At 42.5% G+C, this 130,097-nt stretch overlaps 5 protein-coding genes across 9 annotated transcripts; 1 reads left to right on the top strand and 4 right to left on the bottom strand.

Annotated features, from left to right (window-relative positions):
* Positions 1–12,251: 12,251 nt before the first annotated feature.
* LOC118386733 (protein sel-1 homolog 1-like) lies at positions 12,252–79,338 on the bottom strand. 2 transcript variants are annotated; one of them, XM_035774499.2, is made up of 21 exons: positions 78,496–79,338; positions 78,230–78,273; positions 73,570–73,774; positions 57,298–57,465; positions 56,689–56,794; positions 49,683–49,845; positions 49,287–49,340; positions 49,086–49,145; positions 48,879–48,960; positions 48,401–48,555; positions 47,851–47,907; positions 47,660–47,728; positions 46,286–46,363; positions 41,047–41,109; positions 40,450–40,537; positions 40,035–40,183; positions 39,150–39,315; positions 17,070–17,141; positions 15,324–15,496; positions 15,118–15,246; positions 12,252–14,852 (listed from the first exon to the last, which is right to left on the bottom strand). In XM_035774499.2, exons 1-21 carry the CDS (start codon positions 78,581–78,583, stop codon positions 14,607–14,609), a joined length of 2,415 nt encoding a protein of 804 aa, XP_035630392.1. In that variant the 5' UTR covers positions 78,584–79,338; the 3' UTR covers positions 12,252–14,606. The 2 variants fall into 2 exon arrangements, with proteins under 2 accessions (XP_035630392.1, XP_035630391.1); XM_035774498.2 differs by having other exon boundaries at positions 17,070–17,144; positions 78,496–79,337.
* Positions 79,339–79,618: 280 nt separating this feature from the next.
* LOC118386735 (activator of 90 kDa heat shock protein ATPase homolog 1-like) lies at positions 79,619–96,593 on the bottom strand. 2 transcript variants are annotated; one of them, XM_035774500.2, is made up of 9 exons: positions 96,184–96,593; positions 87,599–87,789; positions 85,055–85,137; positions 84,404–84,521; positions 84,200–84,291; positions 83,623–83,748; positions 83,141–83,242; positions 82,985–83,036; positions 79,619–80,137 (listed from the first exon to the last, which is right to left on the bottom strand). In XM_035774500.2, exons 1-9 carry the CDS (start codon positions 96,261–96,263, stop codon positions 79,965–79,967), a joined length of 1,017 nt encoding a protein of 338 aa, XP_035630393.1. In that variant the 5' UTR covers positions 96,264–96,593; the 3' UTR covers positions 79,619–79,964. The 2 variants fall into 2 exon arrangements, with proteins under 2 accessions (XP_035630393.1, XP_035630394.1); XM_035774501.2 differs by lacking the exons at positions 85,055–85,137; positions 87,599–87,789; positions 96,184–96,593 and adding an exon at positions 84,810–84,907.
* Positions 96,594–102,782: 6,189 nt separating this feature from the next.
* Positions 102,783–103,799, bottom strand: LOC118387175 (putative nuclease HARBI1). Its single transcript, XM_052524723.1, has 4 exons — positions 103,322–103,799; positions 103,137–103,252; positions 102,930–103,041; positions 102,783–102,835 (listed from the first exon to the last, which is right to left on the bottom strand). The coding sequence occupies exons 1-4, from the start codon at positions 103,791–103,793 to the stop codon at positions 102,783–102,785; spliced, it is 753 nt and encodes a 250-aa protein (XP_052380683.1). The 5' UTR covers positions 103,794–103,799.
* A 1,379-nt stretch (positions 103,800–105,178) lies between these two features.
* Positions 105,179–107,310, top strand: LOC127931586 (uncharacterized). Its single transcript, XM_052524731.1, has 8 exons — positions 105,179–105,282; positions 106,151–106,221; positions 106,309–106,485; positions 106,576–106,637; positions 106,720–106,812; positions 106,900–106,941; positions 107,010–107,183; positions 107,263–107,310. The coding sequence occupies exons 2-8, from the start codon at positions 106,158–106,160 to the stop codon at positions 107,296–107,298; spliced, it is 648 nt and encodes a 215-aa protein (XP_052380691.1). The 5' UTR covers positions 105,179–105,282; positions 106,151–106,157; the 3' UTR covers positions 107,299–107,310.
* Positions 107,311–119,926: 12,616 nt separating this feature from the next.
* Positions 119,927–127,725, bottom strand: LOC118386736 (probable G-protein coupled receptor 132). 3 transcript variants are annotated; one of them, XM_035774502.2, is made up of 2 exons: positions 125,342–125,463; positions 119,927–123,379 (listed from the first exon to the last, which is right to left on the bottom strand). In XM_035774502.2, exons 1-2 carry the CDS (start codon positions 125,424–125,426, stop codon positions 122,301–122,303), a joined length of 1,164 nt encoding a protein of 387 aa, XP_035630395.1. In that variant the 5' UTR covers positions 125,427–125,463; the 3' UTR covers positions 119,927–122,300. The 3 variants fall into 3 exon arrangements, with proteins under 3 accessions (XP_035630395.1, XP_035630396.1, XP_035630397.1); XM_035774503.2 differs by lacking the exon at positions 125,342–125,463 and adding an exon at positions 127,579–127,725 and having other exon boundaries at positions 119,928–123,379; XM_035774504.2 differs by lacking the exon at positions 125,342–125,463 and adding an exon at positions 127,310–127,441 and having other exon boundaries at positions 119,928–123,379.
* Positions 127,726–130,097: the final 2,372 nt, after the last annotated feature.

Below are 130,097 nucleotides of genomic sequence, written 5' to 3' on the forward strand. Positions count from 1 at the left end.
AAAAAATTAACAATGTAATACATTTCAGAATAAAGCTGTAACGTAACAAAATGTGGACCAAGTCAAGGGGTCTGAATATTTTCCGAATGCACTGTATATATTTCCTGAGCTTTCTTATATCTCCTAGATTCAGGACAGATACTTCTTAGGATTAATTTTTTGACTGTTTTTGTTTTTACCATTCATGAATGTTTTATCTATGTGTTTTTCTGGGCTAGAGTAGTACCTAACGGGCTCCTAAAATTCCAAATTAAATAACTAAATGATCCGGTATGACCATCTTAAAACAATTCCATGTCACTTACACTCCCCTCCAACGGCTTAGACTTTTAAGAAATAAAGACATCAATTAAATTGTAGAAATTGACTACCCTTTAATGTGGCACACACAACAAAACATATCTTTTGATTGTCAAATAATCACTTCCAAAAGTAGTGCATGTTCGCCCACTCCAAAATAATTCCAGCATCCAAACTGTACACTCACGCCATTTGATGAATAACATCTGTTACAAAACACAGAGAACTGACATTCAGCGAAGGCTGTTGATTAGGCCAACATTAACTGATGCATCTTGCTGACAAATTGACCTTTTTTGTAGCCTGAAAAGTCGGGAAACCTGAAATGGAACTGACCCGGAAAAAATGGTCAACTTACTAAACTAGGCTTCAACTACCGGTAGACAGTGAAGTGGTGAAAAGGTGTCAAAAAAATATATTGAAAAAGTAACGCTCCCTATACTTTCAGTGCATTTTTCTGAAAAAGGTGGGTAAAAGGCACTTGCTTGCATTTACCCTCCACTAGGCCTACACCACTGCTGGTAGCCTACCCTCACAGCCGAAGCAATTTTACACACAGAACAGGTAAGCCTACATTCAATATAATGCATGAGTTGAATCAAAACAGGTTTTACATGTGTTTGGGGCGGTAGGTAGCCTAGTGGTTAGAGCATTGGGCCAGTAACCAAAAGGTTACTGGATTGAATCCCCAAGCTGACAAGGTAAATCTGTCGTTCTGCCCCTGAACAAGGCAGTTAACCCACTGTTCCCCGGTATAGGCCTTCATTGTAAATAAGAATTTGTTCTTAACTGACTTAAATAAAAATGCATGTAGTCTTCACAGATCATGTGACATAAAACAACCTTTCTTTCCTTACATTAATGACATTTATGAGTGTTATTTGTCATTACTAAGCATTTAACAATTTAATTAGAACATTGAACTTAAACCCTGTACAAATCACAGATCTTGAAGATCTCGAAAAGTGCACTGTAAGTGTAACCACTATATTTGAAACGAATAGGAGAATGGTTAAATTAGCACTTAGAGACCCCCCACCCCAAAGTTGGACTTTTGTTGCATTTAGGCGAGCTAACGTCTCATTCAGCGAGAGGGCAACGCTGAGCAAGGCCATTGAGAACTTTCCCCATTTTTAAGTAGTCAACTGGGTTGAAATTGCTATGGGTTAAGGAAGGACCACAGAATTCCATCCAGGTCAGCAGGAGGGATCACCCAATGAATTATACCCCTGAGCAAACATTCCATAACTGCAGGTGGCAGTAAATCACCAACCATGGCTTTATACCGGTTCAGACTATACACTCTCCACTTTTTTTATGAACTACCAATACATTCATGGAAATAAAAGAATAAGAAATGTACTACTTTAAAATGGAGATGGCATGGACAGCGCCACTGATGGCTGTCATAGAAGACGCGATTGCAAGGATAGGTGGTGTACCATCTTTCCATATCTATGATTGTCACATTCATTAGGTACTGTTCGAAATTTACTGGGCGGAGCTGGTCGAACTCGAGGTGTCATAAAAAATACAAAAATGCATCCCCCTCCCCCAACGTAAAAAATATTTTTAAATGACCCTCCCTTCAAAAAACACCCTCCGCCCTCATAGAATTAACTGAAAAAGAATGTTTGCGACCACAAATAACAACCGTAGTGACCCTGTGTTTATAAAAGTGGATATTGACTTTGCCATTTCAGCATAGTTTTGTGGCACAGTTGATGCCACACAGGGCTACGGGCCAGAAGGTTGTTGAGAGTAGACCCAGTGATCCAAATATAATTAAATATTCAAATCACAGGGGCTTTGAGCCATTATTCAAATGACACTTTCACTCTAAGCCTAGAGTAGAATGTTGTGCTCACGTGAAAAGAGTGATACAATTATTCATTGCAATGTGGTTCGGTAGGATAATTGTGTTGTCCCTAAACAAGATCAATAGGGGAGATTTTTGAGCTGTGTGTCCCATGTTGTAATGCACTGTTCTTTCATGCTCACTTGGCACTTGGCCTCCACTGATATTGACATTTTGTGCAGCTTTGAATGATTTTGAATGTATTTTGAATGTAAATCAATCAGGGTTTAAGCCTGGGCACAGCATTATTACAGCAACCACTTAAGTTATTCATGATCTTGTCAATGCTCTAGACCTGTGTTACTCACTATCTTTTGTAAGGGGGCCACTTTGAGTTGAAATAATCAGAGGGCCGCACAGATCTTTAATTTGTTGTACTTTTTCTTCCAATGTGATCAATTATCAATTGAGAGCAAATTCAGAGAAATAGAGCACATCCAATTGATTTAAAGGAAAGCACATTACAAATATATACATACACACATCAATAGGCTACATCACATGTATAAGACCCATATTAAGGGTTACTTCAGGTGGATGAGTGAAAATGTCCCTTCTACTCCTCGACTGAATTCATTCTAAATGTATTGTCTGTTGTTGCTATCCTTTTGAGGTAATCCAGTGTGCATTGGGTCAGTCTGTTTCTCTTTCACAATGTTAATTGTTGAAAATGTTGCTTCACATGAATAAGTGCTGACAAAAAATGATGTCCACACTGCTTCAGAAGTGGATACTCTTTCTGACACAAGGCTCCAGAAATGGGTAACACCTGATCTTAGTTCACCTTGCAATGTGTCATTTGCCTGCAGCTCCACTATCTCACTCTCTATTCCAGCACGGTCAGGACAGAGGGCTGTGATGACTGGGGGTAGGGGATATCACTGGCACATGAAAGGGGTTCTCAATGAAGTTGAAAATCTCCTTGTACTCCATGATAGCCTTGAATCTTGACTCAAACTCCAACTTTTCCAACACATGCACAAATGCATCATAGCTCAAATGTTGCAGTATGTCTGGGTTGGATGTGGTGACTGCTCTGAGCTCTGGCTCCTCTCTACCCTTGTTTGTGTGACCTTCCTGGTCCCGTCCCTCAAGTCCATGAGTCAACACAGGAAGGAGTAATGGATGGATAGTCATTTTATTTCCAAAGCTGCAATCATGGGGGACACACAGTATGGATTAATGATTAGTTGTAGACGGGATATAAATAGCACTCCCACATCAATTCTCCATAAATCTGCTGTATAAAATACTGACAAAAAACAATTGAAATGCCTTTCAAAGTCATTGTAATCGTATAGTGGATTGAACCATTTCTAAATTGACCTGTGGTATAGTTAGTCTGTTAGAGGGCAGGATAGACAGACTGGTAGACTATATTGACCTGTGGTATAGTTAGTCTGTTAGAGGGCAGGATAGACAGACTGGTAGACTATATTGACCTGTGTTATAGTTAGTCTGTTAGAGGGCAGGATAGACAGACTGGTAGACTATATTGACCTGTGGTATAGTTAGTCTGTTAGAGGGCAGGATAGACAGACTGGTAGACTATATTGACCTGTGTTATAGTTAGTCTGTTAGAGGGCAGGATAGACAGACTGGTAGACTATATTGACCTGTGGTATAGTTAGTCTGTTAGAGGGCAGGATAGACAGACTGGTAGACTATATTGACCTGTGTTATAGTTAGTCTGTTAGAGGGCAGGATAGACAGTTAGACTGGTAGACTATATTGACCCGTGGTATAGTTAATATGATAGCCTCAAACACAATCCACAACATTGTTCCATAAGGTATACTTTTATCGATTTATTTTTTATCTGATTTTACTGCCTGCATGAATTAGGCTATATGATGTGGAGTAGAGTTCCATGTAGTCATGGCTCTATGTAACACTGTGCATTTCCCATAGTTTGTTCTGGACTTTGGGACTGTGAAGAGACCTCTGGTGGCAGTCAATCTCTCCTCTACTTTGAGCCTGGAGAGATTGACATGCATGTTGTTGATGTTAACTCTCCGTGTACATTTAAGGGCCGGTCATGCTACTCTGTTCTGGGCCAACTGTAATTTGCCAATGTCCCTCTTTTGTTTAAGCTTAAAATGACATTGGTAGCCGGTAGGGTAGGAAGGAAAGACGTTTCAACTTATATCTGCCAGGAAATGCTAACTCAGGCAACAATGGGTATGCAAAACAGGTATATAAAAAGTTGTCTGATGTCTTGGTTGAATCTTTGCAATGTGCAATTCAGTTAACATGCGCTGTTTGAATGAACACTTGTAAAGGCTCTGTCCAAAAACAAGGCGATGATTAGCTCCCCCGAATGAGACGTTAGCTCCCCTAAATGCAACAAAAACACTTTGGGGGGGGGGGTCTCACTATATAATGCTAATTTAAGCATTCTCCTATTTGTGTAAAATGTAGTGCTAATTATGTTTTACATTGGTAAATATAAAAATAAAAGCTTTGTTTCCAAATGAAACAAACACCCCCATCTCTTCACAGTTTAAATGTGGCACCGCTGTCCAGTCAGTAGTGCTGAAGTTCCGCCTCAGCTGAGCTTCTTTACCCATAGATTTTTCTTTGTACTTCCTAATTTTAGCTATTTGTTTGCCATGCATCCTTGATTAAAAAAATACCTTTATTCCAATGCTATCAGATAAGACCCAAGTGCAGACTGTGTAGAAGTAACTATGTTTATTGTAACAACAGGGGGCAGGCAAACGACAGGTCAAGGCAGGCAGGGGTCGATAATCCAGAGTAGTGGGGCCAAGGTACAGGACGGCAGGCAGGCCCAGGGTCAGGGGCAGGCAGGCGAGCTCAGAGTCAGGACAGGCAGGGGTCAAAACCAGGAGAGCGAGAAAAAGAGAGACTGGAAACAGCAGGAGCTGAGACACCAAACGCTGGTAGGCTTGAACAAACAAGATGAACTGGCACAGACAGACAGAAACACAGGTATAAATACCCAGGGGATAAGTGGGGAAGATGGGCGACACCTGGAGGGAGGTGGAGACAATCACCAGGACAGGTGAAACAGATCAGGGCGTGACAAATGCATCAGATCTATCCGTTGATTTATCATTGCTTGCATTGTCAGTCTGTTTAAAACGCTCATTGCTTTTTTTTCCAGGTGCGTCTGGGAACGGGTGTTCTCCGTGCCATACCTGGCCAGAAGTGGACCATTTATTTAGCTTTAATATTTTCAATCAATATTTGTTTTCTTTCCTGGATCAGCTGATGATGGTGGCCAATATCACTAGACAACTAGCCTACGGCTAGACACCAATATGCATCCAAACCATCCAACAACTAGGCTATACTTTATTGACAGTAGGCCTATAAAGTGACTCTTTGGTTAGAAGAAGTTTTAATGTTCGGTTAGAAGCCTTTGATTTTGCAATTGGCGTAGGCCTACAGAATTTTGCCGGAGATGCCGGAGATGAGAAGCAGGTACAGGGAGTCAACATTTAATCAGGAACAGACAGGTAACAGAACAGGAACAGCGTCAGCACACGGGTAAACAAAAACAAACGACAAATAATGCTGAAGCAGGGAACAGAACGGAGAACCAGACATAAAGTTGAAGTCGAATGTCAACATACACTTAGGTTGGAGTCATTAAAACTCGTTTTGCAACCGTTCCACAAATTTCTTCTTAACGAACTATAGTTGGCAAGTTGGTTAGGACATCTACTTTGTGCATGACACAAGTATTTTTGCCAATAATTCTTTACAGATTATTTCACTTATAATTCACTATATCACAATTCCAGTGTGTCAGAAGTTTACATACACTAAGTTGACTGTGGCTTTAAACAGCTTCCAGAAAATTATGTCACGGCTTTTTAACCTCTTCGATATATAGAGGGCGCTATTTAAATTTTTGGATGAAAAACGTTCCCGTTTTAAACAAGATATTTTGTCACGAAAAGATGCTCGACTATGCATATAATTGACAGCTTTGGAAAGAAAACACTTTGACGTTTCCAAAACTGCAAAGATATTGTCTGTGAGTGCCACAGAACTGATGTTACAGGCAAAACCCAGATAAAAATCCAATCAGGAAGTGCCGCATTTTTTTAAACCGCCTCATGCCAATGACTCCTTATATGGCTGTGAATGAGCTACGAATGAGCTTACGTTTTCCACGCATTCCCCAAGGTGTCTACAGCATTGTGATGTCTTTTTAGGCATTTCCATTGGAGAATGGCTGTAAGGGACCATATATAGTGAGTGGTCACATGGTGTCTCCCGGAGAAAATCTTGCGTAAAATACTGAGGTAGCCATTTTTCCAATCGTTTCTTATGAGAAACCAACTGCCTCGACAGATATATTATCGAATACATATGTTAAAAACACCTTGAGGATGGATCCTAAACAACGTTTGCCGTGTTTCTGTCGATATTATGGAGCAAATTTTGAAAAAAGTTCGGCGTTATAGTTGAAGTATTTTTTCCGGTCGATTTCTCAGCCAAGCATGGTGAAGAAACGGGAGCTATTTCGCCTACAAAAATAATATTTTTGGAAAAAAGGAACATTTGCTATCGAACTGGGAGTCTCCTGAGTGAAAGCATCCGAAGTTCTTCAAAGGTAAATGATTTAATTTGGTTGCTTTTCTTATTTTCGTGAAAATGCCATGATAAACTTACACATGCTTGTCTAGTGTTGGCTGTAACGCATATTTTGAAAATCTGAGATGACAGTGTTGTTAACAAAAGGCTAAGCTTGTGTTTGAATATATTTATTTCATTTCATTTGAGATTTTCATGAATAGGAAAAGTTGCGTTATGGTAATGCGCTTGAGGCTATGATTACGCTCCCGGATACGGGATTGCTAGTCGCAAGAATTAAGCTTCTGACAGGCTAATTGACATAATTTGAGTCAAATGGAGGTGTACCTGTGGATGTATTTCAAGGCCTACCTTCAAAAAGAGTGCCTCTTTACTTGACATTATGGGAACATCAAAATAAATCATCCAAGACCTCAGAACAAAAATTGTAAAAAATTTGTAAAAAAATTGTAAAAAAAAACAAAAAAACAAAAATGTGTAAAAAAATTGTAAAAAAAAACAAAAATTATTTTTCTTATTTGTATTTTTTTTAAACTTTTGATGCCAGCAAGAATGAGACTAGGAAGTAACCAAGATGGCTAGCTTGATTAAGCCTCCTCCATGCATGTCTCACTAGGTCACGGTTTTTCAGCCTCCATATATCCACTAATTCTAATGCATCCATGATCTTCGTGATCTCCTTAAGTGCTTGAGGGTGATAGTTTGTAGAGTGATTTCCTTTACGATCCATTGAGGTACTTAAAACCGTATTATAATCCCCCACCATAATAATAGATTAATTTGTTGCTTGTGAGCTCAATAGATTATTATATACATTTTCAAAGAGGTGTGGATCATCATTATTTGGCCCATACAGATTAATTAGTCAGATCTGTTTTTGGTCAAATAGAATATTTAAAATAATCCATCTTCCTTGAGGATCTGTTTGCACATTCTGATCAAAATTTGTATTAATCAGTATATTCACCCCTTTTACGTTTCTTTGCCCATTCTTTAATCTTTAAGGTAACCACAATCTCAAAACCTCCCAGCAACCTATAAATGTACGTTCCCAGAACTGGCAACATTTTTACTTCCGTTCTTAGAAAGTAAAAAATGTTTTCCCTATTACCGGTCAGGAAGCTTGTGGCTTCGTTCCCAGAACCAATGGGAAACACACATTTAATTACCAAACGCTTCGACAGCCAAGCTGTCTTCATCAGGGTATAATGTACAACCACACATAACAATGTGTAAGTGATGTACACACAGACCAATGAAGTATCTTCAGGTGCTTCAAGTCATTAACATAGATCAATCTCTAGCATAGATGCCCTTGATGTGAAATGACAAAACACATAAGTACTAAATTACCATTCAATCAAAATGCTATTGTTTAAAGAGCAACAATTTCAACTGTTCTGCCTGCGGCTATGGAACCCTGACCTGTTCACTGGACGTGTTAACTGTCCCAGACCTGCTGTTTTCAACTCTCTGGAGACAGCAGGAGCGGTAGAGATACTCTCAATGATCGGCTATGGAACCCTGACCTGTTTACTGGACGTGCTAACTGTCCCAGACCTGCTGTTTTCAACTGATGATCAACTAATGATCGGCTATGAAAAGCCAACTGACATTTACTCCAGAGGTGCTGAGTTGTTGCACCCTCAACAACTACTGTGATTATTGTTATTTGACCATGCTGGTCATTTATGAACACTTGAACATCTTGGACATGTTGTTATAATCTCCACCCGGCACAGCCAGAAGAGGACTGGCCACCCCTCATAGCCTGGTTCCTCTCTAGGTGTCTCCTAGGTTTTGGCTTTTCTAGGGAGTTTTTCCAAGCCACCTACACCTGCATTGCTTGCTGTTTGGGGTGTTAGGCTGGGTTTCTGTACAGCACTTTGAGATATCAGCTGATGTAAGAAGGGCTATAAAAATACATTTGATTTGAAATTTGATTTGATTTATACCTGTTACATGATTTGATTATGAGGGAGACATAGTATCCACAAAGTATCTTCCCAGCAGGCAAAATTGGTTGGAATGATGTCATTACAACCAGAAACTATCTGAAAAACTATTATGTCATTACAACCAGTTTTGCCTGCTGCTTTTGTCCTGGTTCTTACATAACAAATGACCAGTCAGATCCTGCAGAAAGCACCTTTTTTCTGTTGTGATGACGACTTGACGATGACGACCATCCGCATCAAGCTTTTGCAGCTCGTCATGGCTGCAGGCTGCCAAACTTTTATATGTACCATTTTTTAATCCACAAACCCCTAATATTCCTTTGTGAACAGAAGGTTCTCCGTTATCTAAACTGGCAGCGACCTGACTGAGCCCTTCTTTCAAAGAATACTGCCCATCCAACAATGTGGCCACAGCAACTGACGTGGCGCGTGTGTGAAATGTGTCTCACTAGATAGGGACTCTGTATAGGCCGTTCGCCTGCTGTTTACAGCACTTACCTTTGACAGGGCACGAGGCTAGCGCAAAGGTCGCGGCGGCAATCAAGAGCCACCCCATAGTGGTGTGTGGTGTCGGTGGGGACAGCACAATGTTATGCGCGGACAGAGGGCACAGCCATTATATGAGGGCAACCTCATTATATGAGGGCAAATCTCACCCACCCAAAACAGCTGATTGACAAAGTCCGGGCCCAGTTACAGCAAGCATAAACGATCGGTCATGGAGCTAGTAGCACAAGGGAACGGACCTCTACACACAGCTTTGGTTCAAGCCAATTCTCCATTATTATGTAAGGATATCTGTCTGTCTGTTTTGTTTGAATCATTGTTCAGTCCATATAACGTTTAAGAAGTATGTTAATTCCCTCCCCAGATGTTTAACACCAAACATTAATTTGTACTGAATTCATATGAAAAAGTAAACAACTTTCTCATGCCCAACAACAAACTTTGACATTGTCCTTACTGGGATGGGGGGTCAATTCAGGAAGTGGATTGAAATTCAATTCAGGAATAGAAAAATCCTTGTGAAATGGAATTGACCTCAACCCTGGTCATTACACTTAGGCAGATATTCATTTGTCATCAACTGCCCAGTGTTTAAAACCTGTGGTCATTATTATGAGTGTTATTAAAGCCATGACAGAAAAGTCAAGTTAAGAGTCACTATAACATATACTCAGTGGCCAGTTTATTAGGTACACCCATCTAGTAACCGGTCAGATCCCCCTGTAGCCATGAAGGAATGCACCTGGTCAACAACAATGTTCAGATACACTGTGGCAGTCAAACGTTGCTGAATTGGTATCAAAGGACCCAACGTTCGCCAGGAAAACATTCCCCACGGCATTACACCATCAGCATGTACCGTTGACACCAGGCAGGATGGGGCCATGGTCTCGTGCTGTTAACGCCAAATCCTGACTCTCCCATCAGCATGACGCAACAGGAACCGGAATTCATCAGACCAGGCAATGTTTTTCCGCTCCTCTATTGTCCAGTGTTGTTGATCACGTGCCCACTGGAGCAGCTTCTTCTTTTTAGCTGATAGGAGTGGTACCCGCTGTGGTCTAATCTAATGTTCAATCGAACAGTAACTGAATGCCTCGATTCCTCTTGTGAGAGAAACATTACGTATTCACCTGATTTATTTGATATTAATAGTTAACAATTAATATTTAACTACTGGTGTCTGTGTTTTTATGGTCTCCACTCTAGTTCTCTAGTCACTTAGAAATGCCCTTGTTTTTGAAAGAAAAGCATTTTTTAAAGTAACATCAAATTGATCAGAAATACAGTGTAGCCACTGTTCATGTTGTAAATGACTATTTTAAGTGGAAACAGCTGATTCTTTATGGAATATCTACATAGGCGTACTGAGGCCCATTATCAGCAACCATCAGTCCTGTGTTCCAATGACACGTTGTGTTAGCTAATCCAGACGTATAATTTTAAAAGGTTAATTGATTATTAGAAAACCCTTTTGCAATTATGTTAGCAAAGCTGAAATCTGTGCTGATTAAAGAAGCAATAAAACTGGCCTTCTTAGACCAGTTGAGTATCTGGAGCATCAGCATTTGTGGGTTCAATTACAGGTTCAAAATGTCCAGAAACAAAGAACTTTCTTCTGAAACTCATCAGTCTATGCTTGTTCTGAGAAATGAAGGCTATTTCCATGCGAGAAATTGCCAAGAAACTGAAGATCTCGTATAACGCTGTGAACTACTCCCTTCACATAACAGCGCAAACTGGCTCTAACCAGAATATAAAGAGGAGTGAGAGGCCCCGGTGCACAACTGAGCAAGAGGACAAGTACATTAGTGTACTAGAAAGTAATCAGTAGCATTTGCCCTTACTGAGAAGTAACATTTAGATGTTTTAAAAGTATACGGCCAATGCATTCTTTTTTTAAGATAATGACTCACGTAAATTTACAATGTGCCAGACATTCTAATGTACAGTTTAGAGCTGTGCTAACATAATTGAAAAATGTTTTTCAAATAATCAATTAGCCTTTTAAAATGATAAACTTGGATTAACAAACACAACGTGCCATTGGAACACTGGAGAGATGGTTGATGATAATGGGCCTCTGTACGCCTACAGTTGATGTCAGAAGTTTACATACACTTAGGTTGGAGTCAATTAAACTTGTTTTTCAACCACTCCACAAATTTCTTGTTAACAAACTATAGCTTTGGAGGTGTACCTGTGGATGGACACTGTATATCAAGGTTTACCTTCAAACTCAGTGCCTCTTTGTTTGACATCATGGGAAAATCAAAATAAATCAGCCCAAAAAAATGTGTAGACCTCCACCAGTCTGGTTCATCCTTGGGAGCAATTTCCAAACACCTGAAGGCACCATGTTCATTTGAACAAACAATAGTACGTAAGTATAAACATCATGGGACCAGGCAGGAGTCATACCGCTCAGGATGGAGACGCGTTCTGTCTCCAAGAGATGAACGTACTTCGGTGCAAAAAGTGTGAATCAATCCCAGAACAACAGCAAAGGACCTTGTGAAGATGCTGGAGGAAACAGGTACAGAAGTATCTATATCCACAGCAAAACGAGTCCTATATCCACATAACCTGAAAGGCCGCTCAGCAAGGAAGAAGCCACTGCTCCAAAACTGTCATAAAAAAATCAGATGACAGTTTGCAACTGCACATGGGGACAAAGATCGTACTTTTTGGAGAAATGTCCTCTGGTCTGATGAAACAAAAACAGAACTGTTTGGCCATAATGACCATCGTTATGTTTGGAGGATTTTTTTTTAATGGGATTAAATGTCAGGAATTGTGAAAAGTTTCAATTCAGCCGTTTCCAGCTAGTCATTTACAACTTTAACAATGTCTACACTGTATTTCTGAACAATTTGATGTTATTTTAAATGGACAAAAATTGTGCTTTTCTTTCAAAAACAAGGACATTTCTGAGTGACCCCAAACTTCTGAACGGTAGTGAATCTCTATAGATCATTATTCATAAACTATAAACATTGATGGTAAAATGCACATTTTTCATCGACCTGGACCAGTATTATATTGCAGACAGAGCGAAATAGTATGTAGCCTGTTATTTTATTACTTGTGTTGATATCATATTCAAACCAAAGTGAGTACAGAGGACATCATTGTTGAGTTTTGGTGAGTGATAAGTCTTATTTGAAACTTCTCGTGAAAAATCTGAATCATTCTCTCAACATCCCATTTTGTTCTTAATATACTGGTTCATACATTGAACGTTAGTGTATTGCTATATAAACACGTGTATTCCTCTTTACATTATGCAAAGGGTACATCCTCCGTTGGCAAATTAAATTGGGCACCAAATGGAACAAAACATGCGGACACAGAGAGGGACTGGTCATATTACACATTTTTAGATATTTTAAAAACGTTTTCCAGTGCGTGCTCCAATGAACACAGCCCAGGAAATAGCATATAAAGGGCGTGAATGTTCTCTTTTTACATCAGTGGTATTATACCCCACCCTATCTTGCTTTAAAGTACTGTAATTATGTTTTACCTTGGCACACAGCGTTTCCCATTGCCACCTTACACTCAAATATGAAGATCTGGGGCCAAATGTGTCAAGTGTGTTAGAGTAGGAGAGCAGATCTAGGATTAGGTCCCTCCTGTTCATAATATAGTCTTATTAATTATGATCTAAAACTCAAAACTGATCCTAGATCAGCACTCTTACTCCAAAATAATTATACATACAGGCCATGAGAGTGGATCCATGTATATAACAGTCAAAAGGCAATGCTTTCTCCTATTGAGTCTTCACGTGACACGAAGGGTCCTAAAATGATAACAAAAACATTACACAGTCACCGGAGATTACGAGAGCCTCCATCTCTGTTCCTGTCGCAGTTAAACTTCTGTTTGACTTATCAAACCAAACAGTTTAAACAGGAGAAAATTAAATTAACAATGGTGCCACAAATGTACTACCAATTACTATGTACCTACAATAAGATAATCATGTGTCAATGTAGACCGACTACAAACAAACACAGAGAATAGTCAAATTCTTAAGATATGCTACTCTTTACGGTAATATATTGTGCAGAGAGCAGTGGACAAAAAAATATACATTTCTTCTCTATGTTTGCCGTAAAAATAAATAAAAAAAAGGCACAAAGGGTTAAAGGAACACTCAGAAAGATGACATCATCATACAGGCAGTTAACCCACTGTTTCTAGGCCGTCATTGAAAATAAGAATTTGTTCTTAACTGACTTGCCTGGTTAAATAAAGGTTAAAAAAAATAGAAAATACAAAATGGGGCAACTTCCTACTTACAGACAACAGAGAGAATTACAAATCTGCCAAGACTGACATTATTGGCTATTCCCAATGTGTGTGTACCACAGGAGAGGATGCAAATTGTTACGTTTGTTTAATAATGGTCATCTTGGCGGCAGATTTGAATTCTGCTGTTGCTGTTGTATAATGTCCTTCTGTTAATGATGTAATCTGCTGAGTGTGCCTTTAATTCTTCAGCTGTGTGCACCACTACCAGGCACATACAGTGTAGAGACTGAAGGGTTTCTTCAACCTAGCACTTTTTCAGGATTTGGGCTGTAAGAGAGCATCTATGGTGGGAATCGGCATTCAGCAATATCCATAATATTTCCTTATTATATAGATAAGCGCTCAAGAATCCAACTTTTTGCCCGACCATACCATGGCAGAGCTCAAATGACTGACAAGTGACAACAATAGCGTTCATGACTTGTTCCACTCAAACAAGAAGGCTGCCCAAAGCTCAGCTCTGCTTTGAACCGGATGTCAAATGAATTAGCAAGTTTATGTTTCCTTCATTAATTCAACATAATATGCTAACAAAACAAGTTCCTGTTTGCTCAAAAAATATTTGCACAAAAAAAAGCACGCTGGAACAAAAACTTGCTTGATAAAGAATGTTTGTTTGTAGAACGTGTTCCCTAAGGAGATGCAGCTAACTTAGCGTGTCGAGTTCCAATTGCTGCCAATCTCAAATCTGTTGGTTTTGCAAGGTGTGTGTATTGTTTCTGGTATCGTATTTGCTGATAAGGAAAGTTGTAACCTTTAAACACCTACATAAAATCCGCAAAGAAAAATCTGAAAAAATATCTGGTAACGACTACCAGAGCACACAAAACAAGACTGTTTCATTTACAGATTGGATGATAATTAAAGGGATAGTTCGGGATTTTGGCAATGAAGTCCTTTATCTACTTCCTCAGTCAGATGAACTTGTGGACACCATTTTTATGTCTAACTTCCAGTATGCAGGAAGTTAGAGGTCATTTTGGGAGCCAAGGCTAATTAGCGTTAGCACAATAATTGTAAGTCTACAGGAACAGCTAGCATATTAGCTGTTCCCATAGACATCCAGTCATTGCTCTAATGCTAGTAGCAATTGCTCACTGCTGCTCCTCTTCGGCCTGGGGTGGGACCTCGGGCTGAACCTGGTCCTCAGGTTGGGGCTGCTCCTGGGGGGGCCTGGCTGGGGCCGGGAGAGGAGGGGGCCGCGGGGGCACAGCCTGATGCTGTCTCTGGCGGTATGCGATGACAGTGCCCAGAAGCAGGGCGATGACCGTCATGAGGTAGAGGTCCCACTCGGGGCCCAGGAGCTGGTCAAGGTCCACCTGACTGACCAGCTCAGTCATCTGTTGGAGGGGGGATGGAGCGAGGAGGGAGGGGGAGAAATGAAGAGGGAGGTCAGAGGGAGAGGGGGCAGAAAGAGAGAACATGGATTACATTTAACAAACAGTACAATCCCATGAATCCTGAACAAATGTAGTAAACTACAACTAGCCTAAGTTTGCCTCAAACATTGAGCCTGGCCCCCACGAGTTGAAATAGAAACGACTGAGGAAACTGAATCTCCCAGAGTCACCCGGGTCCAGGAAGCGCTCTGTACTGTACACTCACGTTGAGGTCGTGCATGTACTGCAGGGTGTAGACCAGGCTCAGTTTACACAGAGCCAGGAAGACGGGCACCTGGGCGTCGGGACTGGCCTCGGCAGCCATGTCATAGAAACGCTTGGCCAGGTGGATGTCCTACACCAGGCAGAAAGATAGAGGGTTACATGGTTGTGTGCGTATATTAATGTGTGTGCATGTGTGTGTTTGCCCACCTGTTTAATGCCCAGGCCTTTCTCATGCATGTAGCCCAAGTTGAACATGGCCTGAGCACTGTGCTGCTGCTCCGAGGCCAGCCTATAGTGGATGACAGCAGTCTCGTAGTCCACATCAGTACCATAACCGTAGAAATGGTAGTCCCCAAGCTTTATTCTAGCCACAGTATAACCTGGGTAACACAGTTAGACATATAGTACCCACGTCAGTGCCGTAACCGTACACACATCAACATCATGACCGTAGAAGGGGTAGTCCCCCAGCGTTTATCCTAGCCACTGTATAAACTAGGCCCAGTTTTTCAAACCAAATGTCATGGGATCATATATCAAATCACATTTTATTGGTCACATACACACGGTTAGCAAATGTTATTGTGAGTGTAGTGAAATGCTTGTGCTTCTAGTTCCAACAATGCAGCAATATCTAACAAGTAATCTAACAATTCCACAACAACTACCTAATACACACAAATCTAAGTAAAGGAATGGAATATGAATATATACATATAAATACATATAAATATATATAAATATATAGATGAGCAGTGACAGAGCTCATATGAAATGAGTAACGCAAGATATGTAAACATTATTAAAGTGACTAGTGATCCATTTATTAAAGTGGCCAATGATTTCAAGTCTGAATGTAGGCAGCAGCCTCTCAATGGTAGTGATGGCTGTTTAACAGTCTGATGGCCTTGAGATAGAAGCTGTTTTTCAGTCTCTCGGTCCCAGCTTTGATGCACCTGTACTGACCTCGTCCTCTGGATGATAGAGGTGAACAGGCACTTGGTAGTTGTTGTCCTTGATGATCTTTTTATACAACATGTTCTCTCTGCTACCGCACGGCAAGGAGTACCGGAGCGCCAAGTCTAGGTCCAAGAGGCTTCTAAAGAGCTTCTACCCCCAAGCCATAAGACTCCAGAACATCTAATCAAATGGCTACCCAGACTAATTGCATTATCCCCCCCTCCTCTTTTACACCGCTGCTACTCTCTGTTGTTATCATCTATGCATAGTCACTTTAATAACTCTACCTACAATTGAAGTCGGAAGTTTACATACACCTCAGCCAAATACATTCAAATTCAGCTTTTCACAATTCCTGACATTTAATCCCAGTAAAAATTCCCTGTCTTAGGTCAGTGAAGATCACCCCTTTATTTTAAGAATGTGAAATGTCAGGTTTGTAGGCCTCCTTGCTCACACATGCTTTTTCAGATTCCATCTTCATGATGCCATCTATTTTGTGAAGCTCACCAGTCCCTCCCTGCAGCAAAGCACCCCCCACAACATGAATGTTTAAAACTGCACTGTTGGTTAGGGGATTGAAAGTAAGCATTTCACTGTAAGGTCTACATCTGTTGTATTCGGCACATGTGACTAATACAATTTTATTTTATATTTATTGTAGCATATAATGTGATATGTTGTATATTTTCTTCCATTTTGTCACATGATCATTTTAATGTGGATTCAAATGTTTGTTTTTTAACTGGGCCCCTGGGTAACACAGTACACACGTCAGTCCCGTGACCGTAGAAGTGGTTGTCCCCCAGCTTTATCCTAGTCATTGTTTAACCACACTTGAACACACAGTACACATGTCATTACCATACGTTTTAATACCCCAGCTTTATCTTACCTCTCCTTGCCAACAATAACTTAAAGGTACAAAAACAAGATGGTTGCTCAGCACAGCAATAAGAGGGGAGGGTGATTTATGAAGGAGGCTAGACCAACCCTGTGCTGCTGCTCTGGTCCAATGGAGGAGGGCTCGAGGGTACGTCTCGTTCTCACTGAAGATCCGGGCCTCTGCTTAAAGTGAGAAATACAAACAAACAAACAAACAAACAAACAAACAAACAAACAAAAACACACACACACACACACACACACACACACACACCAAATTATTATCCAATTGTTTCATTCCGAACAGAATCTCAATATATATTTTTTCCAATAGTGCACTTTTCATATACATGGTAAAATAATGGTTAATAAACAACTCCAAGGGGGCCCCTATAAAATCAGTTTTATATTTTACTTTTAAAACTGCAAGAATCGGACCCTTAAAAAAAAAAAAAAGCCTAAAATGACACCCAAATATAACTGCCTGCAGCTCAGGACCTAAAGCAAGGACATGCATATTCTTGATACCATTTGAGAGGAAACACTTTGAAGTTTGTGAACATTTGAAATGAATGTGGTAGAATACAACACATGAGATCTGGTAAAAGATAATACAAAGACATATTTTTTGTTGTGTCCTCATCTTTGAAATGCAAGAGAAGGGCCATTGTATGACTTAAGAATCTAGGCGCAATTTAGGTTTTGGCTACTAGATGGCAGCAGTGTATGTGAAAAGTTTTAGACTTATCCAATGAACCATTGTATTTCTGTTCAAAATGTTGTAATGTTGTATAAAGTCTGCCCAAATGTGCCTAATTAGTCAATATACATAACTGTGCACTCTCCTCAAACAATAGCGTGGTATGTTTTATTATAAAAACTAGCTACTGTAAATTGGACAGTGCAGTTAGATCAAAAATAATGTAAGTTTTCTTCCCATATACGACATGTCTATGTCCTGGGAAATATTTTCTGATAATTACAACCTCATGTTAACCACATTAGAGCAAGTTAGCTCAACCGTCCCGTTGGGGGGGGACCGATCCCAAAGAGGTTTTAATTAATGGCTTTAGAATTGTTTTGTTCATAGAGAAACAACTCAATTCTGAGTCAATGTCAATGCTTAAATCACAGAACACTATTTTCTTTTGGTGTGAAAAACTAACATTTGGGTTTTTAAGTGTAATTCCCCTTTAATTGAGTGTCTGGCCTTTTAATTGTGCTTCTAATAAGTGAGGAATGTGTCGTTTAAGGTGATGGTCTATCAATGTATCTGTACTGCTGTTGTTCATTTCATGACAAAGTTTGCAAATAACAAATAATAGATACAATTCTATAATTTAGGGGTCACGAACCGGTCGATCGCTAAAAGGCAATACTAGTCGATCACCAGACGTTTCTGTAGAAAAGCCATAAAGGATTGTTCTCCTTTTTTATTATTCATGTTGCGGTATGTGCACTTGATTCAGAAGCCCTGCGCACCGGGTAGGCAAAGTGTTCCCATTTTGAACCATTTAAAATGTGCCTAAAAAAAACTAACTCCGCCTGCCCGGTGGACCGGGAGATCTGTGTAGCTCATATCACCATCCACCAGGATGGATATAGGTCTGTAACAGTTTGGGTCCAAGGTGTCTCCCCCTTTGAAGAGGGGGATGACTGCGGCAGCTTTCCAATCCTTGGGGATCTCAGACGATATGAAAGAGAGGTTGAACAAGCTGGTAATAGGGGTTGCGACAATGGCGGCGGATAGTTTCAGAAATAGAGGGTCCAGATTGTCAAGCCCAGCTGATTTGTACGGATCCAGGATTTGCAGCTCTTTCTGAACATCTGCTATCTGGATTTGGGTTAAGGAGAAGCTGGGGAGGCTTGGGCGAGTAGCTGCGCGGGGGGGTCTACAGATTCTCCCTTTAACCTGTTTTAGTTTGGTTGGAAATGTTGATACTGGAGACTTATCAGAAGAAAGTGTGTAACCTAGCATTTATAGCAGCTAAGAAACGCAGTGAGTTTAGCTTAAGGCTCTAGGGTAATGGCCCGTGTGCACCGATCCAGGATCAGCTTCACTTACCCTCCCTCATTACAGACCTTAGATCAGTGTTATGGGGCATCTTCATCCTATTTCTCTGGGGCAGAAGCTGATTTAGGTACTGTTGATGTAGGTAGTAGCCTGCGGCTATGTTTTCAACTCTCTGGTAGAGATACTCTGAATGATCAGCTATGAAAAGCCAACGGACATTTACTCCTGAGGTGCTGACTTGCTGCACACTCGACAACCACTGTGATTAATATTATTTGACCCTGCTGGTCATCTATGAACATTTGAACATTTTGGCCATGTTCTGTTATAATCTCCACCCATCACAACCAGAAGAGGACTGGCCACCCCTCATAGTATGGTTCCTCTCTTGGTTTCTTCCTAGGTTCTGGCCTTTCTAGGGAGTTTTCCTAGCCACCGTGCTTCTACACCTGCATTGCTTGCTGTTTTGGGATTTTAGGCTGGGTTTGTGAAATCAGCTGATGTAAGAATGGTTTTAGAAATACATTTGATTGCAATTCATTGGAAGGTTGGTTATCCTCCCACAATGGATGGAAGAAATGTCAAGTTATGTATAACTAGATTTGATTTATTACAAGATTAAGGGTATACTGTGCAACTTTCATAATGTAACGGTCGTCGGTGGAAGAAGAGGAGGACCAATGCGCAGCGTGGTAAGTGCTCATATTTTTAATAACGTAATGAACACCGATCAAAACTAAATAAAACGACAAACGAACAGTCCTGTATGGTGCTGAAAAAACACTGAACAGAAAATATATCACCCACCCCTCAAGGGTGAAAACAGGCTGCCTAAGTATGGTTCTCAATCAGGGACAACGATTGACAGCTGCCTCTGATTGAGAACCATACCAGGCCAAACACAGAAATACCAAATCATAGAAAAAAGAACATAGACTGCCCACCCAACTCATGCCCTGACGATACTAAAACAAAGACATCACAAAGGAACTAAGGTCAGAACGTGACACATAAGGTCGGGATGCCTTATGGATGCCGTATATGGAATATTGTACAACAAAAGGAGTCTATTGAAAACATGCCCACGTAAGGGTCGATATCCAGACTACATGACCAAAAGTATGTGGCACTTGCTCGTCAAACATCTCATTCCAAAACCATGAGCATTAATATGGAGTTGGTCACCCCTTTGCTGCTATAAGCGCCTCCACTCTTCTGGATGTTGGAACATCGATTACGGGGACTTGCTCAAATTCAGCAACAAGAGCATTAGTGAGGTCGGGCACTGATGTTGGGCTATTACACCTGGCATGCAGTCGGCGTTCCAATTCATCCCAAAGATGCTAGATTGGATTGAGGTCAGGGCTCTGTGGAGGCCAGTCAAGTTCTTCCACACCGATCTTGACAAACCATTTCTGTATGGACCTCACTTTGTGCACAGGGGCATTGTCATGCTGAAACAGGAATGGGCCTTTCCTAAACTGTTGGAAGCACAGAATCGTCTAGAATGTCATTGTATACTGTAGCGTTAAGATTTCCCTTCACTGGAACTAAGGAGCCTAGCCCGAACCATGAAAAACAGCCCCAGACCATTATTCCTCCTCCACCAAACTATAAAGTTAGTACTATGCATTGGGGCAGGTGGCGTTCTCCCGGCATCCGGCAAACCCAGAGTGAGAGTGGTAACAGGAACAATCTAAGGCGAAACAGCTATTACCTATGTCGTTGCACATTGGCCCAGTAACGATACCAGGATAATTTGACATTGTTATGGAAAGGACAGACCAGTCATATAATATACATTTACATTTAAGTCATTTAGCAGACGCTCTTATCCAGAGCGACTTACAAATTGGTGCATTCACCTTATTACATCCAGTGGAACAGCCACTTTACAATAGTGCATCTAAATCTTTTAAGGGGGGATGAGAAGGATTACTTTATCCTATCCTAGGTATTCCTTAAAGAGGTGGGGTTTCAGGTGTCTCCGGAAGGTGGTGATTGACTCCGCTGTCCTGGCGTCGTGAGGGAGTGTGTTCCACCATTGGGGAGCCAGAGCAGCGAACAGTTTTGACTGGGCTGAGCGGGAACTGTACTTCCTCAGTGGTAGGGAGGCGAGCAGGCCAGAGGTGGATGAACGCAGTGCCCTTGTTTGGGTGTAGGGCCTGATCAGAGCCTGGAGGTACTGAGGTGCCGTTCCCCTCACAGCTCCGTAGGCAAGCACCATGGTCTTGTAGCGGATGCGAGCTTCAACTGGAAGCCAGTGGAGAGAGCGGAGGAGCGGGGTGACGTGAGAGAACTTGGGAAGGTTGAACACCAGACGGGCTGCGGCGTTCTGGATGAGTTGTAGGGGTTTAATGGCACAGGCAGGGAGCCCAGCCAACAGCGAGTTGCAGTAATCCAGACGGGAGATGACAAGTGCCTGGATTAGGACCTGCGCCGCTTCCTGTGTGAGGCAGGGTCGTACTCTGCGGATGTTGTAGAGCATGAACCTACAGGAACGGGCCACCGCCTTGATGTTAGTTGAGAACGACAGGGTGTTGTCCAGGATCACGCCAAGGTTCTTAGCGCTCTGGGAGGAGGACACAATGGAGTTGTCAACCGTGATGGCGAGATCATGGAACGGGCAGTCCTTCCCCGGGAGGAAGAGCAGCTCCGTCTTGCCGAGGTTCAGCTTGAGGTGGTGATCCGTCATCCACACTGATATGTCTGCCAGACATGCAGAGATGCGATTCGCCACCTCGTCATCAGAAGGGGGAAAGGAGAAGATTAATTGTGTGTTGTCTGCATAGCAATGATAGGAGAGACCATGTGAGGTTATGACAGAGCCAAGTGACTTGGTGTATAGCGAGAATAGGAGAGGGCCTAGAACAGAGCCCTGGGGGACACCAGTGGCGCGTGGTGAGGAGACAGATTCTCGCCACGCCACCTGGTAGGAGCGACCTGTCAGGTAGGACGCAATCCAAGCGTGGGCCGCGCCGGAGATGCCCAACTCGGAGAGGGTGGAGAGGAGGATCTGATGGTTCACAGTATCGAAGGCAGCCGATAGGTCTAGAAGGATGAGAGCAGAGGAGAGAGAGTTAGCTTTAGCAGTGCGGAGCACCTCCGTGATACAGAGAAGAGCAGTCTCAGTTGAATGACTAGTCTTGAAACCTGACTGATTTGGATCAAGAAGGTCATTCTGAGAGAGATAGCGGGAGAGCTGACCAAGGACGGCACGTTCAAGAGTTTTGGAGAGAAAAGAAAGAAGGGATACTGGTCTGTAGTTGTTGACATCGGAGGGATCGAGTGTAGGTTTTTTCAGAAGGGGTGCAACTCTCGCTCTCTTGAAGACGGAAGGGACGTAGCCAGTGGTCAGGGATGAGTTGATGAGCGAGGTGAGGTAAGGGAGAAGGTCTCCGGAAATGGTCTGGAGAAGAGAGGAGGGGATAGGGTCGAGCGGGCAGGTTGTTAGGCGGCCGGCCGTCACAAGACGCGAGATTTCATCTGGAGAGAGAGGGGAGAAAGAGGTCAGAGCACAGGGTAGGGCAGTGTGAGCAGAACCAGCGGTGTCGTTTGACTTAGCAAACGAGGATCGGATGTCGTCGACCTTCTTTTCAAAATGGTTGACGAAGTCATCTGCAGAGAGGGAGGAGGGGGAGGGGAGGAGGATTCAGGAGGGAGGAGAAGGTGGCAAAGAGCTTCCTAGGGTTAGAGGCAGATGCTTGGAATTTAGAGTGGTAGAAAGTGGCTTTAGCAGCAGAGACAGAGGAGGAAAATGTAGAGAGGAGGGAGTGAAAGGATGCCAGGTCCGCAGGGAGGCGAGTTTTCCTCCATTTCCGCTCGGCTGCCCGGAGCCCTGTTCTGTGAGCTCGCAATGAGTCGTCGAGCCACGGAGCGGGAGGGGAGGACCGAGCCGGCCTGGAAGATAGGGGACATAGAGAGTCAAAGGATGCAGAAAGGGAGGAGAGGAGGGTTGAGGAGGCAGAATCAGGAGATAGGTTGGAGAAGGTTTGAGCAGAGGGAAGAGATGATAGGATGGAAGAGGAGAGAGTAGCGGGGGAGAGAGAGTGAAGGTTGGGACGGCGCGATACCATCCGAGTAGGGGCAGTGTGGGAAGTGTTGGATGAGAGCGAGAGGGAAAAGGATACAAGGTAGTGGTCGGAGACTTGGAGGAGTTGCAATGAGGTTAGTGGAAGAACAGCATCTAGTAAAGATGAGGTCGAGCGTATTGCCTGCCTTGTGAGTAGGGGGAAGGTGAGAGGGTGAGGTCAAAGAGGAGAGGAGTGGAAAGAAGGAGGCAGAGAGGAATGAGTCAAAGGTAGACGTGGGGAGGTTAAAGTCGCCCAGAACTGTGAGAGGTGAGCCGTCCTCAGGAAAGGAGCTTATCAAGACATCAAGCTCATTGATGAACTCTCCGAGGGGACCTGGAGGGCGATAAATGATAAGGATGTTAAGCTTGAAAGGGCTGGTAACTGTGACAGCATGAAATTCAAAGGAGGCGATAGACAGATGGGTAAGGGGAGAAAGAGAGAATGACCACTTGGGAGAGATGAGGATCCCGGTGCCACCACCCCGCTGACCAGAAGCTCTCGGGGTGTGCGAGAACACGTGGGCGGACGAGGAGAGAGCAGTAGGAGTAGCAGTGTTGTCTGTGGTGATCCATGTTTCCGTCAGTGCCAAGAAGTCGAGGGACTGGAGGGAGGCATAGGCTGAGATGAACTCTGCCTTGTTGGCCGCAGATCGGCAGTTCCAGAGGCTACCGGAGACCTGGAACTCCACGTGGGTCGTGCGCGCTGGGACCACCTGATTAGGGTGGCCGCGGCCACGCGGTGTGGAGCGTTTGTATGGTCTGTGCAGAGAGGAGAGAACAGGGATAGACAGACACATAGTTGACAGGCTACAGAAGAGGCTACGCTAATGCAAGGAGATTGGAATGACAAGTGGACTACACGTCTCGAATGTTCAGAAAGTTAATCTTACGTAGCAAGAATCTTATTGACTAAAATGATTAAAAATGATACAGTACTGCTGAAGTAGGCTAGCTGGCAGTGGCTGCGTTGTTGACGCTACACTAATCAAGTCGTTCCGTTGAGTGTAATAGTTTCTACAGTGCTGCTATTCGGGGGCTAGCTGGCTAGCTAGCAGTGTTGATTACGTTACGTTGCGTTAAAAGAACGACAATAGCTGGCTAGCTAACCTAGAAAATCGCTCTAGACTACAATTATCTTTGATACACAGACGGCTATGTAGCTAGCTATGTAGCTAGCTACGATCAAACAAATCAAACCGTTGTGCTGTAATGAAATGAAATGAAAATGTGATACTACCTGTGGAGCGAAGCGGAATGCGACCGGGTTGTTGAGTGCGGAAGTTCTATTCAGTAGACGTTGGCTAGCTGTTGGCTAGCTAGCAGTGTCTCCTACGTTAAGGACGACAAATAGCTGGCTAGCTAACCTCGGTAAATTAAGATAATCACTCTAAGACTACACGCTCTAAACTACACAATTATCTTGGATACGAAGACAGCAAAGACAACTATGTAGCTAGCTAACACTACCCTAATAATATATAATATGGGAGTGAAGTGTTAGACTCCTTGGTGAGATACATCTAAGCCGTGTCTAAGGGTAGTGAATGCTAAAGAAATTGACACTATTTTCCAGGGATGGGGGTAGTCTTTTTCTCTCTCTTTGAAATGTTTCCTGAGGCTATGGTCTTGGGAGAGCAGTGAGTGAAATTCTGCAGTGTTGTTAGTATAAGAGCTCAATGATGTTGTGGCAGGTGGCAGCGTGGTAGGCACAGCTAGTCCCATGAATTAATCACAAAACATGAGGATTAGCTGATAACTACGAAATAATATAGAGCAGGTATTCCCAAACGGGGGTAGGCGCAATTCCCCAGGGGTACGCGCAATGCCGTCGGGGGTACGCCAAATAAAAATGTGATTCACATTTTTAAAAATGGGGCTATACAATTGGGTGAGGGTATTTTCTCGCCTGAGTAGCTTCATTTCACTGCCAAAAATGTAATTAAAACATCTAGTGTTCAGTGAAATAACACCACAATGTCAAATACAGGTAGACAATGCTGGGGAAAAGGCCACAAAAAACTATACAGACAATGCTTTCATCAAACAACACTGTTTCACAACGCATCAGTGACATGGCAGAAGATGTTTTGAAACAATTACTGCTTCGCATACAAGCCAGGGCCTGGCACAGCTCCTGGCATATGTCCGTTACGTTTATGGGGGGAGGGTAAATTAAGGAAGACATCCTCTTCTGCAAACCACTGGAAACATTGACAACATGAGAGGATATTTTTAAAGTACTGGACAGCTTTGTGACATCAAATGGACTTTGGTGGTCAAGATGTGTTGGTATCTGTACTGATGGCGCAAAAGCCCTGACAGGGAGACGTAGTGGAGTGGTAACGCGCGTGCAAGCATTTGCTCCCGACACCACTTGGGTACACTGCAGCATCCACTGAGAGGCTCTTGCTGCCAAGGGAATGCCTGACAACTTGAAAGACGTTTTGTACACTACAGTGAAAATGGTTAACTTTGTTAAAGCAAGGCCCCTGAACTCTCGTGTCTTTTCTGTATTATATGGGCAGCGACTATGTAACGCTTTCACAACATACAGAAGAGCGCTGTTTTTTTTAAATTGGGAGACGAGCTTAAAGTTTTTTTTACTGACCGTAATTTTCACTTGTCTGACCGCTTGCATGATGACGAGTTTCTCACAAGACTGGCCTATCTGGGTGATGTTTTTCCTTGCCTGAATTATCTGAATCTAGGATTACAGGGACTCTCCACAACTATACTCAATGTGTGGGACAAAATTGAGGCTATGATTAAGAAGTTGGAGCTCTTTTCTGTCTGTATTAACAAGGACAACACACAGGTATTTTCCATCATTGTATGATTTCTTTGTGCGCAAATTAACTCAAGCTTGCGGACAATGTCAAATGTGATATAGCAAAGCATCTGAGTGAGCTCGGTGCGCAGTTACGCAGGTACTTTCCCGAAATGGACGACACAAACAACTGGATTCGTTATCCCTTTCATGCCCTGCCTCCAGTCCACTTACCGATATCTGAACAAGCGAGCCTCATCGAAATTGCAACAAGCGGTTTTGTGAAAATTGTATTTAATCAGAAGCCACTGCCAGACTTCTGGATAGGTCTGCGCTCAGAGTTTCTTGCCTTGGCAAATCGCTCTGTTAAGACACTGATGCCCTTTGCAACCACGTACCTATGTGAGAGTGTATTCTTGGCCCTCACTAGCATGAAAACTAAATACAGTCACAGACTGTGTGTGGAAAATTATTTAAGATAGACTCTCTTCAATACAACCCAACATTGCAGAGTTATGTGCATCCTTTCAAGCACACCTTTCTCATTAACCTGTGGTGAGATATTGTGCCATCTTATATGTAAGATTGCTAAAGAAAGAGAATAATGATTGATTATTATTATATTATTATTTGTGCCCTGGTCCTATAAGAGTTCTTTGTCACTTCCCACGAGCCGGGTTCTGACAAAAACTCACGCTCATTCTTATGTTTAATAAATGTATCGTATAGTGTGTGTGTGTGTGTGTGTGTGTGGCAGGCTTACAATGATGTCAAAAAAACAACATTTGAGAGTGCGCTGACCCTGGTGCTAGAGGGGGGAATGCAGCTGGAGGTTGAATGTTTGAAGGCGTACGGGACTATAAAAAGTTTGGGAACCACTGATATAGAGAATCTGGAACTATTTATTCATCAGCATTTTGATATGCTCGAAAAAGAAACGGATACATCGAAGCGAACAAGAGAAGACCTTTCCTCAAGCTCTGCGAGCGAAAGGGAGGGAAGCAGCTGTCTAAAATACCAAATTTAACATTGGAGGGGGATGTTTTTATATCTATGTCTCCAGAGGATAGAGTATTGCTTACAAGCATTAGCGAGCAGTTAAAAAAAAAGATCTATTGCCTGGGCTACTGGGGGAGGTTGAGGACTTAAAAACAGGAATGGATTACAGTAATAAAATGATGGAAGAAATACGAGCGGAAAATAAGATATCGAAAACTAACATGGACTCCCTAAAACTATGGTATGATAAAACAATGAATGCCAAATGACTTGCTCTAAAGTGCAGAAGTATGAAAAATAATATGTTATAATGGGAATACAGAAGGATGAAAACCATCAGTCAACAGAGGAAAAAGTCCAGGTGTTCATGAAATGTAATCTCAAAATGACAGACAAACAGGTAGAAACAATTGATTTTCAAAGAGCTCACCGTTCTGGTGGCAGAGTAGCTATGCTAACCCACAACAATATGACAATTGCCTTGTTACAACAGGGGGGATTTAATAACACCCCATTCTCTATTAATGAACAATTTCCTCATGAAATAGTGGAGAGACAACGTGCCCTGTACCCCACTTTCAAAAGGCTCCGAGCAGAGAAGCAGAATGTTCTTCTCGTGGCCGATAAATTATATGAAAACAACCAAATGTTCAAGGACTGAAAGATTACAATGTGGCTGTGAGTGATAGCTACCTCCTGTTGAAGAAGTCCTCGATACATATTTGCACCGCATTACACAGTACAATTATGGATTCATTTGTTTTTACCCAAACTTTTTTATGCAGTATGGAACAGTGGACGTATCCTTTTTCTATTTATGCAGTATGGTACTTTGGACTACATGGACGTAATATCAGGATTATATTTGGGGGGGAAAGCGAGGGTAAGGGTAAGGCTGACCTTTTTTCTTCATTACTTTTTCTTTATTTCATTTGAAGATTGTACATGAGTTTCTTTGGTTTAATATGATATGGCCTAATTGTAGAGGTTGGGTATATTGTGGCTTAAAAGCTGTTATATAGTGCTGCCGAGGTTCTCTATTGGAATATGCCTATACGATCCTAAAATAATTGGTGTTATTACCCTTTTACATGTAAAAAATAAAACTCAATATAAAAAATGTAAAGGACGATTATTCTTCCGATACACACCGGCAAATGGATGGATTAGGTATTGTCAACAGGGTTGTTGTCTCTAGTGTGTGGTGGGCTGGTTAACACTGGGATAATGTGATTAAACTTAACAGTAGAACTACTACTGCTTTAGAGCAACGAGAGCAATTTTTTACAAAAATGTTCAAACAATTGAATCCAATGAAATGAGCAGGATGGGCTGCTTATAGCCTTGCTAGGACTTTCTAAATATGAGCATGCATTTATAATATTGTGCTGTTATTATTTCTATTAATATGATCTATTATTGATACTTTTAAAAAATCGGACTGTTTTCCATGTTATTTGGGTAGTTTTCTTAAGCATCCTCATAGATATTCATGTTATCATGGGACTGCCCATATTTCCCTCTGGCCATCGCCAATTGTCGGCCAAGGGTTTGCCTTAGGACTTAAAGGTGCGCCATGAGTCAGGAAGATGGTCTGATGACCTTAGTGACAACAGACCTAGATATGGGTGAAGGTTTACAGTGGTTCATCCTTAAAAAGTTGCAGCGAATTCTATGACACGTTATTTAAGTATGAACCACTGGTACCACTGATGCTAGTTAGTGCTAATTTGACAACCAGAAGGCATCTTTGAGAAGCATTTGATAGCCTTCAATAGTGGCTGTACTAGATAATTTAAAACCTTTTTTGTAAGAACATAGTATATGGGACTGATTTTAAGAAATGTTGCTTAATTCATTTTATTAATATTATGGTGTTTCCATTCCATGAAAAACAAAAAACCCTCTGGGTTTCCGTCAGGATGGAATGGAAAATATGGCAATGTACAACGTGACGCTCGGGAGTAGGCTACAGTACTGGGCTATTTAGCTAAAGAATCCCCATGCTGTGCGGAAAGGCGGGAGACCGGGGTTCAGTTCCACGATGAGGAGGAAGGAGTAGGCTGTCCTTGTAAATAAGAATTTGTTCTTAACTGATTCCATGTGTGCTATTTCATAGTTGTAATGTCTTCACTATTATTCTATAATGTGAAAAGGCCTGGATTTAGTAGGTGTGCCCAAACTTTGACTGGTACTTGCTTAATTCATTTGATTATTAGTATGGTGTCTCTATTCCAAGAAAAACTAAAAACCCTCTGGGTTTACGTTTGGATGGAATGGAAAATATTACGCTGTACAACATGACCGTCGGGAGTACTGGTCCATTTAGCTGCAGAATTCCCGTGTCGTGCAGGCACGCAGGAGACAGGGGTTCAACTTGCCGGCGGGGTGGAAGGAGTAGGCTGTCCTTGTAAGTAAGAATTTGTGCCTAGTTTAATAAAGGTTACATTTCTACACCCTAATTTTCTAATTCTAGTCTAACCAATACCCAAACGGAGATTCAGTCAAAGTAAAAATCTCAATGATTTATCAAGACCAGTTCCAATGCTTGTCTCAGAGCAGCGTGAAACGGTGCTAAAATAGTTGTAGGCTATTGCTTCAAATCCTATTGCTTCTAACTTCAATATACTCTTTAAATAAATAAGACATAGACCACTTTTAACAGCACATTACACAACACTAGTGAGACTAATGTTGCCTACAGTAGGCCTAGATCAGACTTCTGTGCACGGCTCTGTGGCCCATCCCATGCCCCCGTATCTTGAACTTCGCACGCGTTCAGTGGATACAGCTGGAGAATTGCAAAGCAATCCCATTGTGCGCCACTCGGGAGCCATGACCAATATGACCAATATACACTGCTCAAAAAAATAAAGGGAACACTAAAATAACACATCCTAGATCTGAATGAATGAAATATTCTTATTAAATACTTTTTTCTTTACATAGTTGAATGTGCTGACAACAAAATCACACAAAAATTATCAATGGAAATCAAATTTATCAACCCATGGAGGTCTGGATTTGGAGTCACACTCAAAATTAAAGTGGAAAACCACACTACAGGCTGAACCAACTTCGATGTAATGTCCTTAAAACAAGTCAAAATGAATTTCAGTAGTGTGTGTGGCCCCACGTGCCTGTATGACCTCTACAACGCCTGGGCATGCTCCTGATGAGGTGGCGGATGGTGTCCTGAGGGATCTCCTCCCAGACCTGGACTAAAGCATCCGCCAACTCCTGGACAGTCTGTGGTGCAACGTGGCGTTGGTGGATGGAGCGAGACATGATGTCCCATATGTGCTCAATTGGATTCAGGTCTGGGGAACAGGCGGGCCAGTCCATAGCATCAATGCCTTCCTCTTGCAGGAACTGCTGACACACTCCAGCCACATGAGGTCTAGCATTGTCTTGTATAGGAGGAACCCAGGGCCAACCGCACCAGTATATGGTCTCACAAGGGGTCTGAGGATCTCATCTCGGTACCTAATGGCAGTCAGGCTACCTCTGGCGAGCACATGGAGGGCTGTGCAGCCCCCCAAAGAAATGCCACCCCACACCATTACTGACCCACTGCCAAACCGGTCATGCTGGAGGATGTTGCAGGCAGCAGAACGTTCTCCACGGTGACTCCAGATTCTGTCACGTCTGTCACATGTGCTGAGTGTGAATCTGCTTTCATCTGTGAAGAGCACAGGGCGCCAGTGGCGAATTTGCCAATCTTGGTGTTCTCTGTTAAATGCTAAACATCCTGCACAGTGTTGGGCTGTAAGCACAACCCCCACCTGTGGATGTCGGGCCCTCATTACCAACCTCATGGAGTCTGTTTCTGACCGTTTGAGCAGACACATGCACATTTGTGGCCTGCTGGAGGCCATTTTGCAGGGCTCTGGCAGTGCTCCTCCTGCTCCCCCTTGCACAAAGGCGGAGGTAGCGGTCCTGCTGCTGGGTTGTTGCCCTCCTACAGCCTCTTCCACGTCTCCTGATGTACCGGCCTGTCTTCTGGTTGCGCCTCCATGCTCTGGACACTACGGTTATCACCTGCAGAACCACTCCTTTATTGGGGGTGTCTTGCTAATTGCCTATAATTTCCACCTGTTGTCTATTCCATTTGCACAACAGCATGTGAAATTTATTGTCAATCAGTGTTGCTTCCTAAGTGGACAGTTTGATTTCACAGAAGTGTGATTGACTTGGAGTTACATTGTGTTGTTTAAGTGTTGAGCAGTGTATATTGTCCTGCCAATAACAGGGTTAATAATATATCTGTGAGAATATCCAACAGGCTTTTATATAATTCTAAATGAATTAATAATAATAATAATTGTTTAAAAAATAACAATATTTTGGTGATGATTTCGTTTTCAAATAACGTAAAATGAGCGAGAAAAAGGAGAGAAAAACATGGGGTGAGACATTGTTACCAATTTGTAAATAAAGCTAGTTTGTTATATAGAATTATTTATCTATGTTTTTAGAGGAAGAGAAACCAAAAACCAAAAAAATCTCATGGGTCTCCCAGTCGAGGCCAGTACAGGTATTGAACTGGCATCTGTAGCAACACAGCTTACACTGCTATACAGTTTCTTACACTGTTGCGCCACTCAGGCGCTGTACAACGTGACCGGTCGGGAGTGGCCTATAGTACTACAGTAAGAGAAAAATAATAATAAAACAACAGTTTTAGTAAGTAATACTGAAGTCGTGCACATTTAGTTTCTATTTAGGTTTATATCGGCCATTCAATGTCAGTTAGAGACACAGTAGGATCCAAAAGAATAATCAGTGCTCTAACTCCCCCTTGCGCTGGTCTGGAGCAATGAAGTGGTGACGCAGGATACTGTACTAAACCACAAATTACCTTAGTCCCGCAGCATAATCTCAAAACCTTAGTGGAGCAACCACTGTAGGTCAAAAGAGATTAGAATAAATAAAGGAAATAGAGGAAGTAACGGTGCAGGTAGATGGAAAACCTTGGACCATTGCTACTAACTTCCGCGACGCATAATCAATCACAGATTACAAAAAGAAAACCAGCCCCGTCACGGACCAGGATGTCTTGCTCCCAGGCAGACTAAATAACTTTTTTGCCCGCTTTGAGGACAATACAGTGCCACGGACACGGCCAGCAACCAAAACATGTGGACTCTCCTTCACTGCAGCCGACATGAGGAAAACATTTAAACGTGTCAACCCTCGCAAGGCTGCAGGCCCAGACGGCATCCCCAGCCGCGCCCTCAGAGCATGCGCAGACCTGCTGGCTGGTGTGTTTACGGACATATTCAATCAATCCCTATCCCAGTCTGTTGTTCCCACATGCTTCACATGTTCCTGTTGCCAAGAAAGCTAAAGTAACTGAGCTAAACGACTACCGCCCCGTAGCACTCACTTCCGTCATCATGAAGTGCTTTGAGAGACTAGTCAAGGACCATATCACCTCCACCCTACCTGACACCCTAGACCCACTCCAATGTGCTTACCGCCCAAATAGGTCCACAGACGATGCAATCTCAACCACACTGCACACTGCCCTAACCCATCTGGACAAGAGGAATACCTATGTGAGAATGCTGTTCATCGACTACAACTCGGCATTCAACACCATAGTGCCCTCCAAGCTCATCATCAAGCTGGGTCTCGACCCCGCCCTGTGCAACTGGGTACTGGACTTCCTGACGGGCCGCCCCCAGGTGGTGAGGGTAGGCAACAACATCTCCACCCCGCTGATCCTCAACACTGGGGCCCCACAAGGGTGCGTTCTGTTCACCCACGACTGCGTGGCCACGCACGCCTCCAGGGCCCTCGGGGTGTGGTGTCAGGAAAATAACCTCACACTCAACGTCAACAAAACTAAGGAGATGATTGTGGACTTCAGGAAACAGCAGAGGGAACACCCCCCTATCCACATCGATGGAACAGTAGTGGAGAGGGTAGTAAGTTTTAAGTTCCTCGGCATACACATCACAGACAAACTGAATTGGTCCACCCACACAGACAGCATCGTGAAGAAGGCGCAGCAGCGCCTCTTCAACTTCAGGAGGCTGAAGAAATTTGGCTTGTCACCAAAAGCACTCACAAACTTCTACAGATGCACAATCGAAGCATCCTGTCGGGCTGTATCACCGCCTGGTACGGCAACTGCTCCGCCCAGAACCGTAAGGCTCTCCAGAGGGTAGTGAGGTCTGCACAACGCATCACCGGGGGCAAACTACCTGCCCTCCAGGACACCTACACCACCCGATGTCACAGGAAGGCCATAAAAATCATCAAGGACAACAACCACTGCCTGTTCACCCCGCTATCATCCTGAACGCGAGGTCAGTACAGGTGCATCAAAGCTGGGACAGAGAGACTCAAAGATCCATTATTAGCATGTTCATTGTTAGCATCCATTATTAGCATGTTCATTGTTAGCATCCATTATTAGCATGTTCATTGTTAGCATCCATTATCAGCATGTTCATTGTTAGCATCCATTATCAGCATGTTCATTGTTAGCATCCATTATCAGCATGTTCATTGTTAGCATCCATTATTAGCATGTTCATTGTTAGCATCCATGATTAGCATGTTCCTTGTTAGCATCCATTATTAGCATGTTCAAAATTGGCCTTTTTACCTTTATATGGTTTACAACTTCTCATTTCCGACTAATTGAAAATGAAATGTTGTTTAAAGTAGCGCCCTTTCTTAAAGAAGCCATACAAAGCTGGTTACAATTTCAGTTTTATCCTCCAGAAAAGATTGAACAAATATTACAAAAAACGTTATGGTTAAACTCAATGAATATAAACGGAGGAGTTATGTCACATATACAGTTATCGAAAATATATGGGAATATCTGCTCAATCCAAATTTACAACCAACTGATTACAGCACTACCACAAAAATGGAGGAGGCAAGTGGAAAGGGGAGAAGGTAGGGAACTTGTTTGCCTGCCATATATTAAAGATACAAACTGGATGAAAGGAACTGGCATAAACAGGAAAATATACCAGTTTTATCGGACAAAAATGACAGCTGCGCCATACAGGTTGCAAAATAAATGGGAGATTTTCGAAGTACCAATTCCACGGCATATGGTTTATGGACTAGCTTGCAATTTGTGGATAATATACGATTAAAAAGGTTTAAACATTTTGTAAAATATCACAGCACAGTTGAAAAGTATATGGCACATAGAAACCGAATGAGGGTGGTCTATGGTGATAGGTGGGATGGGCTGAGAGTGGCTTAGGGTTGGGATTTAAAAGAGCTGAGGTCTATGGTGATAGGTGGGATGGGCTGAGAGTGGCTGAGGGGTGGGATTTAAGAGCTGAGGTCTATGGTGATAGGTGGGATGGGCTGAGAGTGGCTGAGGGTTGGGATTAAAGAGCTGAGGTCTATGGTGATAGGTGGGATGGGCTGAGAGTGGCTGAGGGGTGGGATTTAAGAGCTGAGGTCTATGGTGATAGGTGGGATGGGCTGAGAGTGGCTGAGGGTTGGGATTTAAGAGCTGAGGTATATGGTGATAGGTGGGATGGGCTGAGAGTGGCTGAGGGTTGGGACTTAAGAGCTTATGTTTGGTATTGTATTATTGTTATGTGACTGCTTTATATAAAAGTGCCATGTATGTAAAATGTGTACGTAAAATGTATGTATATGTAGCAAAAAGGCTGGGGGTATAAGGGTCTCCTGGGTGGCGCAGTGGTTAAGGGCGCTGTACTGCAGCACTAGCTGTGCCACCAGAGACTCTGGGTTCGTGCCCAGGCTCTGTCGTAACCGGCTGCGACCGGGAGGTCCGTGGGGCGATGCACAATTGGCCTAGCGTCGCCTGGGTTAGGGAGGGTCTGGCCGGTAGGGAAATCCTTGTCTCATCGCACACCAGCGACTCCTGTGGCGGGCTGGGCGCAGTGCGCGCTAACCAAGGTTGCCAGGTGTTTCCTCCGACACATTGGTGTGGCTGGCTTCCGGGTTGGATGGTGCTGTGTTCAGAAGCAGTGCGGCTTGGTTGGGTTGTGTATCGGAGGACGCATGACTTTCAACCATCGTCTCTCCCGAGCCCGTACTGGAGTTGTAGCGATGAGACAAGATAGTAGCTACTAAACAATTGGATACCGCGAAATTGGGGAGAAAAAGGGGTAATTTGTTTTTTTAAAGAACAAAAAAAAGGAAAGAAAAGTATAAGGGTATCCGGATTAGGCCGTAAAATAAGGCCAGGACATTTTTATTTGTTTTTACCATATGGTTTGCAGCACACTTATTATGAATATTTGTTAGTGATGTTAATACGTGTTTGACTTATTGAGTGGACTATTTCCTTTGGTTGAATGTTTTTTTCATGGCTTCGTGCTGAGGTATCTTAAAGGGGAGAGAGTTTGAGAGAGTTTGAACTTTGAGTGATAGGACCAATGTGAATCACTGAGCAATGTCATTCAACATTTTGGTTGGAAAATTAAATGATTAAAAAAACGTACTACCGGTAATTGATTTGAGTAAGTTTGGTATGTTAAAAACCATATGAGTGGAGCAACTTAATGTTGATCCAGTTGGGCTCCTGAGTGGCGCAGCGGTCTAAGGCACTGCATCTGAGTGCAAGAGGCGTCACTGCAGTCCCTGGTTCGAATCCAGGTTGCATCACATCCGGCCGTGATTGGGAGTCCCATAGGGCCGGGCACAATTGGCCCAGGTTTGGCCGGGGTAGGCCGTCATAGTAAATAAGAAATTGTTCTTAACTGAGTTAAATAAAGGTTCAATTTATTTTTGTAATCTATTTGACTTTTATCCATTACCAAATTACATTTTTGATGATAATATAGAAAGTATAGAAGGTATGGTGCTTATGGCACATATAGACTATAGGAGTTGCCTTATATATAGTGGAATCATGATGCTTGTCTTATGTTCATTAGGCACCAAAGAATACATTTTACTTAAACCAGGATTCACTACCTGGATTTATCCAACATGATATGCTAATTTTAGTTTCTACAGGCGGTGTTATGGGGATGGAAATGGTTATTTCCACCATGCTGACCAATGGGATTATGATCAGTATCACCATGATGATTTTTTTCGAACTTATGGAAAATGTACTTGGATTTAATTTCTTAAGGATATTTTAATGTTTATATTATTCCCAACGATCATTTTATGTTAAGGTTAAAGGTTAAATGAACCTACGGATGGTCATTTACAATAGTGGTATACGAGTGCAAGGAAGTTTTTTTCCTATATGTTTGAGTTAAGTTGTTGATGCCTTATTTGTTTTCTACGTGTGAATTAATGTTTTAAAATCTTGTAATTTTCTTTTAAGTTGAGAGAATTCTTAAAATGGGGGAATGTGAGAGCGAAATTACAAGATTATGTTATAATACTGTTACTGCATCAAATGGTTGTTTAATGGAATGGAATAGGGTTCATAGAACACTCATCTGTGCGGGGTCTTCTGAGTTGGGCCTGTGGGGCTTAATGCTGTCAGTGGATTTACGATGCCTTTGGTGATAAAATCTAAAGAACGCATTCCATAGCATGAGTTGGTGTTTGTATACTGGGAGGGACCAGGGTGGAGATGGCTCGGGTATGGATAATTATGAGAGGAAGCTTGCTTTGGGGGCTAGACCCTAGTTTCCACACATTGAGAACAGTCTTTACAGCAGATACTGTCTGCTGTGAATTCTTAATTTATTTCATACGACTCCTAACCTTGTGACCCATTCCACACATCTGTTGTTTGTCATGTGGACTACGGGGGTGTATCTTTGCTATAAAATATCTTGGTATCCTTTGTGTGGGGGCTCTCAACGAATCATCTAAGGGTGGTTCGTCGACCGGCCATCGTTATTGCAGACCACTCACATCATTCACTTGTGTGTGTGGTGTGACATGCTTTCCTTATTAAAAAGTGAATAAAGATTTAGTTTAAGTATAACTCTGGCTTTGTTTGTCTCCTCATTCGATAATAAAGAAATAACCATGACAATATAAACTCAGCAAAAAAAGAAACAACGCTTCTTCAGGACCCTGTCTTTCAAAGATAATTCATAAAAATCCAAACAACTTCACAGATCTTCATTGTAAAGGGTTTAAACACGGTTTCCCATGCTTGTTCAATGAACCATAAACAATTAATGAACATGCACCTGTGGAACGGTCGTTTTGACCCTAACAGCTTATATATAGACTGTAGGCAATAAAAATCACAGTTATGAAAACTTAGGACACTAAAGAGGCCTTTCTACTGACTAAAAAACACCAAAATAAAAATTCCCAGGGTCCCTGCTCATCTGCGTGAACGTGCCTTAGGCATGTTGCAAGGCGGCATGAGGACTGCAGATGTGGTCAGGGCAAAAAATTACAATGTCCGTACTGTGAGACGCCTAAGACAGCGCTACAGGGAGACAGGACGGACAGCTGATTGTCTTCACAGTGATAGACCACGTGTAATAACACCTGCACAGGATTGGTACATCCGAACAGCACACCTACGGGACAGGTACAGGATGGCAACAACAACTGCCCGAGTTACACGCACAATCCCTCCATCAGTGCTGTTGTAAGGCAGGCAACAACGTTGCCCATGGGCACAAACCCACAGTCGCTGGACCAGACAGGACTGGCAAAAAGTGCTCTTCACTGACAAATCGTGGTTTTGTCTCACCAGGGGTGATGGTCGGATTTGCGTTTATCGTCGTTACACCAAGGCCTGTACTCTGGAGCGGGATCGATTTGGATGTGGAGGGTCCGTCATGGTCTGGGGCGGTGTGTCACAGCATCATCAGACTGAGCTTGTTGTCATTGCAGGCAATGTCAACGCTGTGCGTTACAGGGAAGACATTCTCCTCCTTCATGTGGTACCCTTCCTGCAGGCTCATCCTGACATTACCCTCCAGCATGACAATGCCACCAGCCATACTGCTCGTTCTGTGGGTGATTTCCTGCAAGACAGGAATGTCAGTGTTCTGCCATGGCCAGCGAAGAGCCCGGATCTCAATCCCATTGTGCACATCTGGGACCTGTTGGATCAGAGGGTGAGGGCTAGGGCCATTCCCCCCTGAATTGTCCAGGACCTTGCAGGTACCTTGGTGGAAGAGTGGGATAACATCTCACAGCAAGAACTGTTAAATCTGGTACAGTCCATGAGGAGGAGATGCACTGCCGTACTTAATCCAGCTGGTGGCGACACCAGATACTGACTGTTACTTTTGATTTGACCACCCCTTTGTTCAGGGATACATTATTCCATTTCTGTTAGTCACATGTCTGTGGAACTTGTTCAGTTTATGTCTCAGTTGTTGAATCTTGTTATGTTCATATAAATATTTACACATGTTAAGTTTGATGAAAATAAGCGCAGTTGACAGTGAGAGGACGTTTCTTTTTTTGCCAAGTTTATATTCAGTTGAAGTCGGAAGTTTACATACACCCTATCCAAATACATTTAAACTCAGATTTTCACCATTCCTGACATTTAATCCTAGTTAAAATTCCCTGTCTTATGTCAGTTAAGATCACCACTTTATTTTAAGAACGTGAAATGTCCCCATGTGCAGTTGCAAACTGTAGTCTGGCTTTTTTTGCCGGTTTTGGAGCAGTGGCTTCTTCCTTGCTGAGCAGCCTTTCAGGCTGTGTCAATATATTTATTGTGGATATAAATACTTTTGTACCTGTTTCCTCCAGCATCTTCACAAGGTCCTTTGCTGTTGTTCTGGGATTGATTTGCACTTATTCGCACCAAAGTACATTCATCTCCAGAAGACAGAACGCGTCTCCTTCCTGAGTAGTGTGACGGCTGTGTGGTCCCATGGTGTTTATACTTGCATATTATTATTTGTACAGATGAACGTGGTACCTTCAGGCATTTGGAAATTGCTCCCAAGGATGAACCAGACTTGTGGAGGTCTACAATTTTTGTTCTGAGGTCTTGGCTGATTTCTTTTGATTTTCCCATGATGTCAAGCTTAGAGGCACTGAGTTTGAAGGTAGGCCTTGAAATACATCCACAGGTACACCTCCAATTGACTCAAATTATATAAATTAGCCACCAGAAGCTTCTAAAGCCATGACATATTTTCTGGAATTTTCCAAGCTGTTTAAAGGCACAGTCAACTTAGTGTATGTAAACGACCCACTGGAATTGTGATACAGTGAATTATAAGTGAAATAATCTGTCTGTAAACAATACTTGGAAAAATGACTTGCGTCATGCACAAAGTAGATATCCTAACCGACTTGCCAAAACTATAGTTCGTTAACAATACATTTGTGGAGTGGTTGAACATTTGTTTTACTGACTCCAACCTAAGTGTATGTAAACTTGCGACTTCAACTTTATGCGCACTGTTTATGTGTTCTTACTCTGGTCCAGGATGAAGGCTACATTGCTCTGGGCCACTTCATAGCCCTGCTCGGCCAGCAGTAGGTACTGCACCAGCGACCCATCCATGTCGCCGTCCTTGAAGCTGCGGTAGGCTGCCATAAGCCTCTCTGACCAGCGCCCACGCTCACACACATTCTTGAAGAGCTGCTCACAGACACACACACACGCAATAAGACACAGACAGATATACACAGAAACATGAACAAAAGGGTCTGTTCAGAGAATTCGAGGTAGAAGTCACCCCTAACAACAGGCTTTGGATCAGATTTCACAACCCCTGATTTTAAATTTAACCATTGGGAGGATAGAAATATATCTGACCCCAGTTGTGGATCAATGGCTAAGGTATGGATAAGTATGAATTGGCAAACAATGACTGACAGTCAGTAGCAAATGGCTAAATGCTTAGCTAATACATGGCTGAATGGCATTTAATGGATGGCAATTAACACGCTACTAAATGTCTAAACGGATGGCCATAGATGCATAGATCTAACGGATGAAGGTTAATCTCAGGCTAACGGATGGTTTATTGATGGTTTAATGCACAGCTAACAGAAAGCTAATTGCTGGCTAATGGAAAATAATGTATAGAGGCTAGCTCCCAGGTGGCTAGTTTGGCAGTGGTGTGGAATTAAAGGCTAATGAACTGTGACGTGCTGGGATACAGAACTAGCTAATAGCTAGCTAATGGCTAATCCTATAGCTATACAATTCCATAGCGGCTAGTTAACGGCTAGTTGATGGTTAATGCTATAGCTATAGCCAATTCAATACAGCAGCTATAGCTAATTACTAATTAATAGATCATGCTGTAGCAAGCCAATTATGTACATCCGCTAGCTAATGGCTAACTAGCTCACCTCCACGGCGGTGTGGCAGGAGCGCATAACGCCGGTGCCCGTGGCATGCATCTGGGCCAGGTTGTAGAAGGCCAGGATGTGGCCCGCCTGCGAGGCCAGATTGAAGAACTTGAGGGCCTGCTTGTAGTCACGCTTCACCCCGATCCCATCTGGGGCGGAAGAGGGGGAATGGAGAGACAAAAGTGAGTGAGAGAGATCCCCAACACAGAGAAGGAGAGGGAGAGGTGGTGTGCAAGAGAAAAAAGAATGGTTGTGACTGCAGATTTGGGAGCAGAATTTTGGTGGGCAACTAACTTTTTTTTTTATTGCACTGTTCCCCAGGAAACCAAAGGGACAAGTCTGTTTTACACTAACCAACAGAAAAAACAGGAGGTCTCTACACACACAGACCCACAACGCATGCGCACACACTCACTGTAGTACATTGTGCCCAGCTGAAGCTGTCCGTCGACCCAGCCCTGCTCTGCTGCCTTCTGGAAGTATTTCAGCGCCAACTCGTAATTCTGTAGGACACACACACAAAACATAACTATTGTGGAAATCATACAGAAAATACAGACAGTCTACACAGCTGCTGGATTCAATTGCCTATGCCAATCTCTACAAAAGCTCACTTTTGGAATGTAACTACAGTTTGAATCATACAGGCATGCAGCTAACCCGTATTGCATGTGCCAAATCTTTATCTCAACTAAATATGTTTTGGGAAAGGGGGTTAAGTAGTCGGTTGTACGACTGAATGCATTCAACTGAAATGTGCCTTCCGCATTTAACTCAACCCCTTTGAATCAGAGAGGTGCGGGGGGCTGCCTTAATAAACATCCACGTCATTGGTGCCTGGGGAACAGTGGGTTAACTGCCTTGCTCTGGAGCAGAGCAACAGATTTTTACTTTGTCAGCTCTGGGATTTGCCAGCACCCGAAACACTCCTACCCGCCAGGCTACCTGCCAAGCTCTTGTAGTGTAGGTGCCAGGTGGCACTGGGTGATGGTGGACACTTGCAGTCACTTACCACTGGAACGCCCCTCCCATACAGGTACGCCATGCCCAGTCCACTCTGCCCAACAGGGTTACCCTAGGGGACAAGAACAGTTGGAAAGAACACCAAAAAGAGAGACACTCTTGAAAACCACATCTATACCGGTTAATTTGACTAATAATATATACAGTTCAAGTCGGAAGTTTACATACACTTAGGTTGGAGTCATTAAAACTTGTTTTTCAACCACTCCACAAATTTCTTGTTAACAAACTATAATTTTGGCAAGTCGGTTAGGACATCTACTTTTCCAAGTATTGTTTACAGACAAATTATTCACTGTATCACAATTCCAGTGGGTCAGAAGTTTACATACACTAACTTGACTGTGCCGTTAAACAGCTTGGAAAATTCCAGAAAAGGATGTCATGGCTTTAGAAGCATCTGATAGGCTAATTGACATAATTTGAGTCAATTGTAGGTGTACCTGTGGATGTATTTCAAGGTCTACCTTCAAACTCCGTGCGTCTTTGCTTGACATCATGGGAAAATCAAAAGAAAACAGCCAAGACCTCAGAACAGAAATTGTTGACCTCCACAAGTCGGTTTCATCCTTGGGAGCAAATTCCAAACGCTTGAAGGTACCACGTTCATCTGTACAGGCAATAGTATGCAAGTATAAACATCATGGGACCACGCAGCCGTCATACTGCTCAGGAAGGAGACGCGTTCTGTCTCCTAGAGATGAACGTACTTTGGTGTGAAATGTGCAAATCAATCCCAGAACAGCAGCAAAGGAACTTGTGAACATGCTGGAGGAAACAGGTACAAAAGTATCTATATCCATAGTAGATAGATCATACTTTTTGGAGAAATGTCCTCTTGTCTGATGAAACAAAAATAGAACTGTTTGGCCATAATGAACATTGTTATATTTGGGGGAAAAGGGGGAAGGCTTGCAAGCCATAGAACACCACACCAACTGTGAAGCACGGGGGTGGCAGCATGATGTTGTGGGGGTGCTTTGCTGCTGGAGGGACGTGTGCACTTCACAAAATAGATGGCTTCATGAGGGAGGACAATTATGTGGATATATTGAAGCAACATCTCAAGACATCAGTCAGGTTAAAGCTGGGTCGCAAATGGGTCTTCCAAATGGACAATGACCCCAAGCAAACTTCCAAAGTTGTGACAAAATGGCTTAAGGACAACAAAGTCAAGGTATTGGAGTGGCCATCACAAAGCCCTGACCTCAATCCTATAGAAAACGTGTGGGCAAAACTGAAAAAGCATGTGTAAGCAAGGAAGCCTACAAACCTGACTCAGTTATACCAGCTCTGTAAGGAGGAATGGGTCAAAATTCACCCAAGTTATTCTGGGAAGCTTGTGGAAGGCTACCCAAAACATTTGACCCAAGTTAACCTTTTGCGTGTAGGGGGGCAGTATTTTATTTTTTGGCTAAAAAAAACGTACCCATTTGAAACTGCCTATTTCTCAGCCCCAGAAACTAGAATATGCATATAATTGTCGGATTAGGATAGAAAACAGTCTAAAGCAGTGGTCACCAAACTACGGCCCGCGGGCCGGATACGGCCCGTCAGCACATTTGGCCCGGCCCTCTGAACAATACCAGAGACGCTATCGAATTTTTTTCCTATTTGGCCTCCAGAAAAAAAATCCTAGGCCCGGCCCTGTCAAAGAGAGAATCGACCCAGAATGGAAATGGCACCTCGCATTTTTAACAGACGTGACAGAGATACTTAACAGCCTTAACTTGCAGCTACAAGGCGAGGGGAAACTCATTTGCGACATGTATTCACACATAAAAGCATTTGAGGTGAAATTAGCGCTGCTTTTGGAACAAGTGAAAAAGCGCAACTTCGTCCATCTTCCTGCTACCCAAAACCTGTCGACAGAGAACCCAGCGGTCCCGTTCCCAGCTGAAAAGTGCGTGGAAGCACTGGAAATGCTGAAGGCGGAGTTCGATGTGCGATTCAGTGAACTACATGTTCATGCAAAAGAAATCCGTCTTTTTCAGAACCCCTTTGTTGCCGACATTGATGAAGCCCAGCCTTCATATCAGTTTGAGTTGGCTGAGTTACAGAACTGTGATGTTCTGAAAGACGCATTCAAGCCCAACAGTCTCATTGACTTCTATGCCGCCCTCCCAAACGACACATATCCAAACATCAAAAAACATGCAATGAAAATGTCCACAGTTTTTGGCAGCACGTATATCTGCGAGAAAACCTTTTCTTGCATGAAACTGCTGAAAACCCCGATGAGATCAAGATTGACAGATGAACATTTGCATCAGTGCTTGAGACTGGCTGTAACTAGAATGGAACCTGATATTCAACTTCTCACCAGCCAGATGCAGGCCCACAGTTCACACTGATGAACATACATAGGTAAGCTCACTTTTCTGACTTGAATGAGTCATTCTGAGCATAAACAAATATAATCATAATAAAATCTACTGGGATAAAATCCATCTTTACAACCATACTGGTAGTGAAATGTATTGTGCTGTGTAGGTGCTGTATCACTTAGTTCAGTTTCTCAACCTGCTTCTTTTGTGGTTTTCACAGGGAAGTTGATGAGAGAGAGCTGCAAACAGCGGTGTCTACAAGCCTACTGGAACCTACAAAAGGATTATAAGGAAGGAACACAAGAACTTTAAGAGACTGCTCATATGTGTCAGAGAGATTCTGCTCTGACAACTGAGCTGAACTTTTATCTGTTAAGATTGTGCATGGCACGACAGAAAGTTAATGTTCCATGGCTTTTTTTTCTATGAAGAACCCAGAGAGAGTTATTTAGTTATTATTTATTTCCTGTTTTTTTCTGTGAAGAACTCAGAGAGGGTTATTTAGTTATTATTTATTTCATTAATAGTGTTATTATTTGTTTCCTGACTTTTTTTCTGTAAAGAACCTGGAAAGGGTTATTTGGTTATGTGTGGCTTTCTGGAAAACAATAAATTTTTTAAGCTCCCCTACGATCGTCACACTTTTTCTGTTAAAAACTGACACCGGCCCCCCATCAGAGAAGGGAAAAGTTATGTGGACATTATGGAGACTATTTGGAATTTCTGTCTGCGTTGTCGTCACCGCTCTTTCCTGTGGATTTCTAAACATAACGCGACAAACAAACGGAGGTATTTTTGGGTATAAAAATAATATTTATGGAACAAAAGGAACATTTGTTGTGTAACTAGGAGTCTCGTGAGTGAAAACATCCTTAGATCATCAAAGGTAAACGGTTAATTAGATTGCTTTTCTGATTTTCATGACCAAGCTTCCTGATGCTAAGTGTACATAATGCTATGCTAGGCTATCGATACATTTACACAAACGCTTGCATTGCTTTCGCTGTAAAGCATAATTTCAAAATCTGAGATGACAGGTGGATTAACAAAAGGCTAAACTGTGTTTTGTAATATTGCACTTGTGATTTCATGAATATGAATTTTTTGTAATATTATTTGACTGTGGCGCTATGCTATTCAGGTGTTGCCGACGAAAATGATCCCACTAACGGGATGGGTAGCGCCAAGAAGTTAATGGCAATGTTACTAAATACTAATTGAGTGTATGTAAACTTCTGACCGACTGGGAATGTGATGAAATATATAAAAGCTGAAATAAATCATTCTCTCTACTATTATTCTGACATTTCACATTCTTAAAATAAAGTGGTGATCTTAACCTCTCTAGGGTACGTGGGATGGTAGCGTCCCACCTGTCAACAGCCAGTGAAACTGCAGGGCGCCAAATTCAAAACAACAGAAATCCCATGATTAAAATTCCTCAAACATACATGTATTTTACACCATTTTAAAGATACGCTTAGACGAGACAGACTGGAGACAGACTGGAGACAGACATAGCACCTGTTTTTATTTCTCTGATGTATTGCCTGTTTGATTAAAGTCTTTAAAGTCCAGCCACAGTGTCCGATTTCAAAAAGGCTTTACGACGAAAGCAAACCAAACGATTATGTTAGATCAGAGCCAAGTCACAGAAAAACACAGCCAAAGAGAGGAGTCACAAAAAGCAGAAATATAGATAAAATGAATCACTAACCTTAAATGATCTTCATCAAATGACACTCATAGGACTTCATGTTACACAATACATGTATGTTATGTTTGGTAAAGTTCATATTTATATCCAAAATTCTGAGTTTACATTGGCGCGTTATGTTCAGTAGTTCCAAAACATGCGGTGATTTTGCAGAGAGCCACATCAATTTACAGAAATACTCATAATAAACATTGATAAATGATACAAGTGTTATTTACAGTGTTATTCACAGAATTAAAGATATGCTTCTCCTTAATGCAACCGCTGTGTCAGATTTCAAAAAAACTTTACAGAAAATGCAAACCATGCAATAATCTGAGTACTCAGACGCCAAATCAAGCCAGATTGATATCCGCCATGTTGGAGTGAACAGAAGTCAGAAATAGCATAGCTGCTGGCAGACCTCTGACTCATTCCCCTCTCATTCTGCCCCACTTCACAGTAGAAGCCTCAAACAACGTTCTAAAGACTGTTGACATCTAGTGGAAGCCTTATGAAGTGCAACATGACCCCATAGACATTGTGTATTTGATAGGGCAAGAGTAAAAAAACTACAAACCTCAGATTTCCCACTTCCTGGTTGGATTTTTTTCTCAGGTTTTTGCCTGCCATATGAGTTCTGTTATACTCACAGACATCATTCAAACAGTTTTAGAAACTTCAGAGTGTTTTCTATTCAAATATGCATATTCTAGCTTTTATGGCTGAGTAGCAAGCAGTTTAATTTAGGCATGCTTTTCATCCAAAATTCCCAATGCTGCCCCCTACCCTAGAGAAGTTAACTGACCTAAAACAGGGAATGTTTACTTGGATTAAATGTCAGGAATTGTGAAAAACTGAGTTTAAATGTATTTGGCTAAAGTGTATGTAAACTTCCAAATTCAACTGTAACTGATCAATCCTGAAAAACCATGTGGTCATTGAAAAGCGATGTATAGGAATGTTTCTGTCCCAGCAGTTTTTGACCACTATGAACACTCTTTTATTGGTAATTCTTACAGGCATATGTACAGGCACTGTGGCCTATGTATAAGATACCCAAAGAAGTGAATAGTTTGATAAAAGGACATATTAAGAAAACACATTTATACAGATATCATTATGGATGTATAACAATCCATGGTTGGACCATAGAAATATGATGTCCACACTAGTGATTCTATTTCTACGATTTGGACACTCACCAGGTCAGAGGCCTTCTTGAAGTACTGCAGTGCCGTCTCATTGTTCTGAGACAAGTACTCACTGCCATCCGAGTACATCTGACAGAGAGAGAGACCGAGAGTGAGCGAGAGACAGAGAGCGAGCGAGCGAGAGACCGAGAGCGAGCGAAAGACAGAGAGCGAAAGACAGAGAGCGAGCAAAAGACAGAAAGCGAGAGACAGAGAGCGAGCGAGAGACAGAGAATGAGCGACAGAGAGATCGAGCGAGAGACAGAAAGCGAGCGAGAGACAGAGAGAGCGAGCGAGAGAAAGAGAGAGCAAGCGAGAGAAAGAGAGCGAGCGAGAGACACAGAGAGCGAGCGAGCGAGAGACCGAGAGCGAGCGAAAGACAGAGAGCGAAAGACAGAGAGCGAGCAAAAGACAGAAAGCGAGAGACAGAGAGCGAGCGAGAGACAGAGAATGAGCGACAGAGAGATCGAGCGAGAGACAGAAAGCGAGCGAGAGACAGAGAGAGCGAGCGAGAGAAAGAGAGAGCAAGCGAGAGAAAGAGAGCGAGCGAGAGACACAGAGAGCGAGCGAGAGACAGAGAGCGACAGGGCGAGTGTGACAGAGCGAGCGAGAGACAGAAAGCGAGCGAGAGACAGAGAGTGAGCGAGAGACAGAAAGTGAGCGACAGAGCGAGCGAGAGACAGAGCAAGAGACAGAGAGCGAGCGAGAGACAGAGAGCGCGAGCGAGAGACAGACAGAGCGAGCGAGAGACAGAGCGAGAGAGAGAGCAAGCGAGAGACAGAGCGAGCGAGAGACAGAGCGTGAGACAGAGAGCGAGCGAGAGACAGAGCGAGAGAGAGAGCGAGCGAGAGACAGAGAGAGAGCGAGCGAGAGAGAGAGCGAGCGAGAGACAGAGAGAGAGCGAGCGAGAGACAGAGAGAGAGCGAGCGAGAGACAGAGAGAGCGAATGAGAGACAGAGAGAGCGAGCGAGAGACAGAGAGAGCGAATGAGAGACAGAGAGAGCGAGCGAGAGACAGAGAGAGCGAGCGAGAGACAGAGAGAGCGTGCGAGAGACAGAGAGAGCGAGCGAGAGACAGAGAGAGCGAGCGAGAGACAGAGAGAGCGAGCGAGAGACAGATAGCGACAGAGCGAGTGTGAGACAGAGAGCGAGTGAGAGACAGAGCAAGCGAGCGAGCGAGAGACAGAGAGAGCGAGTGACAGAGAGAGCGAGCGAGAGACAGAGCGAGCGAGAGAGCGAGGGACAGAGAGGAAAATAGAATAAAGAGAAGGGGAGAGAAGGGAGCATGAGGAGAAACCACTGGAAAGTAACACAGCCACAGAGTAAGGTTTGCGTTACTTATTTCTACACAGTGCTACAAGTCTATAAGATCATGTAATAATCTTACCTTCCCAAGGAAGGCCATGGCGTGTGTGTTCCCCGCATTCGCTGCCTGGTTGAAGTAATCATACGCCCGCTGTCGACAAACAAACATTTAATTTGTGACCAACTCCACACAACAACTTCACATTGAATACAAGAGTGAGCATGACAGAGCTAGAGTTTGAATAATTTGAAAATGGGTTAGCGAAAGTTTACCTGGTGGTTCTGCTCCACCCCCCGACCACCGTGCAGATGCAGCTGGCCCAGTCCCACCTGTTGTGGACAAAGGGTCATGGCACGAAACATGACGAATGAGTCCCAAATGGCGCCATATTCCCTATATAGTACACTACTTTTGACCAGAATCCACCCTTTCAATCATTACACGCTTACTGATTATCATACTATAGCCGTGCAAGCCAGTGCGTGCAAGCGCCAGAGAAACTTGAAAACGAATAGACTCAGAAAGTGATTTGATTACTTCCTTTAACTCCTGCAAGTGCGAGGAAGTGTATAATTGGTATAATGCCCCAAATTCATCATTTATGGTATTTTCCACTTTCCCTGACTGTCTAGCTTTAACTTTGATGATTGTTAGTTCTCAAAGATTACATTATGAAACAAATACGTAAAGGTTTTTATCTTTTCTACATACTTTCAACATAATTTTAGTGCTTCACGTTGACACTGATTGCTTTTTTCCATCGCAAAGATTTCCTATTCAAAGAAGATCACTAAGAGCAGTGTGCCCCATCTGAACCCTAACCTGGGCCTGGACATCTCCCTTCTCAGCCAGGAACTGGTAGTACTGGATCAGGTCTTCCTCCAGCATGCCGCTGGTAGAGCCTGGGTTCTCCACCTCGTCCAGCAGACGTACCCTCTGCACCGCACTGCCTCCCGTCAGGGACACGTCACTGGCCACTGGAGAGTGGGTGACAGAAAGACAATGTTTCTGCCATAAATTGCTCTGTGAATAAAATTGATTTTTTTTTTAACACAGTTGAGTTGCAGCCTTTGCTTTTGTTTTATCAGTTTGCGGAGAATCTGGGGATTTTTCTATAAAAAGGTCAGCACCTATAAATATGCAATAGACACTTCGCAACAAGAACATCTACTTTTCAAACTCTACTGCACATGCTCGTTTAGGTCTGTTCACATTTAGGTGTTCTCCATTCAAAACACTGACAAACTGTCATCTGAGATGGTGAAAGTGTTCAATTGGTTGGCAGCAGGTGGCTTCTTACCATGATTGGCCACCAGTCTGTAGTGCGTCAGTGCCGATTCACAGCTCTGGGGCACACCCACACCACCCCAGTATCGGTATCCCTAAAGAGAGAATGGTAGCAAAGGGAGAAAAGGTCAATCATCATACAGTATATATCCATAAGAGAGAAACAATACACATTATAAGGCTTCCCTATTCAAATCTTCAAAAAGCAGAAGTAGCTCACCAGAATCATATGAGCCACCAGGTTTCCACCCAAAGCCCCGAAGGTGTAGTAAACCAGTGCCTGGAACAGAGTTATGCTTTACTTTACATTCCTGGTTAAGGAGGTAACTCTATATTATCGAAGAAAGCTACCTCTAAACAAATACAGCTTTTCATCAGTATATAGGGTACATGGTAAGAAGGAGAGGCTGGATGTTGGTACCTTTGCTTGACTGGAGTTCACTCCTAACCCAGCAGCGTACAAGAAACCAAGTGCCTGTTGGATGATACCGGGTGGAGCGTTAGAATACCACACAGAGATGCATGAACATAGATGAAATAGTATATGCATACATCAACTGTTAGTTTTCGTCAGTCAACACTTCTATTCAAGTCATATACTTTAAAGCAAGTGTTATACGTAAGACGACGGACATACTGTGCTTATTTTGAAGGACATTCATCTCTGTTCATCAACGGACGACTCCCATTGACAAACCATCAACACAATCCGTCATTTTAAGACAAAAGCTGTCTGGCTGTAGCCCTAAGCATCAACAGAGCATGTTTAAAATGTCTACCCCGGATGCATGAAGTTTAAATAGGAATGTTCCATTACCATCTGAGCTTTGGGGGAGCCCTCCAGGGACAGCTTCTCAAACAGCTCCTTGGCCTTGGGGATGTTCTGGGTCATATAGTCTCCAAACAGCATGGCGTAGGCCACCTTCTCCATGGCCTTGTGGTGGCCTTTCCAGGCCACCTTCAATAGCTTCTCATACAACCTGGTGAGGAAAAAGATGAAGATTGAGAAGTTAAAGGTGTGTGGATGTAGCCTGGGCTGGTCTAGAGGTGTAAGCCTCTCCTCTAGAACACGTGTACTAAGTACTGCTGCAAGCAAGGGTTCCAATCCAACCCACTGCAATATCTTTCCTCCTTCCTTTCTCTCTGTCGATCCTGTCCAAGATAGAGAAAGATACAAAATAAGAAAGGAGTAGGACTGCCCCGAATCGGGAAAAAGGTGTTGTGGACCAGATTAGTGACAAGACACACGCAGTTGTGCAAGCATATCAAAGCTTTCAGAAAGTATTTCACACCCCTTTACAGCCTGAATTTAAAATTGCTTAAAAGTATATTTTGTGTCAGTGATCTACACATAATACCCCATAATGTTTTTTTTTTATTGAATATCCAAAACATACAATATACTTGCAGTGAAGCCATTTAACAACTACACCATTCGAGTCATCCAACAGATTTCCATTCAGAGCGACACACAGAAGCATCCAGGGTCAATGCCCTGCTCAGGGGCACGTTGACCGATCTCCCACCAGGCCAAAAAACGTGAACCCGAACCCTCCAAGATCCCCCCACAGTTCCCCAATAGCTGTACCTCAACCATTCAAGAATCCTCCCACAGTTCCCTCAAAGAATAAAAATAAATACAATGAATTCCATTCCCCACCCCCAAGAACCCACCAATGCACCAACAACCAAGAGAATGAACCCCACCCCCAAGAACCCCCCAATGCACCAACAACCAAGAGAAGAGAATGAACTAAAGAGAAAAAAGAAAGAAGAAAACAGCAAACAACAATGCAAAAAACAAAAAAGGGCATCAATCATCAATCAAAATAAAATCATAACAGCAATGCCAACTGTATATGTTTGTGTGCATGTCTGGCACTATTACATGTATGTGTTTGTTCTTGTATGCATTTATTTGAATGAGGGTGTGTATATGCATGTGTACAAACACCTGCACGGCATCAGCCTCAGCCAACCCGGAATTAGCTGTAAAAACACTGCCCCTCAGTGTCATTCAAACATACTTTGTTGTATTTTGACTTTATTTTTGACTTTTATCTTTGACCATCATTCTCTCTCTCACACAACAACTCCACTCAAACTTGTCTCCAATTCCACATACCAACCCTCAGCCCATCCCGTCAACAGTGGGGCAAGAAAGTATTTAGTCAGCCACCAATTGTGCAAGTTCTCCCACTTAAAAAGATGAGAGGCCTGTAAATTTCATCATAGGTACACTTCAACTACAAAATTAGAAAAAAATCCACAATCATATTGTAGGATTTTCATGAATTTTTTTTGCAAATTATGGTGGAAAATAAGTATTTGGTCAATAACAAAAGTTTATCTCAATACTTTGTTATATACCCTTTGTTGGCAATGACAGAGGTCAAACGTTTTCTGTAAGTCTTCACAAGGTTTTCACACACTGTTGCTGGTATTTTGGCCCATTCCTCCATGCAGATCTCCTCTAAAGCAGTGATGTTTTGGGGCTGTTGCTGGGCAACACGGACTTTCAACTCCCTCCAAAGATTTTCTATGGGGTTGAGATCTGGAGACTGGCTAGGCCACTCCAGGACCTTGAAATGCTTCTTACGAAGCCACTCCTTCGTTGCCCGGACGGTGTGTTTGGGATCATTGTCATGCTGAAAGACCCAGCCACGTTTCATCTTCAATGCCCTTGCTGATGGAAGGAGGTTTTCACTCAAGATCTCACGATACACAGCCCCATTCATTCTTTCCTTTACACGGATCAGTCGTCCTGGTCCCTTTGCAGAAAAACAGCCCCAAAGCATGATGTTTCCACCCCCATGCTTCACAGTAGGTATGGTGTTCTTTGGATGCAACTCAGCATTCTTTGTCCTCCAAACACGAGTTGAGTTTTTACCAAAAAGTTATATTTCGGTTTCATCTGACATTCTCCCAATCTTCTTCTGGATCATCCAAATGCTCTCTAGCAAACTTCAGACAGGCCTGGACATGTACTGGCTTAAGCAGGGGGACACGTCTGGCACTGCAGGATTTGAGTCCCTGGCGGCGTAGTGTGTTACTGATGGTAGGCTTTGTTACTTTGGTCCCAGCTCTCTGCAGATCATTCACTAGGTCCCCCCGTGCGGTTCTGGGATTTTTGCTCACCGTTCTTGTGATCATTTTGACCGCACGGCTGAGATCTTGCGTGGAGCCCCAGATCGAGGGAGATTATCAGTGGTCTTGTATGTCTTCCATTTCCTAATAATTGCTCCCACAGTTGACTTCTTCAAACCAAGCTGCTTATCTATTGTAGATTCAGTCTTCCCAGGCTGGTGCAGGTCTACAATTTTGTTTCTGGTGTCCTTTGACAGCTCTTTGGTCTTGGCCATAGGACAGGTGTCTTTTATACTGATAACAAGTTCAAACAGGTGCCATTAATACAGGTAACGAGTTGAGGACAGAGGAGCCTCTTAAAGAAGAGGTTACAGGTCTGTGAGAGACAGAAATCTTGCTTGTTTGTAGGTGACCAAATACTTATTTTCCACCATAATTTGCAAATAAATTCATTAAAAATCCTACAATGTGATTTTCTGGATTTTGTTTTCTCATTTTGTCTGTAGTTGAAGTGTACCTATGATGAAAATTACAGGCCTCTCTCGTCTTTTTAAGTGGGAGAACTTGCACAATTGGTGGCTGACTAAATAGTTGACTGTGATGTTTAACAAACAATTTCAATCTATCTAATCGAATAGAATCCACAGATTGCGTGTTGAAGATAAATACTTTTACTAAGAGTATTAACATAATAGTAATTGACTCACCCGATCTCTCCAGATTTCATAACAGTACTATTTCTAGGGTCAATTTTAGATCAATGCTATGCATTTTCAGCCATTCCTGAACCTGAGACCAGAAACAGGCTACCTGAGGGCAATACCAAAATAAATGGTCTATTGATTCTGTATCCTCACAACAAAATCTGCAGACCTTTTATGATTTTATTCCCCAAATATTCAACATTTTGTTGGTGGCAAGAATTCTCTATAATAATTTTAGCTGAAAAGCATGAAGTCTTGAATCTTGCGTTGTTTTACATGTCAAATCATACACCCTGTACCATGGAATCGGTACATCAAAAATCTCTTCCCAACTATTTTGCAATCTGTTTGGCACAGTTGTCAACATCCTGGTCCTCAAATGAAACTGGTATACTTTCCTATTTATGCTATTTTATTCCTCCGCCAGTTTTGATCCTTTATATTGGGCAGACAGACCAGTTCCCTACCTCCTCCCACTGCCTCCCGCCTCCTCCATTTTTGGGTCAATGCTGTAATCAATTGGTTGTACTCTTGGATTGAGCAGACCTTCCCGTACAATTCTGATAACTCCATGAAGGACATAACTCTACCATTACAATTTACAATATAATTTAAGAACAAAACACCCTTTTCAAACATCTTTCCCATAAATAAAAAGTATTTTATCAACCAGCACATTTGAGTTCAGCCATAATATTTGTTGTAATATTTGTTCTATCTTTTCAGGGGAATGAAATTGAAATTGTAGACAGCTCTGAGTTTGAGTTTGAGTTTATTTTATTTTTACAGGGACAGTGCGCATTAATCAATGTTTCAGTAAAAGTGCCGGTTTTAGTCAGCTGGCTAAATTTCAACCGCAGTCCCTGGACAGGTTATTAAAAACAATTACAATATAGACAATAGCAACATAGGACAAGCAAGACATAGCATACAGACAGAGCAACATAGGACAAGCAAAGACGTAGCATACAGACAGAGCAACATAGGACAAGCAAGACATAGCATACAGACAGAGCAACATAGGACAAGGAAAGACGTAGCATACAGACAGAGCAACATAGGACAAGCAAGACATAGCATATAGACAGAGCAACATAGGACAAGCAAAGACATAGCATACAGACAGAGCAACATAGAACAAAAAGCAACAAGACAAAATTCATAAAAGCAACAAAGTGTTTCCACACCTCACAAGTTACAGACAACAGACATGGAAAGCGGCAACACACAGCTAGGGATTATGTTCACAAATCTGATTGACCTTTAGCCATGTCTTCGTGTTTTTGTGAAAGTGTGATATGTGGTGCAGTTATGTGTGTCTGAAGGCAGTGTATTCCAGACATGGGAAGCTCTCACAGAGAAAACGGATTTACTAAAGGTGCTTTTCCTTAAGGGAACTAACTATACAGTCACCTCTCATGGCAGACCTTGTGGATCTGCTGCCATATTTTTGGGTTTTCTGTTTAACAAAAATACTGAGTGGGGGGGAGCCAGGCCATTTAGGATCATGAATACAAGACATGCATCGGTGTATTGCACAAGATTTTCCCAACACAGGAGCTCATGCTTTCTGAGGATGTAACAGTGATGATGGCTATTGGGCTTCCTATCAAGCATTTTGAGAGCCTGTTTGTAGACAGACTGAATAGGTCTTAATGTTGTACATCAAGCTTGGGCCCAACTAGTCAAGCAATATGTTAAGTGGGGGAGTATCATAGATTTGAAGTACAGTTTTGCTACCCCTGTAGTCAAACAATTTCGTATAAATCGGAAATTAGCTAGGTTGAATTTGGTTATTTGAATTACCTTTTTCACATGCTTTTTAAAAGAGAGGTTGGAATCAAGTATGATGCCAAGGTACTTAAAATCAGATACCACCTGGAGCTTCTCCCCTGACACATAGACATCTGGCTCAGTAGCATCTGTTGCCCTCTTTGTGAAGAACATGCAAACAGTTTTTTTCACATTCAGATGCAAACATGAGTCACTGAGCCACTTTGTAACCTGACCATTACAGTAAGTTAGTTCAGTGAGTTCTTGTGCAGCTTGTTGTTTGCTCTTTCCATGCACATATATCACTGTATCATCTGCATACATTTGAACTTCAAACCCAGTACAGACAGAAGGCAGATCATTAATGTACAGGCTGAACAGGAGGGGCCCCAGTATTGACCCTTGGGGCACGCCCACATCATAGCTAAGAGTGGGCGACAGCTCATTGCTCACTCTGACATACTGAGTTCTGCCTTCAAGGTATGATTTCATCCATCTAAAGGCATCAGGGGAAAAGTTGAACTTGGACAATTTTGTGATGAGAATCTCATGGTTAACAGTATCAAAAACCTTCCTTAGGTCCAGAAACACAGCCCCAACAACGCACCCTTTGTCCATCTTGGACTTCACATTTTCCAGAAGAAAGCAGTTGGCCGTTTCTGTGGAGTGTTTCGCTCTGAAGCCAAACTCCATGGAGTGTAATGTGAAGGGGCTGTTGTTGAGGTGGGCAATCAGTTGTTCTGCTACACACTTTTCAACAACCTTTGACACCACAGGTAGTATACTAATGGGCCTGTAGTTACTCACGTCAGCAGGGTCGCCTGATTTAAAGATGGCCATTATTATGGCCGACTTCCATACCCTTGGAAACACCCCGAGACCAATAGATGTGTTGGTGACCTTAGTAATGGGGCCAATGAGTGACTCTTTGTAGTTTTTAAGAAAGGTAGAGTTCAGCCCAAACACATCTTTGGCTTTAGAGTTCTTTAGTGAGCTAATTACCTTGTTCACCTGACTCAGAAACCTCCCTTATGATGAAGACAGGTTGAGCATCATTTACGAGCACTGAGCCCAAGTAACCAGTGGAGGGGTTCTGTGTCAGTACCCTGACAGAGTCAATAAAGTAGGAATTGAAGGCTATTGCTATTTCGACTGCATCCTGTGTTAGATTGTTATTCACCATGATTTCTAGTCTTTTTGCAGTGTTACTATGGTCTTTCCCTGTTAACTTTCTTAGATTCTCCCAGATCAGTTTAGAATTTCCCTTTCCCTCACCAATTATGTAAATAAAAAAGTTTGCCTTGGCCTGCCTGATTTCATCACCTTATTTCTCAACATAGTAAACCTACGTCTGTCATGCTCTAATTTGGATCTTAGGGCTATTTTTAAAGCATAATCAATTTCCAGATTTCTCCATTTAGCCAAGGAAGAGTGCTCTTTTCGCCAGGTTTGAATTTGATTTTCTTTAGGAAACCATTTATTGTAGTCTGGATTGTGGATATAAAAACCTGACTATCAGCTTCCACGTCTGTATAGGAAAATAGATCATTCCAGTTCATTCCCTTAATTGCGTTTTTAAGGTATTCTGAGTTGATCCGGCACCTGCCGCACCACCCTGTATTCCGTCCGCCATCTTGCCACTGCCACCTTCACAATGATGTCTAACATCTTCAGCAAAGCTTGTTTTGAAAAAGAGAGATACTTTTTTCAAAGTATCATTTTTTTATTAATCGAAAATGAGACATGGCAATCTGCACAAAGTCAAAAAGGCCATTTTTAAACAATGGATGAGCTTTTCTTAGTAATCTACTTGAGAACCATTTAGGGTTCAAGTAAAACTTTTGATTAAGTGAAGTTTTTAGGATGAGGCTTAGTGCTTTTATATTTAATAGGCTCAACCCAATTCCTATTCATTATATAGATAGGCTCGTTTTATTTTGTTGGGTATAGAGGCCCAGATAAAGCTAAATGTTTTTTCTCATATGATTTGAAAAACGAATCATCAGGAGTAGGCAGCGCCATAACTAAGTGACTAAACTGAGATATGACTAAGGAGTTAATCAAGGCCATTTTTCCATAAATAGACAGGTATTTATCTCTCCATGGTTGCAGGATCCTGTCAATTTTTATAAGTTTTCATGAAGTTATTGTAAAGAGTCAATATTAATGTCTAGAATTTTCTTGCTTTCAGCAGGCACACTTATGAACAGTAAAGGAGAATGTGAGAGATTAGTGTGTAGGTGAGACAAGGGAGCTCACTCTTTCTTCTGGCTCTTCCGGTTGGTTCCGTTGATCATGCGGAGGGCAGTCTGGTACTCCTTTTCGGCCTCCTCCGCTACATGTCTCTGCTCAGCCTGCTCCTCCGCTACAATACAACACAATTTGATTTATTCACAATTTGTGTCAGCCTCGTAAGTGGTGGGTGTGTCCCTCTCTATGGGGTGTGTCCCTCTCCAACGCTCTAACTACTAGTCTACCTGCCGCCCCAAAAGGTCCCTAAAGCACACACATCCTTGGGTCGCTCGTCTTTTCAGTTCGCCGCAGCTAGCGACTGGAACTAAATGCAACAAACACTCAAACTGGACAGTTTTATCTCTATGGGAGAGGGACAAAAAATGTGTCTTGTTTTGACATATGCATGCTGTAAGAGGGAGGGAACGAAAAGAGACAGAAAAATTGCTGTCAGCTAAGGTTCACTCAAATGATTGGTCAGTCGAGGCCAATTCCAAATTTGTTCCTCACTGAGCTTACAAGTTTTGCAATAGCTCACAAATTAAACCAATATATTCACTCACTGAATAATATTAGAATATAACAGTAACTCACTTTTGAGTTTCCTCAAGGTTTGAAATGCCCATGCCGACTTACTCTCACAGAAACCCCATCTCTTGTCCCTGTCGTAGTCGTAGGTTGTGGCGCACCACAGGCGTTCGTCCCCCCGTCCATCAGTGGTACAGTCCGAGTACTCCTTCCCCAGGAAGAGAAAGGGGAACAGACAGGGCTCCCTATTGGCTGTGCCCCCATTCACTACAGGAACTGCATCAACCAAAAATCACAAATGGGAGGGGAGTTAATATGTTCAAGCAAAAACACAGACAGAAAGCAGATGGATGATGATAACCGTGTGTGTGTGTGTGTGTCAAACATGAACAAAAGTACATAAAAGTAAGATCAAATACGAATCATCTAAGTTAAAAGCTATAACCATTCTTGTTAAATTCCACTGAACGATGAAAAAAACTCAAAAGAACAGTGGCCAAATGATATATACCCTTCACCAGAGTATCAGTGCTACTTTCAGAGAAAACACTGGTGCAAGACTTATTGCTATTTTTACTGACTTGACCAAAGGTTTTGATTCGGTAGACCATTCCATTCTTGTGGACCGGCTAAGGAGTATTGGTGTCTCTGAGGGGTCTTTGCCCTGGTTTGCCAACTACCTCTCTCAAATAGTGCAGTGTATAAAGTCAGAACATCTGCTGTCTCAGCCACTGATTTACAGACAGCCACTGCCTGTCACCAAGGAAGTACCCCAAGGCTCAATCCTAGGCCTCACGCTCTTCTCAATTTACATTAACAACATAGCTCAGACAGTAGGAAGCTCTCTTATCCATTTATATGCAGATGATACAGTCTCATACTCAGCTGGCCCCTCCCCGGATTTTGTGATAAACGCTTTACAACAAAGCTTTCTTAGTGTTCAGGGGCAGAATGACAGATTTTTACCTTGTCAGCTCTGGGATTCGATCTAGCAACCTTTCGGTTACTGGCCCAACGCTCTAACTACTAGCCTACCTGCCGCACCAAAAGATCCCTAAAGCACAAACATCCTTGGGTCACCCGTCTTTTCAGTTCGCCGCAGCTCGCGACTGGAACTAAATGCAACAAACACTCAAACTGGACAGTTTTATCTCAATCTTTTCATTCAAAGACTCAATCATGGACATTATTACTGACAGTTGTTGCTGCTTTACGGGATGAATTGTTGTCTCTACCTTCTTGCCCGTCGTGCTGTTGTCTGTGCCTGTTTTTGTCCTGCTACCATGTTGTGCCGCTGTCACGTTGTGTTCAAATTAAATCAAAAGTTATGTCACATGTGCCGAATACAGCAGGAAATGCTTACATTGAAATGCGTACTTAAAAGCCCCCAACAATGCAGTTAAGAAAAATACACAAAACAAATTTAAGAAATAATTAAAGATCTGCAATAAAATAACAATAGCGAAGCATACAGGTTGTACTAGGAACAGAGTCAATGTGCAGGGGCACCGGCTAGTCGAGGTGATTGAGGTAATATGTACATGCAGGTAGCTTTTAAAGTGACAATGCATAGATAATAACAGAGTCGCAGCAGCGTAAAAGAGAGGGGGGCATTTGATTAGTCTAGGGAGCCATTTGAGGCCTTCCTCTTGGTCTTGATCACATTGAGGGAGAGGTTGTTGTCAGGTCTCTGACGACCTCCCTATAGGCTGTCTCATCACTGATCAGGCATACCACTGTTGTGTCATCGGCAAACTTAATGATGTTGTTGTCTTAGGTCTCTCTTTATGTAGCGTTGTCTCTCTTGTCGTGATGTGTGTTTTGTCCTAGTTAAATGTGTTTTCATTTCCAATGAAGGCCAACTTTTACACTGAGCTTGAGTTCAAAAATACATCACACTGTTGCTATACTACAGAGCAAGATCTACTCAGGCTTTCATAAAGATAGCCAACTTAAGTTAGCTTCACATTCCAGCTCAGGCTTCATCCGTTCTACGACGGTGGATATTGCTCGTCCGCCTGCTCGCTAACTAACAGGCTTGTAACTGCGTGCGCATGTCGTACATTGCTAGTCAAACGCCAAACTATTATTGAGACAATGCTGAAACATCAATCCAAGGGCAAGTCAGTGCCACTTTTTAATTTGTGCCGAAATCAAAATAAAAGCATACCATCTTTGGTGCGCTTATCAATGCACAAGCACACTTTTCCCACTCCTATCGTTCCTTCTATCTGTGGAACATCTTGTAGCATTGTGGCCATAGAAGGGTTTTTTGACTGTTAAACTCATGGGTACATTAGCAATGGCTGCCAGTCTTGACTTGAATGCGAACTGCCATCTATATATTAAACACAGTGTAGAAAAGATTAGATACACCTTCCTAATATTGTATCCAATGCCTCCCACAGTTGTGTCAAGTTGGCTGGATGTCCTTTGGGTGGTGGACCATTCTTCATACACACGGGAAACTGTTGAGCGTGAAAAACCCAGCAGTGTTGCAGTTCAGAGGGTACTGCATACAGCTCAGTATATCACTGGGGCCAGGCTTCCTGCCATCCAGGACCTCTATACCAGGCAGTGTCAGAGGAAGGCCCTAAAATTGCCAAAGCATCCAGCCACCTTAGTCATAGACTGTTCTCTCTGCTACTGCACAGCAAGCGGTACCGGAGCGCCAAGTCTAGGTCCAAAAGGCTTCTTAACAGCTTCTACACCAAAGCCATAAGACTCCTGAACAGCTAATCAAATGGCTACCCGGACTATTTGCATTGTCCCACCCCCATATTTCCATGCATAGTCACTTTACCTCGACATGTACATATTACCTCAACTAACCTGTGCCTCCCCACATTGACTCTGTACTGGTAGTCCCTGTATAAAGCCTCGCTACTGTTATTTCATTGATACTCCTTAATATATATTTTTTTATTTTTTATTTTTTACTTGGGTTTATTTTTGTAAATACCTTAACACATATTATTCTTAAAACTGCATTCTTGATTAAGGGCTTGTAAGTAAGCATTTCACTATAAGGTCAACACCTTTTGTATTCAGCGCATGTGACAAATAAACTTTGATTTGATTCAAGTCCAGGATCCAGTTGCAGAGGAGGTGTTAAGTCCCAGGGTCCTTAGCTTAGTGATGAGCTTTGAGAGCACCAAGGTTGTTGAATGCTGAGCTGTAGTCAATGAAAAGCATTCTCACATAGGTGTTCCTTTTGTCTAGGAGTGAAAGGTCAGTGTGGAGTGCAATAGAGATTGCATCACCTGTGGATCTGTTGAGGCGGTATGCAAATTTGAGTGGGTCAAGGTTTTCTGGGAAAATGGTGTTGATGTTAGCCATGACCAGCCTTTCAAAGCACTTCATGGATACAGACGTGAGTGCTACGGGTTGATGGTCATTTAGGAAGGTTACCTTAGTGTTCTTGGCCACAGGGACTATGGTGGTCTGCTTGAAACATGTTGGTATTACAGACTCAAGACAGGGAGAGGTTGAAAATGTCGGTGAAGACAATTGCCAGTTGGTCAGTGTATGCCCGGAGCACACGTCCTGGTAATCCATCCGGTCCTGCGTCCTTGTGAATGTTGACCTGTTTAAAAGGTCTCACATTGGCTGCGGAGAGCGTGATCTCACAGTCGCCCGGAACAGCTCATGCTCTCATGTATGTTTCAGTGTTACTTGCCTCGAAGTGAGCATAGAAGTAATTTAGCTAATCTGGTAGCTCTCGTCTGTGTTTCCCTTTGCAGTCTGTAATAGTTTGCAAGCCCTGCCACATCCGACGAGCATCAGAGCCAGTGTAGTACAATTCAATCTTAGTCCTGTTTTGACGCTTTGCCTGTTTGATGGTTCGTCGGAGGGCATACCAGGATTTCTTATAAGCTTCCAGGTTAGAGTCCCGCTAATTGAAAGCGGTAGCTCTACCCTTAACCTTGGTGCGGATGTTGCCTGTACATACATACAGTCACTGTGGGGATGACATCATCGGTGCACTTATTGATAAAGCCAGTGACTGATGTGGTATACTCCTCAATTAAATTGGAAGAGTCCCGGAACATATTCCAGTCAGTGCTAGCAAAACAGTCCTGTAGCTTAGCATCTGCTTCATCTGATCACTTTAATATTGACCAAGTCACTGGTGCTTCCTGCTTTAATTTTTGCTTTTAAGCAGGAATCAGGATATAATTATGGTCAGATTTGCCAAATGGAGGGCGAGGGAGAGCTTTGTATGTGTCTCTGTGTGTGGAGTAAAATTGGTCTTGAGTTTATTTCCCCCTGGTTGCACATTTAACATACTGGTAGAAATGAGGTAAAACAAATTGAAGTTTCCCTGCATTAAAGTCCCTAGCCACTAGGAGCGCCGCCTCTGGATGAGCATTTTCCTATTTGCTTACGGACATATACAGCTCATTGAGTATGGTCTTAGTGCCAGCATCGGTCTGTGGTGGTTAATAGACAGCTACGAAGAATATAGATGAAAACTCTCTGGGTAAATAGTGTGTTCAACAGCTTATAATGAGATACTCCACCTCAGGCGAGCAAAATCTTTTTGCTCGCCTTCCTTAATGTCATGCACCAGCTGTTGTTTACCAATATACATACACCGCCACCCCTTGTCAGTGTATAACCTTTCAGCTGTATGTTATTCATGTCGTCGTTCAGCCACGATTCGGTGAAACATAAGATATTACAGTTTTTAATGTCCTGTTGGTAGGATATACATGCTTGTAGTTTGTACACTTTATTATCCAGCGATTGTACATTGGCCAATAGCACTGATGGCAAAGGCAGATGAGCCACTCGTCACCGGATCCTCAAAAGGCACCCCGATCTCCATCAGCGATACTTCCGTCTCATTTTTATTTGTTTTATTTCACCTTTATTTAACCAGGTAGGCCAGTTGAGGACAAGTTCTCATTTTCAACTGCGACCTGGCCAAGATAAAGCAAAGCAGTGCGACAAAAACAACAGAGTTACAGTCAATAACTAAAAATAGACTAATCTATCTACAGTGTGTGCAAATGTATGGAGGTAAGGCAATAAGTAGGCCATATAGGCGAAATAATTACAATTTAGCATTAACGCTGGAGTGATAGATGTGCAGATGATGATGTGAAAGTAGAGATACTGGAGTGAAAAAAAAGCAAGAGGTTAAGTAATATGATGGGGGTGAGGTAGTTGGGTGTGCTATTTACAGATTTACTGTAGCTGTATACAGCCATCGGTAAAGCTGCTCTAACAGCTGATGCTTAAAGTTAGAGAGGGAGATATGTCTCCAGCGTCAGTGATTTTTGCAATTAATTCCAGTCATTGGCAGTAGAGAACTGGAAGGAAAGGCGACCAAAGGGGGTGTTGGCTTTGGGGATGACCAGTGAAATATACTTGCTGGAGCGTGTGCTACGGGTAGGTGTTGATAAGGTGACCAGTGAGCTGAGATAAGGCGGGGCTTTACCTAGCAAAGACTTATAGATGACCTGGAGCCAGTGGGTTGGGTGACGAATATGTAGTGAGGGCCAGCCAACGAGAGCATACCCGTCGCAGTGGTGGGTAGTATATGGGGCTTTGGTGACAAAACGGATGGCACTGTGATAGACTACATCCAGTTTGCTGAGTAGAGGGTTGGGGGTTATTTTGTAAATGACTTCGCCGAACTCAAGGATCGGTAGGATAGTCAGTTTTACAAGTATGTTTGGCAGCATGAGTGAAGGAGGCTTTGTTGCAAAATAGGAAACCAATTCTAAATTTAATTTTGGATTGGAGATGCTTAATGTGAGTCTGGAAGGAGAGTTTACAGTCTTAACCAGACACCTAGGTATTTGTAGTTGTCCACGTATTCTAAGTCAGAACCGTCTAGAGTAGTGATGCTAGTTGGGCGGGAGGGTGCGGGCAGCAATCGGTTGAAGAGCATGCATTTAGCTTTACTAGCATTTAAGAGCAGTTGGAGGCCACAGAAGGAGAGTTGTATGGCATTGAAGCTTGTTTGGAGGTTTGTTAGCACAGGGTCCAAAGAAGGGCCAGATGTACACAGAATGGTGTCGTCTGCGTATAGGTGTATTAGAGAATCACCAGCAGCAAGAGTGACATCATTGATATATACAGAGAAAAGAGTCGGCCCGAGAATTGAACCCTGTGGCACCCCCATAGAGACTGCCAGAGGTCCGGACAACAGGCCCTCCGATTTTACACACTGAACTCTGAGAAGTAGTTGGTGAACCAGGCGAGGAAGTCATTTGAGAAACCAAGGCTATTGAGTCTGCCGATAAGAATGCAGTGACTGACATAGTCGAAAGCATTGGCCAGGTCGATGAAGACGACTGCACAGCACTGTCTTTTATCGATGGGGGTTATGATATTCCATGACCAGCTCAGAAACCAGATAGCATAGGGGAGAAGGTACGGTGGGATTCGAAATGGTCGGTGATCTGTTTATTAACTTGGCTTTCAAAGATTTTAGAAAGGCAGGGCAGGATGGATATAGGTTTATAAGTTTATCGGTGGTGACAGTGTCAGTGCAGTGGACAGCTGGGAGGAGGTGCTCTTATTCTCCATGAACTTTAGTGTCCCAACACTTTTTGGAATTAGTGCTATAGGGTGAAAATGTCTGTTTGAAAAAGCTAGCCTTAGCTTTCCTAACTGACTGTGTATATTGGTTCCCGACATCCCTGAAAAGTTGCATATCGCAGGGGCTATTCAATGCAGAACGCCACAGGATGTTTTTTTGCTGGTCAAGGGCAGTCAATGTCTTTCAACATTTTTTGAATGGACATACTTATTTAAGATGGAGAGGAAAGCACGTTTGTAGAGTAACCAGAGATCCTCTACTGACGGGATAAGGTCAACATCCTTCCGGGATACTCGATCCAGGTCCATCAGAAAGGCCTGCTCGCAGAAGTGTTTTAGGGAGCGTTTGACCCATTATGCACGCAGGCAATGCGGCAGTGATCGCTGAGATCCTGGTTGAAGAAAGCAGAGGTGTATTTAGAGGGCAAGTTGGTCAGGATGATATCTAAGAGGGTGCCCATGGTTACGGATTTAAGGTTGTACCTGGTAGGTTCCTTGACACACTCAAACTGGTGCGCCTGGCACCTACCATACTCCGTTCAAAGGCACTTAAAACTTCTTTGGGATAGGTGGCAGTATTTTCACGTCCAGATGAAAAGCATGTCCAAAGTAAACTGCCTGCTACTCAGGCCCAGAAGCTAAGATATGCATATTATTAGTAGATTTGGATAGAAAACACTCTGAAGTTTCTAGAACTCTTTGAATCATGTCTGTGAATATAACAGAGCTTATTTAGCAGGCGAAACCCCGAGGACAAATTTTTATATAATACGGGTTTTGAAATAATCCTCACTTTAGAAGGCGCTGTCCATTTCGTTGTTAGGCTTTGAAACAACAACCATGTTTTCCACTCAGTTTCAACCCGTTGAACTTTTCTTCAAATTGATCAGCACAGTGAGGTGTGTTTTAAAAGCAATATACTGTTTTGATAATACTTTTTTGTTGATAAGTGTTCGATGTGATTTTAGATTGCATTCGCATTGATGTCAGTGGTTAGAGCAGGCCTGGGCAAATATTTTCCATGGAGGGCCATATTAGAATTTATTTTGCCATCGTGAGCCAGAATCATACACTTCTCAAAAAAATAAAGGGAACACTTAGACAACACAATGTAACTCCAAGTCAATCACACTTCTTCAAAATCAAACTGTCCACTTAGGAAGCAACACTGATTGACAATAAATTGCACATGCTGTTGTGCAAATGGAATAGACAACAGGTGGAAATTATAGGCAATTAGCAAGACACCCCCAATAAAGGAGTGGTTCTGCAGGTGATAACCACAGACCACTTCTCAGTTCCTATGCTTCCTGGCTGATGTTTTAGTCACTTTTGAATGCTGGCAGTGCTTACACTCTAGTGGTAGCATGAGACGGAGTCTACAACCTACACAAGTGGCTCAGGAAGTGCAGCTCATCCAGGATGGCACATCAATGCGAGCTGTGGCAAGAAGGTTTGCTGTGTCTGTCAGCGTAGTGTCCAAAGCACGGAGGCGCTACCAGGAGACATGGAGGCCGTAGGAGGGCAACAACCCAGCAGCAGGACCGCTACCTCCGCCTTTGTGCAAGGAGGAGCAGGAGGAACACTGCCAGAGCCCTGCAAAATGACCTCCAGCAGGCCACAAATGTGCATGTGTCTGCTCAAACGGTAAGAAACAGACTCCATGAGGGTGGTATGAGGGCCCGACGTCCACGGGTGGGGGTTGTGCTTACAGCCCAACACCGTGCAGGATGTTTGGCATTTGCCAGAGAACACCAAGATTGTCAAATTCACCACTGGCACCCTGTGCTCTTCACAGATGAAAGCAGGTTCACACTGAGCACATGTGACAGACGTGACAGTCTGGAGACGCCGTGGAGAACGTTCTGCTGCCTGCAACATCCTCCAGCATGACCGGTTTGGCGGTGGGTCAGTCATGGTGTGGGGTGGCATTTCTCTAGGTGGGACGCACAGCCCTCCATGTGCTCGCCAGAGGTAGCCTGACTGCCATTAGGTACCGAGATGAGATCCTCAGACCCCTTGTGAGACCATATGCTGGTGCGGTTGGCCCTGGGTTCCTCCTAATGCAAGACAATGCTAGACCTCATGTGGCTGGAGTGTGTCAGCAGTTCCTGCAAGAGGAAGGCATTGATGCTATGGACTGGCCCGCCCGTTCCCCAGACCTGAATCCAATTGAGCACATCTCGGACATCATGTCTCGCTCCATCCACCAACACTACGTTGCACCACAGACTGTCCAGGAGTTGGCGGATGCTTTAGTCCAGGTCTGGGAGGAGATCCCTCAGGAGACCATCCGCCACCTCATCAGAAGCATGCCCAGGCGTTGTAGGGAGGTCATACAGGCACGTGGAGGCCACACACACTACTGAGCCTAATTTTGACTTGTTTTAAGGACATTACATCAAAGTTGGATCAGCCTGTAGTGTGGTTTGCCACTTTAATTTTGAGTGCGACTCCAAATCCAGACCTCCGTGGGTTGATAAATTTGATTTCCATTGATAATTTGTGTGATTTTGTTGTCAGCACATTCAACTATGTAAAGAAAAAAGTATTTAATAAGAATATTTCATTCCTTCAGATCTAGGATGTGTTATTTTAGTGTTCCCTTTACTTTTTTGAGCAGTGTATTATAGGTGTGTATGACTATGTTGACAGATACATCTACTGAAAATCACGTCCAGATATACTACTTATTTTACTTTTTTAACATACACAGAAATAAACCACATCCATGTTCTCTTTTTGGTAGGTATGGTCATTATTAAACATGCAATGAACTACACGGAGGGAAAAGTACAGGTTTCACAAAAACACAAAGAGCTCAACATTCAACAGGGAATTCTCTGATGGGCATAGACTTGCGCATTAAAGCCAGGTATAGTTTGACGTCACTAAGCGCAGGATTGCTGAGAGGTGAGTCAGTAAGAGATTATCTGTGCCTTGACTTGTTATATTTCATCACTGAAAATGTCTGTTCACATAAATAGGTTGACCCAAACAGTACAAACATCTTCTGAGCATGACTCCTAATCTTTGGAAAGTTTTGTTCATCGAGAGATACATAGAACCTTGTCAGTGACATTGTTTTGAATAGTTCTCCAATCACTGCATCAGACTGAAGATCAATAAGCTCAATTTGTAGGTCAGTGGGAGCATTATCCACATTGAAGGTGAAAGGAGAGGAAACCATCAGCATTTCAACGCATTGAAATACTGAAATACGACAAGAAAACTCAAGGTTCAAAGCACGCAGCAGAGATGTATACTTCTCCCGCTGGTCATCTGATAGGGAACAGGCCAGTAGTGCCGGAAGGTGGGTGAGATTGTTGGCTTCTACTTGGAAGGTCAGGAGGAGTCATTTTCCCTTGAAGGCTTTAACAAGGCTGTACATCTGATGTGCAAAAAGGCCCTTCCCTTGTAGTTTGGAATTCAGTTAATTAATGAAGGCTATGATGTCCATGGTGAAGGCAAAATCAGCCAACCATTCTTTATCTTGCAGTTGAGGGAAATCCACATATTTTCCTTTCATTTCATAAAAACTCAGCAATCTCCGACTTCAGGTCCCACGCCCTTTAAAGAACCTTCCCCAAACTCAGCCATCTCACGTTTGTGTGATAGGGGAGATCTGCATGACCCGACTCTGTCTCTTCCAACAGTGAGAAAAACTGCCTGTGGTTTTAAGATTCTGCTCTTATGCTCTTAAGTTTATCACTTTAGTGAACTTCAGTATCCTGAACATGGCTCATTTACAGAGCACCTCCTGATGAATAATGCAATGCAGGAAAATAATTCTGATGTGGGTTCAGCTTAGCTACTTGATCTCGTATCCTTTTAAAAAGGCTAACATTTTTTTCCGTCAAGTTTGGGCACCGATCAGTGGTCACACTGGATAACTTTTCAAAACTCACCTCACACTTACTAACCTCCTCCAATAAATATTTCCCTGTGGTTGTGCTCTTCATTGACTGCACAGAAGCAAGCTCCTCTGTAATTTCAAAGTCTGGGGTTATGACTCCTTTACCTTGTCTTTCAACTGCTGTTCATATTCTCTGCCATATCCTCAACACGCCGTGCCACTGTTCATCTTGACAAGGAACCATTTTCAAACAACTCTTTCTTGTCGGGGCAAAGTATTGCTGCAGTCAATGAAATATTATTTAATGACTTCGCCCTCAGCGAATGGCTTGCTATGTTTAGCAATATTGTGGGACAGTACATAGCTAGCTTTCGCAATTCCGTTGTTTGCTGAAAGCAGTTTTGTGAAAAGTCCTTGCTGCTTTTGCAACTGAGAAAGCAACACTTTCGATGCACTTGCCCTCTGCTCAGAAGACATATTCCTATATGTCTCTGCATGATTTGCCTGGAAGTGTCGGGACAAGTTGTACTCTTTCAAGACAGCGATGCTCTGTTTGCACACAGCTTTCCCTGATACCTCAATAAAGACATATTTCGATGTCCACTCTTGCTGGAACACCCTACATTCATTGTCTACTTTACTTTTCTTTGAAAAATTAATTTTTGCACAATTTCTAGCTAGCTAGTTTTTGTAACTGTGACGTGTGTCTCAGCCTGTCAGTCACGGTCTGTTCTCGTGCAGTTATTTATAAGTGCCTTCAAAATAAATGTCACAAGCGGTAGGAGTTAAATCATTACACAATGGCGAGTATTCTTTGGGCTTTTAATTTGAATAACAAATACGTTTTCAAAACTTTACTATCGCAAATTCTTGATGTGATCGGAGCATGATTCCGCGGGCCGTATTGAAATTAGGTCGCCAGCCACAAACTAAGATTGAATCCTACTACGCCGGGTCTGACACTTGTTAGATGTGGCAGAGCTTGCAAACTATAATGGATTACAAAGGGAAACCCAGCCGCGAGCTGCCCAATGACGAAAGCCTACCAGATTAGCTAGATTCCTATGGTCGCTTTGAGGCAAGCAACACTGAACCATGCATGACAGCACCTCCATAGTCAATGTGAGTAAGACCTTAAAACAGGTAGGCATTCACAAGGCCAGACATATTACCAGGACATGTACTCTGAGCATGCGCTGACCAGCTGGTAAGTGCCTTGACTGAAATGTTCAACCTCACCTTGACCCAGACTGTATTAAATTTCAAGCAGACCACCATAGAGGTGGCAGTGTAGCCTAGTGGTTAGAGCATTAGACTAGTAACCGAAAGGTTGCAAGTTCAAATCCCCGAGCTGACAAGGTACAAAACCTGTTAACCCACTGTTCCTAGGCCTTCATTGAAAATAAGAATTTGTTCTTAACTGACTTGCCTAGTAAAATAAAGGTTAAAAAAAATAAAATAAATAATAATAATAATAATAATAAAATAGTCCCTGTGCCCAAGAACCTGTCTATTGCCCTGTAGCACTCACATCTGTAGCCATGAAATGCCTTGCAACACCACCATCCCAGACACATTACAATTTGCCTACCACCAACAGATGACGCAATTTCTATTGCACTGCCCTTTCCCACCTGGACAAGAGGAACACCTACATGAGAATGCTGTTCATTGACTACAGCTCAGCGTTCAACACCATAGTGCCCACAAAGCTCATCACTAAGCTCAGGACCCTAGGACTGAAAACCTCCCTCTGCAACTGGATCCTGCACTTCCTGATGGGCTGCCATCAGATGGTGAGGGTAGGTAACAACACATCCGCCACACTGACCCTCAACACAGGGGGGTCCCCTCCTGTACTTTGTTCACCCACAACTTCATAGCCGCGCACGACTCCAACAACATCAATATGTTTGCTGACGACACACTGATGTTTGGCCTGATCACCGACGACGATGAGACAACCTATAGGGAGGTGGTCAGTGACTATGGCAGTGTGGTGCCAGGACAACAACCTCTCCTTCAATGTCAGCAAGAAAAAGGAGCTGCTTGTGGACTACAGGAAATAGAGGGCCGAGCATGCCCCCATCCACATCGATGGAGTGGAGTGGGTATTCTCTCTGCTACCGCACGGCAAGAGGTATCGATTCAGAAAGTCTGGAACCAGCAGGACCCTGAACAGCTTCTACCTCGTACCCCTGCACGTCGACTCAGTACTGGTACCTGTGTATGTAACCAAGTTATCGTTACTCATTGTTTATTTATTCCTTGTGTTATTATCTTTCAATAACTTCAGTTGTTTTTACGAGTTGAGTTTTTACCAAAAAGTTATATTTTGGTTTCATCTGACCATATGACATTCTCCCAATCTTCTTCTGGATCATCCAAATGCTCTCTAGCAAACTTCAGATGGGCCTGGACATGTACTGGCTTAAGCAGGAGAACACATCTCGCACTGCAGGATGAGTCCCAGCTCTCTGCAGGTCATTCACTAGGTCCCCCCTGTGTGGTTCTGGGATTTTTGCTCACCGTTCTTGTGATCATTTTGACCCCACGGGGTGAGATCTTGCATGGAGCCCCAGATCGAGGGAGATTATCAGTGGTCTTGTATGTCTTCCATTTCCTAATAATTGCTCCCACAGTTGACTTCTTCAAACCAAGCTGCTTAACTATTGCAGATTCAGTCTTCCCAGCCTGGTGCAGGTCTACAATTTTGTTTCTGGTGCCCTTTGACAGCTCTTTGGTCTTGGCCATAGTGGAGTTGGGAGTGTGACTGTTTGAGGTTGTGGACAGGTGTCTTTTATACTGATAACAAGTTCAAACAGGTGCCATTAATACATTAATACGAGTGGAGGACAGACGGGCCTCTCTAAAGAAGAAGTTACAGGTCTGTGAGAGCCAGAAATCTTGCTTGTTTGTAGGTGACCAAATACTTATTTTCCACCATAATTTGCAAATAAATTCATTAAAAATCCTACAATGTGATTTTCTGGAAAAGATTCTCTCATTTTGCCTGTCATAGTTGAAGTGTACCTATGATGAAAATTACAGGCCTCTCATCTTTTTAAGTGGGAGAACTTGCACAATTGGTGGCTGACAATACTTTTTTGACCCACTGTACATTTATTCTACCATTTCTACCATTCTGCTATTTTCATACGCGCATTTTCGTGGAACAGTTTCATTTCAATAATAACGTTTTTGTTTCTCAAAATCATTGTCATGCAGTTAATGATAAAAATCTGAATTAAAATGCTGAAAATCTAAAAGTTAAAAGTCAACTAATGAGAGATCACCAGCCTCTGCCATATGGACACATTAATACACCGTGAACCGTTGGCGGCTAAAGTAATGAGCACATGGAACTCATTGCCTATAGTCCAAAGCAGCAGTAGGCCGATAACTTCCCTTGCTCTTTCAAACTTGGTGATTATCGAGGATTTTTTTTATTTTCAAATAGCTTACTGCGAGGAACTATAGTTATAATATATTAGCATTTGTAATGGATGTTTAAAAAAACACTTTGCTACAGTTCGCAGAGCAGGACAGGTACTTCGATGCGTGCGCTCCCTCAACGTTATCAGGACAGAGAAACCAGACATGCTCATTGCTCACATGGAACACTTCAAACAAAATAATGAAAAAAATGGACAAATCTCAAATGATGGTTATGAAATAATCCAAAACTTGTTTCTCACAAGCGTAGCAGGTTGCGAAATCTGCAAATAATGTTTCCACTCCGAGAATGACAAAGGTAAATGACTAATAACTGCATTATCAGCAATTAATGTAACCAAATGGGGATTAACGGTATTGATTAAAGAAACAAATTCAAAGGGCAAACCATTCACACGATGAAACAATGAGCAAGAACTGGCGGGAGACAGCTGAGCCATTCTGGAGAGACTTGCCTAGATCTTCGACTCACCTCTTCCCTTCAACATTTTAAACTATAGTAACATTATCTTTACACATATTTTAGATGCTTTTCACAGAGCAGTAACTCAATAATCAGCTAGGCCTATTGCCACACATGCTGACCAAACTGTGGGCTTCCCAAACGAGCTTGTGATTTGAAACAATCCACAGCTATTTATTTTAAAGAAGCTAATGATTTTCCATTCCTGTGTGGCTAAGTCATGCTCTCTGGTGAAGAATTTATGATTTGAATTATTTCTGAATAATTTTGGCAAATGTATTTCCATTTACTTCCCTATTGGACCCAACGCGGGTTCCATTTCTCTCTTGTTTTATTGGTTTTCATATCAACTTTCTTTTGTTGTACAGAAGCCAAAGGCACAAGCCTAGTAATATTAGCAACCCATGCTAGTTGTTGTATCTTTAGATCTCTACGTTTCTAACAGAGATACCTGTCACATATGGGAATGATATCAGGTGTGCTGTTTTAGAATGGCATTTTGGCAAATGTTTGGATTGGCTGCTTTATTACATGACTTAAGAACCCTTACCATAATCTAAATGTGATTTCTGTCATTCTGAGCACAGTGGGTGGACTACCTAACCCTTTTCATTTCTTAATAGATTATGCAACCACTCAGGAAAAAAATAAGAAATGTCCCCTTTTCAGGACCTGTCTTTCAAAGATAATTCGTAAAAATCCAAATAGCCTCACAGATCTTCATTCATTGTAAAGGGTTTAAACAATGTTTCCCATGCTTGTTCAATGAACCATAAACAATTAATGAACATGCACCTGTGGACGGTCGATAAGACTAACAGCTTACAGACGGTAGGCAATTAAGGTCACAGTTTAAAAAACTTAGGACACTAAAGAGGCCTTTCCACTGACTCTGGAAAAACACAAAAAGAAAGACGCCCAGGGTCCCTCTGCGTGAACATGCCTTAGGCATGCTGCAAGTTGGCATGAGGACTGCAGATGTGGCCAGTGCAATAAATTGCAATGTCTGTACTGTGAGATGCCGAAGACAGCACAACCGGGAGACAGGACGGACAGCTGATCGTCCTCGCAGTTCCAGACCACGTGTAACAACACCTGCACAGGATCGGTACATCCGAACATCACACCTGCAGGACAGAAACAGCACAAACCCACCATCGCTGGACCAGACAGGACTGGCAAAAAGTGCTCTTCACTGACGAGTCGCGGTTTTGTCTCACCAGGGGTGATGGTCGGATTCGCGTTTATCGTCAAAGGAATGAGCATTACACCGAGGCCTGTACTCTGGAGCGGGATTGATTTGGAGGTGGAGGGTCCATCATGGTCTGTGGGGCGGTGTGTCACAGCATCATTGGACTGAGCTTGTTGTCATTGCAGGCAATCTCAACAATGTGCATTACAGGGAAGACATCCTCATCCCTCATGTGGTACCCTTCCTGCTGGCTCCTCCTGACATGACCCTCCAGCATGACAATGCCACCAGCCATACTGCTCGTTCTGTGGGTGATTTCCTGCAAGACAGGAATGTCAGTGTTCTGCCATGGCCAGTGAAGAGCCTAGATCTCAATCCCATTGAGCATGTCTGGGACCTGTTGGATCAGAGGGTGAGGGCTAGGGCCATTCCCCCCAGGAATGTCCGGGAACTTGCAGGTGCCTTGGTGGAAGAATGGGGTAACATCTCACAGCAAGAACTGGCAAATCTGGTGCAGTCCATTAGGGGGAGATGCACTGCAGTACTTAATGCAGCTGTTGGCCACACCAGATACTGACTGTTACTTTTCACCCCCCCCTTTGTTCAGGGACACATTATTCCATTTCTGTTAGTCACATGTCTGTGGAACTTGTTCAGTTTATGTCTCAGTTGTTGAATCTTGCTATGTTCATACAAATATTTACACATGTTAAGTTTGCTGAAAATAAATGCAATTGACAGTGTGAGGAAGTTAGTTTTTTTTGCTGAATCGACTGAATGAGCCCCAAAACATGCTATGATTTATTGATTTTGATGATAGTGATATTGTGAAAATGAGTTTGTCCTGGCTGTCCTTACTCTCTTTGGGCCTTTCCTCAATGGGAGGAGGTTGGGTGGGCAAGTCCTCCTTCTCTTCCCCCTCTTGCCCACCCTCCTGGACCCCACCATCAGGTCTTCTCTCCCCCTCACGCTGCGGGGCCTCCCTGGCGGAAGTCACCATTCCTGCTACAATCCTGGAACCTACTGGGTCCTCTTCCTCCTCAGAGTTGGGGTCATGGTAAGACTAGAGGGGGGAAACAACCAATATGAGATGGTGGAGGGAAAACAAAGGCATTCTAAGTCACGTCATGTTACATGATGAAATATAACTTATTCTACTGTCATTAGCTTGATGGTTAGTGGGTGAGTGTAACACCAACGCTACACAAATCTGCTTTGGTCAGTTCTTTGCTAAACAACCATACCATGAGACATCAATGTCTTCATCACTGGAAACGATAAATGGTTAAGATTGATATAATTTAAAAGATTATAAACATGGTTGTCAAATAATTTCGTCGTTTTAACCATCAAATCAAATTATTTTCACATTCACAGATGTTGCAGCTTACATCATCTGAGGTTTTCGTGTTGTGCCCACCATCAGTTGAGACATGACCTTGAATACAGGATGCCATGTTTTCACTGATAAATGTACTAAAATGGGAAGAGAATTGAAATGTCTACTTCCAAATGGTACCATAAAGATGGTTGGAGGTCCAGATAGAGAATGTTAGACGAATGGGAATATCTGTTGTTTTAAATTATACTGTCAATCCTCCATAGAAAACCTATTTAAATCATAAAAATATAGATAATTGAATAGACATGACAATATGAGCTGACATTCAACTGTGGGTGGACCGTTGGCCATCTTTGTGGGAGTAATTAGAAGTTACAATTTCAATGGTGTACCTGATAGACCGCAGTGGTCTAAAGGGATAGTTCCATTCTGTTGCTATGATTGAAATGACACCCACCCTGTATTCAAGAGCATGTTGTCTCAACCCAAAAAACTTTGATGACAAAATAGGATCTAAGCTACAACATACGCAAATATGAAGTTTGCGTGTTTAGATAGACGTTAAAGGTTAAATCATTCCGACCTTTTCCTCTATGAGCAAAACAAGTTTAGTTTAAAACTAAAGGCATGCTGTCAAAAAGAGATTGAATTCAAAAGGATTAACCCCTATGACTGGGCTGAGCGGGAGCTGACCTCCCGTAGGGGTTGGACCGCCAAGAGACCAGAGTTGGCTAATTGGGATGTAGGGTTTGCGCATAGCCTGAAGGTAGCAGTTCTCATTGCTGCTCAGTAGGCAAGCACCGCAGATGTAATGATGTGAGCTTTGACTGGAAGCCAGTGGAGTGCACGGAGGAGCAACATGAGGGGTGACATGAGAGAATTTAGGAAGGTTGACACCAGATGGGCTGCAACGTTCTGGATAAGTTAAATGGATTTGAAGGAACAAGCGGGAAGCCCAGCCAACAGAGACTTGCAGTAATCCAGACGGGATATGACGAGTGCCTGGAATAGGATCTGCGCCGCTTCCTGTGTGAGGCAAGGTTGTACTCTACGGATGTTGTAGAGCATGAACCTGCAGGAGTGAGTCACTGCTTTGATGTTTGCAGAGAACAATAGGGTGTTGTCCAGGGTCACATCAAGGTTCTTTGTACTCTGGGAAGGGGACACCGTGGAGTTGTCGACCGTAATGGAGAGGTCTTGGAGAGGGCAGGCCTTCTCCGGGAGGAAGCAGCTAAGTCTTGTCGAGGTTAAGCTTGAGGTGGTGGGCTGACATCAAAGCTGAGATATCTGCCAGGCACTGAGAGATGCGTTTCGCCACCTGGGAGTCAGAAGGGGGAATGAGAAAAGTAGTTGAGTGTCATCCGCATAACAATGACAGGAGAGACCATGAGAGGATGTGACAGAGCTGAGTGACTTGGTGTATAGAGAAAAGAGGAGAGGGCCTAAAACCAGATCAGGAGCAACCCGCCAGGTAGGATGCATTCCAAGTGTGTGGAGAGCCTGAGACGCCCAACTCTGAAAGGGTCGAGAGGAGGATCTGGTGGTTCACAGTGTCGAATGCAGAGGATAGATCTAGGAGGATGAGAACAGAGAGATTCAGCTTTGGCAGAGCGGAGAGTGGTCAGGGATGAGTTGATGAGGGAAGTGAGAAGGTCTCCAGAGATAGTCTGGAGAAGGGAAGAGGGGATGGGGTTGAGTGGACCAGTTGTCGGGCGGCTTGACATCAAGTCGCAGAATTTCATCTGGAGAGAGAGGAGAGAAAGAGGTCAAGGCGTAGGGTAATTCTGTGTGAGTGGGACCAGTGGCTTTAGTAGGCTGAGTGAATGAGGATGTATTTTTTATTTTTTATTCCAAAGTCATCTGCAGAGAGGGAGGTGGTGGAGGATTAAGGACGGAGGTGTCGAAGAGTTTCCCAGGGTTGAGTGATAGAAAGCGGCTTCAGCAAAGGATACACAAGAGAAGGTACAGAGGAGGGTGGAAGGATGATAGGTCGTCTGGAAAGTTTAGTTTTCCTCAAGTTTTGCTCAGCTGCCTGCAGCCCTGTTCTGTGAGTCACTCAGCCAAAGAGCAGAAGGGGAGGGTTGAGCCGGCCGGGAGGAAAGGGGACACTGGGAGTGAAAGTTGGTGGAAAGAGAGTAATAATAATAATAATAATAATATATGCCATTTAGCAGACGCTTTTATCCAAAGCGACTTACAGTCATGTGTGCATACATTCTACGTATGGGTGGTCCCGGGGATCGAACCCACTACCCTGGCGTTACAAGCGCCATGCTCTACCAACTGAGCTACAGAAGGACAATGGACAATGAGAGTAGGGTTGAAGATGCAGAGTCAGGAGACAGGAGGGAGAAGGATTTTGTGGAAGGAAGAGATTATAGAATAAAAGAGAGAACGAAGATTGCGACAACGTAATGAATCTATCCAGTCTATCAATATATGACATGTCCATTCGGAAAGTATTTAGACCCCTCGACTTTTTCCACATTTCGTTACAGCCTTACTCTAAAATGGATTTTAAAAAGTACAAAAAAAAATCTCATAAATCTACACACAAGACCCCATAATGACAAAGTGAACAGGTTTTTATACATTAAAAATGTATAATAAAAAATAAAAAAAGTAAGTATTCAGACCCTTTGCTGTGAGACTCATCCTCGACATGTTTCTACAACTTGATTGGAGACCAACTATGATAAATTAAATTGATTGGACATGATTTGGAAAGGCACACACCTGTCTATATAAAGGTCCCACAGTTGACAGCACATGTCAGAGCAAAAACCAAGCTATGAGGGTGAAGGAATTGTCCATAGAGCCCCGAGACAGGATTGTGTCGAAGCACAGATCGGGTGCCCAAAAATGTCTGCCACATTGAAGGTCCCCAAGAATACAGCCTCCATATATCTTAAATGGAAGAAGTTTCGAACCACCAAGACTCTTCCTAGAGCTTGGCGCCCAGCCAGACTGAGCAATCAGGGGAAAAGGGCCTTGGACTAAGAAGGGCCTTGGATCAAGAACCCAATAGTTACTCTGACAGCTCCAGAGTTCCTCTGTGGAGATGGGAGAACCTTCCAGAAAGACAACCATCTCTGAAGTGGCTCCCGAGTGGCGCAGCCATCTAAGGCACTGCATCTCAGTGCAAGAGGTGCCACTACAGAACCTAGTTCGAATCCAGGCTGCATCATATCCGGCCAAGATTGGGAGTCATTGCATTGTACAATTGGCCCAGCGTCGTCTGGGTTTGGCCGTCATTGTAAATAAGAATATATTCTTAACCGACTTGCCTAGTTAAATAAAGGTCAATAAAAATAACCAATCAGACCTTTATGGTAGAGTGGCCAGACGGAATCCACTCCTCAGTAAAAGGAACATGACAGCCAGCTTGAGAAACAAGGTTCTCTGGTCTGATGAAACCAAGATTGAACTCTTTGAATGCCAAGTGTCACATCTGGTGGAAACCTGGCACCATCCCTACAGTGAAGCATGGTTGTGGCAGCATCATGTAGTGGGGATGTTTTTCTGCAGCAGGGACTGGGAGACTAGTCAGGAAAAGATAAATGGAGCAAAGTAGAGAGAGATCCTTGATGAAAACCTGCTCCAGAGCACTCAGGACCTCAGACTGGGGCGAAGGTTCACCTTCCAACAGGACAATGACCCTAAACACACAACCAAGACAACCAAGGCTTTGGGACAAGTCTCTGAATGTCTGAGTGGCCCAGCCAGAGACATGAACCCGATCTCTGGAGAGACCTGAATATAGCTGTGCAGAGACACTCCCCATCCAACTTGACAGAGCTTGAGAGGAGTCTGCAGCAAAAATTGGGAGAAACTCCAAATACAGGTGTGCCAAGTTTGTAGTGTCATACCCAAGAAGACAATCGTTGCCAAAGGTGCTTCAACAAAGTACTAAAAAAGTACCATTTACTTATGTAAATGTAATATTTCCTTATTTTTGCATATACATTTGCTCGATCTGTTTTTGCATTGTCATTATGGGGTAGATTGTAGATTGTGGGGGAAAAAACTATTTAATCAATTTTAGAATAGGGCTGTAACATAAAAATGTGGATAAAGTCAAGGGGTGTGAATACTTTACGAATGCACTGTATATATTGCTTGTTACATCAAGGTACCTATTTGAACCTAGCAGTAGTGAAATGTGTTTATAGCTACCTTCAATTCAGGAGCATGATCATGATTCCCCTGTAGCTCTTCATCTGTAGAAAGACCAAGACAATGTAATTGATTAGGCATTGTGCATCAGCTGACAATCCAAACATTTTTCGTTCAAAAAACACCACTTCGTAGAAAAAGAAAGTACTTTCAGTATTGATAGTTAGCGCCTCGAAAAAATGTCAACAAGCTTACTACTGCTAGCGTTACAGAATCTGTCAAATTGTATCAACTGTGACATCTACCCAGCTGACGTTAAGACTTACCAGCTGCTGTTCCGTGTGAGAAAAATACAAGGAGAACAACCAGGGACAAAACCATCCTCGAAGTCTTGAATGACCCTTTAAAATCCATTTCGATTACAAACTAACGACTGCTAGCCAGCTACTTTAGTTAACGAAGTTAGCTCCGTGGCCAATGTCAGTCATCCACGTACAGGTTTCTCCTCTTGCATACGCTGCTAACTAACATTCACGAGCACAAAGCCCACCAAATACATATTTGATAGCAGCATAGGGTATGTACACTGTGTTTGTTTAACTAACGATATGCTTTTTTTTTACTGCTGACATGGAAGATATTTAGCAGGATAGCTAGCATGTTAGCTTTAAAAAAAACACCTCGTTTCGTTAGCTAGGTACGCGTTCCTGGTCTTTGAAGCCCGTTGATAAATTGCAACGATGTGCTGTTATACCGTTAGCAGTTTATCAGACAGCTAGCTAAACTACCGTTGACCGCCACTTCCTGGTCTCCCCGATAAACCTATCCTAGCACGCGTTGGCTGACATTGACCAACGTAGAGGACGTCATCCAATCCGGTGTGTAAACACACTACGTTCCTTTCGTGCACGGGGTCGCAAAAAATGTTTCCGCCTGTGGTTCTACACACGTCGACAGACGAAACGCTTTCTGACATAATTCGTGTACGTTTGTGTTGCATAACATGTATTTGGCACGCCAAAAAAACTAAGCAGTACTAGTCTTAGCATAATTAAGTAATTTAGCAGACGTTATCCAGAGCGACTGACAGGTTTAAATGTGTAGCTCAAGGGCACATCGACAGATTTTCCAGTCGGCTCGTGGATTCAAACCCGTCGATTACTTGCACAATGCTCTTAACCGCTTGGCTACCTGCATAATGGGTATGGTAAACTGTATACCCTTGGGATAATATATTGGAAATATAATTCAAAACCTTTTGTAATTAAATGTACCTCTTGTTGTCCATATTTCACTTGCACTGCAATTTGTTTTGATGTCTGTTTGTCAAATCTCTTAAAAAATATCAAGCGTGAGCAACCTTTTTTCAAGAGAAACATCACTGGACATCGGGTAGCCACTAACCTGTAGTCGTGCACAATAAGTCATCATTAAACCCACAAGACACAATTCAGTAAAAATCGCATTTATTTCAGCACGACACACTTCAAAATGTGCAGAGTTGAATAGAGAATACTGATCATTAATTCCAAATACTGTCAGCACGTAAATATACTGTCATTCGAGTGGTTGTTTCTACATCTCCTTTGCTTAGACTCAGTGTGGTAAGCAGACCTCAAAAGAAGCCTTGAACCACTGACCCTTACACTGCAAGCCAGTCTTCCAAGTGGAAAGGGCACCGTTTGTCTACGCACACAGTATGGCTAGTGCTACAAGAGACAGTGCCAAAGAGTATTCATTCACATTAAATAATCAGGTTCTCTTTTTTTGTTTTGTTCATGACTTAGAGTCAATCTCAATAGAGTCGGGCCCCGAATCCAAAAGTTTGTTTGATGGCTTCAAAGTAGTATCTCTTCCAACCCTCCTTCGTCCTATCCTCTTCTCCAGTAGGGACATCTTTACATTCCAGCTTCAGCTCAGTCTCATTGCCTCGATCCTTCATGTTTAGAGTGATAGTCGCATAGTGCTCTGGAAGAGGGAAATCAGAGTGAGTTGTTGCAAAAACAATATATCCAAGCCATTTATGTTACTATCCAGGGTTCCTCAAGTCAAGTCATGGCCCTCCAACAGGGTATGCAGGCTTTTGTTCCTGCCCAGTTTCAACACACCGGATCCAACTAATCATTACGCCTGTGATTAGTTTAATCAGGTATGTTAAAATCAAAATGTATTGGTCGCGTCAACAGATTTACAGGTGTTACAGATGCAGCAAAATGCTTGTTACTAGCTCTGAGTGCAGTTGAATCATATTTTTAGAACTAAACCAAGATGGAATCGACAAGCTGTGGTCTAACGAGAACAAATGAGTGATAGTGAGCAGAACCAGCATAGAGGCGGGCAGAGCCAAGCACGCCCTAGCGATATCCTATTGGTGCGTTCCAGTATACAACTGCATATTTCCGTTAAGTGTACAATAACTCAATTTGCACTCCTAAGCAGCGCATTTAAAAATATATATATATTTGTACTTTTGCGAACGGTAAAGTGCACAAAACTCTGTCCATAAGATTCTACTTTTAGGAACAGAACTGTATTGATGAGAATTTACAAAATGTCAGCCAAAATCCATCTCGTTCAATCTTCTCCCACTGCCCGCCAGTGAGCTTGCTATCTCTTCCATACAATATTTGGTTGTGAGCGGAAACGCCAACAGGATGCTTCACATTTATACATCCAGTGAGATATCGGTCTATCAGTGGTAGAATGTCTAGCAAAGACCAAACAAATACACAGAATCAAAACAAGAAATGTCAGAACGTGTCCAATTAACAAATCCAAAGTAGATATCTCACGGGAGCAATGTCAGAATATAAATACAATGCTTCAGAAAGTATTCACACCCCTCGACTTTTTCCACATTGTTATTGTTGTTACAAAGTGGGATTACAATGGATTTGTCATTTTTTTGTCAACGATCTAAACAAAATACTCTGTCAAAGTGGAGGAAGAATTATACAATTTGTAATACATTTTTTTTTAAACACTAATATACTGGATCTTGATTAAATAAGAATTCATCCCCCTGAGTCAATGCATGTTAGAATCACCTTTGGCAGCGATTACAGCTTTAAATCATTCTGGGTCTATACATTTTGCACACCTGGATTATACAATATTTGCACATTATTCTTTTTAAAAAATTCTTCAAGCACTGTCAAGTTGGTTGTTGATCATTGCTAAACAGCCATTTAAGTCTTGCCATAGATTTTTCAAGACAATTTACATCAAAACTGTAACTAGGCTACTCAGGAACATTTAATGCCGTCTTGGTAAGCAATTCCAGTATATATTTGGCCTTGTGTTTTAGATTGTCTGCTGAAAGGTGAATGTCTCCCAGTGTCTGTTGGAAAGCAGATTGAACCAGGTTTTCCTCTAAGATTTTGCCTGTGCTTAGCTTTATTCTGTTGAATTTATCCTTAAAAAAAACTGCCTAGTCTTTGTCCATGACAAACATACCCATAACATGGAGCCACCATCATGCTTGAAAATATGTGTTGGATTTGACCCAAACAAAACACTTTATATTCAGGACCAAGTTCATTCTTTGCCACAATTTTTACAGTTTTACTTTAGTGCCTTATTGCAAACATTTGTATTCTGTACAGGGTTCCTTCTTTTCACTCTGCCAATTAGGTTGGTATTGTGGAGTAACTACAATGTTTCCTCCCATGACAGCCATTGAACTCTAACTGTTTTAAAGTTCCCATTGGCCTCATGTTGAAATCCCTGAGCGGTTTCCTTCCTCTCCAACAACTGAGTTAGGAAGGACGCCTGTATCTTTGTAGTGACTGGGTGTATTGATACACAATCTAAAGTGTAATTAATTACTTCAACATGGTCAAAGGGATATTCAATGTGCATATTTTTTCTGATTCTACCCATAGGTGCCCTTCTTTAAAAGGCATTTGAAAACCTCCCCGGTCTTTGTGGTTGAATCAGTGTTTGAAATCACTGCTCGACTGAGGGACCTTATAGATAATTGTATGTGTGGACTCCAGTACATGGGTTTGAGGTAGTCATTCAAAAATCATCTTTTAACACTTATTGCACACAGTGAGTCCAGGCAGCTTATGCACATTTTTACTTGCCATAACAAAGGGGTTGAATACTTTCAGCGTTTCATTTTTTATTAATTTGTAAACATATTTCAACTGACATTTTAAATTTGAGGCCCTGGCGTGACATTTTGATAACCATGTAAATCTCTCTCGGACCAGCTGACTTATCAATATTTTCAGCTCTTTTTACTCTTAGATTCTAAAATGCTAATTAGCATCAAAGTAGACATCACGCAAGACTACAAATCCCTGCAAGCTCCTTCATGTCATTTCTAGCTGGCACCTTTGCTAACAGGTAGTGTCAATTTAAAACTTGCACAAGACAGTTCACAGAATTGTCAATTTAAAATGTTTTGCCTATTTAGTCATTACTAAATTTAGCTAACAGATGGCTCTGATTCTCTGGATTAACTGTCTCAGAAGGGAGAATAACAATGATCAAGTGTCCTCTCTCTCCCCGTGGAATTTTGGGAGAATTCTCCTCAGATTTCCTTTGTTAAAGTCCTCAGCAACAATAAATGTGGTTTCCAGTTTGCTCTATGAATGTTATCCTTAGTTCTAGGATGAAACAAAAGCCTGCAAAACCTGTGGGTCCCCAGCAACTAGTTGAGAAAGCAGTTAGTGTTGTAGAGATTACCTGTATGAGAAATACCTAAGTGGAGACATGCTGAAATTAAAATTGATATTGAAAGTTACTGAGGTTAAAAGGAGCACACACAAAATCAAGAGGACAACTGGGCAAGGTGGGGAAACCTACCACATGGCCAGGTCTTGAACCTCCATTTCATAACAATCTTCTCATCTGGGACCTATAAGAAGTGGAAACAAAGACTACAGTTAGATTTGGACATTCTTCCACAATGGGTTACGATTGACGGATAACAAACATGATCTCAAGAAGACATGTCCTCACCAGCTCTGTAAACTCTCCGTTGACACTCCCCTCTAGCAGCTGAAACTTCCCTCCTTTTTCTCCGTCGACCACAGCTGCAGCATGGGTGAACGCCTGGACCATCTGCATTACCAGAGTGGAGTCAAATCAATGATTCCTACAAGCTGTCAGCCAATTGTAGTCATGATTCAAAAGAGTTATGGGCCACCAATTTAAAAAGTAGGTGGACATTATCTTACAATAGGCAACATTTGTGAACCGGAAGTAATCTACAGAGTTTAAGTCTAGTTCACGGAGGTTGCTCCTCATTCCCAATTGAAAGAAACAGTAAAATCCAACATTGGATATAAGAGTTAATCAAAAATGTTTGCACTGGTGAAATACCACAGGGGGAAAAAGGGATATCAAAACCCAGGTAAAACTCTTTCTTTAAAAGGCAAACTAGCACATGCACTCAATGATATTCTTACTCTACATTAGGAAAAGACTACTTGATCACTCACGTTTTGGTTGATGAAGGTTCTGTACAGCTCATCAGGTGAGGTGAGGAAGGTCTCCTTGAGACTAAACTTGCAGGTTGAAATCTTGACCCCTGTGCTGGATGGTGGAGCAGAAGAAGAGGGACCAATCTGGGGACATACAACAGACAAGCATGATCATGAAGTCCCAGTATTTGTACTTAAGGTGAAGCTTACGTAATACTGAATACTAGATATCCAAAACTTGGAAGTTGAGTAAATTAATTTTGGAATGGATTGTGGGGCTTTACATTGTATGAAGGGTGGTGGGGATGAACTTCAGTTACATTTTTGCAGATGCACAAATGTCTATTTTTTTTTGCTAATTGGCCTCTTCTTGAACACAACATGTATGGAACATTCTTTACACTGTTAATGCTAGTTGGGTTTTATATCATTACCCCCTTGATACATTGGCTGCGTCCCAATTCTTCTCCGTTCTTCTGTTTGTATTGGATTGATGTAAACATGAGCTGGAAGTTTCCACCATTGTTAAATCCATAACGGAAGAGATTGAAGTTAGAGAATCAAGGCGTAAGGTAAGAAGGAAACTGCTACCCACCTGGGTTTTGTCAACTTTGACCTTTGTCTGCGATGGCTGTGGCTTGCTCACCGCCCCATTCGCCGTGGGCAGGATCATGCCCTGAGTGAACTCTGCAATTATAGGAAACGTTCAAATTCAACTCGTATCAAGCTGAACTGTCGCCTATAGAAATATGGCTATGAACAGGCAATAGAGTTAAATAGATTTGAATAATGGCCTCACCTGATTTCAGGTGGCCAACATAGCTCCCCAGGGCAGCTCGCACTTTCTTTGCTCCCTCCTTCCTCATGAGTTCGGTGAGAGGTGTATTGGGTTCATCCTTGCAAAGAACCACACTGATCTGTGCCCCCCCCCCCCAGCCCAAAAAAAAAGAGAGCAAAGACAAAACATATTGTTATGTTAGGTGTGGTCTTGTTCTACCCATATAAAGGAAAGAAATACAATTAACTCCCTTTGGGCCCACTGATATAGACTAGATGTTGTTGGTGCTCCTATTGGAGAATGGTGTTGGTGCTACAGTTGGAAGTTAGCAGTGATGTTGCCATTACCAATTACTATCATTACAATTTCTTGAATGTTTAATTTTTCTTTCCATCATTGTTCATTTTTATTTTATTTTTTTATTTACTTTTTTGTGATGTCCTTGTATGAAGCCTTGGTGGGGTGAGAGGGAGGGATGGATGGGGGGGAAAGGGACTAGGGATGTTGTACTGTTTTCAATGTCTCTGTTCTCATATCTGAAAATTGTTAAATAAAGTAGAAAAGAAACAAATGTAACTTTTTTCAAGAGTAACTAAAATTACAACCAACAGTTAGCAGCTGTCGATTAGCCTGAAAGAGCATGATCCTGAATGGCATTCTGTCATAACCTACATCTAGGTCGTCCATGTCATTTTCATCAGAGAGGTTGGGAACGTCAATGTTCCCTTTGTACTTGATTCCGGTTTTTGATGTTCCTGGGGGAGAAAGAAAGATCAGGAGATGTCATGAAGCCTACTTTGAAGACAGATACTATGACAACCCACCCACATCTCACTGAACCCTGGGTCTTTGTGTACGGGAGAATAAAGTTGTCACCACCGATAAATCTAAGATAATCGAGAATTTCAATAAGCATTTTCCTACGGCTGGCTATGCTTTCCACCTGGCTACCCCTACCCCGGCCAACAGCTCTGCACCCCCCACAGCAACTTACCCAAGCCCCGCTTCTCCTCCACCCAAATCCAGATAGCCTATGTTCTAAAAGAGCTGCAAAATCTGGACCCCGACAAATCAGCTTGGCCAGACAATCTGGACCCTCGCTTTCTAAAATTATCCACCCAAATTGAAAAAAATCGAATCAAATGTTATTTGTTACATACACATGGTTAGCCGATGTTAATGCGAGTGTAGTGAAATGCTTGTCCTTCTAGTTCTGACAATGCAGTAGTAACCAACGAGCAATCTAACCTAACAATTTCACGACAATTGTTGCCACCCCTATTACTAGTCTGTTCAACCTCTTTCGTATCGTCCGAGATCCCCAAACATTGGAAAGCTGCCACGGTCATCCCCCTCTTCAAAGGGGGGGTACACTCTGTTACACTCTGTTTTAGACCCATACTGTTACAGACCTATATCTATCCTACCCTACCTTACTAAAGTCTTCGAAAGCCAAGTTAACAAATCACCAACCATTTCGAATCCCACCGTACCTTCTCCACTATGCAATCTGGTTTCCAAGCTGGTCATGTGTGCACATCAGCCACGCTCAAAGGTCCTAAACGACATAACCACAATCAATAAAAAGACAGTACTGTGCAGCCGTCTTCATTGACCTGGCCAAGGCTTTCGACTCTGTGAATCACTGCATTCTTATTGGCAGACTCAATTGCCTTGGCTTCTCAAACGACTGCCTCGTATGGTTCACCAACCACTTCTCAGATAGAGTTCCGTGTGTGAAATTGGAGGGCCTGTTGTCCGGACCTCAGTCTATGAGGTCTATGAGGGTGCCACAGGGTTCAATTCTCGGGTCGACTCTTTTCTGTATATATCAATGATGTTGCTCTTGCTGCTGGTGATTCTCTGATCCATCTCGATGCAGACGACACCATTCTGTAAACTTCTGGCCCTTCTTTGAACACTTAACTAACCTCCAGACGAGCTTCAATGCCATACAACTCTCCTTCCGTGGCCTCCAACTGCTCTTAACCACTCGATATGATTGGTCATATAAAAACCTTGGGACCCAAATGCATAAATGCAAGTAAAACTAAATGCATGCTCTTCAACCGATCGCTGCCCGCACCCACCCGCCCGACTAGCATCACTACTCTGGACGGTTCTGACTTGGAATATGTGTACAACTACAAATACCTAAGTGTCTGGTAAGACTGTAAACTCTCCTTCCAGATTGACATTAAGCATCTCCAATCCAAAGTTAAATCTAGAATCGGCTTCCTATTTTGCAACAAAGCCTCCTTCACTTATGCTGCTGCTAAACATACCCTCGTAAAACTGACTATCCTACCGATTCTCGACTTTGGCTATGTCATTTACAAAATAGCCAACAACATTCTACTCAGCAAACTGGATGAGATCTATCACAGTGCCATCCGTTTTGTCACCAAAGCCCCATATACTACGCACCACTGCAACCTGTATGCTCTCTTTGGCTGGCTCTCGCTTCATATTTGTCACCAAACCCACTGGCTCCAGGCCATCTATAAGTCTTTGCTAGGTAAAGCCCCGCCTTATCTCAGCTCACTGGTCACCATAGCAACACACACCCGTAGCACACGCTCCAGCGGGTATATTTCACTGGTCATCCCCAAAGCCAACTCTTACCGCCTTTCCTTCCAGTTCTCTGCAGCCAATGACTGGAACGAATTGCAAAAATCACAGAAGCTGGAGACATATATCTCTATCACTAACTTTAAGCATTAGCTGTCAGAGCAGCTTACCGATCTATAAATAGCACACCTCATCCCCATATTGTTATTTATTTTGCACCCCAGTATCTCTACTTGCACATCTATCACTACAGTGTTAATGCTAAATTGTAATTATTTCACCACTATGGCCTATGTATTACCTTACCTCCCTAATCTTTCTACATTTGCACACACTGTATATATATTTCTCTATTGTGCTATTGACTGTATGTTCGTTTATTCCATGTGTAACCCTGTTGTTTTTGTCGCACTGCTTTGCTTTATCTTGGCCAGGTCGCAGTTGTAAATGAGAACTTGTTCTCAACTGGCCTACCTGATTAAATAAAATAAATAAACGTTAGTCTCATCACCATGGAAACGAGTGCTAAGCTGCACTTAGTTTGGCTCAAAACCCTGTTTCAATCAAAATGTGGGATACTTTTTGCAGAAAACATCTTACTATGAGTTCCATACAGAGTGGTGTGTGAGAGTGTGCTGCACTCACCGGTCCACGTCGCCTTGACATTCCACTCATAGAAGTAGATGAGCTTTCCCTTGCGGTTGTTGATGGACGCCTCGCCGTCCAGCTTCGGGACGTCGGTGACCTCGCAGCTCCCCTCAGGGCCCTCCACGCGCAGCCCCAACAGGAGCTCCTTCAGCTTGTCTGTCGACCAGCCTGTCACATCACGCTCCGTCCTGTAGGGACACACAATTAATTCATATATTCAACTTGGTTGTGTTCATTAGGGCACACAGTCAGCCAACAAAGCATTCTGAAACAGAAACAAGCATTTGTTACTGGAGAACTTCCCCGTATCAGACCGCTCATATTTTGTGCCTTGTGTAATGAACTAGTAAAACTGTGATATGATCATTTAGCTGTCAACATTGGCACAGTGACATGTTCAGTATGTGTGGCCCGTGTGGGTGTCAAACCCACAACCCAGGTGTTGCTGGCACCATGCCAGCAAAGCTCCATTGTAGCAGTGTGTGCATAGCCATAGATGGACTCAAAAGAAAGTAATCCATTTCAATAACCTATCCTTAGGCAAGTTAATTTTTCCTTCAGAAATATAGTTAAATTGGGTTTATTTACATAATAATAAATATACATTACTTTCTATAGACAATCACACCCCTGGACCTTTTATGTCAAGCCTAAATATTGATTAACAGCCACATACTAAAATGCATGGACTGTGTGCAATAAGAGTTTAACATGAGTTTTGAATGACTAACTCATCTCTGTACCCAACACATACAGATAATTAATTGTAAGGTCCCTCAGGTGAGCAGTACATTTCAAACACAGATTCAACCACAAAGACCAGGGAGATTCTCCAATGCCTCTTAAAGGGGACCTATTGGTATATATAATAGCACGGTGAAGTTAATTACACTCTGGATGGTGTATCAATACACAGAGTCACTATAAAGATACAGGCGTCCTTCCTAACTCAGTTGTTGGAGAGGAAGGAAACCGCTCAGGGATTTCAACATGAGGCCAATGGTGACTTTAAGAGTTAGAGTTTAATGGCTGTGATGGGAGAAAACTGAGGATGGATCAACAACATTGTAGTTACTCCACAATTACTAACCTAATTTACAGACTGAAAAGGAAGCCTGTACAGAATAAACATATTCCAAAAACAAGCATCCAGTTTGCATCAATGCAACTAAAGTAATACTGCAAAAAATGTGGCAAAGCAATTCACTTTCTTTTTGTACTGAATACAAAAAGTGTTCAAATCCAACACATTACGTAGTTTCACTCCATTTTTTCAAGCATAGTGGTGCCTGTGTGTTATTGACCGGGGAGTGTCAAGATAACATTTTTTTAAAGCAACGGAACAGAGCTAAGCACAAGCAAAATGTGGAAAACCTGTTTCAGTCTGCTTTCCACCAGACTCTGGGAGATTAATTCATCTTTCAGCAGGACAATAACCTAAAACACAAGGCCAAATCTACACTGGAGTTGCTTACCAAGAAGACAGTGAATGTTCCTGAGTGGCCAAGTTACAGTACCGACTTAAAATCTACTTGAAAATCTCTGGCAAAACCTGAAAACGTCTGTCTAGCAACAAGCAACTACCACTGACAAAGCTTGAAGAATATTTTTTTTTTTAACAAATATGGACAAATGTTGTCGCAATCCAGGTGTGGAAAGCTCTTAGAGACCCAGAAAAGAGATTCGGTATTTCATTTTTCAATAAATCTGCAAACATTTCTAAAACCATGTTTTCCCTTAGTTATTAAGGGTGTATTGTGTGTAGATGAGTGGAAAACTATATGAAATCCATTATTGTATTGAGGCTGTAACAAAATGTGGAATAAATCAAGGGGTATGAATACTTTCTGAAGGCACTGCATTTACAGTTATTTTACTTATTAAGTCAGACTAAATTATCTGAGTAGTAAACTGGGAAACAATGAGTCCAAGACAGTTCACAAAAGAACATACCAGAGGGGCATCATTTACTAGGATCACCTGGTTACCGCCAGTGTTGAATACATTGAGTTGACAAATCAAACCACGGGACGCTTTTTCACATATTTATTTGCCAAAAAGGTCCACGGTGGGTCTGTGTAAGCTAATACAAATATATTGGAGACAGGTTTATGGCAGTGAATGTCATTCATTTACAGCTATAGTATTTCTCAGCTAAGTAACATAAGTAGGCCTACAGTATCACAGCGAGGTCAAACAGGTTGGTGTGTGTGTGTGTGTGTGTGTGTGTGTGTGTGTGTGTGTGTGTGTGTGTGTGTGTGTGTGTGTGAGAATATCCTGTGTCCACAGCAAAACGATTGATTGTTCTCTAACCCCAGTGCATGTGGTGTACAATGCCACAGTGGAGAGGGTAAAAACCTTCAAGTTCCTCAGTGTGTACATCACTGACGACCTGAAATGGTCCCCTCACACACAGAGTATGGTGTAGGAGGCTGAAGACATTTGGCTTGGCCTCTATGACCCTCACAAACTTCTACAGATGCACCATTGAGAGCATCCTGTCGGTCTGCATCACCGACTGGTACGACAATTGCACTGTCTACAAATGCAGGGCTCTCCAGAAGGTGGGCCAGCCAGCCCAACACATCATTGGGGGCACACAGCCTGCTCCCCAGGACATTTACAACACCTGGAATAAAAGGCCAAGAAAATTATCAAGGATCTCAGCCACCGAACCACAGCCTGTTCACCCCGCTAACATCTAGGAGGAGGAGACAGTACAGTTCACCTTCCAAGCAGCAATAATGCTATACAGAGTAATCTACTCACGTTCGCATACGCCGATTCATGGTCCGTCTATATCCGGGTTGCATACAGTTTATACCATAGACATTAAAACCAGTAGATAAGAATACTTGGAATGTCCGCGCTATGGAAAACTCCCAATGTCACATGAAGCCGGAAGTATTTATTGAAACAATAACAATATTACACATCAATACAGGGACATTTCTGTGAATACAATGAACAAATGGAAGTATTTGAATATGAAGCATGTAATATTCAGAGATGCAAACTGCTGAGGGCCCAAAAAGGTGATTTTATTTTTTTCACCGACACGCAAACACGGGGATCCTCTTTTGTTGCTTTAATTTTCTAGTGACTTTTAGTCTGGAATCCCTTCTGGAAATGCAGGTTAACTGCACTAACTAAACAACAAAGAACATGATCAGTCTCGTGTGTAAAATAACAAGTGGTTAATGTGAACCAAACTCCTAGCTAAAAAATTAAGGAACACAATCCATGTTATTTGTTGCCTAGACTTTACTGCGAATGACACTCAAATCCAGAGAAAGAAAAAAAACAATACACTAACGTTGCAGTTAGCGATGACAGCCTTTATAATAAAACGATTGTGACCACACACACACGCTAAATATTGCACTAGAATGAAAAACAGGCATTCTATTTATGCTCTATTATTGTGGCCACTATAGTAGACATGGATTAAGTGCACAACGTTACATGTGTGCAAAAGTAACGTTCACGGAGTAAAACATTTAATAATCTCCCCTCAATCACACTAAAGTGTTACAGTACAGTCAAGTTCAACACAGCAAAAGCAATATCTTTGGGTTACACTGCACATGACACACTTTCTGCCTGTGTACACCTGTTCTACAATGTGCCAGCAGCAAAACATGAGACCCTTTGTTGGCATAATTGAGCTCTTTCGGGCAGAGTACGTACCGTAATTGCTGGACTATTAAGCGCACCTGAATATAAACCGCACCCACTGAATTATTAAAAAAATATGTATTTTGTATATAAATACGCCTCACTTGTCTATAAGCCGCAGGTGCCTACCGGTACATTAAAACAAATTAACTTTACACAGCCTTTAAACGAAACACGGCTTGTAACAAAAATTAAAACAGTAGCCTACCAAGCCTCCTCCTGTGCACTGAAACCACTGAAGTCATTTCCTTCGGTGTCAGAGTTGAATTGCCTCAGAATTGCTTCATCCGATGTTGGATCGTTTTCATTGTTGCTCTCGTCACTTTCATTCGGAGGCAAATACCCCGCTGAGCTCATGCTGCCCCTTCAACACGCAGCAGTCCAGCCTTTGGAAACCCGTTGATGATAGTGGATTTTTTGACAATGCTCCACGCTGTCAGGACCCACTGGCAGACTTGACCATAAGTTGCTCTTCGCATGCGGCCCGTTTTAGTGAAGGATTTCTCCCCACTTGTCATCCAAGCCTCCCACTGAACACTGAGCGCCACCTTAAATGCACGATTTACACTGATGTCGAGTGGCTGCAAATACTTTGGGCCATCTGCTTTTCTTCCCTCTGAAGGGTTTGTTGTCTTTTTGCACTGAGTCAGTTCCTCACGCTGCTGTTTACAAAGTCTTATAATCGACTCATTAAGGCCAAGCTCCCATGCAGCAGCTCTATTTCTTTTTCCAACAGCCAGATCAATCACCTTCAACTTGAAAGCTGCATCATATGCATTTCTCCGTGTCTTTGCCATGATGAGGGTGACAAAATTACTACCGTAATCAGAATGATGGGAAGTTTGAGCACGCTCGATTTGCGTCACATTATGTGACGGTGCTCAGTTTTTTGGCTGCGGCATGAATCTTGCGAAAGCGGGAAAAATCCATAAATTAGCCGCGTCATTGTATAAACCGCAAGGTTCAAAGTGTGGGAATAAAGTAGCGGCTTAGTCCAGCAATTACGGTACTCCTTATTGAAAGAGGGAAGTGTGTGGTGTTCCTTTTCACCTCTATTGGCATCCAGCTTAAAGCCAGGCCCAGCTCCACTTGATCCCTGAATCCACTTGTTTAACAAGCGACATCTAATTTCCACCCAATTCTCCCATTCTGAAAATTAACCAGAGGGGAAACATTAGTTCATTAGCTAGCTAAAATTTTACACAGAATGCCAGGGTCCAGTGAGCAACTAACGGTATAGCTTAAGGAGCGGCAAGGAGTCGTATAACCAGTTAATAATATAGCCAATTGTTTCCTCGACGTAACGTTAACTCATCTGATGTTGAAACGTTTTTTTTTTACCTCATTTTCACACCATAAACTAAATGATTTGATCAGCTAAGTTAGCGTAAATGTTACTCAACATTTTTCTGGCTAGCTAACAGAGAATTCGATCCAGCTACTGTAGATACTTAACAATGCTAGTGTTTTAACTGGCAAACTGCCTTTCCACTCTCTTTCCAGAGCACGCGCTGATGCTGGAACTAGCAAGTTGGTTGCCTCTTCTCTTCAGTTGCATGCAGCATTCTGTTATGGGAACGACTGGCTGAGCCCAGTCTCGAGCCTTGGATAAAGACAGTCTTGCTCCAAACGCACATCACTGGTTCGCTTACAGTCATTATTGACCCAAACACGCAAGACAAGCCCCGCCCGCCAAATAAAAATCTACACAAATTACGTAGTTTACCTATTTGGTGGTTAGAGCGTTGGACTAGTAACCGGAAGGTTGCGAGTTCAAACCCCCGAGCTGACATGGTACAAATCTGTTGTTCTGCCCCTGAACAGGCAGTTAACCCACTGTTCCCAGGCCGTCATTGAAAATAAGAATATGTTCTTAACTGATTTGCCTGGTTAAATAAAGGTCAAATTTAAATTTGGGATTTTTTTTTTAACGGCAAATTTCACCAAAAGGCAACTAGTTTGCATCCCTGCATATTGCTGAATGGCACCAAAAAATATATATAAATCGCTAAGGATCATGATATAAGTGGCATTAACTAGCAAAAGATCATGCTCAATGTGGTCATTAACACCCTGCCTGAGAGAGACAACCTTAATGTCTATGGCATAGGGATCCACTGACTTGACATTTTTGGGCAATACCAATATTTTCCTTGCCAAAAAAATCTGATACCAATACCCGATTAAACATATTTTGTCCTTAAGCATTCTAGTACAGTTAAATAGTTCACACACACACTGACCAAGAAGTTATTTTGTGGTCATTTACATATGTCCCCATCACCAGTAAAACAATCAAAACCTATTTCTTTCACTTACTTGCTGTGCTGTTTCGTTGTTCAATCGTTTCATTCTCAACCAGGATTTCATCATTCATGTCAAGCAGCTTTCAACACTGTCTGTCCGTGGCCTCTTCTGTCGTGGGTCTTCCTCCTCAGGGGGCACTGTCACTGTGTCCCTTTCCATCTTGTCCAGCTGTGTTTAACATTTGACGTAAACCCTGTTTCTAGTCTGCATCGAAGTAGCAGTAAAGAGGCTCAGAAAGAATGCCACTGAATCGCTTGATCACAGCCTCTAGTGCTTTTCCAAGTTAACCCAACAGTCTGTGTTGGCATTTTTGTTGAGCAGGCATTTCAATGCCATGACATGGATCTTCTGCAAACGCAGTTGAGCTTATTTCTCCAGTCAGTTGTTTGAATGGAGCTAGGAGTGTTCATGCTTCAAACATGTTCTCAAATGCCATTGAAATGGCAGCAGCGGTATGAGAACCAGCACATTAATGAGCATTCAATACGGCTTTCCTCAGTATGAAATCCTTGTCGACCCACTGTGCTATCAGACTTGGCATGCTCATGGGGCTGACATCACTGATCCAAATGTCAGTCGTGAGGCTAATAGCAGTGAGTAGCAAGTAGCTCATGGATCTTCGTTTCAACAATACTGTGTAACTCCGGTAGGGCAACATTTGAAAAAAAAAAAAAAATCACCTACTTGGTAATGTGTACTGGGGCTCGAGGTGCTCGACCAGTCAAGGGCAATGAATTCCATTATCTTGGTGTTAATGGATTTCGCCTTTGAGTTGTTTCGCTGAAATTTTCTCACTCTTTCAAATGACTGCTCGACTTGAACTTCTTTAGTTGTTGAAAGTGTGTGCTTAGTTTTTTTTCCTGCTTTTGTTCTAAGTAGTGTCTGATCTGGGAGTGTTGCACTTTCAAATGAGTAATTAGGTTTGTGGTATTGAAAGATTTCACTTTCTCACCTCCTCAGGAAATAACAGCAACAACATTGCATGTGGTCTTTTTGTTATCTTCCTTTGAAACTGAAAAATAGAGCCACACAGCAGACACTGTGGGCTAGGTTAGGAATGCTGTGTTGCACGTGCAGCGCTGGATTCTCCGTGGCGTCATTCGTCATATAGGTATGAACGTCAGCTTTGACATCGGTTTTGCACATTGGCGTTAAACTAGACATCGGGCCAATGCAGATGTTGGCATTTATAGCTAATATCGTCTGGTTCCTATATGCTTACCGATTCATCGACCAATCCCATCGTGATTGGTCTGTCAAGACGGTCCTGTATGACGACAAATGTAGTCCTCAGAATGGGTCACTATGTAATTAAATATCTGGATTTGTAGCGAACGTTCAAATAATTCACTGTGGGGATGGAACTTGCTCACCATAAACACATTATAGAGCCCAAAACGGGCGTCTAAAACGTTTTAGTTTGGTAGTTCTGACGATCGTAATTTACATAGGCTTCCTCAGACAGACCTGGCATTTTGGCAGTGCTAGGTTGCTATGCAGCAGCAGAGCTCGTGACTTCACGCTCCAGACCAGACACTGGTTGATATGGACCAACATCACACGCACAATGAATGTTTTATACCAAGGCAGTTGTGTTAAGTACTTAAGTGTACATTAAAGTACTACTGAAGTAGTTTTTGGGGGGTATCAGTACTTTCTTTATATTTGACAACTTTCACTATATTCCTAAAGAAAAATATGTACATTTTCCCTGACACCCAAAAGTACATTATATTTAGATGTTTTATTTAACTAGGCAACTCAGTTAAGAACAAATTCTTATTTACAATGATGGCCTACCACGGCCAAACCCATAACCTGGACGACGCTGGGCCAATTGTGCTCCGCCCTATGGGACTCCCAATCACGGCCTGTTGTGATACAGCCTGGAGTCTAACCAGGGTCTGTAGTGACACCTCTAGCACTGACATGCAGTGCCTTAGACCGCTGTGCCACTCAGAAGCCCAATGCTTAGCAAGACAGAAAATGGTCCAAATCGCACACTTATCAAGAGAACATCCCTGGTCATCCCTACTGCCTCTGACCTGGCAGACTTACTAAACACAAATGTTTTGTTTTGAAATGATGACTGAGCATTGGAGTGTGACCCTGGCTATCCGTAAATTTGAAAAAACTATCGTGCTTTTAATTATCCACACTTTTGATACTTAAGTATATTTTAGCACCTACATTTACTTTTGATACTTAGGTATATTTAAAAACATACTTTTAGACTTTTACTCAAGAAATATGTTAGTATTCTACTGGGTGACTTTCACTTGAGTCATTTTTTTATTAGGTATATTTACTTTTCCTCAAATATGAGAATTTAGTACTTTTTCCACCACCGCCCAAAGGTGATGACTAAAGTGTATTTTTAGGCATTTTCCACTGACTTCTCTATGTGGGAGTCTGGGCCGGGCGTTACTTAAACTGCAGTGCAGTACCGAAGCAAAACTGTTGTGGGAGCAGTTAAACCGTGTTGCTACTTCCGGAACCCTTGCCTTGGTCTGATAATAGCTTGCCAGTGAGCAAGGCCTTTTCAACTGCATCTCGAAAGGCAGTGTGCTTTCTTCAACTAGGCTAACGTTACTCACCAATGCCAGTTGTTGACGTTTGTTGCATCGGCTCTCTCCTCCACGATCCAGCGTGGATCCCCTTCTCCCCATTTAGCCATGACGACAGTAGTAACTTACTATCAAACAAGCTGTACAATTGCGTCCCCGAAGCTTGCTAACGCCAGCTAACTAGCTAGCTAAATTAATCGCAAATGCCGGCACCGAAAGGAACGAACGTGATGATTAGCTAGCTAACGTTAGCAAGCTAAACCGATTAAGTAAATAAGTCGACTATTATCTAAAATTGCGTTATGGCCGTAACTATGTTCCTGAGCGACGGTTTTCCTCTTGGTTTATGACCCTGGTCTTTCTAGAAAAGTCGTTTTGACGTGCAAGGAGCCATTACCATATGAAGGTGGTGTACAGCTACAGACGGAAGTGACGCATATACCCCCAAAAAAAAAAATGCAGCAGCAGAGTTCCTTCTTCGTCTGTAGATTTTTTTATGGCAGTTGCCAACTGTTGCCAAAGTTGCATTACCGCCATCAACTGGATTGGAGTGTGGACCAGAGACAGTGAAGTTCTAAATCATGTTCACTTACAACTGAATCTACTCCTTCCTCAACATCTCTTACCATCTCAAACATCCCTAGATCTGTCACTGGATGAGGGAGAAACCAAGGTGGAATGCCAGGAAGAACCACAGAGGGGCTAAACTCCCTCCCAAGCAACACCATCTTGCTCGCCATGTCATTGCCTATCCACCCAAAGCTTGTACTCAGATTTCATTAATTTCCCCAGCACTATAGGAGTACCTTTTTTGTAGCATATGTAACCTTATGTTCTTGTACATTTACCCAATATGTCATGCTAACTATTGTCTTCTTCTCTACCTGTATCGCTGCCAACAGGGAGGTATTGAGTGCTCGATTACATCTAGCTTTTTTAAAAGATGTCTGAGCTGCTGATCCATATGCTACACTTCCATAATCCAGTGATGACCTATATATAACATTTTTGATGCCATGCTATCTTACCGTCACTCCATTCCAGACAAGCAACACATCACATTCAACATTTTCTTTCTTTTGACAACTACTCTGCGAACATGCTCCACCCATGCCCAGATTTATTCCATAAAACCTCAAGTGTATTTCTTCCCCGACCTTACTTCTAGGGGAAAAAAACACTGTGTTTTCTCAACTGAAAACGTATAGCTCAACTTCACTAATCGCTTCTTGAACTCTTCTGGCTGTATGGGTAATACTTCTCCCTTTCATCCGCAAACAATGACCTCCCAGTATCAGGCCTCACTTGGGAGAATACATTGTCAATCATAATGTCACACCCTGATCTGTTTCACCGGTCTTATGCTTGTCTCCACCCCCCTCCAGGTGTCGCCCATTTTACCCATTATCCCCTGTGTATTTATACCTGTGTTCTCTGTTGCCAGTTCATCTTGTCCCGTATGCCTGGTTCTCTCTCTAGTCCCTGTTTTCTAGTTTTGACCATTCTGTCTGCCATTCTGTACCTTGTGACACTGCCCTGGATTGCTGACCTCTGCCTGCCCTGACCCTGAGCCTGTCTGCCATACTGTGCCTTTTGGACTCTGCTCTGGATTACTGACCTCTGTCTGCCCTTGACCTGTCGTTTGCCTGCCCCCTGTTTCTGTAATAAATGTTTGTTACTTTGAACTGTCTGTGTCTGTGTCTTGGTCTGATACATATTGGAGAACAACAAAGGCCTAATTACACTTCCCTGGGGGATACAATTATCTACCTCAAATCAAATTGTATTGGTCACATACACATGGTTAGCAGATGTTAATGCAAGTGTAATGAAATGCTTGTGCTTCTATTTCAAGTAATCTAACAAATTCACAACAACTACCTTATACACACAAATGTAAAGGGATGAATAAGAATATGTACATATACATATATGGATGAGTGATGGCTGTGTGTATTTATATAGTCCTTCTTACATCAGCTGATATCTCAAAGTGCTGTACAGAAACCCAGCCTAAACCCCCAAACAGCAAGCAATGAAGGTGTAGAAGCACGGTGGCTAGGAAAAACTCACTAGATGGTATAGGATACAGTATATACATATGAGATGAGTAATATGGTGAGGATATGTAGACATATGTAGACATTATTAAAGTGGTGTTATTTAAAGTGACTAGTGATACCTTTATTAAATCAATTTATTACATTTATTAAAGTGGCAAGAGATTTGACTCTATGTTAGGGATGGCTGTTTAACAGTCTGATGGCCTTGAGATAGAAGCTGTTTTTTGTAGCTTTCTGACATAGAGCTCCCCACCCTCACTTGTATTGATCACCAAAAAAGAAAATCCTTTATCCAGTTAAAAACACTTCCTCCAACCCCCATGTTATCCATCTTGATAAGCAGGCCTTCATTCCACATCATATCATAAGCCATCTCTACATCAAATAAAATGTCTACCACCACCCCCTTATTTGCCTGTTCCTTCCGTATGACTGACTCAAGGCACAGTACAGTATCCATCATTCCCCTGCCTTTCCTGAACCCACTTTGATCTGGTGACGTTAGTCCTCTACTCTCCAGGATGTAAGTCAGTCTTTCCGCTATCATCCTTTCCATAAATTTACATACGTGAGATGTCAACGCTATTGGCTTATAGCTTGAAGGACTAGTAGAGTCTTTCCCTGGTTTCCATACCGGCACCACTACCGCCTGCTTCCACCCTCCAGACAGTTTCCCTTCCTGCCACACCTTATTCTAAAGGCCCAATACTTTCCACATTGCAATGGCAATGAGATGAGCCATCATGATGTAACACATCTCATCCTTCCCAGGAGATGTTACCCCAGCTTTAGCTAAAGCTCTCTTCATCTCAGCACACATAAAAGGGCATATTCAATGTATCCCCCACCATCTCTCTCTGATCCAGGACCCCTGGATGTTCTCCTCTGACCCTCTCTTCCCCACGCTGCCCCTCTTCTGTCAGATTATGTGAGCTGTGCATCTTCACAACTCATGCCATCAGAAAATTTGATTAAAAAAATAAAAAAAAGATTAAAAAACACCTTATTGTACAGCGGAGACTGTGAAGCAAACACAAACATTGGCACAGTGTCACGATCGTCGTATTGAGGAGACCAAAGCGCAGCGTGGTGTGAATACATACTTTTAATTAACATGCAACATCACATAGACAATAACCCACGAACCACAATACAAAACCGGCTACCTAAATATGGTTCCCAATCAGAGACAACGACAAACACCTGCCACTGATTGAGAACCATATCAGGCCAAAACACATAGAAACAGACTAACTACACATGCAACATAGAATGCCCACTCATATCCCAACTTGACCAGACAAAACATAGAAACAAACAACGCAAATAATGAACAGAGTGTGACAGTACGCTTGCACTTGTTCACTGCCAAGTTCAGTCTGTTGGACTAGGACAGCATCAAGTCCAACATCACTTGCATCAGTGTAAAAAACAAAAGGGCAGTCAAAGTTGGGATGACCCAAAATGGGAGGTGTGACGAAGTGTCGTTTCAGGGTTTCAAAGGTCTGGCACTGCCATCCATCGGAATTTTGCTCCCTTTCTCTTCAATGCGTTGAGTGGTTCTGCCACCTGGAAGAAGTTCGACACAAACAGATGGTACCATCCAGCCATCCCAAGGAACCGTTGAAGGGCTTTGAGTGTGGTTGGCACAGGGAAGTCTTGTAAAAAGACACAATATGGCCAAGGAACTTCAGGGAGGTTTGGCAGAAGTTGCTCTTCTTCATATTCAATGTCAGACCAGCTTCTCTTAGCTTATCCAACACTGCTTGAAGATCTTGAAAGTGTTGTTCTCTGGTCTGGGAGTAGATAATTATATCGTTCAGGTAGACAAAACAGATCTTCCCTTTGAGCTCACCTAACGCAATCTCCATGAGTCTTTGGAAAGTAGCAGGTGCATTCTATAATCCAAAAGCCTTTTCTCCTGACACCTTTCACAGACCCCCAGGAAGCACAGCAGGCCTACAACCATGCCCATGCCAGGACCAGGGCCAGAGTTGAAATGACCTTTGGCCTCCTGAAGGCACGCTTTCACTGCCTTCACAAATTAAGGGTCAGCCCTGTTAGGGCATGTGATATTACTGTGGCTTGTGCTGTCCTCCACAATGTGGCCTGCCTGAGGAAGGAGAGGGCCCCCAGAGTGCCACCAGCCATGGACTGGGACAATCCGGCAATCTTCCCTGATGACGACAGTGGTCGGCTGCTGAGGGACCAATATGTGTTGAATTATTTTAGTTAGTATGTGTGCTTTCAATTTTGGTTAAATATGTCCTGCGGTGGCAGAGGAATTTGGGTTTTTTGGGTTCGTTTTTTTACGAATTTGGCCTCTTATGATGTTTGTGCGGTATACTGTGTGTAATACAAGGCTGCAGGGAGGCTACTGCATCCATTCATTTGTCTGTTCAGTTGATGTGTATGGATTTGTCCTGCATTTATTTTAGTGTGCAGACATGCAGGGTGTGTTATATACAGACCTTTGAATGTGTATGTATCATTTTGTATAATATGCTTGGATTCTGTGCTTTCCATCTTGTAGAGTCACTGTGACTTCAGTTTCGAAAGGAGCTGATGGTTTACCTGCTTTGTTTTGTCCTTATTCAATAAAGGAACATAATGTTACACATTGTGTTTTTATATTCATATGGAATGTGTATTTGTTTATATGACAGAGTACTAGGGCCACACTGAAGAAAAAGGATAAAGTCATAAATTTATGAGGCTGGTTCTTTCTGCAGAAAAGCTACATATTGTTTTTACAGTTTTGATACTTATGACAATGTGATACTTAATATTCTGGCACATCAGCATGTCTTTGTTTATGAAACCATACTGAAGTACAATTTCACGAAATGCCCCGCATCTGTCATTTTAACAACTGTCCTCCTTTAAAACAACTGGTTACAATATTATGACTTGTCTTTTTTTCCCCTCTGTGGCCCTAATATTCTATCATTTTATATATAGTCTATGGGAAACTGTAAATTATCTAATGATAGCAACATCTAAAAATCATTTTTTATCCAAAATCATTGAAATTAATGATCACAAACGTTTAAATAATGACAGTGGGTCTAGTTATATGTGATAACAATGTATAGTGAGCAGTGAAATAACTATTGGTTTCCATTTGTGGTGACTGCTGACTGACATTAGGGATGAGATTAAATAGATCCTGGAATTTAGCCTGGTCTGGAGCAGGCTAGCTCCACAGAATAAATCTCCATGGTAATTTATACCATAACATATCCTCCTGCCCCCTATCCATCTTTAGTGCAACCGGATTACGGATCAATTGAGCCAGGATCACCAAGATATCCTGGCTTAATCCCTTATCCTAGTTTTGTGCAACAGGCCCCTGTTCATGGTAAATACCAAACAACATCAAAATCAACCTATGCATGGTAAATACCAAACACCATCAACCTCTGCAAGGTAAAGTGTGCTTTGTTGCCTAATAGCAAGTTTATGAAACGGACCCACTCTTTCCTTATGTTGGTCTACACATCCTCTTTGTTCTTCATGGCCCTTCTCTTCTGTTGGTCTACACATCCTCTTTGTTCTTCGTCGCTCTCCTCTTCTGTTGGTGTGCACATCCTCTTTGTTCTTCGTGGCCCTTCTCTTCTGTTGGTCTACACATCCTCTTTGTCCTTCTTTGCCTTTCTCTTCTGTTGGTGTACACATCCTCTTTGTTCTTCGTGGCCCTTCTCTTCTGTTGTTCTACACATCCTCTTTGGTCATCGTGGCCCTTTTCTTCTGTTGTTCTACACATCCTCTTTGGTCTTCGTTGTCCTTCTCTTCTGTTGGTCTACACATCCTCTTTGTTCTTCGCGGCCCTTCTCTTCTGTTGGTCTACACATCCTCTTTGTTCTTCGTGGCCCTTCTCTTCTGTTGGTCTACACATCCTCTTTGTTCTTCATGGCCCTTCTCTTCTGTTGGTCTACACATCCTCTTTGTTCTTCATGGCCCTTCTCTTCTGTTGTTCTACACATCCTCTTTGTTCTTCATGGCCCTTCTCTTCTGTTGGTCTACACATCCTCTTTGTTCTTCATGGTCCTTCTCTTCTGTTGGTCTACACATCCTCTTTGTTCTTCGTGGCCCTTCTCTTCTGTTGGTCTACACATCCTCTTTGTTCTTCTTTGCCCTTCTCTTCTGTTGGTCTACACATCCTCTTTGTTCTTCGTGGCCCTATTCCTTACACAGGAAATGCCGATCAAGCAGAAGCCATGTCATTTGTCCCCAGCGACACTAATCATCAAAAAGGGACTCATTAATGATATGTTGACACAAGATCTAATTGAACGTTTCTCCTCCCTGGGCTGCTCCTGTTGTCCTCATCCCAAAAAAGACCGGTGGTCTTAGATTTTGTGTGGACTATAGAAAGACCAACAATGTTTCCCTGAGTGATGCCTATCCTCCTCCCACCATCCACGAGATCTTGGAGTCCTTGTCTGGTGCTGTCGTACTCACTACCCTTGACCTCAATAGTGGTTATTGGCAGGTTGAGATGGAACAGGAAAGCAAGAACAAGACTGCTTTTGTCTGTGCTGAGGGCTTGTTTTTCCTTTAAGGTCATGCCTGGCAGCCATACCCCCTGTCTCCCAGCAACACACCAGAGAATTCACCTGTCAACACAAAATCTCATCATTACTACCTCATAAACACAGTGATATTCTTGACACAGCCATGATGGTTATAAATAGGGGTTGTGTGGCTTACCTTGTGATAGGCACTGATAGATTTCAGAGGCCCGAAAGATTCTGGAGTCATGGACTGAGCCAGGCCATTTTGCCACAACATTGCTGATCACACAGTCAGCATTGCAGACCATCTGAAATCATAAGATGAGGAATATTACACCAATCAATGCACATCACTGGCAATGCAGAGTGTTCGTCAATGGACAATATCAAAAGTTATGTTCACCTGAACATTAATGCTGTGAAAGGATTTCCTATTCACAAAATCGGCCTCATGGGCACCTGAGGGGGCTTTTATCCTTATGTGTGTGCAGTCCACTGCACCAATGACATTGGGGAAACCTGTCACACAAAGTAATGAGTATCCTACTATGTGTTAACAGTTGTCCTGTAATTTGTAGATCCTCTTACCTGCAATCCTATAGAACTCCTCTTTGATGTCACAGAGTCTTCTGTGGCCAGGGAAGGAGATGAAGACATCTGCTAATGCTTTGATAGCCAGACACACACTCCTTATTGTGCGGCAAATTGTGGAATTGTTCAGCTGTTCTGCATCCCCCACTGAGTACAGGAAGGCTCCACTAGCAAAAAAGCGCAAGGCCACACAAACCATTTGCTCCACACTCAGTGCATGGCTCCGTGCAGTGCGGTGCTTAATCCTGGGACCCAGTAGTCTGCATAGATACCTGATGCCATCTGCAGAAAACCTGTATCTTTCATATAGATGGTCGTCAGGGAAGGCCAGTGGGTCCAACCGGTCCCTGAAGACCCTTTCTCGCCTGAAGGCTCTCCTCAGCACAAGTGCTTCTTCATCCACCACATCTCGCACGAATGGGGATGCCATTGTCAGAGCAGAAAGGAACACACAATTTTGGGCCTTCATATAGGCTAGTGGCCACACCTGGTGCTGGGGGTGGGCAAAGAGGGCGATGCCTTATAACGATGACTTGGTTGTACTGATTGCTGGGAAAATAAAAAAACCTTAGAAAGATGCCACCGTCCTGTGTGCTCACAATAAGAGCTCATATGTCATGGCTCACTTGACTTTACGAGAATATACCTAATTTTTATTTTGAGCTGTGTCATCTTCTTGGAGCTGGGGGAGGAAATACAAATAATGATTAATACATTTGTGTTACAGTTAGCATACAGTGTACATTGAAGGCATATCTCACCTCCCTCTCAAGTTTTTATTTCAAGGTCCAGTTTCCTAATTGTCCTCTTTTTATTTCGGACTCCAGTGCAAGATTTTCCATCTTTTTCTTCTTGTACTGAATGTCTATGTCTGCCAGTTCTATTTGGCGCCGGAGGTGGTTGCCATACAACTTTCTGATAGCTTGTGAGCTCTGTGAACACAATACAATTAGCGCAGATGGAATTTGGCAGGATGTGGTGTCCTTTTATTAATACGCACTATGTTGCCAGGCTGGTTTTCCCACTGTATAGCATCTGGGTCCTGTAAAAGAAATTAGATTTTTTGATTTTGATGAGGACTCCTCACCATTGTAGAGTAAATAGTACTTTCACAGTCTTACCATGATACCTCATGCCTTCTGGAATCCAGAGAGATGGTCTCCTCCTCATCATCATCGTCTCCATCATGTGCTGTTGCTGCTGCACTGGGGCCTTCACCCTACCACATTTAATCGGATTCATATTGAAGCTAGTAGACAAGACATGCCAGGCCTACAGTATGCCTTTGATGGAGTACTCACTGGATCAGCATCGTCTGGTGCTTGTGCTGGTGGCTCTAACAGGAACACAGTGCTGCCAGACACTGCAAGGCAATAGGTAAACCAAAGTCAGACAGTCCAAATTGATTCAATATGAATGTGGTTGTATCCCATGTAGAGATGGAAGGACATACCTTGAATGAAGCGGGTGGCATCTTGGGAGGAACCTATGCTCGTCTCTTTCCCCCCAGGGATCCCCTCTAAGACGGGCCTGCCTTTATTTAGCTCCAAGGCCATGTCCTCTGCTGGGGTAAGGTCAGCCTTTGGTGACCCACCACCCGTGCCTTGTCTGTGGGTATTCTTTTTCACTGCTAAAACAGTACAGACAATGTGTGAGCAGGCACCCTCTGGGTACAATATATGCTTGTGCTTTGTTAAATATTAGTCAGGGACCATACCATTCTGCAGAATGTTCTTGTATTTGATTTTGACCTGCTGCCATGTCCGTTTTGGCCCGTTCATGTTTAATCTACACACACACACACATTTAATGGGGTCACACTGCAAAAAATTACTTGGTATTTTTGTCATGGAGGCATACGAGGAGGTAAAATATATAATTAAGAAGAAAGGCAACACCGCCACAGTGATAAAGCAAAGAGAAAAAGCGTGGCAAAGTATTGCAGACCGCCTGAATGCGTAAGTAGTGCACAATTACACACTCACCGCTCCGCTGAAACATCACAATTACAATTCAAATATTTAATTCACATCTCCAAAAACGCAGTTGTACTGTAATTATGAAACGGTTAAATTTTTAATTGAAATGCACTGCAGATATGAGTGAAATTGTGTAAAGTAAGTCCATCACACTGTATAAAGCTATGATAAATTATTATTAAAGCCTTACATTATTATTTAACGTTACTACGCTCAGTACGGTTTAATCTTAGCCGTTGTACTCTGCTTCTTATGTTGTCCACCGTTTTTTTGTGTTTCTCCTGCTTTCATTAATGTAAAGCTGCTTTGACAGAATGAAACAATTGTGAAAAGTGCTATATAAATAAAATTTAATTGAATAAATAGATGAGCTATAATAATAATCACTTTAATTTATATAGCGCCTTTCAAAGGACCCAAGGTCGGTTGCTCACTGCACTGCAAAAATGTCTTTCTTACTTAGTATTTTTGTCTTGTTTTCAGTAAAAAAAAATATCTAAAAAACATCTTGAATATTTTCTTGAGCAAAATTACCTAGGAAAATAAGCAAAAAATCTGCCAGTGAAACGAGAACTTTTCTAAAATTAAGTGTTTATGGAAAAAGTAAACTTATTTCAAGAGAATTTTTATTATATTGACAGATTTTTTATTTGCTTGTTTTAAGCACACATTTACTTAAAGTTTATATTTTGTCTAAACTATACTTATTTTGCTAGGTCATTTAGCAAATCAAGAAAATACATCTTTATTTAAGTTTTTTTATTTTTTATATTTTTACTGAAAACAAGACAAAAATACCAAGTAATTTTTTGCAGTGTGACTCCATTAAATGTGTGTGTGTGTGTAGATTAAACATGAACGGGCCAAAACGGACATGGCAGCAGGTCAAAATCAAATACAAGAACATTCTGCAGAATGGTATGGTCCCTGACTAATATTTAACAAAGCACAAGCATATATTGTACCCAGAGGGTGCCTGCTCACACATTGTCTGTACTGTTTTAGCAGTGAAAAAGAATACCCACAGACAAGGCACGGGTGGTGGGTCACCAAAGGCTGACCTTACCCCAGCAGAGGACATGGCCTTGGAGCTAAATAAAGGCAGGCCCGTCTTAGAGGGGATCCCTGGGGGGAAAGAGACGAGCATAGGTTCCTCCCAAGATGCCACCCGCTTCATTCAAGGTATGTCCTTCCATCTCTACATGGGATACAACCACATTCATATTGAATCAATTTGGACTGTCTGACTTTGGTTTACCTATTGCCTTGCAGTGTCTGGCAGCACAGTGTTCCTGTTAGAGCCACCAGCACAAGCACCAGACGATGCTGATCCAGTGAGTACTCCATCAAAGGCATACTGTAGGCCTGGCATGTCTTGTCTACTAGCTTCAATATGAATCCGATTAAATGTGATAGGGTGAAGGCCCCAGTGCAGCAGCAACAGCACATGATGGAGACGATGATGATGATGAGGAGGAGACCATCTCTCTGGATTCCAGAAGGCATGAGGTATCATGGTAAGACTGTGAAAGTACTATTTACTCTACAATGGTGAGGAGTCCTCATCAAAATCAAAAAATCTAATTTCTTTTACAGGACCCAGATGCTATACAGTGGGAAAACCAGCCTGGCAACATAGTGCGTATTAATAAAAGGACACCACATCCTGCCAAATTCCATCTGCGCTAATTGTATTGTGTTCACAGAGCTCACAAGCTATCAGAAAGTTGTATGGCAACCACCTCCGGCGCCAAATAGAACTGGCAGACATAGACATTCAGTACAAGAAGAAAAAGATGGAAAATCTTGCACTGGAGTCCGAAATAAAAAAGAGGACAATTAGGAAACTGGACCTTGAAATAAAAAAACTTGAGAGGGAGGTGAGATATGCCTTCAATGTACACTGTATGCTAACTGTAACACAAATGTATTAATCATTATTTGTATTTCCTCCCCCAGCTCCAAGAAGATGACACAGCTCAAAATAAAAATTAGGTATATGAGCTCTTGAACAGGTTGATTTTGATGTTGTTTGGTATTTACCATGCACAGGTTGATTTTGATGTTAGGTATTTACCATGCACAGGTTGATTTTGATGTTAGGTATTTACCATGCACAGGTTGATTTTGATGTTAGGTATTTACCATGCACAGGTTGATTTTGATGTTAGGTATTTACCATGCACAGGTTGATTTTGATGTTAGGTATTTACCATGCACAGGTTGATTTTGATGTTGTTAGGTATTTACCATGCACAGGTTGATTTTGATGTTAGGTATTTACCATGGACGGGTTGATGTTGTTTGGTATTTACCATGGACGGGTTGATGTTAGTTGGTATTTACCATGGACGGGTTGATGTTAGTTGGTATTTACCATGGACGGGTTGATGTTAGTTGGTATTTACCATGGACGGGTTGATGTTACTTGGTATTTACCATGCACGGGTTGATGTTGTTTGGTATTTACCATGGACGGGTTGATGTTAGTTGGTATTTACCATGGACGGGTTGATGTTAGTTGGTATTTACCATGGACGGGTTGATGTTAGTTGGTATTTACCATGGACGGGTTGATGTTAGTTGGTATTTACCATGGACGGGTTGATGTTAGTTGGTATTTACCATGGACGGGTTGATGTTAGTTGGTATTTACCGTGCACGGGTTGATGTTTGGTATATCTTTTTTTCTATTTTTCTAAACATCTACTTCAAAATACAACCAGCCTCGCCCAATGTGGTTTGGATCTGTTTTTTCTAAAGTATTTTTATTTACTTCGGAACCGGCATTCCCCATCAGAAGCTAGCCAGCTCACTAGCTAGTAGTCAGCTAACCACTGCTAGCGGTCTACAGCTAACCTTTCACTCGGAAAACTCTCTCCAGTTTGCACAACGCAATTCAAACCATAGCATACCAGACTTATTTTCTCTCCATATCCCCAGATTCCTACCACAAGCTCTGAACCTTTTCACCGGATCATCGCAGCTAGCTAGCTGCAATCTGAGTGACTACTCCTGGCTAACATCAGTTCCGAAGCTAGTACCAATTAGCATGGAGCTAGCCCATGCTAGGCCCATCTCCCGGCTAGCTGAAGAGGTCCATCAGCCACTTCTGGGCTACAATACCCGGACCCCGGCTATTATGAGGATTATGAGGATATATTGACATCAGTCAGGAAGGTCGCAAATGGGTCTTCCAAATGGACAATGACCCCAAGTATTCTTCCAAAGTTGTGGCAAAATGGCTTAAGGACAACAAAGTCAAGGTATTGGAGTAGCCAACACAAAGCCCTGACCTCAATCCCATAGAAAATTTGTGTGCAGAACTGAGAAAGCGTGTGTGGGCAAGGAGGCCCACAAACCTGACTCAGTTACACCAGCTCTGTCAGGAGGAATGGGCCAAAATTCACCCAACTTATTGTGGGAAGCTTGTGGAAGGTTACCTGAAATGTTTGGCCCAAGTTAAACAATTTAAAGGCAATGCTACCAAATACTTATTGAGTGTAGTAAACTTCTGACCCACTGGGAATGTGATGAATGAAATACAAGCTGAAATAAATGTATCTCTCTACTATTCTGACATTTCACATTCTTAAAATAAAGTGGTGATCCTAACTGACCTAAAACAGGGCATTTTTGCTCGGATTAAATGTCAGCAATTGTGAGAAACTGAGTTTAAATGTATTTGGCTAAGGTGTTTGTAATCTTCCGACATCAACTGTACATGTCGCAATATGTTCGAACAAGTTTGACAAGTGTTTACCTGAGTTGGTTACTATGCATTTTTTAAATGTTGATTTGTGTGCACTTGCTGTCTATGTGTGCCTCAGACTCACAGTAGTGACTCATGAGCCAACTAGAGATAGAAGCTCGCATCCGCTACAAGACCATGGTGCTTGCCTACGGAGCTGTGAGGGGAACGGCACCTCAGTACCTCCAGGCTCTGATCAGGCCCTACACCCAAACAAGGGCACTGCGTTCATCCACCTTTGGCCTGCTCGCCTCCCTACCACTGAGGAAGTACAGTTCCCGCTCAGCCCAGTCAAAACTGTTCGCTGCTCTGGCTCCCCAATGGTGGAACAAACTCCCTCACGACGCCAGGACAGCGGAGTCAATCACCACCTTCCGGAGACACCTGAAACCCCACCTCTTTAAGGAATACCTAGGATAGGATAAAGTAATCCTTCTCACCCCCCTTAAAAGATTTAGATGCACTATTGTAAAGTGGCTGTTCCACTGGATGTCATAAGGTGAATGCACCAATTTGTAAGTCGCTCTGGATAAGAGCGTCTGCTAAATGACTTAAATGTAATGTAAATGTAGAGGAAGTTAGTCAGCATTTGCGCTACCTACTACACAGCGTTACCAAGGCAGGAGTTGCTATTCCTGTCTACTAGTACCACTTCAGTAGCCCAATGATTAGTCTCAATGGAATGTCTGAATGGCACCAAAAGGACTATTCACTCCCTGTTGGGTTTGAAACATTAGTGAAAATGTCACCGTTTTGAGCACAAAGTATTTGAGGTAAACAATGTATTGGAGCCCAACTTCAACGTTACTCATATATTCCGTCTATAATTACAGTGGTGGTAGCGTGTCAGAAGAGCAACAGCACAAACTCTGAAATGAGAGCAAACCACTTAGTCATGAGTTTCTGATTTGCCATCTGTGTGGCATGATAGAACAACTTAATGTACATTCTCTTCAACTCAGCAGACATAGATAATTGTTAGAGACCTCAAAACAGGGGAAGGATCAACAGTTACCCCAGCTGGACAGAAGTAATGTTTTGAATGTACTTTCTACTGACAGGTTGGCTATAATAACTACAATTACAATATATACCCATCCATTCACCCGTTATCCATCTGTCCATCCATCCACCCACCCAGTCATTTATGTTTGTGTGTTTGTGTCTGTTTTTCTGTCTGTCCATGCATAATCTGTTGCCAAGGATTTGACAAGGATTTTCTTTTCGTTAGGTGACCTTCTCCATACCTCCATCCTGTCGATCCATAGTGTGTGCGGGCTTTTGTTCCAGTCAAGCACAGGAAGTTGATGGCACCGTAATTGGGGAGGACGGTCTTGTGGTAATGGCTGGAGCGGAGTAAGTGGAATGGTATCAAATACATTAAACACATGGTTTCCATGTGTTTGATGCCATTCCATTTGCGCCGTTCCAGACATTATTATGAGCCGTCCTCCCCTCAGCTGCCTTCACTGCTGAGTCAAGTATAATTAACACATGAGCTAAGGGTGAAAGATTAGTTGATTTGTTTAGTCAGGCGTGTTAGTACTGGGTAGAAACAAAAAACTGCACAACTTCTCCAGGACCAGGTTTGAAGAACACAGGACTACCACTACCATGTAAATCATTGTCAACACGTACTGGTACTGCTTGTACCTCAGTTAGCCAGCAGGGGGAGACACAGGTCCATAAAACAGCAAAACGTGTACATTTGTTTGACCCAATTTTCTACTCTTCCCAGAGACTATTGGTATCTCTGTTTTTCATGTAAATGCAGACAATACATGCAGGTTGCAGAAAACAGCTGCAGGTTAAGGTTGCCCCATAACCACAGATCTGGGATTTGGATTGGCGTATGTTTCCCGTAAAATTCTGGATGTAAAATGCAAAACTGAGCAAGAACACGAAGTTAGTTACTGGTGGTCCCCTCAAACTATGTATCCTTCTAGCACCTATCTTATTAAACAACTTTTTATCACTTTTGTCTGTGCCCTTTTTGCTATTTATTTTATGTTGAACAACAGAAATATAAAAAATGATTGAAATCTTTTGTTTCCTCATGCAATGGCTGCATTATCTAAAGTGGGATAATAGCCTATGATATACTGTACCTGAAGCATAATATTTCACATATTGATAGTATCAGCTTTTTCAGGCTTTCCTGAGATCCAGTACATTTGGGGAATCATCCTTTGGGGAAGGGAGAAGCTTTTCCCAAGGAATGCTGGAGGATCCAAGTGTGAGATTGTGTTTCCTGAGGCTAAAGTCAGTGGGAGTCAACCCTTATTTGTGCATTAATAATTCACGTCTTTCAGGAAAAAGGAAGATATAAAGGGCAGTGCCATGAGAGAGCGAGAAGCAGTAGAAAGAACAAAAGAAAGAGCCTCAGAGACTAGAGAGACCAGACAGTGTACAGAAGGAGGAAAAGAGAGAGCATGGAAAACAAACTACCTTGGTAAACTGACAGATTTGAACTCAAACAGCAGAGAAGTGGGTCAGTGTGAAAAAGCTGTAATTCACAAATGTAATTAATTTGCTCGCTCTGCCCTCATATTTAGCCTCACATTTAAATGTTGAACCATTTTATTATTATGAAACCAGGGCTTCAAGTAAAAGTAGTACAGAAATGGTTTGCTCAGTGGGAAATTAATATCAGACGAGTCAGTGACAACTGTGTGGAGTTTGTGAGAGCCACTATGAGCTTATTGCAGTGACATAGACACTATGTCCTGGGATTTCCTATTATCTTCTATGTAGAAGAATATTGGAATTACTTTTGTGTGGCTTGTGAGCACCATAGAGCAAAACAGATTACGTGTGCGTGTTCGAGAGTCTCATCTTTTCATAGTGGGGTAAGATGTTTTTGTAAGAAAAAACATTTCCGGGATCAAAACACCACTCTAGTTCAGCTAATGGTCGGTATTGGTGGATGCAGAAGAAATAGAAAAATACAATGCAAAAACCCAGAAGTCTGTACTTCAAACACACAATGTTTAAAAGGGGTTAGAGGCACTAAAAGACGCCGGTGTTACCGTGGGAGACTCAAAGCGTTTAAACACTCTTGCCAGCACGCCATATACTGTAAATAGCTACTTTAGAAACCTGTTATTTTTCTAGTGTATGAATATGTTTTCCATATGTGTCATACTACATAGTAGTCTTTTGAACCATCATCAAGCCCTTGACTTGTCTAAGTGCTGGATTGGATGACGTGCACTCCTGTGGGTCCCTATGGCGACACCCTGCTTTAAGAATTCCAGCATTGCTTAATTATGATACGATCAAGCCAAGATTGTGCTCTTTATCATGGACTGTTCTGTGCAACTGTTGAAACAGGTCAAGATTAATAAAATTGTCCCTTTTGAACTCAAGTCTCAAACTAAGAAGCCAGGTTATACTGTATGTCTATTCTGTAACAGTTCCATACAACTAATCAACAGAACTTGTTCTGCCTCAATTCCTCTTTTTTTCAACCCAGAACTCCCACAGAATAATTTCTCACACTTACACAACCAGAATACACAGACCTCAGAACTGTTAGGACTGTATATAGATGTTTCCTCTGCACACTTCCTCTTGATCATTTAGTTTAAATCACTCTCCTTTATGGTCTGACTGGGAGAATCAGTCACCTACAATGTGTTACTTCCCTGTTTTATTAAGCATAGAGCCATAACGGCAGATCAGTACCAGACAGATCCCTAACCACACCCTGGACAGTAGTGCACATCTGAAACGATTGGATAGATAGAAGGAAAATGGTGGAAACAGAACCAAAGGGCAAGGATGTGCGTGGGCCTTCAACGACATTGCTTATTTCAGATCTACACAAGTCTCATCTGTTCAGGCTGTGTATTATTAGTATTATATATATGTTAAGGCTGTGTAAGGGAGGCAAAGTCAGGTGCAGGAGAGCAGAGTAGAGTAAACAGGCACACTGTTATTCCGTTCAACAATAGGCACAAATAATGATATAAGTGCCCAAACACACGCGCGTGAACATACACCATTAACAATGAACAATTACACGCAAAGACATGATGGGGAACAGAGGACTAAATATACGATTGATTGGGGAATGAAAATCAGGTGTGTATGGAACAAGACAAAACAAATGGACATGTGAAAAATGGAGCGGCGATGGCTAGAAAGCCGGTGAACAAGGAGAGGAGCCGACTTCAGTGGAAGTCGTGACATCATCAACCATTTAATTACCCGAATCAGGTGACTTAATGCTGGGAAAAAGCTCAAATTCAACCCATGTGGGTCAGGCTTAAGAACCCCGGCTCTAGGGAGCATGGAGGCTAGCGCTTGATTTGTGATTGGGCGTAAATTATCAGACTTTGGCAAGGGGACAACTTTCAAACTTTGGAATGAGATACTGTCTGATGAGATACTGTTTGTGTCCCAAATGGCACCCTATTCCAATTATTATTAGTATTATAATTAATATACATTTTTGTAAGGGCTGACTATTTGTCAAAGTGGAAATTACAAACTTCAGAAGCATTTTTGAATCTCAAATACACTACACATTTAATATTTTCTGCATTGCAAAAGGGTGATCAAATTAAGATAATACATTTGAATGTAGTACACAACTTTTAGTGTACTACTTTTGAACAGAGCCCAAAAGCCACTGTCTGCCTCCTGTATCACTCAGCTCACCCACTCAGTATCGAGCGGTTATAGGGTCACATGCCCTTTTCACTGACCCTTCTGAACCATCTAACATTGTCAAGTCAAATGTATTTATATAACCCTTCTTACATCAGCTGATATCTCAAAGTTCTGTACAGAAACCCAGCCTAAAACCCCAAACAGCAAGCAATGCAGGCGTAGAAGCACGGTGGCTAGGAAAAACTCCCTAGAAGGGCCAGAACCTGGGAAGAAACCTAGAGAGGAACCAGGCTATGAGGGGTGGCCAGTCCTCTTCTGGCTGTGCCAGGTGGAGATAACAGAACATGGCCAAGTTGTTCAAATGTTCATAAATGACCAGCCTGGTCAAATAATAATAATCACAGTAGTTGTCGAGGGTGCAACAGGACAGCACCTCCGGAGTAAATGTCCTTTGGCTTTACATAGCCGATCATTAAGAGTATCTCTACCACTCCTGCTGTCTCTAGAGAGTTGAAAACAGCAGGACTGGGACAGGTAGCACGTCAGATGAACAGGTCAGTGTTCCATAGCCGCAGGCAGAACAGTTGAAACTGGAGCAGCAGCATGGCCAGGTACACTGGGGAGAGCAAGGAGTCATCATGCCAGGTAGTCCTGAGGCATGGTCCTAGGGCTCAGGTCCTCCGAGAAAAAAAAAGAAAGAAAGAAAGAAAGAAAGAAAGAAAGAAAGAAAGAAAGAAAGAAAGAAAGAAAGAAAGAAAGAAAGAAAGAAAGAAAGAGAAATAGAGAATTTGAGAGAACATACTTAAATTCACTCAGGACACCGGATAAGACAGGAGAAGTACTCCAGATATAACAAACTGACCCTAGCCCCCCGACACAAACTACTGCAGCATAAATACTGGAGGCTGAGACAGGAGGGGTCAGGAGACACTGTGGCCCCATCCGATGATACCCCCGGACAGGGCCAAACAGGCAGGATATAACCCCACCCACTTTTCCATAGCACAGCCCCCACACCACTAGAGGGATATCTTCAACCACCAACTTACCATCCTGAGACAAGGCTGAGTATAGCCCACAAAGATCTCCGCCACTGCACAATCCAAGGGGGGGCGCCAACCCAGACAGGAAGATCACATCAGTGACTCAACCCACCCAAGTTACACACCCCTCCTAGGGACGGCACGGAAGAGCACCAGTAAGCCAGTAACTCAGCCCCTGTAATAGGGTTAGAGGCAGAGAATCCCAGTGGAGACAGGGGAACCGGCCAGGCAGAGACAGCAAGGGCAGTTCGTTGCTCCAGAGCCTTTTCGTTCACCTTCACACTCCTGGGCCAGACTACACTCAATCAAATGACCTACTCAAGAGATGAGTCTTCAGTGAAGACTTAAAGGTTGAGACCGAGTCTGCGTCTCTCACATGGGTCGGCATACCATTCCATAAAAATGGAGCTCTATAAGAGAAAGCCCTGCCTCTAGCTGTTTGCTTAGAAATTCTAGGGACAATTGTGACTTCTTGTGACCGTAGCGTACGTGTAGGTATGTACGGCAGGACCAAATCAGAAAGATAGGTAGGAGCAATCCCATGTAAATGCTTTTTAGGTTAGCAGTAAAACATTGAAATCAGTCCTTGCCTTAACAGGAAGCCAGTGTAGGCAGGCTAGCACTGGAGATATATGATTTAAAAAATTGGTTCTAGTCAGGATTCTAACAGCCGTATTTAACACTAACTGCAGTTTATTTAGTGCTTTATCCGAGTAGCCAGAAAGTAGAGCATTGCAGTAGAGAAAAGCATGGATTCATTTTTCTGCATCATTTTTGGACAGAAAGTTCCTGATGTTTGCAATGTTACATAGATGGAAAAAAGCTGTCCTTGAAACAGTCTTGATATGCTCGTCAAAAGAGATATCAGGGTCCAGAGTAACGCCGAAATCCTTCAGAGTTTTTTTTTAGACGACTGCACAACCATCAAGATTAATTGTCAGATTCAACAGAAGATCTCTTTGTTTCTTGGGACCTAGAACAAGCATCTCTGTTTTGTCCGAGTTTAAAAGTAGAAAGTTTGCAGCCATCCACTTCCTTATGTCTGAAACACAGGCTTCTAGCGAGGGCAATTTTGGGGCATCACCATGTTTCGTTGAAATGTACAGCTATGTGTGGCGATTTTCCTGTATATTAGGAGTACAGCGACTGCAATTAAAAGGCATCATGTTAATGTTACTACTTAGCTTCGGCTGTTGGAGGTCCTGACGAACCATGTCTTGATAAAACGTCCGGAGTGAAAAAGTTGAATGAAAAAAAGTATAAACGGTAATTAAAAAGTAAAAACCGTAAAGTTGTCAGGTAGCAAAGTAAGGTTGGCAACAAAACGCACAGTAACACGTAAACAAGTCTGTAAGTTGTGACCAGGCAAGCCCTCAAAACTATTTAGAAACAGGACAGGGGAACGTTGTCAACAACTGTTCCCTCCTCACTCTTCTTCAACCCAAGTCCACGCCACACCCTTTTCCAGTCAGCTCTGCTCTGTTTATCTCTCACCCCCATACCTTGCCAAGCCTGCCTGGAGACAGGGGTTACGAGCGGGTGGGGCTGAACAGTGTAGTCAGGTGAATGATGCATAAATGGCCACCAGCTGAGATTGAGGACCCCTCAAAGCCCCCGTAGGCCATTAGGCTGTCCAGACAGTTGCCAGTGCCACTGTCACTGCCACCCAGCTCTCAGACTCAGACAGACGGGTACAGTAACAACAAACACCAGCCGGACCAAGAAGAAGGCTGGCAAAGGGGAGGGGCTGGGGTGTTCCCCCTGAGCAGAGGAGGGCCCTATTGGCTGTTGCCCGGTGCTGGGTACTTAAATATTCATCAGGGTCCAATTAAGCAGGCTGTCTTGGTCATTTAGTGGATTAAATATTCATAAGGTGTGTGTGGTAGGAGTGGCCGGATGCACCAGATGACCGTTTCTCTGTCCCGGTCACACCGTATGACCTGTGTAGTTATCCCACTATGATTTAGTGGAGTGCTGTGGTGGTGGGTATGTGTCCTTTTGCATCCCATTGGCCATTCTCTGTAGTATGATGATGTGATCACGCTTTGTTAGTGATCATGTGTTCGTTTAAAATGGTCAACCCTCATGTTATTACCAAATCCTTCTTTTTTTAATGTTGATGTAATACTCTTTTCGGACTAATACATTTCATGGCATTACCAACAGCTTTTCTATTTTCCTGAAGCCATTTGATTGATATTACCTTGCGATCAGATGCTATACATAAGAGTTGCCCTTTTGCCTCCTTGTCCGATTATGCTTGACATAGTAAAAACACATCCCAGAGCTTTCTATTTTAAAACCTATTATTTATGACCACTGTACAGTATATTCAGGACTTCCTGGAATCAGGCTGACGAGGTGGAAAGTCTGTTTGATAAGTCCATCAATCTCTCAGCAGAATAATTGAATAGGCCTGTTAATGCTGCTCAGACAGTGGTTGTGTTGGTGGGGGAGAAAACGTCCACAAATAGAATATGCATCACATTATGGAACACAAACACTCTTCACAGACACATCACAGGTTCACACACTTAAATGCACGACTATCCTATTTTTCCACCATGGAAAACTGTCAGTCCTTCAAATACAGCACACTAAGATAAACATTCTGTCAAAATCAAATCATAATGAAGTATTGTAATCTGGGATGGAATGGCAGTAAGCTATATCAATAGGGCTGAGTTGTAACTGGGATACACAGGTGGTATGCTAGTGTGAGAGGTGAGGCATGTTTTACTGACATGGTGAGGGTCTGAAATATCAGTCGAATGAAGCACGTAAACTGAGTGACTGCGCTTGTGTTATGCACTGTGTGCATGATGACACAGGCAGGGCATGAAGATGATTGGCAAGTGAGAGAGAAAGCAGGGCATGAAGATGATTGGCAAGTGAGAGAGAAAGAGTTCTATTAAACATAATTATATTAAGCATTAATCTTTTTTTTATGCATGTGCCTATTCCTTAGAGGAGATTGTACACAGAGCTGCCATTGTGGATACTTTTCTTTCACGTTGGAAGTTTATTTAGCCATTATTTAGTATAGACACGTTTCCCATGAGAAACAGAGTTGCAGTGAAATCTTGGTTGACTCTGTTTTTGTAAGAAAATGAAAAGACACTTCAAGCATGTTGCTGTTGTAATTATTCATGATATCCTCCCTAGATGTGGAACAATCTCTGCTGGGATTTCTTCTTTACTTTTGATGAACTGTCAAAAACAGTTGAAGTCGGAGGTTTACATACACCTTAGCCAACTACATTTGTACTCAGTTTTTCACAATTCCTGACATTTAATCCTCGTAAAAATTCCCTGTCTTAGGTCAGTTAGGATCACCAATTTATTTTAAGAATGTGAATATGTCAGAATAACAGTTGAGAGAATGATTTTTTTCAGCTTTTATTTCATTCATCACAATCTCAGTGGGTCAGAAGTTTACATACACTCAATTAGTATTTGGTAGCATTGCCTTTTAAATTGTTTAACTTGGGTCAAATGTTTTGGGTAGCCTTCCACAAGCTTCCCACAATAAGTTGGGTGAATTTTGGCCCATTCCTCCTGACAGAGCTGGTGTAACTGAGTCAGGTTTTTAGGCCTCCTTGCTGACACATGCTTTTTCAGTTCTGCCCACAAATGTTGAGGTAAGGGCTTTGTGATGGTCACTCCAATACCTTGACTTTGTTGTCCTTCAGCCATTTTGCCACATCTTTGGAAGTATGCTTGGAGTCATTGTCCATTTGGAAAACCCGTTTGCGACCAATATTTAACTTCCTGACTGATGTCTTGAGATGTTGCTTCAATATATCCACATAATTGTCCTCCCTCATGATGCCATCTATTTTGTGAAGTGCACCAGTCGCTCCTGCAGCAAAACACCCCCACAACATGATGCTGCTACCCCCGTGCTTCACGGTTGGAATGGTGTTCTTCGGCTTGCAAGCATCCCCCTTTTTCCTCCAAACATAACGATGGTCATTATGGCCAAACAGTTCTATTTTTGTTTCATCAGATCAGAGGACATTTCTCCAAATGTACGATCTTTGTCCCCATGTGCAGTTGCAAACCGTAGTCTGACATTTTGATGGCGGTTTTGGAGCAGTGGCTTCTTCTTTGCTGAGTGGCCTTTCAGGTCATATGTTTCAGGACTTATTTTACTGTGGATATATATACTTTTGTACCTGTTTCCTCCAGCATCTTCACAAGGTCCTTTGCTGTTGTTCTGGGATTGATTTGCACTTTTCGCACAAAAGTATGTTCATCTCTAGGAGACAGAACGTGCCTCCTTCCTGAGCGGTATGACGGCTGCGTGGGCACATGGTGTTTATACTTTTTGTACAGATGAACGTGGTACTTTCAGGCGGCTGAACCAGACTTGTGGAGGTCTACAATTGTTTTTATGAGGTCTTAGCTGATTTATTTAGATTTTTCCATGATGTCAAGCAAAGAGGCACTAAGTTTGAAGCTAGGCCTTGAAATAAATCCACAGGTACACCTCCAATTGGCTCAAATGATGTCAATTAGCCTATCAGAAGCATCTAAAGCCATGACATAATATTCTTGAATTTTCCAAGCTGTTTAAAGGCACAGTCAACTTAGTGTATGTAAACTTCTGACCAACTGGAATTGTGATATAGTGAATTATAAGTGAAATAATCTGTCTATTAAACAATTCGAAAAACAAGTTCGAAAAATGACTTGTGACATGCACAAAGTAGATGTCCTAACCGACTTGCCAAAACTATAGTTTAACAAGACATTTGTGGAGTGGTTGAAAAACGAGTTAATGACTCCAACCTAAGTGAATGTAAACTTCTGACTTCTATCACCAGCGAAACCACATATAGTAATTCATACACGCAGTATCATTAACCATTGAATTAAATCTGTCCACCTTAATGAACTTTGTTTAAATAAATGTGAGAACCAAAATGAAGGCCTGGGAAGAGCTAGAACTAACAGTTTAATGTATTCTTTGTCATCGAAAACGAAAATGAGAAAAGTTCCAAACCACAAGCTTACCGGATCCTCTTTCTGTTGACACAGCTCTTAAACACATTTTCATCTGCACGTTCAGAGATTAAGATCATTTGTGACACTAACGAGAGTTTTTTCCATCTCACGAAAGAGTGCCAACTAAAAAATCAGACAATGTATTAGTGCAGGAATGCTTTTTTTGGTGCTATTTTATGTGTTACCCTTTTAGTGTGAAACTCCTCACCAGTAATAGAAAGATACATATGTACAGACATCCACTTCAATAATGAAACTGAAATGAGACATTTTACTTCAAATGTTTACTTAAAAATGTTCAGAAACAGTATAAATAATATTCAAGAAGTGCAATTTTCTAATAAAAAGAACAAACTTTAGCTTTTTTACTAACTTTTACAATGGTCTGCAATATAGGAGGAAAAACACCAAAGTATATCAAATGTTATATTGCGGCTATAAAAGGTTATATGAAGATTATGTCTTGACTTATATTTACATTGTTACAAAACACTTAACACCTAAAACATGACCAATACTACAATTGTTCTTGTTTTCAAAATACACTTGATTAAAGTTTAAGAACATGATGTAGATCTATGCATCTACCGTGAAACACAATATCTATGTATTGCAACATAACATATTGGATTAGCTTTTGCACGATTTACTTAACAAATACTGTTCCTCCAAAGGAAAACACATTATTTCATAGAAAAGCTTCAGTAATAGACAGTTTTCTAGAAGCTTCTCACTCCTATATTAGCAGCAGAGAGGCAAGTTTCAAACGTGTCTTTCATATGGACACAAATAACTGCTGAGTTTGTCAAAACATTGGCAAGTCCTTAATCTGGAGATGAAGAGCAAAACATGACGCAGAAAAACTTAACGTTAATGTCTCAGATCAGGGCCTCGTTTCCCAGCTGTGATGTAACTTAAAGGTCCAATGCAGCCATTTTTTAAAATCTCAATATTAAATCATTTCTGGGTATCAATTAAGTATCCTAATGTGATTGTTTTCAGTTAAAATGGTCAAAAAGAAACAAAAACATAGCTTCTTAGCAAAGAGCAATGTCTCAAGCAAGAATTCTGCTAGGACTGTCTGGGAGTGGTCACCGCCTTGTGATGTCACCAGGCAGACCAAAACTCCATCCCACCCAAATAGACAGACACTTCAGGCAATCTTTTCAAACAGCTGTAACATTAAAGGGTACCAGAATAATTTCACAGTATTATTCCAACTTCATGGTGTGGAAATATATACAAATCATGTTTTTGACTGCACTGGGCCTTTAAAGCATTACGACGATCGTACCAGATGAACCTTTCTTTACAACCTGTTTAGTGTTTTCCAAACAAACACGCAGAGAGGGCGTTCTCTAAGTGCGTTGTTAGACCATGTGTCGATACTGATAGGATCCAAAGAAAAGCAGCACTGTTCTCGGATCAGCTTTCTCCATTCAATACATTGGCATTAGAATTATTCCACAATACTGACGACGGATCAGCTCCTAGAGAGATTTTACCTCCTATGGCTGCAAATAGGCAATTGAGGCTGCTTATTATGTTTACCCAATAATAATGCACTAAATTACAGATAGGGCACATCATTACGCACATGCTGTCACAGAAACAGTAGCCTAGTCGCAAAATACAACTCAATTGATTCAATGCTACAAAGGCTCTGGGGAATCAAGGCCTTGTGTGATAACTCGCAAACAATCAGGGATAGCTAACAAGGCGTTAGGCTACAATATGCTGTCCTAACATTAGAAAATGTTACCAAGGTGACATCGTCCACTGAACCCCCTTTCATCCTCAAAAGAGTCCGAGTTAGCCTTACCAAAAACGATAAATCTGTAGCTAATATTGACGTTTTTTCCTAATTCTACATCTATCTAAGGTGTGTTTATGAAAATCGTAATGTGCACGAACATTTGCTAGCTAGCTAGTGTCTGCTTGCTGGCTGAACCAACTTGCTGGCTGAACTCAGATCCATCCATATGAAACGAAGGGATGCTAACAACGCCAGTTCACAGAGACACTCAGAGACACTCACTCTTTCACTTTAAAATGTATGTCAAACAAAAACCAATGACTGCAAAGGTAAACAAACCATACAACTCTATGCACAGTGAGTGCGTCAAACAATTTCCACAGAAAATTTGACAAAAAACACATTTACTTGATAAACAGTGCAGGTGCAAAGTTGGATAACAGAATGATGGTTTGTGCTGTTTGTGCCGTCATTCTCTTATCAAACTTTGCAACATTTGCCGTTAGACAGATGGCTCCTGGCAACTGCGAGTCTTGTTAGAATGATGCCATCAATAGGGAGAGGTTGCCCCTACTTGAACCGTTTCAATGATATCATTTCAGATTTGAGTCAGATTCTGGGATAGATGGATTACATCGTCCCCCATTGCTCTTGCTATGTTTGGGGTTCCACCTGGCTCTATGCTGATTCTGTTTAATTTTCCAGAGTACCTGCAAGTCACCAGTCCAGGGTTCTTTCAGTAGTCACACCTGCATATCCCCCTGGCTCCCATAGTTTGAGCATACATACTGTACATCGAACCCCTAACCTTCCTCTGCCATCAACAACCATGCTTTTCCCCCTCTTGTGTGGCGGCCGCCACTTCTGACGAGTTCTTGGAGTTGTGCATCTTGTGCTGGCTGCTGTCGGTGGAACGTGGCCGCAGGGTGGCTCGCCCACGGAGGCCTGCAAGGCCGCGACGTAGCTCCTTGCGGATGTTGTCGCTGGAAAGCACATAGAGGATGGGGTTGATGGCGCTGTTGAAGGTGGACAGGCCCAGGGAGATAGTGTAAGGGGTATAGAGGCTTTCCTGGAAATGGCAATTCTGCAGCTCGGGGAAGTGGAAGGTGACCGCACGCAGCAGCAGAATGACATGGTATGGCGCGAAGCACACCAGGAAGAGGACCACCACGGCGAACGCCAAGTAGCGCACCCGCTCCTTCTGGCAATGCCTTAGCCCTGTGCTAGCCTGCACGTTGGCCAGGATGGCACGGTTAGTGACCACAAGCACAACCAGGGGGAACAGGAAGCCAATGACAAAGCGGGCATAGTTGAAACCCGTCACAGTGGACGTGCCCTTGCCTGGCTCGAAGCAGCGCCGCTGCCCCTCTGCCGCATCGCCCTCTGGCATGGTAAACACCGGCACATGGCCCACGAACACCACCAAGACGATGGCCACGGTAACTGCAACTGCCAGTCTCTGTCGCCGAAGGCCGCGCGACTCCACGGCGTAGACCACGGCCACGTATCTGTCACTGGAGACGCAGCACAGCAGGAAGATGCTGATGTACATGTTGTTGAAGAAGAAATAGCCTGTCACCTTGCAGGCTATGGAGCTCCAGCGCCATTGGTGGCCTGCGTTCACGTAGTTGGCCCACATGGGCAGGGTGCAGAGGTACATAAGGTCACACACAGACAGACTCAACAGGTAGATGCCCAGGACATTTTTGCGGCGCACCTGGAGGAAAGTCAGGTAGACAGTAACGATATTGGCAGGCAGCCCGATGACCAGCACCAAACTGTAAAGCACCACCAGGGGCACGCGGTCCTCTTCGTAGTTCGGGGTGCACGGGGGAGCATCAGTGCTCCAGTTGATGGCAGCCACGCTGGTCTGAGTCACAGTCGGGTCATGCATGGTGTCTGAAGGGTAAAGAGAGAGAGGGGAAAAAATAAGTCACATTTCCCATTTCAGGATGCCAAAATGTATGTAAATACAAATGAGGAAATCACAAGATTAACTCTAAATCACTCTATTTGCAGACCCTATTTCCAGAGACTTTTCCAGGTTATTCATATTGGCGGGATATCTGCAGAACTAATCATGCTTATAGATGGCCTTTGGTTGTAAGGCAACTTAATAAAGGTATTTTAATATGGATCACAATTAGAGTTTTAATGGTTTATTTCAAAGCTTTTTTTTGGTCTTTGTCTTCTGTTAATGTGATAGACTTTACCTAACTTACATACACATACAGAGACATAATTACCCTCTGTATTCACAGGAAAGGCCATATAACCCTCCCTTAGGGGCCACTAAAGGACCAATGAGTAAGTTGCTCAAGGATACAGAAGCTGAGTCATATGCATTGTGGGTCACATGCATGATTATGTGCGACTGTCCAAAAGTGGCAACATGGTTTATAGTCAGCCCTCGGCTTTATGAAAATGTGCATGTGAGTTGTCAAGGAATATTCAGAAAACATTGCACTTAGCATGTTGAGTTGTTAGCATGTTAAAGCTCTTCTTTGCTGATAAACAATTAGCAAGCAACCAAAGACAACACGGTGAACAAGTAATACCACAACTCCGTCAGAGGCTAAAATATTGACCCTGGTTGATGTATCTCAACTGAAACCTACTTTCTGTTAACTAACCTCGATGACATTCTATTCTTGACCAGAGTGGAAGAATGGATGAAAATGGAAGAGAACGCACTGAAACAAAAGAGGGACCTCGAACAGAAGCGCTCATTTTCGTTTTCCGTTGTGTGAACACAACCCTAGGTTTGTAAAGGGAGACAGTACTGGACTGCCCCTTTAGATGTCTGGCTTCCTCACGGTTTGTTCTTTACTTTAACGTTAGGGGCTGTTTCCACTGTAGCCCTATACTTCTCTTTCTGGGGATTGCCTCATACTTTCTGAGAGAAATGGTGTCCTTTCAGAAATTGCTTTCCAAATAAAGCTATATCTAGACCTAATTGTAACACCGCCCGAGAGTATTTCTCTCCCTCCTCTCAGAAATAGTTTTTCAAATACGTGTAACACTGCTCATTCTTCTATACTGAACAAAAATGTCAACGATTTTACTGAGTTACAGTTCATATAAGGAAATCAATTCATGAAAATAAATAAATTAGGCCCTATATCGATTTCACATGACTTGGCAGGGGAGCAGCATGGCTGGGCCTGGGAGGGAACAGGCCCACAAACTTGAGAGCCAGGCCCACCCAGTGGGGAGCCAGACCCAAAGCCTGATGTGAAGGTACTGGGCTGGCATGGTTACACGTGGTCTGCATTTGTGAGGCCGGTCGATATGAACATAACACTCTGGTGGACATTCCTGCAGTCAGCATGCCAATTGCATGCTCTCTCAAAACTTGAGACTTCTGTGGCATTGTGTTGTATGACAAAACTGCACATTTTAGTGCACTTTTTGTCCCCAGCACAAGGTACACCTATGTCATGACCATGCTGTTGAACCAACTTCTTGATATGCCACACCTGTCAGGTGGATGGATTATCTTGGCAAAGGAGAAATACTAACAGGGATGTAAACACGTATGCACAAAATGTGAGAGAAATAAGCTTTTTGTGCATATGGAACATTTCTGGGATCTTTTATTTCAGCTAATGAAAAGTGGGACCAACACTTAACATGTTGAATTTATATTTTTGATCAGTATAATTGTATTATTGAACCTTTTCATCCCCTCTTTGCTTTGCAACATCTGTGCCTGAAAAGAAAGACCACAACAGAAATCTAACCACACACACACACACACACACACACACACACACAACAGAGCTCTAACCGTATGAGGTGTAGGCTACGGACAGCTTTTAACCACTCACAGCAAAACAACAACTCTAAACCAGAACCCACCCCCACCAGTTCTCTCTTGCTCTCGCTTCCTTCCGCCTCTTATCCAAGCCCGCAAGCTTAACAAGGCATCTCCTGAAAAATTCATCACACATCTCAGAGGAGAAAGGAGGGGAAATGCTGTAGATGGAAAAACAAGTGCACCACTTAACACTGATGACATGTGAATGATAGATATCATAGTCATCAAATATATTAGATTAGAATCAATCTGAAATCTAATGAAGAATTAATCAATAAATGAGGACATGATGAATTAGGGTATTTTTGAACAACATACTAGACAACTGGTGATAACCAGTTCAGGCATTTTAATTGTTGAGTGACCTGAGTCAAAGGAGTGATTTAATTCAACTTCACCCTAAGCCAAGGCAAAGAGAGTCTTACATCTAGCTTGCGTTATTTTTTAAACTGAAAATGTCTGAGGTTTAACCCTGCAGTCACACAGCTGACAGTCCCTGTGATGTGCTGAGGAGAAATGGTTCAACCCAGTTTTTACTTGAAACAGTCTTTACTTGATAAAATAACATAGTCACTTCAGAAATGAGTATGGGTCAAGAAGCCTTGTTTTACCATTTTACTTGTGACCGGTACAATCACCGCGAACAAGAGCAACACTCATCTGTGGCTGTTCAATATCAATGCTTAAATAAGTGATTGTTCATTTCCCAGTTACATTTATAAAATAAGATGGCTTAATGAATGGATCACTACAGGATTGGAAAAACAAGCCTCAGGGAGCCGCTGCCTGGCAAATGAGACAAGGAGCTGGTACTGTAGATTAGACAAATGTACATTTGAATCATTAATACAGTACTACAAGTAACGTATATTAATTTTACATGAAATTTACCATTCGGAATTCATAGCCCAGGCTGTATAGCTTCTACTGAACAATGGACCATGACATTGGTTCAGTCAGTGCATTGACATTATATATATATATATATATATATATATATATATATATATATATATATATATATATATATATATATATATATATATATATATATATATATATATATATATATATATATATATATATATATATATATATATATATATATATATATGTAGACACTGAACAATGTATATATATTTATTATCTCTGAAACCAAGCTTGTGCCTGAAATAGAATCCCCACTGGATAGATACTTTGGATCGATATTGAAAGAAAGCGGGGTTACTCGGCCTGATGTACGTCTTTGTCTTCATTGTGTTACGTGCTCTGTTTCCTGACACACATCAACCGTTAAGGAGGACACGATTACTTTCGGAGAAAAAGTAACATTTTCTCAATGTATCGCCTGCCATAAGTGAGAGTGATGCACGCTCATTTCACACCCGTTAATCTCGGTGCTCCGGACATATTTGGGGAGAGGAGGTCTCAGGGCCTCTTTCAACTCACTTGATAGTTTGAATGGGAGGCATGTGGGTCGTGTAGATCTACATTGTATCTAGGCTAGCCAGTGTACGGGATGGGACACACAGGATTATGAGAATAGGGTTAAGATATAACTGGCCGAGTTTGCGTGTCGTGGCCTCTTTTAGTAGCATTCCTACCCTCTGGACAGAATTAGTGTCACATTACTTGGCATCAAATGTCAACAAGTCAACGTGTATTTTTATAAACAACATGCACTACAAGGTTACAACAACAACCTGACTGATGAAGAATATTTGACTATTTTAGATTTCAGCTGTGATTTTGGAACAGAAAAAGACAAGGCATTGCCAGACAATTTCAATTAAACTTACAATGACATATATTCATTACATATCGATAATCCCTTTGTTTCCAATAACAAATAACACACTAAATCAACAAGGTGGCAAGCTGAACAGCTACGTTATGCTTGCTTATTTTATTGGGCACTTAATACTGAATAGCCGCCAAGAATGTATAATCACAATTGCTTTCTAATACAAAAAAATATATAAGAAAGCAGGCTAACCACCAATACTCACTATTTTATGTCATTTCCATGTATGGGTAAAATTACCCAATATCGGCTACAACAATAACAGCTAATGCAGCAGACCCCCAACTGAGTTCTCAACCACCCACCCATACATGAATGAGTGACTATTGCTCGTGACTACCAGTGACTGAGGTGACCTGCACTGCGAAGGAACGCGCACTAACGACCTGGACCAGAGCTGATGTTAAATCAATCATTTCCTAAAAGTTACAATTATCACCATCACACGTATCAACATTTGTTAGATAAACTCACCGTTTAGCTGTATTTTCTCTTGAAATCTGTAAAAAGTGTTCATTCATTGTTGTCTGCAAGAGATGCTTGTTCCATCTTCATACATGCTCCATTCAGAAACCGTTAAAAAAGCTGTCTGCACGTCCACCTACGCGCGCAGGGAGGTCTTAGCCCTCGCGCTCTCAAGTGTCACGTGGTTTGATATAGTAATATCAAGTGACAGACAATGATTTATTTATTGCTCCAGTGAACTCTGGCTACCACCTCCTCATAAATTGCAATTACTTATTGAAAAAGACATGCATAAGCACATGCAATATTTTTTGTGCTGTATACAACTACATTTATTTTACCTGTTTGACAATCTGGCTTTATATAACAAATCTCTACAATATCAATGAATAGTGTACATATGTGGCTATTGAATTAATCCAAAATTTCGTTTTAAACAACAAAAAAATAACCCTACAATAAATGAATCGGGCTACATGCAACTGAGCTGCAAAAGTGAATAGCCTACAGACAATAAACTCCACTGATAACAGACTAGTAAAGTTAACTATTTGAATTTCGGTTGGTTTCAGAGCTCAATTTGTAAAACAAAACCTGGTATCATTTACTCAATGGTTAATGATTGAAAAGTGCAGGCCATTGCACAATATGTTAGAGCCAACACCAGGAGCCATATCTGAGCTAACTGTTCTGAAATGTCTGTTGATGTTCTTTACTTAGTCTTCTGTGTAAAAACAGAAGGACATGCATTAGTGTTAGCATTTTAGACAATGCCGAAGGATATTGTTTAAGTAATTAAATAGACTATGGCAATGGTTAGTGGGATCACTGCATGTGTTGTTCTGAACTTGCCCCACCCCTGAACATACTTGCAGCCTAAAAACTTAGATAAAATTGCACAAAAACATGGCCAAAAATAAGACAGCATAGAGACATGTTTTCAAAAGCTCTAGAGGAACTGAAAGAATAAAAGGAGAAAGAATTCTCAATCCAAATAACTTCCTTTCCATTCCAAGATGGCGTAGCAGTCAGACGTCTTTGCCGCCGTCTTGTCGTGTCCCATGTATATACCTTTTTATATATTTTTCTTCGCAAATCTTTTTTTTCTTTTTTTGTAAACCTCAACTTCAAAATACTCTCCTGCAACCCGCCTCACCCAATGTGGTGTGGATCTGTTTTTTCTAAGGTATTTTTCTTTACTTCTGAACCGGAATCCCCCAACAGAAGCTAGCCAGCTCACTAGCTACTAGCTAGTAGTCAGCTAACCACTACTAGCGGTCATCAGCTAACCTTTAGCTCGGAAAACTCTCGCCAGTTTGCAGAACGCAATTCAAACCATAGCATACCGGACTTATTTTCTCTCCATATCCCCAGATTCCTACCGCAAGCTCTGAACCTTTTCACCTGGATCATCGCAGCTAGCTAGCTGCAATCCGAGTGGCTACTCCTGGCTAACGTCTCTGTGTCGAAGCAAGCACCAATTAACCTGGAGCTAGCCCATGCTCGGCCCATCTCCCGGCTAGCTGAAGAGGTCCATCAGCCACTCTGGGCCTACTGTATTATTGATTGTATGTTTGTTTATTCCATGTGTAACTCTGTGTTGTTGTATGTGTCGAACTGCTTTGCTTTATCTTGGCCAGGTCGCAGTTGCAAATGAGAACTTGTTCTCAACTAGCCTACCTGGTTAATTAAATAAAGGTGAAATAAAAATAAATAAAAAACAATACCTATTTTGCCAATTGGCCCGGACCCCTTTTACTGACGGTACGGAGCTCCTTCACGACTGGACTATCGACATAATCTGCCTGAGGGGGGTTATTCAGTCTAAAGCATATCGGACTGTTAGCTGAATAGGTTAATTGGCCAATTTCTTGGGCCACTATACCTATTTTGCCAATTGGCATGGACCCCTTTTACTACACGAAGCCCTGCTTATCCATCACGACTGGACTACTGACTAATCTGTCCGAGTTAATTTTTTCTCCAACAGGTCCATCTGTCGCGTCGTCCCCTGAATGCCCATCTGCTAGCCTGCTAGCCGCGGGACTGATAGCTGAAGAGATTCATTGGCCAATTTCTTGAGCCACTATACCTATTTTGCCAACTGGACTGGAACCCTTTGCTAAACGGAACCTTACTAATCCATCAAAACTGGTCTATCGACGTAACCGCAGGAGGCTCTGCATGAGGAGGCCATAACAGACTTCCTCCGTTGTGACATCCCTCTAAGGCCCTTCTGCTAGCTTGCTAGCCCCGGCCTGCTAGCTGTCTGAATCGACGCGTCTCCAGCCAGCCCAACTACTCACTGGACCCCTATGATCACTTGACTACGCATGCGTCTTCCCTAATGTCAATATGCCTTGTCCATTTCTGTTCTGGTTAGTGATTATTGTCTTATTTCACTGTCGAGCCACTAGCCCTGCTCAATATGCCTTAGCCAACCCTTTAGTTCCACCTCCCACACATCAGCTGGTTTACATGTTTCTAGAGACAATATCTCTTTCATCATCACTCAATGCCTAGGCTTA

This window comes from Oncorhynchus keta, chromosome 8 (genome assembly GCF_023373465.1).
Source record: "Oncorhynchus keta strain PuntledgeMale-10-30-2019 chromosome 8, Oket_V2, whole genome shotgun sequence".
NCBI classification, from domain to species: Eukaryota; Metazoa; Chordata; class Actinopteri; order Salmoniformes; family Salmonidae; genus Oncorhynchus; species Oncorhynchus keta.

Coding starts and splice junctions, on each gene's coding strand:
- LOC118386733 (XM_035774498.2), bottom strand. CDS start 78,583: ATGGATTTTAAAGGGTCATTCAAGACTTCGAGGATGGTTTTGTCCCTG. Junction 49,341..49,682: donor GCTCCCCCAAAGCTCAGATG/GTAATGGAACAT, acceptor ATCATCCAACAG/GCACTTGGTTTCTTGTACGC. Junction 17,145..39,149: donor AGCCTTCATCCTGGACCAGA/GTAAGAACACAT, acceptor TCTCACTTTAAG/CAGAGGCCCGGATCTTCAGT.
- LOC118386735 (XM_035774500.2), bottom strand. CDS start 96,263: ATGGCTAAATGGGGAGAAGGGGATCCACGCTGGATCGTGGAGGAGAGA. Junction 87,790..96,183: donor AACGTCAACAACTGGCATTG/GTGAGTAACGTT, acceptor GTGTCCCTACAG/GACGGAGCGTGATGTGACAG. Junction 84,522..85,054: donor ATGACATGGACGACCTAGAT/GTAGGTTATGAC, acceptor GGGGGGGCACAG/ATCAGTGTGGTTCTTTGCAA.
- LOC118387175 (XM_052524723.1), bottom strand. CDS start 103,793: ATGAAGGCCCAAAATTGTGTGTTCCTTTCTGCTCTGACAATGGCATCC. Junction 103,253..103,321: donor GGAGTTCTATAGGATTGCAG/GTAAGAGGATCT, acceptor TTTGTGTGACAG/GTTTCCCCAATGTCATTGGT. Junction 103,042..103,136: donor TTCACAGCATTAATGTTCAG/GTGAACATAACT, acceptor TTATGATTTCAG/ATGGTCTGCAATGCTGACTG.
- LOC127931586 (XM_052524731.1), top strand. CDS start 106,158: ATGAACGGGCCAAAACGGACATGGCAGCAGGTCAAAATCAAATACAAG. Junction 106,638..106,719: donor CACCAGACGATGCTGATCCA/GTGAGTACTCCA, acceptor TAAATGTGATAG/GGTGAAGGCCCCAGTGCAGC. Junction 106,813..106,899: donor TGGATTCCAGAAGGCATGAG/GTATCATGGTAA, acceptor TTTCTTTTACAG/GACCCAGATGCTATACAGTG.
- LOC118386736 (XM_035774502.2), bottom strand. CDS start 125,426: ATGAATTTTTCAGGAGATGCCTTGTTAAGCTTGCGGGCTTGGATAAGA. Junction 123,380..125,341: donor GCAAGAGAGAACTGGTGGGG/GTGGGTTCTGGT, acceptor TTTACCCTTCAG/ACACCATGCATGACCCGACT.